This window comes from Ursus maritimus, unplaced genomic scaffold (assembly GCF_017311325.1).
Source record: "Ursus maritimus isolate PB19 unplaced genomic scaffold, ASM1731132v1 scaffold_15, whole genome shotgun sequence".
Lineage (NCBI taxonomy): Eukaryota > Metazoa > Chordata > Mammalia > Carnivora > Ursidae > Ursus > Ursus maritimus.
In genome coordinates this window covers 7,366,392-7,509,465 of record NW_024423897.1, presented here as the reverse complement: position 1 = coordinate 7,509,465, position 143,074 = coordinate 7,366,392, and the positions used below count along the sequence as shown (strand labels likewise).

General features: G+C 46.1%; 2 protein-coding genes across 2 annotated transcripts; both read left to right on the top strand.

Annotated features, from left to right (window-relative positions):
• The first annotated feature begins 40,049 nt into the window (after positions 1-40,049).
• On the top strand, positions 40,050-92,700 carry WWC1 (WW and C2 domain containing 1). The gene is made up of 17 exons (XM_008692714.2): positions 40,050-40,220; positions 41,410-41,483; positions 51,172-51,414; positions 57,222-57,311; positions 58,137-58,672; positions 62,000-62,108; positions 62,565-62,645; positions 63,341-63,427; positions 64,601-64,793; positions 70,451-70,594; positions 72,305-72,396; positions 78,497-78,620; positions 79,884-80,048; positions 85,293-85,385; positions 88,633-88,866; positions 90,809-90,930; positions 91,898-92,700. Exons 1-17 carry the CDS (start codon positions 40,083-40,085, stop codon positions 91,962-91,964), a joined length of 2,592 nt encoding a protein of 863 aa, XP_008690936.2. The 5' UTR covers positions 40,050-40,082; the 3' UTR covers positions 91,965-92,700.
• An 18,123-nt stretch (positions 92,701-110,823) lies between these two features.
• RARS1 (arginyl-tRNA synthetase 1) lies at positions 110,824-136,474 on the top strand. The gene is made up of 15 exons (XM_008692400.2): positions 110,824-110,911; positions 112,412-112,546; positions 114,261-114,449; positions 115,654-115,762; positions 116,290-116,390; positions 116,957-117,078; positions 118,417-118,537; positions 120,262-120,391; positions 121,558-121,662; positions 124,363-124,541; positions 125,033-125,142; positions 129,176-129,281; positions 134,644-134,816; positions 134,955-135,202; positions 136,254-136,474. The coding sequence occupies exons 1-15, from the start codon at positions 110,867-110,869 to the stop codon at positions 136,361-136,363; spliced, it is 1,983 nt and encodes a 660-aa protein (XP_008690622.1). The 5' UTR covers positions 110,824-110,866; the 3' UTR covers positions 136,364-136,474.
• Positions 136,475-143,074: the final 6,600 nt, after the last annotated feature.

The following is a 143,074-nucleotide window of genomic DNA, read 5'->3' as shown; positions in this document are numbered from 1 at the left end:
GATTATTGGTGTCTGTGCTTTGAATAGCGTCCTTGTTGCTCTCAAAGTGTTGGTGATACAGCCTTGTTATAAGGACCCACAGGGGAATTCAAAGGCTTTGGTGCTGGGCTCTGAAGCCAGCGTGGCAATCACGTAGAGTTAGCCTACTTACTTTGCACTCCTGCTTGGGGAATGTTGCTAAACAGGTCGGTTCACTGCCTTCTCAACCCTTTCCCACAACCATTTGGCTCCTAGGGGTTAAAAGTGCTCCACTGTTGTCTCTGGGATTTTGTCCCAAGCCAGGACACCTTTGATGTCTGTACACAGGGAGAGACACCTCCATCAGGACTGCAGGCTGGCTGACAGTGTTGTAAGATGTCAGTAAGCAGTGGCGACACACAGCCCGATTTCGGGGATGTTAAAATGTAATTTTAAATGTGCAGCTTAGAATCATCGAAAGATAGTCTGTGTAAGGGAGCCTGAATAGTGCCTGGTACTTTGTACACCCTCAACGAAGTTTAGCATTGTGTATTATTATTACTATTACTGTTCAGCATTGATTTCTCTGTTGGTTAAATGAAGGTGGCAGTACTTGCCTCACAGAAAAGTTTTGAGGATAAAGGAAAGGACTTCCCTTATATAGAGCATATGGTCCAGCACCTCATACTTAATTGGCCTTCTGCAAAAGACGTTTTCATTATTGTTTGATTGCAACCTCACAATGCTCTTGACCTCTGGGACAGGCGGCCAAATGGTAAATTAATGAAGTTTTAGTAAAGGGGCCCTTAAAAATACCATGTTCCAGCTCCCTTGTTTTGGAGATGGGAAACCCAGAGAGGGTAGGAAGCCCAGGGGCATGGCTAATCTGGTGACAGTGTCCAGATTCAAAACCCAGATCTCCTCACTCCCCTTCCAGTGCTCTAAGCTGTGCTGTCATGGAAGGGGCCACAGATCAGGCAGGATCCCAGAGATCCCAAGGCCAATTCCTTCTAGAAGGACCAGCTCCTCAGGCCTGCATGGGTGGGGTGAGGGTCAGAGCTCAAGGACTAGAGAAATGGTCAGGTTCCAGGGAGGGGTGGGCTGTGGCCTCTGCTCTTCGAGCTGGAGGTTTCTAGACAGCCCAGCACCTGGGGAGACCCCTTGGAAACCTAGCTCCTGGGACTGGAGGAGTAAAAACCAGGGGTTGAATGCCCCCAGGATCCTGACTACAGAAAGGAGGAGCTCTGCATTCCTACCCAGCATTACATGCCAAGTGCCATGTTGAGTCATTCCCATGTACTAACTCATTTAGTCTCTGCAAGAACCCTGCAAAGCAGATTTTCTTGACTGCTTTATACCTATGAGGAAACTGAGGCTCAGAGCTGGGGAAAGAATGGACTCAGATTACAGAGCTATGAAGGATGGAACTGGCCCTTTGATAGGGCACAGAAGTGCCTAAGCCTAGCTCTCAGTTCAGGAATGAGGATGAAGCTGGGGTGGAGCTGGGTGAGGGACAAGCGTGCATACCAGGTGCCCTGTCCTCTTGTAGTGTTGGACTTTCAGGAAATTACCCTCTGATGAGGAAATGAGCCAAAGGAAGGGCCCATCTCCCAGCCTTGTCTCTCCACAAATGGGAGCTTCATAGTTTCATTCAGGTTCTTGCCCTGCAGTCATTCTCCTTTCAGTTTCATAGGGTCACTGAGCCCCGAAAATACTCTCAGTAACTGTATCTTGCAGGATGTTCAGATACAGCATTTCATACGGAACTGAACTCAGCAACAGGTGGGCTTGATCTCTTGGTGTCATGAGTGTGATACAGGCCTAGGGTCGATTCCAGATTTTAGTCTCAACCCTGCCACTGGGTTCTTGGGTGGCTCTGGACAAGTCTTTTCTCTCTGTGTCTAAGTTTTCTTAGGAGTAGAACAAGGGTGTTGATTTGTCAGATTCCAGAGGCCCTGTTCAGTTTTATCATTCTTTCATACCTCAGCATCAGAGGCCTCATTTGGACGGCAATGAAAATAACAATGAATTGCTCATGTTGATTTCATGTATTCCAAAGTTCTGTCTTGTGCATTATCTCATTTAATTCTCAAAGAACACTATGAAGAAGGTCTGAAAAGTAACTACCGAAAAGGGTTGTTATGAGGGCTAAGTAAGTTAATATCCACAAAGTGCTTGAAAAAGTTCTTGGCACGTAGTATTTAATAAATGTATTATATTTTTTTCCCCTGTTTTTCAGATTTAAAAACTGAGCTACCGAGAGTTTAAATGTCTTGCCCAAGGTCACACAGCTTGAAAATGGCAGACTCAGGAGTCTAGCTCCAGAGCCCTGTGTTCTTAACGACTACTCTCTGCTGCCTTTCAGTAAGAAAAGTCAGAGTATCGTGTTATAGAGCAGGGGTACTGTGTGCAACAAGAGTGCGGCCCCCAACAGTCATGCAAAGTCCACTTTGAAACAAAGCGCTGTAATAGGCAAACAGGCTACTGCAGAAAGTCGGCTGAATTTGGCCTTCCAGTGGTCAGTTGGCCATGCCTACTCCAATGCACAATTTGGTTTTCAGAACCATAATTTTAAATCCCAGCAAGTGGTTCACAGAGGCATGGCAGCATGGATTCATCACTGTGTCTGTGAGCTGGAGGGAATCGGGGAATGGATGGATGGACTTGGGGATGGAGGCAGAGGAAGGGGACTGGCCCAAGAACTCAGTGAGGGCAGGGTAAAGACGAGATTTAGCAGGGGGAGTGAGCCACCAGTGTGTATGAAAAGGGGTCAGCCTAAAGAGGAGAGGGGAGCATGGAGAAAATTCTGGAACCTTCCCTCTGGTTTGCTCCCTCCTCTTCTTTTCCCCATAAAAGAATTCCAGGAGTGGGAGTGACCAGGCCAAGAAAGCTTCTGGATAAACCAGCTCAACCAAAGTAGGGAAGCAAAGAGTCTGGGGGTAAAAACACCAGAATGTTGAGATAGGTGTTTTGAGAGTGGAGGGAGGGAGGGAAGTGTTCTCTTAAGAATGAAGCTTAGAAGTTCCCTGATGTAAACACCTCCTCCAGAGAGCAGATCGTGAGAGCCAAACCCACTCCAGCTGCCATCTCCTAACTCCTGGTTTAATTTCCAAAAAGGGAACATGTATGCAGTCCCAGACCCTGGAAGGAAAGGAAACCATGGAGTACAGTGCAGGGTGTATTGGCTCTTAACCTGGACAGTTATTTTGCCTCCGTTTCCCCATCTTGGAAATAAGGATAGAAAACCCAACTCATAATACCAGCTAATATTGGTCGAGCCCTGTGTGCCAGGGGCTCAGCACAGCTCATTTTAACTAGGTGGTCACTCTGAACATCCCCACTTTTCAGATGAAGAAGCAAATTCCGGCAGGTTAGGGCTCATGCCCAAGGACAAAGAGTAAGTGACTGCCTGCGTGTGGCTGGCTCTAGAGCTGGGAGTTTTAAGCACCATGGGGTATCTCTTGGGGTCAGAGTTGTGCTGATGAGGATCGCAAACGTATCTGACCACCTAAGATGGAAGGGGACACGATTCTCACGATGAACAGAGCACAAAGCCTCTCAGTAGATCCCGTTAACAGCCCACATCTACTCAGGGCTTATTACATGCCAGACCCTGTGCAGAGCATTTTACGCGGGTTATCTCATTTAATCCCCACCACACCCTTACGAGATTGGGACTTGGAAGTTTCACAGAGAAGGACACTCCTCCCAAAGAGGTTATGTAACATGCCCCTGGTTGTGGAAGACATGGGGCGTGGGTTTCAGGCCAGCGTGGGATCCTGAGCCTTTGTGGGTAGCAGCTAATCTGTCTCCCCAGTAGCTATGAAGCCCACCACCATCTTCTTCCTTCCTGCCTGGACTCCCTCCTCCGGCCTTTCCTGACTACACCCGGTTGCCTCAGTCTCTCCGGTCTCCCAGTCCCTTGGCCTTTCGCGTCTGAACGGCAGACCTAGCAGCTTATTCATCACCCCCACACCCTCTAATTAATTGCCTGTGGTCCACAGCCCCAGGTCGCATAGCCACCTCGTATACCATCACCAAATGCCATGGTGATGGGTCACTGCCTGTTCTAAGGGGGAGTCTTGGCTCCCTGGCCGGACCCGCTGCCCTTGAAGGCAGAAATAAGGCTTATTCAAATGGCAGAGCCCTCACGGCGTGGGGCTAGGCTGTTGTGTCCACGCAGTAAATGTTTGTTGCTTGGAGGACTGCGGGAAATGGGGGAGAGAGGAGGAAAGCAGAGGGTGAGGCAGGGAGCTTCCCTAGGGCTCCTGCAGCGTAGCATCGGGGAGGCACTTACAAGGGAAGCCCAACTTCTACGTCCCTGCGCCTCCACCCCATCGCTTATAACAGAAAGATATGTTAGGTGGCTTTTTTCCCCCTCAAACTCACCAACATCTTCCTGCCCCAACTGGCCCTTCCCATTGCTTCCCACCATGGGCTCTCCGCTCAACAATGACCTTCTGCAAGAGGCTTCCTCCGACACTCCCTCCTTTGCTCTCCCCACCCCCATTCCCCTCGGTCCCACCGCCCTGTGGCACTTTTCTGCATAAGATTGGCACTTTTCTGCATAGCGTGAATCCTGCCGCGAGTGACTTGGTGGCTTGCTTCCTGGTTGGGGTGTGCCTGTGGACTAGAATGTAAGGGCAGGTCCCCGTCTGACTCGTCCACTTCTGCAGTTGGTGTGTGTGAAGGTTCAGCCGCGCTGTGTGCACAGTCCTCACAAACTCTGAGGGATTGTTTTTATCACCCCCCCATTGTGAGATGCATGCATAAAGGTGTTTGAATGGCAATGAATTAAAGGAAGGGAGGAGAACTTCCAATATGGCACTTTCTCCCTGCCCACCCCAGCCTTCCAGGTGCCAAAGGTGAAGGGGCAGTTTGGAAACACGGCCCTGCTCTGCAGCAACCTGGAGGTGAGGCCGCGGGGTCAGAGTTGTGCAACCTAAGCTCTGGGAACTATGCATGTGAAACACCCCCAGGTGGAGGAGCCTGCCGGCCTGCTAGTTCTGCCCAAGCAGGAGGAGGGGTTCAGCTGAAAGTTTGGACAGTGCTTGGCTTGCATTCTGGAGGGCCCTTTAGAAAGTGATCCCGCCCAGCTGTCCTTCAGAGAGAGCCCAGTCGGGGGCCAGCATCCTGCTGGATGGCCATAAAGAGGTTACTGTGGGAAGCATTCGGATCACTGGGGAAGCAGTAGGAACATGAAAGATAGGTTACGCGTTCCTCAGTCCCCAGAGAATCACCACCCAGGGTTAGACTTGGCAGAAGGTCTTCCGTTCCTTCTCTGAGCTGCCTGCTTAGAAAGGATGCACCGTCTGAATACCGAATGCCGGCCATGGCGATCTGGAAGCCTCTCCCACAGACCATAGGAAAGTGACATGACGCCGGAGGAGGGCAGGGAGCCGGTGTTCCCGGACAGGTGCGCTCCCTGTAGTGTTCTCCCCATAGGGTGATCCTGGCAGAACCACCTGTCTCAAAGGTGACACATCCGGGCTGCTTCTCCAGGAGAGCCTGTTGTGAAACATTCAGGAATGTTTGTGTTCCTTCGGAGATTTGTAATTAAGAAGAGGCAGAACTAGTTTTTGCTTGGCCCTCTTCCCTCCCTCCCTCTCGCCCCTCCAGCATTGGGGGCATTTTGATTTCATGATTGGGGTTTTCAGTAGTCTAGGACGTGGAGGCTGGAGGCTGCCCCGAAGCTTGAAATGGGGTGAATCGCTTCACTGGAGGGTGGGGGCTGGGAGTTCCAGGCAAGCCCCCAAGTCCAGGCCACATCTGAAAGCGGACATCTCTTCCCAGCCCACATTCTTGGCAATTGCCCAAGGGGAAACATTGTAGGCCAGAGAAGCACCCACCATTTCCCAGAGGGGACTGGTTTAAACAGACCATTCTCTCTGGCAGGAAGAGTGATGTGTGCACGTGCATGTGTGTGTGTGTGTGTGTGTGTGTGTGTGTTTAAATCTTTGTGCAGCTAAAACCACTTCTCTTCATCCTGATTCTCTGAATGACACATTGCTGCACACTGAATAATTCATCTCCCTCTTGGCATTTGTTCCAGAGAGAATCTTGCTGTCCAGATTTCTTGTAAGTTGCATAGTCTTCCAATAGAAGCTTTTCTCTTTCCCATGGAAGAGCTCTGGGAGCTAGGCTATCAGCCCTCTGGCTTTTCCCCTAAGATTGCATCAAAGGGGAACCGTGAATATCAAACCAGAGCCTGCCTTTCTCCTTAGGCCCTCTCCTTCTGACTTTGGGTCCTCTTGACTCAGTCTTCTTTACCCCTGATGAGCACTGTGTCTGTGTTCACTGCATGTGGAAGTCAGCATCTCAGTGGGGTGTTCTCATGGCAGTCACATCACTGAACCTTGTAGCTAACATTTATCTCACTTCTGACTTCCCCGTGTCTAAGGCCAGAACCAGAACAATCAGCGGAGTTCATGGTTTTCTGGAAAAGCGATGCATTTTGGTATTTCAGACCTGCCCCATCTCTAGTCCCCCTCCTCACTGAGAGTTCAGTGAGTTACTGGTATTGATGACTTGGATGACTTTGAGACATTTGATTATCTTTCCATCAAGCAGCTGTGGATGATTCAAGTGTATTGAACGTCTTTGTACCAAGACACAGATGACAGAAGGTGCAAATATGCTAAAGCTCCAGAGCCCTTTGCCTACAGACTTGCCTCTGGTCCAGAGGCGTTGCCTGTATCTCTGGCATAGCCTTCTCTGTGTTCCAGATCGTTCTGAAACTCGCTTGGTCTTGTTAATTCTCATTAACAAAGCTCCCGTTTGGGAATCAGGTAGTGGGGCTTTAGGTTATCCCTCTGGGGTTTACTAACTGTGTGATATGGAGCATGCTTTCTCATTTGTAAAATGGAGTAAGAGTGCCTGCTGCCCGGAGAGAGAACATGACATAAATAACTTGCTTTCTAGGCCTAGATTTAGCCACTATTAAATATTTTAATTACACTGATATATGAACATTACAGAGAAATTAGTTTAAAAAAATACATTAAAACCCCTGTACTGAGATGACATTTTAATGTACATCTTTCCAGTTTCCCTTCTTTATGTGCTGCTCAAGCAAGCACACCCAGTTCCTTTCTCTGCACACACACACACACACACACACACACACAGATTTTTAGGCAAAATATACAATAACAGTATCCTGTAGATTTTCTCTTGCAACAGTGTTGTTTTTCTCATAATATATCGAGAGCATCCTTCCATATTATATTCATTATTGCAGTCACCCATTCCACAAATATTTAACGAGCACCAGTTGTGGGGGGCCCAGGAATCTCTTACTTAGATGCACCATTGGATGAAACCATTGAATTGATCCCCAGGGAAGAATTTTGAAAGGTGATGATCCAGGGGGACTGTCAGGAAGAGACATATCTTCTTGGTTTTCTGGGTTGCAAACAGTATATATAATAAGATTCATATCTGTGGGAGGTCCCTGGTCGCTCAATTAAGCATCTGCCTTTGGCTCCTGTTGTGATCCCGGGGTCCTGGGATCGAGCCCCGCATCGGGCTCCCTGCTTAGCAGGGAGCCTGCTTCTCCCTCTCCCTTGGCTGCTGCCCCTGCTTGTGCTCTCTCTCTGTGTCAAATAAATAAATAAAATCTTAAAAAAAAAGAAAAAAAGATTCATATCTGTGCAGCCAGGCTAGCGGTCAGAGCTTTCATGGCAGTGAGCAGGGAGAGGAATGCGCCAGAAAGGGAGGTGTGACTTGAGCATTCCTGTTCCCTCACAGATCTTTCTGTCCTCAGTAATGGAGTGACTCCCTGTGGAGGGGTATGCCTGTGTGTGGAGTTTTCAGAGGCTCTTTCAAAGATTTGCTGTAAAAAATGATGTCGGATGAGATTTGACTCCTGGTGGCCACTGGTCTTCATTCTCCATAGGGAAGAGGGAACAAACCACTTGGTGAAGTTTGGGGACGGGGAGGCACTGTGGGACATGGCCTTTTAGTTTCTGAAGTCTGTGCAGGGCATGGGGGGTGGAGGCGTGGGCTGAAGACAGCTTTGCAGGAACTTTATCCAGATGGACACAGGTGTGCCTGAATGAAGAGCCTTCTTCGCTGAGGAAAGTCCCCATCACCTGTGTGTCTTCTCCATTTTTTCCGCCTTGGACTCTAAGACAGTGGCTTGGGATTTTCCGTGGGGCTCAGGACATACACTGAAAATGTCAACTTTTAAGAGAACCCTTTAGCTCACAGCAGGAGCTCTGGAGACACATTTGAAATCCCAGTTTGTCATTGACTTGGAGAATGTTATTTAGTCTTTTTTAGCCTCAGTTTCCCCTTCTGGGAAATGGAGATGATAATAATGTTTTCGGAGCACTCATTCATACCAGGATCTATGCTAAATGCTCCTAAAACATGATGTTATTTAACCTAACCAACAACCTAGACAATTGTTACTATTATCCCCACTTTTCAGATAAAAATACAGAGACTCAGGGGCACCTGGGTGGCTCAGTTGGTTAAGTGTCCGACCCTTGATTTCAGCTCAGGTCATGATCTCAGGGTCGTGAGATCAAGCCCTGTGTGGGGCTCTGCACTCAGCAGGGAGTCTGCTTCTCTCTCTCTCCCTCTGCCCCTCTCTTCCCACCTTAGTCACACTTTCTCTGTCTCTCTCTGTCTCTCCCAAATAAATAAATCTTTTAAAATAAGTGGAGGGTAGTGCACCTGGATGGCTCAGTCGGTCAGGCATCCAACTCTAGATGTTGGCTCACGCATGATCTCAGGATCATGAGTTCGGGCCCTGCATCAGGCTCTGCACTCAGCATGGAGTCTGCTTAAGACTCTTTCTCCCTCCCTCTGCCCCCGTCCCTCCCTCTCTCTCCCTCTCAAATAAATCTTTAAAAAAACAAAAAAGATGGTTTAGGTGAGGTGCCCTGGGTGGCTCAGTCGGTTAGGTGTCTGACTCTTGATTTCAGCTCAGGTCACGATCTCAGGGTCATGAGATCGAGCCCCGTGTCAGGCTCTGTACTGGGAGTGGAGCCTGCTTGAGGTTCTCCCTCTCCCTCTCCCTCTGTGCCTCCCCCCGCTCATGCTCTCTAAATAAATAAATAAACAAAAAAAAAACTGAAGCTCAGAGAGATTAACTAAGTTGCCGAACCCATACAGCCAATACAGTGATGCTTACTGAATCCTTATTTGACAGAGCTGAGTCTGTTGAATATCCTGGATACCTCTGGCCTCATCCTCATCGCCTCCCACAATATAGCAGTAAATTACTGACTAACAGAAGCTTTTGGATTCTCCATTGATTCAGTCAGGAGGTATTGTTCACAACCTACCTGACTTGGGTATATGGTGGCATGTGAACTCGCCGCATCCTGTCCACAGGAGCTCTTTCAGTGTTTCTCCCCACCCCCACCCCCCGGATATTTTGCTTTCAGCCTGACTTGGAGTGGGTATAGGAGAGGAGACCGCACAGTATAAGAGAGAGGGTAGTTAGTTTCCAGAGGCCTGGAGGGAAGGTTTTCATCAGAACTCCTAGACCCCATCCAGCCCTCTTCCTGTCCCGTTGTACCTCAGCTTGCCACTCTATCCAAAGAGTGATGAAACAGAGCCTTCTGCTGTTCCAGGATTGGGAGGGGGTGGGAGCACCCAGGAGAGGGAGAACATCCGCATATATATTTTAAGCAGAGTCAGCAATGGGAGATACCGGAGGGGCTTTCCGGAGGGGCCCCTCCGGCTGACTGGCTGTATATCTAGGTTGGTGGCTCCCTGCACTCTGGCTACAATGCTTGACCGATGGCTTGTGCTATTTTCCGGGCTTGACAGCCCTTAGTTCATTTAGCTGGATGATTTATCTGTCTGACTTAGCCTCCCAGTGGGTGATTACCACCACTGCACACAGAAATGGGAACTTAGAGGGTGGTTATTACTAAAAAGATCAGTTTGGCCTGGATTGTCTAGGGAAGGACAGTGGTGGGTGTAGGCATTTGGGGAACCTGTTCAGGAGGCAAATAAATACTTCTTTTGGCCAAATTCATAGCGTAGAGCATCTGCTATTCTAGATACTGCTGTAAGCCAGCTTTCCAGAGGGCAAGTGGGCATGTCAAACAAGGGATAGAGCCAGAATGAAGACTTGCGAGTCTGAGTCCAGAAGCAAGAGTTGACCTTTGAACGCTTTTCCGCAAACCCGTCAGAGATGCAGAAACAGGCCCAAAGAAGAAAGATGACTTGCTCAAATCATTCCCAAATTAGTGGCAAAGTTGGGACTGGAATGCAGATTCCCTGCCTCCCTCCTGGGTGATCGAATCCTGCGGCTGCAGCCAGGCACTCACCTTCCCAGGACAACGGGGGCCGTGGGGACAGCAGAACCGGGGTCAGTGCAATGTCTGTGGCTCTGCTGGGCCAGCCCAGAGGAGCAGGGAGGCTGAGAGAAGCAGTGAGTCGCAGGGCCTTGGGGACTGTGGCCTGATGGAGTCTGTTTCTCCTCTCCCTTGCCAGGTACACCAAACCGCTCACCTTTGCTGACTGCATTAGTGATGAGTTGCCGCTAGGATGGGAAGAGGCGTATGACCCACAGGTTGGAGATTACTTCATAGACCACAACACCAGTAAGTTCCTGGCCAGCCTCCCTTCCCCATCCTGCACCCCATCCCTCTACCTCCACACCCACCCCCCGAGTCTGAAAGAGCTGCCGGCAGAGGCTCTTGAAGCCAGATTGTGTTTTGTTTTATACAGAGTTAGATAGAGATGTCGATGTGGTTATAGATAGATAATGTATGCTCGTACAAAATAACCATTTAGAAGGGTTTTAAATAGAATCTAAAACTCCCCCCTCACAACCCAGCTCCCCAATTTCACAGAAGCAGCCACTGCTAATAATTTCTTATGTATCATTCCAGAAATGTTCCAATTGTATGTTTGTATGTGCATATATTCTTTTGTTTTTTAAATATATCTCAATGTTTTGTGCATACAGACCTTTTCCCCGTCAGGCAGATGTGTCATTGTCCTTGCCAGGCCATTTTGGAGCAGCCAGAGCCCAGCGTGTCGCTAGCAGCATGCGCACATGTGTGTCCGTACTGGGTTGGCATCAGTGTGTGTCCCCAGCCCATCCTACTGGTCAGCCCACCCTCACTTTGTGTCCGTGATCCAAGTATCCCGACCCAGAGTACAGATTCCTAGTGTCTTTGTCTCTGGGTCTATGATGGAGGGTTAGATTGAGAACGGGACAAGCATATTGTCTGGCAGGTGGAGGAATCCACGTCACGGTCCCCCCGCCAGGGGGAGTTGATGTATATTTGGGCTTCATCCTTTGTATGCCTTCCTGGCCAGGACTATTTCCTGTCCTCTGAAATTTGCTGCCTAATTTGTCCAATGCCTGTCTCACTCTCTTCAACCTTTTTTTTTTTTTTTAAATAATTTTTATTTTGTTATATTAGTCACCATACAGTGCATCCCCAGTTTTTGATGCAATGTTCCATGATTCATTATTTGCGTATAACACCCAGTGCACTATGCAATATGTGCCCTCCTTAATACCCATTATCGCCTATCCCAATCCCCCACCCCTCTCCCCTCTGAAGCCCTCAGTTTGTTTCCCAGCGTCTCTTCAACCTTCTGAAGTGTAGGATTCCCTTTGTCCTTTCAGGCCAGAGGAGAATGGATTGAAATGGGATGTGCTTGGCCAAGCCTGAAGGCTGAGACTAGGGTAGGAAATCCTAATAGCCCCTGAGTACTGAACATACGTTCTATGCCATGTGCTCAGCGAGGCACCTGATAGGTATCATCTCATTTAATCCTCCTAGCTCCCCTGTAGGGTGTTGGGATGATTATCCCCATCTTATAAATGGAACTTAGAAGTTGTAACTGGCTGCTTGACACTCAGAGCTAAAACTCGCTAAAGCTGGGATTTGAACTGGTGCTAGGGAGCTGAGTTGTGCTCCCCCATTCATTTCTTCCCCAGGTTTTCACTAGCACCCGGCCTTGTTCTGTCGTGCTCCTCATCACTCAGTGGTATAACCATTTGCCTGTTGTAAAGCAGGACAGTATCTAATTCATTGCTCCAGTCCCAGGCCTGTGCTTGCTAAGGCACATAGTAGGTGTGCACTTGACCTTTGTTAAATAGGAAAGGGCATACGTGCATGAATTCACGACTAAATGGATGAATGAGAGGACTTTGTCGAGTAGTTTCTGAGAGACAGCTAATGGCATTAATTGCTTTGTTGGGGGTAGCAGAGGTTTTTATTAGCACTCATGATTGCATGCTGGATAATGAGAAGTAAATATGCCTAATTGAGTGTGCACGGGGAATGAGCTTAATGCTTGGAGGGCTGCACAGTATGCTGGGTTAAACACTGATGTACAGGGACCCTAACCAGTCCTCTCCTTGTGTCTAATTGCTGAGTTCATCCCCCTCATTAAAGTCTGATGGCGAGAGCAGGATTTTAAGGTGCTTCTGGGAGTTGCTGGAGAAATAGAAGGGAGGAAGGAGTAGCAGGCAGCGGCAGAGTTTATTCTTGAGGGAACGAGGGCAGAAATGGGGTGTATGGGCAGGTGAGTAAATGGGGGCCACCATAGGAAGAATTCTGATAGTTTTACCAGCTCTCAGGCTACTGGGCGCCTTTTGCTTTGAAGTTGTTCTCCTTGGATGGAGGACATCACCTGTGCAGATGGAACCAGTGATCCAGGTGGTGTGAGCGTGACCCTCGAGGTCCAGGCATTCAGAGCCATGGACTCGGACCAGTCCTCCATGTGTGTATTGTTCATGGACTGAAATTACCTTCTTCAGTTATAGACCCAGTAGAACTGAACAAGTTAAATCTACCATCCAGCATTCATTCATTTAACAAATATTCACTGACCACCTGTAATGTTCCAGGCAGTGTTCTCACAACTCGGGATATGTGAGAGTTGCAAAATGGCAACGAGTCTTGCCCTTACAGAGCTTTCACATTAGCAGAAAAGCCAAAAAATAAGTAACGCAAGCAGATTATATGGCATATTGATCAATTGCAGTATTATGGGAGAAAGAGAAAGCAGAGTGAGGGCTGAGGCATGCATTTGAGGATGGCGGGGAAGGCCAGTGGTCATGGTCTTCGGAAAGAAGACCTGGTTGAGAAAATGAGATTTCGAGCTAAGACTTGAGGGAAATTTCAGGTAGAGGATTGATAGAGCTAGAACTCTGAGGTATGGTCATGTTTGCTCAGGGATGGCAAGGAGGCAGGTGTGCGCATGGCAGAGTGAGTGAGAAAGCCAGGAGAAGGACATCAGGCCAGAGCGTGGCAGGGCATAGATGGAGTGGTGGTCTGCCTTCAGGGCGCTAGCTTTTGTTCCATGTGCGATGAGAGCCATTGGAGAGTTTTAAGCAGAGGAGTGGCATGATCTGCTTTATGTCTTAAAAGGGCCACTCTGGCTGCTTTGCTGAGAATAGACCTTAGTGAGGCAAGGACAGAAGCAGAGAATCTTGTGAGAGAGAGAGATGATTGCAGTAGTCCAGGTAACAGAGGACAGTGCCCCAGACCAAGGCCATAGTGGTGGAGGTGGTAGAAAGTGGCCAATGTGGATGTATTTTCACGGTGGAGCCAGCAGGATTTCCTGGTAGACTGCATATGGAGCATGAAAGAAAGAGGAATGAATGATGCTTATGGGGCCTAAGCAACTGGCAGGATGGAATGTCATCGATTGAATGGAAAACACTAGAAGAGGACTGAGTTTGGGAAGGAAAACAAGTGGGTTTAGGCATACCGAGTCTTCCATGCCTGTTACACATCTGAGATGTTGCTGGTCAGTTTGATAAAGGAATCTGGAGTTTGGAAAGAGATCTGGGCCAAAGATAGTTATTTGGGAGTTGTTGGTAGTATTTAACGACGTGAAACTAGCTGAGATCATCAAAGGAGTAAGTCAAAGACAAAGACGAGGACCAAGGAATGAGCTTTGAGGTCCTCAGACAGTAAGGGGATGCAGAGAAGAGAAAAACCAGCAGTAACTCTGAGGAGTGAGCAGGAAGGTTTAACGACATGAAACTAGCTGAGATCATCAAAGGAGTAAGTCAAAGACGAGGACCAAGGAATGAGCTTTGAGGTCCTCAGACAGTAAGGGGATGCAGAGAAGAGAAAAACCAGCAGTAACTCTGAGGAGTGAGCAGGAAGGAGGGAGGAAAACCAGGCTGTCTTGGCAGCCACGTGAAGGAAGCCCTTCAAGGAGAGGGTCCTGAGTCCTGTTGGATGCTTCTGATGGGTCAGGTACCAAGAAGACTGAGATAGACCCAACTTGGAAGGGCAGCTTTAGACAAGGACTCGGGGCAGGAGCCTCCCACCACAGTGAGTCTGAAAGAAGTTGGAGGAATGGGGAGCAGCAAATATAGACAACTCTTTTCCAAGATACAACGCATTTCATTATATCAGTACTCCCATTGACTGTTCATATCCATCGTGAATAGATGGTTTTAATCAGTGATCAAGTTGTACATTCTACTCTTTTCTACTGTTTTCTCTTCGTGCTATGAGTATTTGAGAGATGCCACATAGTGTTCATATTTGTCATTTTAAAAAAATGTTTATTTGAGAGAGAGAGGGTGCACACAAGTGGGGGGAGGGGCACGGAGAGGGGGAGAGAGAATCCTGAAGCACAGTCGTTGCTGAGCACAGAGCTGGACACGGGGCTCAATCCCACAACCCTGAGATCACAACCCTGAGATCATGACCTTAGCCGAAACCAAGAGTGGGATGCTCAATGGACTGCGCCACCCAGGTGCCCCCGTATTTGTCATTTTAAAGGCATCAAACAGATGTAGTGATATATGTTAACACATGAAACAAATGCACAGTAATTGCCCCCATTGCTGACCTTTTGTGTTCTTTCCATTTATTTGTTATAAATCAATAACACCAGAGGGAGAATCTTTATTCATATTGCTTCTCTCTTTTGTGATAATTTCCTTTATATTTTCAAATATAGGATCACTAAGTGAAAGGTTATTAACACTTTTGAGACTTCTGGTCCATATTCCTAGATTGACAAGTATTTCTAGAAAATTGTAGCAATCTGTATTGCCACAGGCAGCAAGGGTACTGTTTTCCTCATACCTTGATTAGTATGGGGCTATATTCATCTTGATTTTTTGATAAATTAATCATAGGTTGAAACTGTTACTTCACTGCTTTTCATTTGCACAGTAGCAAGGTTGGGCATTCTCCAGATGTTCGGCTGTTTTTAAGACAATTGTTGTTAAAGCCCTTGCAGAATATAATAGTGTTAGCCACGTGGGTGGGTGTGTGGTGTGTGTAGAAAGTGGGTGTGTGGTGTGTAGAGGCGGTGGGGCATGGAATGTGTGCAGAGCTCGTGAGTGTGGAGAACGTGTGTGGAATGTGTTTGTAGGTTGAGGTTTGGAGCATGAGGGAGGATAGAGAAGGGGTTCTCAATCATGGTTTCACTCAGTCAGCTAAATGTTTGTTGGCAGTAGCTGCCTCCTGGGGAGGGGGCATGAGAGGGAAGAAGATGGGGAATGATGTTTTGTGTATCTAAGGTTGTAACCTGCTGAATGATTAAACTGTGTCCATGTATAGCTTTAATAAAAACGAGAACTAAAAATTAGCTAACCTAGGTGATTTCAAAGATCATGCCTGAGTGTAAAGTTATCTGTTTGGGTGTGATGGACTTCAGGAGGGGGAGTAGCAGCAGAAGAGGTTGGGCCTGGGAGGACCCCCTCACAGTATAACTTATTCAGGACTAACAGCTATTAACACAGTTCCATAGAACCCCCTGGGAGCTTTTGAAAAGCCCAGTCTCCTAAAGGACAGTCTTTTCAACAGTTGCTGGTACAACTCGTCCACATGGAAAAAAGTACACCTCCGCTTCTGTCCCTGCCTCACACCATACATAAAAATAAATTCGAATTGGCCATAAAGGGGAAAACTAGAAAAGAACTAGAAGAAAACAGGAGGAAAATCTTCAAGATTTTAAGGTAGGCAAAGATTTTTTTTGGACAAGACCCAAAAAACACTAACTATAAGAGAAAAAAGTGATAAATGGAGCTTCATCAAATTTACACCTGTTGTGTTCAAAAGACACCATTAAGAAGCTGAAAAGGCAAGCCACAGATATGGAAAAAAGTATTTACAATACTTAGATCTGACAAAGGACCCATAACAAGAATATATAAAGAATTCTTATATCTTACAACTTAATAGTAAGAAGCCCAGCAACCCAATAAAAAATATAAGCAAGAGATTTAAAAAGGCACTTCACTAAAGACATTTAGATGGCCAATAAACGCATAAAAGTATGCTTTCATCATCAGTCCTTAGAGAAACGCAAAGTAAAACTACAGGGCGGTACCACCACATACCCACTGTAATGACTAAAATGAAACAGATTAACAATGCCAGTGGTTGGCAAGGAGGTGGAAGAACTGGAACTCTAATACTAGTGGTGAGAATGTAGATCAGAACAAACATTTTGGAAAATGATTTGCCAGGTTCTTATAAAATTCAGTATATGCTTACCATGCCACCCAGCAATTGCACTGCTGGATAGTTTTACCTCGGAGAAATGCAAACAGATGCCCATACAAAGACTTGGGCATGCATGTTCAGTAAAGCTTTTCATAATAATCCCAAACTAGAGGGGCACCTGGGTGGCTCAGTCGGTTAAGCACCCACCTCTTGATTTTGGCTCAGGTCATGAACTCAAGCCCTGCATCAGGCTCCATGCTCAGCAGGGAGTCTGCTTGAGAATTTTCTCTCTCTCCCTCTCCTTCTGCCCCCTCCTCCCGCTTGGGTGTGCGTGCTTTCTCTCTCTCTCTCAAATAAATAAATCTTTTTTAAAAAAATCCCAAACTAGAAACACCCTAGAATTTTATCAAAAAGTGAATTACGATAAGTTCACACAATAGAATATTACTCAGCAGGGCACCTGGGTGTCTTAGTTGGTTAAGCATCTGCCTTTGGCTCAGGTCATGATCCCACGGTCCTGGGCTCAAGCCCCACGTCCGGCTCCCTGCTCAGTGGAGAGCCTGCTTCTCCCTGTCCTCCCCTCTTGCTGCTGTCTGTGCTCTCTTTCGCTATCTCTGTCTCTCAAATAAATAAAAACCTTTTTTTTTTTTTTAAGATTTTATTTATTTGACAAAGACACAGCGAGAGAGGGAACACAAGCAGGGGGAGTGGGAGAGGGAGAAGCAGGCTTCCCTCTGAGCAGGGAGCCCGATGAGGGGCTCGATCCCAGGACCCTGGGATCATGACCTGAGCGGAAGACAGACGCTTAACAACTGAGCCACCCAGGTGCCCCATCGAATAAATAAAATCTTAAAAAAACAAAAAACAAAAAACAAAACCCCCAGAATATTTATTTAGCAATAACAAGAAACAGGTCACTGATAAGAACAACATAAATGAGTCTCAAAGCCTTCTGCTGAGCATGGGAAGCAAGGCCCAGAGAGCACACACTGTATGGTCCATTGATAGCAAGTTCTAAACAAGCAGAAGTGGAGGGAGGAGGTGGGTATGGGGGACTGGGAAAAAAGAGTACAGGGATTGTTAGGGTAAAGGGAATGTTTTACACGTTGATTCAAACAGTGGTTTATGGTGTCCGCATTTGGCAAAGCGTATTGAACTCTACACACTTCAAATGCACTTCATTGTATTTAAATTATGCCTTAGTAAAGTCGATGGAAGCAATATACCGATGCCCACTTCATACTGCAGACCAATTAAATAGACTCTCTGGGGTAATTCCAACGTGCAGCCAGGCTGAAACCAGTATTCTGATGTGGGGTCGTGTGTTGTTTATGTGTGCGTTCATCTATCTGTAAAAGAGAGCCAGCCTTCAGTTAAGGCTCTCCCGATCGTTTATAGTCCAAGGCGTAGGGGCTCGGCCGCAGGGCGGGCGCCGGAGGGAGGGTTCCTCCGGGTGTGCTGGAGCTGCTTGTCCAGGGCCCCGCGTTTCCGGGAGCCTTCTGGTGGGTGCTCAGCGCCACGCCCTCCAGTCTGGCCGGCCGGCTTCAGTGACCGCTCAGCCCGTCTGTGTTGGCACCTCTGAGAGGGTGGCTTTCATTTTTGGTGACACATTGGAATTATTTGGGGAGCTTTGCAAATCACCATTGACTCAATCCCACCCCAGGAAGCCTGATCTAAAACCTGGGCGTCAGGAGTGTTAAAATATCCCCCAGTGATTCTAATGTCGCAGTCAGGGCTTCTCAGGCACGTATCAGAGTCACCTGGGGAAGCTTTCACAGCTCTCAGTGCCTGGGTCCCACTCCTAGAAATTCTGATGTTAATGAGTGTTCTGGGGCAGAGTTCAGGCTTTTTTTGTGTTTTGTAGCCCCTCAGCTGATTCTAATACACTGCCAGGACCCAAGATTACTGGGTGAACACTTTTTTTAAAGCAGTGTTTCTGAGAATCTGGGGGAAAAGGCACTTCTCATGTCTCACAAACTTCGTGCTGTTTGTGAGAATAAAAATTGGTACAACCTTTCAGATGGTAATTTGGTTGAATGTGTCTCCTAAAATTAAAAAAAGAAAAAAATATATATATATCCCCTCCAACCCAGTAGTCCCTCTATTAAGAAATATATCCAGAGTTAATCACACAAGTTATAAAATATTTTTTTTTAAAGATTTTTGTTTTATTTATTTGACAGAGACAGCCAGCGAGAGAGGGAACACAAGCAGGGGGAGTGGGAGAGGAAGGAGCAGGCTCCCAGCACAGGAGCCCGATGTGGGGCTCGATCCCAGAACGCCGGGATCACGCCCCGAGCCAAAGGCAGACGCTTAACGACTGCGCCACCCAGGCGCCCCATAAAATATGTTTTTAACCATTGTCACTGCAGTATTGATCGTGGTAGCAAAAGAACTGAAAACAATCCAAATGTTTCCCAGTAGTGGTCTGGGAAACCACTAACACCCTACCGTAAATAAAGCTTAATACCGTACCGTAGAATACCGTGCAACCATTTAAATGGTCGAGGTAAATAAAAAAATAAAAAATAAAAACAGTAATAAAACTAAAACAATGAATAAACAAAAAAGTTGAGTCGAATCTGCACCCACAAGGAAGGATGACATGATCTCTCATTTGCAAATGAAAGCGGATTACAGACTAGTAGACGTGACATGTGGCCATATTGCATTAAAAATAAATTAGTGCATATAGACACACACGTATAAACAGATTTATGAATAATCAGAGGCAGTATCTCTTAGTATGTGAGATTCCCAGCAGCAGTTACCTCTGAGGAGTAGGATTAAAGACGTAGAAACTCTCACTTCTTCTTTTATAAATTTGCAATGGTGGAATTGTGAGATTTTCCTTTTTTGTATTTTTCAGTATTTTTCCCAAAAAATGTAAATTTTAAAAAGTGAACAAACTTTAGAAAACACCTCCAGCCTGGCCAGGACCAGCTGTTTCTTTTCTGTGGCTTCTGTCAGCTGGAGGTCTGAGGCTAGCGCTCGAGGGGCAGTCGGGAGTCCCTGACTCTGAGGGAGTCCACATCTACGGATGGGACATGGGGGCCAGCTTTATAAATACTCCCCTTCTTAATCTTTTCTTGCAGATGTTCCTCCTCCTTTCTTGGTGGAAAGGTTGCAAAGCTTTTCTTATAAGAAGCAATCTTGTGGCTGCTGCCAGCAATCTTCAGACCTTGTTTTCTTTCCCAGAAAAAGGGAGGAGGAAGAGCTAAAGGAATGGCTTATTCATGGACAGTTCAAAAACTGGTCCCAGAAAACAGTTTGGGCTTTACTCTCAACCATTGTGGGTTTACTTTACCTGGGCAGAAGTGCTTTACAGCTTCCTAGGAAGCAGGGAGGAGATTCAGAGAGGTTAAGCAGCCTCCCCATCGTAACACAACAATTACTGGCAGGGATGAAAAGTTGGCCCTGCTGCTTTTTTTTTTTTTTTTAAGATTTTATTTATGTATTTATTTGAGAGAGAAAAGGAGAGAAAGCACGCAAGCAATGGGGAGGGGCAGACGGAGAGGGAGAGAGAGATTCTCAAGCAAACTCACGCTGAGCACAGAGCCCAGTGCAGGGCTCCATCTTACAACCAGAGATCAGACCTAAGCGGAAATCAAGAGTCAGTCGCTTAACTGAACCCCAGGCGTCCGGCCCTGCTGCTTCTGTGATCATTCTCCCTATCCCTACTTGCTTTCATTGGAAATGCTCATTTGGTCCTACGCAGAAGGAATGAGAGCTATAGGGCCTACAGAAGGCAGCACAAGCTCAAATTCCCCAGGAGTCAGATCTGTGACACAAATGAATGAAGCAGACCAGCAGACCAATGGAGGCCTTGGGTCTGTGGCCGACTGTGGACTCAGCGTGGCCAGATCTTCTGAGAAACCAGAGATCAGGATTCTAATGTTTAAATCTCCCTATTTTCACATACTAGTAACCAACTCACAATTACTAAAACACTTTGGGTTAAGCAAAGCCTGTCTACTGGCTGGATTCACCACATGGCCACGATGGTACAGTTTCTGGTGTGTCACCCCCCCACAAACACACACACACCGAGCCCCACCCACCACCTGGGAGATGGCTGGAGGGTCGGCAGTTGATGGGCATTGATTCTTTGACATTGCTTTGACCTCTTGCATGTCTGCTCAGCTGCCAGCTGTCCCTTTTTTTAAAATGTCTTTCTTTTGGGGTTTTGACTTTTTTTCCAAATGATCGCTGTACATATTTCCTTTATACGTAATTTTTTCGAAAAAGAATGAAGAAAAAATACCCTGCTACCCAGACATATCTATTGTCGATAACCTGCTAAGTTGTCTCCTAATCTTTTTGAGAATGTATGTATTATTTCAATTATCACAAAAATTATTTTTGCAGTTTTGCCCCCTGTACTTTCACTCATATGTCTAGGCCCCTTTCCACTTCATCCATATTTCTTTGAAGACACTATTTTTAGTGGCTGTAGCAGTGTGTTATGTAAAATACAGCAGACCTGTTTGGCCAGTTCTTTTCCATGTGACCTTGAGCAAGTTACTTGACCTGTGTCTAGATTTTCTCTTTTGAGTAGTAGGGGTCATCACGGAATCTGCTCTTTAGGGTTAGTATAAGGGTCGAAGGGGTAAAGAGATGTAAAGTAGTTAGAACAGTGCTTAACATACAGTAAACGTGAAGTAAGTGCTAGTTATTATTTTTCGTCATTATTATTATACCGGTTTGGTACAAATGTATCTTTGCCTGACTATTTTATTACATTTAATAATAAATTGCTATGGAGGAATTACTGGTCAAAGGGGGTTTGCATTTTAAGGCTCTTAATTTGCATAGTCAGACCTTTTCTAAGTCTGTTCTAATTTACATTTCCAGCAGGGAATGGGGTCCCTATTTTTTCATAGCCTCTAAAATATTATTTTTCTTTACTCGACCAAAATAGATGACCTTAAGCATCTCTAATGTCCTTGAGCCTCTGTCTAGATTAGAGCTCAAACCTGGTCCTTCTCCTGGCTGCTCTGAGATGGCTAGACTTTGGGTATGGAAATTGATTCTGGTTTATTTTGTGTCATTGTTGTTTAATAGGTAAGTTTAACCCATCCGCTTCTATCGTGACTTTCTATTTCCTACGCTTTTTGATTTCCGGTGGTGAATTCCACAGGCCCCCGACCCAACCAGATATTTGTGAGGTGCTGACCCGGGGTGTCTGGGGTCTGTTGCAGAAACCACTCAGATCGAGGACCCCCGGGTGCAATGGCGGCGGGAGCAGGAGCACATGCTGAAGGATTACCTGGTGGTGGCCCAGGAGGCGTTGAGCGCGCAGAAGGAAATCTACCAGGTGAAGCAGCAGCGCCTGGAGCTCGCGCAGCAGGAGTACCGGCAGCTGCATGCCGTCTGGGAGCACAAGCTGGGCTCCCAGGTCAGCTGTGAGTACTTTCCCCCCTGCGCCGGCACCTCTGCAGGCAGAGGGGAGTGGCTGCGCTCAGTCCCGCCTGGCTCACCTCAGTGCTTCTCACCTCTGCCCCTTTTCTTCCGTCTCCGCTTGCTTCTCCTGCAAACCACCGTCCCCTCCGATGCCTTTCCTGCTCCTGCTTGGGCCTGGCGGTGACTCATGGGCCATTTTCATTCCATTCCTTCCATTCACTTGCAGTCATCTCTGACTACGGATCTCCTCACTGAAAGCCCTTCAAAGGCTAGGGGTGTGGGGAGTAGGGAGTTTGTCCTTACCGGATGGAGTTTCAAGTTGGGCAGATGAAAAAGTTCTGGAGATGGGTGGTGGTGATGGTTGCACCACAGTATAAATGTACGTAATGCCCCTGAACTGGGCATTTAAAAATGATTAAAGTGGTGAATTTTATGTTATGTATATTTGACCACAATTTTTTTTTTAAAAATCCTTCAGTGGCTTCCTGCCGTTCCCTTCCACGGCCTCCCTGACCTTTGTGATCAGGCCCCTGCCGGCCATCCCCACCTCGTCTTTTGCGGCCACTCCCTGCACCTCAGGCTCACTCACTAGGCTCCAGAGCCCCCCACTCTGCTCCCCGAGCCTGCCCTGCACCTTTCCGCCTTGGGGCTTCTGCTCGTGCTGCATCCCTGCTTAGAATGCTCCTCTGTCTGTGCATTTGCATAGCTGGCGCCCTCCTACCCTTCCAGTCTCACCCTTCTGGTCTCATTCTTCCTGTCATCTCTGAGAGGCTCGCTTCTGACAACTCCATCAACAGACTTCCTTCCCCAGCGTTAGCCTCTGTAATGGCTCTCTGTTTATTTTCTTCATAGCATGTGTCACAAGACATCTGCTTCCATGTCTGTCTCTGTTACCTCCACTGGCATATTAACTCCGTAAGGGCAGGGCTCCTGTCTCCCCGGTTCACGCTGGTATCTCCAGGAGAGCAGGCAGGTGGGGTCCCCTGTCCTTCATTTCCAGGGCAGTGCCAGGACAGGATCTCTTCAGGAGCCCACTCACCTTTTCCTGTGTGTTGGGGTTTTTTGTCTTTTACCACTACTTCTAATAACCAGTCCTTTCCCATGTTTATTGAGTGCTTGGTACATGTCAGTCTGAACATGCTGTTTCATTGAATCCCCATAACAATCCTGTGGGCAAGTGCAGTTAATATCCTCTGTCACAGATAAGGAAATAGGGCAGAGGGGTCAATGACATGCCCAAGGTCTTAGAGCTGGCGAGGGGCAGCAGTACGTTGTAGACCCATTCCATCTGTCCCTCCAGCATTCTCACTGTGGGTCCAGGGGCCAGCATTAGGCCATGCTGTTACGGTGGCCATGGCTTGGCTGGGTCACTGGACACTTCTCCTGTGTAAAGCCCTCACTCTGAGAAGTTCAGTGCACTGGGGGGTGCCCAGTTACTCTCTGCCCCAGCCCTGCCCTTTTCCTTGGCGACTCAAGCAAACCCCCAGCATCTCAGATTATAGAAAAGAACTGTATTATACTCATTAGCTTTTTCTGGGTCAAATAATGTCCGAGAAACTGTCATGAGCATTTTAGCACTTAATCTGTTTTAGGCAGCTCAGGCTGCCAAAATCTCATAGACTAGGGGGCTTAAACAACAGAAATGTATTTTCCCATAGTTCTGGAGGCTTGAGGCCCAAGATCAGGGTGTCAGCATGGTCTGGTTGTCGTGAGAGCCCTCATCCCGGCTGGCAGATGGCTGTCTTCTCATTGTGTCCTCACACAGCAGAGAGACAGAGACAGCATGCTGTCTGGTGTCTCTTCTTGTACAGTCACTAATGCATCATGAAAGCCCCACCCTTGTGACCTCATCTAAACCTAATCACTTCCCAAAGGCCCATCTTCAACCACCATCCCTTTGGGGAGTTGAAGCTTCAACATATGGATTAGGGGGGAGAGGGCAGGGGACAGAATTCAGTCTATAGCATTATCCTTACCAAAGCCCTGGCAGGGAGATACTATTGTCCCTAGTGAAACTCAGGTTTGAAGAGGTAGGGTGATTTGTTTTTTCTCTCTGAAGTCCTGCAGTCTAAAAAGTTGGCAAGTGTGTATAAAAACAAAACTTCCTATTTTGGGGGACAGGATGCTTTTTACATGGACCCAAAGTATCACCCCATTTAACTAATTGGAGAGGATAAAGTGTATTTTCGCATGGAGAGAGCTGCAGCCAGCACCCTACCCAGGTGTAAAAGTAGCATCACCGTAAGGAGACGAACTGATATCACACGCCCTCTGATGTGGTACAGTAAGAACTTCACGGAGGATCCTTGACAAAAATGTGTACCATCCATCAAATCATTAAGACACAGCCAGACAGATCCATATTGTGGGCTATCCTACAGGATAATCAGCCCGGATCTTTGCAGGGAGAAAGAAACTGAAAAACCGGAAAGAAGGGAAACTATTCTAGACTTAGGAAAAAAAATAAAAGCTATGGAGGCATAAACCAATTTAAATGTCCGCACCCTGATTAGACCCTGGGTTGGGAGGGGGAGCAGCTCTAGAAGACGTCCTCAGGCATCGGGAAAATTGTCGTAAGTGTGGTCCTGCCATGGCTGTGTAGGAGAGTGACCTTGTTTGGAACAATGCACGTGGCCTCCGGTCCGCAGCTTCATTTCAAAACAGCAGGAACAAAGAGAAACAACTATGCCATCAGTGTAAGTGAGCTGATCAGTAGCTGCTGATGACATGCTGGTGGCTTTGAGTACAGGATAGGCTTTCATTTTTGGTCACCGTTTTCTTTTTTTTCTTTCTTTCTTTTTTTTTTTTTTTTTTAAGATTTTATTTATTTATTTGAGAGAGAGAGAGAGCACAAGCAAGGGGAGAAGCAGAGGGAGAGGGAGAAGCAGTCTCCCCACTGAGCAGGGAGCCCAACTCAGGACTCAATCCCAAGACCCCAGGATCATGACCTGAGCTGAAGGCGGACACTTAGCCGACTGAGCCACCCAGGTGCCCCTGGTCACTGTTTTTAATAATCATTCGTTGAGGGCTTGCTACAAACCGGGTGTCCTACTGAAAGAACTGGAGTGGACAGAGGCATAGATAGAACAAATGTGGGAAAATGTTAAAAACTGGTGGATCTAGGTAAAGAAGGACATTAATATTATTCTTTCAAATTCTCTGTACATATAGTTTCCAAAATAAAAGGTCAGGGTGGGGAAAAGAGCCAAATGGGCAGGAATAATACATTCGCACAGAGAAGCCTGGTGGTGGGAGATGGTAGTTGTTGGGCTGTGAAGTCAGAAGGCCTGGGTTCGAATCTCCATTCCACTGTTACTCTGTCCTCTTAGGGAACATACTTCACATCTCTTTACATCTGAGATTCCTTTTGTTTAAATATGAAATGTTAATAGTCCCCTTCTCTCCTGGGTCCATGTCAGAGTTTCTCAACCTCGGTACTGCTGACATTTGGGGCCAGATAAATCTTCATTGTAGGGGCTGTCCTGTATATTGTGGGATATTTAGCAGCACTTCAAGTCTCTAACCAGTAGATGCTAGTGGTACCCCTCTGCCCCAGGTTGTAGCAACCAGAAATATCTCCAGACATTGCCAAATGTACTCTAGGGGGGTGCAGAATTTCCCCAGTCGAAACCAATGGTATAGGTAAAACAATACCCTTAGAACATGTTAATGGCTCAATATTCTTCTTGGCAGGAAATACTTTACATAATATTTTGAGAGTGTGGACTCGAGCTGGACTGCCTGGGCTCAAATCCAGGATATGCAACTTACTAGCCATGTAACCTTGCCCAAGTTATGCCACTCCTCTCTGCCTCAAATTTTTCATCTATAAAATTGACGTAATAATGGTATCACCTTCATTGAGGTTTATAGGACTTAAATTCATTAACAGATATAAAGTACTTGGAATAGTACTTGTCATATTTAAGCTCTCAATAAATAATAACAATTATTTGATATCATTAATTCATTGGCATTGAAATGACAAAAAAATTTTAATAGACCTATTTATTCTAGACAATAAGAATAAATACATGATCAGTGGTAGGAAGTAGTGATGCAGTTCTATCATATGACTCTTGGATACTCCCAAGAGCTCCATCAAGTCCAAAGGCACCACTGATTTGAATGTTAAAGAACTATCATCTGAAGTGACTAGGGTCATCCCAGGTAAGTAGATCTGAGATCCAAAGCAGCCAGGAATTGGGGTGTCCCCAGCCTAAGCATCCCAGTTAAAGTCCCATGACTTTCTTTGGGTTTTACAAGCCAGATCTGCCTTCCAAGTCAAGCTCTGCAACATGTTGATAGACTGGTGAGATCACATGCCTTGCTTCTCACTCAGGTGGCCTGCCCAGGCTTGTGAGAGTTTTGCCACCTGGCCTTGGCTGCAGTAGGGCCTGGCCACAGGTGGGGCCCTGCCCATGGGATGGAGACTTTGTTGTCACCTCTAGTGCAGTCTCTAGCTCCATGGAGAAGGAGAAGAGAACTAGCATTTCATGTGTGCCTGTTATATTCCTGCAGGGCAATATGATGGGCACTCCACATATGTTATTTCAAGTAACCTTCCCCCTCTGAACAATCCTACAAGATACTATCATTCCCATTTTACAGATCAGAAAACTGAGGCCCGGGGAGGGGAAGGAGCTTCTCCAAGGTCACACTGGTAAAAAGTGGCAGAGCTAGCCTTTATACCCAGGAGTATCTGACCTCAAAAACACTCTCTTAATACAAATCAGCCAGTTGAATTCTTAGGTTCTTGTATTATATTTGGGTCCCCTGTCCTCTGAAAGATGAGAACTCAGGATAACCGGTTTTTTGGGACCTCATCATGTTCCTTCCTCTCTCAAGGCCTTGGTCTCCCATGTGAAAAAGAAATCATTGGGAACCTAGCAGTTTAAAATGCCAGTTGAACCACCCACCTGATCTCACTAACTCCTGAAACAAAGGAAATACCAGATCAGAGATTTTTTTTAAGGAGTACATGCACAAAGACAGGGAGACCTGGAGAAAAAAAGAGGAACAATAAGATGTGGAAGCTGGAAATTAGATGGGCAGGTGACAACCTATCTGATAGACCCGAGAAAAGAGAATACGAGCCAATCGTGAGGAAAACCGGCACTCTGGTCTACACAGATCACTGGCAAAAGCCGTGGGAATTGGAGGCCACGGCTGTCTGGGAGTGCAATTGAAGTGAGGAGGGCCTCAAATAAAGAGGATTGGATGAAATCTGTTTTAAGAGAAGGACTACCAGATCTCCTCCCCAAAGTGCTTCAGCCCATCCCCAACCTGGCGAAAGACTGGAGAGTTTTTTGGTTTTTTTCCCAAAAGAATAAAGAATCTCTGTACTACGGGATACAAGGCAAGTTCAAAGCTGGGGTGAACCACACTGAAAACAGAGTGAGAAGTGAACATGGACACCCAGAATTTGAGACCCCAGTTCACATGTACCACTTGGCTCCCCAGAATGGTGCCAGGCTCTTACCGCCAGGCTGGACAGTAGCAGAAGCTGGGGAATCTGACCAGATAAGAGATGTGAAGACGTTGAAGGTTTCTGGATGAAACAATCCAGCCAAATCATGTACCACATAACCCACGCTTAACAAACTCCACTCCAGTCTACTTTTGGGGCCCCACTCTTAAATGCGAGCAGACAGCTGAGATTCCAGACATCCAAGGAAAGCCTCTGACATGAAAAGTAGAGATGAAAACAAACACATGGTATTGGGGGGGGGGGGGGGCTTGAAGGGACCAGGGAGTCTGCATGAAGAAGAAAACCTCAAGGGAATCTACACACCCATGAAACAAGAACAGAATGCTACATTTTATAGAAAGGAACGTTCAGAGAACACAAAAGAGCCTTTAGAAATTAAAATACAATAGCAGAAATTTAAAATCCGTAGGAAGACTGGAAGGTAAGACGGAAGAAATCTTCTAAATGCTTGAAGGCACCAGGGAGTCTGCATGAAGAAGAAAACCTCAAGGGAATCTACACACCCATGAAACAAGAACAGAATGCTACATTTTATAGAAAGGAACGTTCAGAGAACACAAAAGAGCCTTTAGAAATTAAAATACAATAGCAGAAATTTAAAATCCGTAGGAAGACTGGAAGGTAAGACGGAAGAAATCTTCTAAAAAGCCGAGCAAAAATAGAACGAGATGGAAAATGAGAGAAAAAAAAAAAAATAGAGCACCAGGCCAGAAAAATGTATCAGAGTAATAAACGTTTCAGAGACAGCAGAGGAAACAGAGGAGAAGGAGCATCGGGTAAAATAATTTCAGAAAAATTTCCCAGAACGGATGGAGGAGGGTTTTCAGGTTGAAAGGGCTCTCCGTGAGCACAATGCGTGAAAGTCAGCTCACACCAAGACATACCCGTGGTGCGACTTCAAACATGGAGCCATCCGAGATCCTGGAAGCTTTCGGAGAGAAAAACCAGGTCACACAAAAATTACCGGGACTCAGAATAGCTCAACAGTAACACTGGAAGCCTAGAAGACAATGCAGCCATGCCTAAAAAATTTTTAAGGAAAATCACTTCCGACCCAGAATTCTATATCCAGCAAAACTACCTTTAATCAACTATAGGGTAGAACAAAGATATTTTTAGACAGGCACGATTTCAGAACTTTCTTTCCTTTGTGGCCTCCTTCTTGGGCTGCTGCTGGTGTTCTACTGAAACAGCTGGTAGGAGGGGAAGACGTGGCATTAGGAAAGAGAAGCAGGGTGAGGAGGGCGTCTCAGGGTGCCAGCAGGGCAGGGAGGGCGACCAGCTCACGTGCCCAGGCCAGGCAGTGCCAAAAAGTGGAACCAGGCAGCAAGCTGACCGGCCACCTGGACCCTGGGAGGGGAGGCGCAGATAACCGGCAGAGCGTGGGGTGGAATCTGTGAGAAGTTTGTAGAAAGTGAGCGAGCATCAAAATGACAATTATTAACTCTGGGAAAAACAAACCCCCAAAAATGTGCTGGAAAGGAAAAGTAAGCAAAGTCAGGGGCATGCCTCTGGCCCAAGGAGTGTTTACAAAGTAAAAGCAATGCGAACCCTGAAGTTGCTTTCACCTAGACTGTGCTGTCTGGGAGGATGGGGAGCCAGGAGTGGGGCGCGGCATCGGGGCTGCAGAAGGGAGGGAAGCTAAACCCCTGCCCTCCAGAGAGAGAAGTAAGTAAATAATGCCTAGAACAAAAATACCTTGTTGCTTTTTGATAACCAAGAAATTAGCTGAACACGTTGAAATGACTCCCTTTTGGGGAAGGAGATATGGGATAGGGACCTGTGGAATGTTCTTTTAAAGCAAACCTTGTACTGTGTTGGCCTGTTAAACTGGTGTTCGTATGTAACTTGAATAAAAGCGTAACAGTTAAAAACTAAAAAGGTGGGCACTTAAAGTCAGACTTTAAGGTCCCGTTCGAATATAAAATTCCTTTGGTGGAGGAGTAGTGAGAGGATAGGGGTGAAGGGGAGAGAGGTTGATGACCTGTTTCTTGATTGCAGTGCTGATTAGTAGAGTGTTGCCTCCCCCCCCCCTTTCTTTTGCCCCTAGTGCAAGAAGGTGATTTTATTAAACCACAGGGACAAGACCTGTGGGCAGAAGGAGCTCAGGTGTGTTTCTTTGGTGAAAATTCATCAAGCCGTACACATGATTTGTGCACCTTTCAACATGTATTTTTTTAGATAAAATGTTTACTTAAAAAATAATAACAGGCCACATCCCAGCCGCTTTGGGGTACAAATAGTGCAATTTGCAGTAGTACTCCAGAGCATAAGAATTAAAGCTCCCAGTGGCCCAGTTGGTGGCAGTCTTTTTTTTTTCCGAGTTACCTTCCCTCCAAGATTTTTGAGCATGCGCAAGGACCACCTCCACATTCTGCAGGTCAGTGCAGGGTGGCGTTGTCTGTCCCCACAGCCATGCTGTCCCTGGTAGGCTGAGGTCTTGCAGTTTTTTATGTGCTTTCCCCATGCTGCTGCTTCCACGATCACCTTTACAGTTCCCCGCAGTGTCGACTCAAGTCCAGCCGCACAGCCTGATAGAGTACTCAGCAGGATGGGGTGCTCACAGAATGGACACGCCCCCTTGAGCTGTCCCCATCTTCCTCCCCATTGACTCTCTTCACCATGTTTTTACAAGTGATCAGTGGGTAACAAATATTAACGACCTTAAAATTTTGTTGAAAACTGCCTGTCTGGGGAATGTGGCTTTAATCACTGCCTCCAGCTATATATCCAGCCAAGTCCCACCCTGAAATCCCTAAGTCCAGCACACACCGGGGAAGTAGAATGCAGGATATGAAAGGTTCCAACTGGAGACAACACTCTGTATCTGAAGTCCCTGGCCCATGCTCACGAGGGGGACCACAAGGTTCCCGCTCCAACCCAGGTGCTCCTGTCACCCATCTCTTGTGGTAAAAGCCAGCCTCCTCCTCCTCATCGTCATCATCACTGTAAACTGGGCAGAAATGCAACACTGCCTTTGGTGCAAAACATCTCTTCTGTTAGTATGCAGGACAGTTTTACTTCCCGTCTCCGAACTTTTCAGTGTTAATGTTTTAACTTTCCTCGTGCATGATCAGAAGGTCTGTTCCAGTATTTTAACCAAATCCAAAAAGCAGCATCCCCTTCGCAACTGTCACTTCTACCTTTGGACCCTGGAAATTGCCACGAGTCTCTAGCCTCAGAAAACTCTAGGTCCCAGCAGGTGATCTCACTGCACACACGGTGTTCAGGAGACCGTAGGTGGAAAGCAGAAGGAGGATGGAATTGCGCGTATGGTGGGGTTAAGGTCCCACAGGAGAAGCTCTTCTCTGGTCTCTGTACCAAGAATGCCTGTCCTTGTCCTGAACAGTGAGGTTGTGTTTACATTAAGGGCACCATGAATCTGACATCGGGCCCCTTTCCCTCTTCATAGGAAGCTCAGAGCCAGGCTGTGGCTCCCGGTAAGGAAGTGGGACCTCCCATGTTTGCCTGAGCCCTAACTAACCTCACACCTGGGAGTGTGCTTCCTCATTCTTGTTTTCCCTTTGTCTCATTTTCTTCTTTAAATATATTTTACTCTGTTGTGCTCATTTTTGTAAGTCTTAAGATATCTCTCCAAGACCTAAATACTATTTTAAAATTTTAAATATGCAGTGAGGTTACAACTACATAATAGAACTGTGGATAAGGCACCTGGGTGGCTCAGTCGGTTAAGTGTCGGCTTTCGGCTCAGGTCATCCCAGGGTCCTGGGATCGAGTCCCACATTGGGCTCCCTGCTCAGTGGGGAGCCTGCTTCTCACTCTTCCTCTCCCTCTGCCCATCTCCCCCCGCTCATGTTCTTTCTCTCTGTCTCAAATAAATTAAAAATCTTAAGAAAGAAAGAAAAGAAAGAAAGAAAGAAAGAAAGAAAAAAAGAAAGAAAGAAAAAAGAAAGAAAGAAAAAAGAAAAAGAAAGAAAGAGAAAGAAAAAGAAAGAAAATGAACTGTGGAAAAGCAGTGGAAAGTTGCTTGTGAGAAAACATCATTGTATTGCAGTGATGGGATTATGGGTAATTTATTTTCCCTTAAAAATGTACCTCAATATTATAAAGTACAATAAATAGTATTTTTAGTAATTTTTTCTGATTATAAAATATGTTCATCTTAGAACAATTAGGAAAGAAACATGCAAAGATGAAAATATTATTCATCATCTACTTCTCTAGATATCAGTGTTATTTTCCTGGTATATTTCTTTCTGTGCTTTTTTTTAGATGCGTGTGCGTGTATGTGTTAACTGTATATTTTCCAAATTTAAGTAACTCTTTCTTTATAGTTTTTTTGTACACTATTGTTTTCAGGGAGTCGCATGGTTTTGGACATTTTTGTTCAGGATTCCTCTGCACCATCATTCTATTTTTTTTTTTTTTTAAGATTTTACTTATTTATTTGAGAGAGAAAGTGAAGGGAGGGGGGAAAGGACAGAGGGAGAAGCAGGGAGCCCGATGCGAGGCTCGATCCCAGGACCCTGGGATCATGACCTGAGCTGAAGGCAGACGCTTAACTGACGGAGCCACCCAGGCACCCCTGCACCATCATTTTAAATCACATTGAGTCATGTCGTCCTCATTTATGCATGCACCCTATTTATCTGGCAAACCCCCCTTGTTGGACATTTAGGTGGTTCACTATTAGTCATTGCTTTCCGGGTTTATGTAGATGGCCACACAAGCCATCTTTATCTAAATGTGTTTCTTCTACAGAACTTTTTCTTTTTTTTTTTTCTTTCTCGTTGCAGTGGTGTCGGGTTCGTCGTCCAGCTCCAAGTATGACCCTGAGATCCTGAAAGCCGAAATCGCCACCGCCAAGTCCCGGGTAGGGCCCGTTTGCCTGTCCTGTGGAAGGGGGTCGCTGAGGCAGCCACAGTCCCCTCCCCGCCCCCGAGATCAGAGCAGGTGCTTCCACCAGGCAGCGGCGGCCCGCGCCGGCTGCCAGAATCCCGAATAACAGCGGTGGTGGCAGTTGTCAAAGTAATTGTGACGGTAACCGCAGCGGCCGTTTCACCGCATCCCCGGCGTAGCGCTCAGGGCTTCGTGAGTGCTGGCTCGTGTTCTCGAAGCAAGCGCGTGAAGCAGCTGTTGTTAGTGTCTGCACTTTACCCGTGAGCACACACAGGCCGAGGGGAGCTGAGGAACTGGCCCCGAGGACTCAGGGCTGCCTCCACAGGGCTTCATGTAGTGTGCCCGCTTCCCAGCTGTTGCTTGTTCTCCATCGTCTTATTTAACTGCTTCATGATGATTGCTTCCTGACTCCTTGGGCGTAAATACGAGCCCCATTGTGCTGACGTGGAAGGCACAGCGGTTCAGTGGCTTGCTCAAGGCAAAGCCAGTATTTTGAACACTGGGTCAGTTACACTTGAAGTAGGTTCTCAAATTCAGATGCCTGCAAGAAAACGTAAGAGGGGCAGTGGGCTCAGGGTGAGGCAGGAGGGAGTGCTGGGAAGTGAGCCACCTAGGGAGCTGTGCCCTGCCTAAAGGGGTGGTTGAAGTTTAGCCCTCCCCTCTTGGGGCCACGCTGGAAGGAGGGCTCAGTGTCGGCAGATCTTCTAATTTTAGAAAACAACTATACTTAGGCTTATTATAGGAAATCTCTCAATATTTCATTATTAGCGATTAACCGTTTTGATTTAATAACTGCAAAGCCGACAAAGCATTCCTGCAGGTCAAATCTGGCTCCGTGTGCCGTGTCTTGCCTCTCGCCTCCATGCATAGCACTCCCATACCCACTACCTGCTTTAAGTAATACACAGCCCTGCAAATGACCAGGTTTCTCTTCTGTCCGAATAGGAAAGGGAGGCTCCGAGAGGCGAGGTGGCTTGAGAGAGCTCACCCAGCTAGGCAGTGGGAAGGCTAAGCTCTGTCTCGGGTCAGCTAGCACCCGTCCACTTCCTGTTTCCCTCAAGTGAGGGCTAATCAAGGATGACCTGTAGGACAGTTGGGCTGGGATGCCGACTGCACGAGCAGCTGCAGAGACCAACGCCACATCAGTGAGGGGAAGGCATCAGGACCATGTGGCCCAAGGGATATTCGACCTGAGTCATTATGCAGGGGCTCTGGGGAGCTCTGGGTTCCCCTTAGAGGAGAAGGCAGTCCACAGTTCCATATCACCCTCTGATCTAGCCCCGTCTGTGGTCTTCTGCCATCCAGGTCAATAAGCTCAAGAGAGAGATGGTTCACCTCCAGCAAGAGCTGCAGTTCAAAGAGCGTGGCTTTCAGACCCTGAAGAAGTAAGTCCACCCTGTCCTGCAGAGCGTGGGGATGTCCCATATCCCCCCCACTCCTGCCCCTCTGTCGTCTCTCCTGTAAGGCCACTCTAATCATTCGGTTCTAGTTCTAGTCCACTGGTATTTACTGAAGATACTGTCACCCAGGGTTGAGGTGTAGAAAGAGAAAAAGGGAATCATTTCATTTTTTTTTTGAAGATTTTATTTATTTCAGAGTGTGCAAGCATGAGCAGGGGGAGGGGCAGAGAGAGAAGCAGACTCCCCGCTGAGCAGGGAGCCCGAGGTGGGGCTCCATCCCAGGACCCCGGGATCATAACCTGAGCTGAAGGCAGACACTTAACCAACTGAGCCACCCAGGTGCCCCTAGGGAAATCCTTTCAAACCAGAGTTCTCATTGTTCTCTGAATTCCTGAAGCCATTAAAGTCTGTCCCTTTCCGTTGAGTTTTACCAGCCGGTCACAGAAACAAGTGTTGCTGGGCATTGCTGGGCACCTGTCTCATCTCCTCCTGGAGATCCAGCAGTGCACATGCAAACAGAACAAACTCTTCTTTCCCCTGGCCCCTAAAGACGAGCAGCTAGTGTGCCCCACTGAAGGAATAAGGATCTCTTCCACGACACACAGATCCCTAACCGAGCATGCACAGCGTCGTGCACACTGTACCGTACGGGCAACTTACAGAGTTTTCGGGATAACTTTGACCAAATGTAAGAACATTACATTACGTTTAGAAGCTGACTTGCCTCCAAGATACAGCTCTATTGTTTCTTTAGAGCAGGTGCGTCGACTGCTGTTCTCGTTCTTACACTAGCTAAGATTTACTGAGCAGTTACTCTCCTGGGAAGCACTTTCAGTGTTTCTGCCCGCGTGACCTCATTTGACCCTCAGTGCAACTCTATAAGGAATGTTCTTTCAGCTAACTCCACTTTATAGGTGAGGAAACCAAGTCACATACTATGCTCAGTAAGCATCAGCTCACTGTTATGAATAGTCACATATGCAACGAACACTTATGCATTGAGGCATGTTCAGTGTACTGATGGACGCAGCGTTCAGTCACTGCAGAGGTGTCTGGGAGCCCTCTTGGAGGCCCCAGGGAGAACATCCAGTTGATTTCTCTGTTTTCAGGGACATCTCACTTAGATCCCCAGAGAGGCCACATCTTTACAGACAGCTGCTTCCCTACTTACTTGCCTTCTCTCTCTCTCTCTCTGGCTATACCTTTTCCTCATCCTCTGAACCTCAAATCCAGCCCCACCACTCTGCGGCCACAGCTCCAAGCCTTGGGATGTCTGTGTCCAGGCTCTGTTAATTGAGGGAGCTGTGACCCTCTCAGGGATGGGTTGGTTCTTATTCACATCCTACCATCCCCCAAGCCCCCACTACCTGGGAAGGAACTACCATGAACCCCCCACCGCCCAAGGTTTAAGAAAGTATAGATTGTGTATAATACTGTTTTGTATTATAAATTGTTATAAAATATGGTTTTATCTATATGTGCTTATATAGATACGTATGTTATTAATATACGTATGTATACATATGCCAGTGACAGTCAAGAGCAGGAATAGGAGCTAGAAAACTCCTGTTTGTGATCTAGAAAGCAAATAACCTCATGAGCCCTCCAGATTCTGCACACATAGCTGAAAGGTTACTCACTCCCACGTCATCTTACTGCAGGGGCCCTCCCCTCCTCCCCCTTCCTGCAGTCCTCAGGAGCTTCTGGCTAGAACATTTCCCATTATTCTCTGAGCCACCACAAACCTGTTTTACCACTTTGTCACCCTGTAGCAGCACTGAAAATTCTTGTTCTTTGGTAAGTTGACGCTGAAACCCCAAAGACAAGCCTCCTTTTTTTCCGCCTCCTCCGCCCAGCTGATGTTTGATATCAGGCCTGGATAAGACTCCTGGCAGCCCTGACCATCCACGCTCCTTACCTGAAGCCGGCTCGATGTTCAAGGTGGAGGAAGGCATCTACTTTCACGCACGCCTTGGCATAGAGGGTTAGGAATGTAGCCTCAAGGGGCAGAGGGCCTGGGTTCAAATCCCGGTTCCCTGGGACCTTGCAAAAATGACTTCACTCCCGTGAGCTGTGGTTTCTTTATCTGAAAAATAAGTTATTGTGAACATGAAGCTGAAGCATGTGACAGTGCCTGGCAGTGAGTGTAAGGGTTGGCGGGGGATGTGGGGGGGTGACCCCCAGCTAGTTGCTGGCTTAGATTTGGGGGAGAAACTCAGATGAGCTGTCTTTGCCCCAGGCTAAAAGCTATGCTGGGTAAGCACTATGCTTCAGTCACCTTAATTCACTGTCTCTCCGCCTTTAAGAGAGGTTTTTGTTCTGCCCCATTTTACAGATGAGGGCACTGATGAGGTTGAAAGTAGACCAGAGGAAAAAAAAAAAAAAGAAAGTAGACCAGAGGCCCCCAGACCGTAAGCATCAGGGCAGGATTAGAACCCAAGACTGTTGGGTTTTGCTGCTCATGTGTTGCTTAACCTTCCTTCCTGGATTCATCCTTAATAACCCCCTCCTCATATCCAGAAAACATGAGGCCTCTTTCCATGTCCCTGGGGATCTTTTTCAGAGGCTCGTGGTGGGAGGTGATCTCGTCGCTTCTACCTCTCAGCCTCCTCCCTTCGCAGAGCACGGGAGAAGGTGAAACTCAACCATCCGTCATGACCGTGTTCATGGTCAGCAACCCCAGTTTTATAAAAAGGAAAGGTTGAGGAGAATTGAAGGATACCTCTTTGAAGACAGAAAAGAACAGTCGAGATGAAAGCTCAGTACTTGGGTCCGTCAGCTACCTCAAGCCCTTGTAAATAGGAGAGGGTTGAGACTTGGCATGTCATCCCTGTGGGAGGAGGGCCGTGAGGCATCTTTCCGCATGTCCCCGAAGCCGCCCTGCCCAGGTGAGAGTTGTCTGGACAAGACGGAGAGGAGTTGGCTGCTGTCAGGGCCTTTGCCCTGCTTCTCTGTGGCTATGCTGTGGCTAGCGGGCGTGGGAATCTCTGGACAGCTGCGTGATTTGGAAATTCTAAAACACACGCAGCCCACTACACCCTCCTCTCCCCTGCAACCACACAACTTTTCTTTCCCTTAAAAAAAAAAAAAAGATTCATTCACTGAGCACATAATGGTGACCCTTTGTTCCCCTCCCCCCACCCCCCAATCCCAAGAGTGTTCCCTCTTGGAGCTCCTCTCTGGAGCCAAATTCCAGAGCCTGGGTTGCTAAGGCCCCTGAGGGAAATCAGGTAGAGGCTGTCTGAGGAGCCCAGGACACAGCAGACAAACCGCTTCTGTCTCATCCTGCTGAGGATTCAAAGCCATCAGCACCCTGTTGGCAGAGGACAGCAGGGCACAGCCCCCTCCCCGGAGCCCCCAGCTCTGCTCAAGCACATGCCATCTCCCCTGCACCCCGCCCCCCATTTGGGGCAGGGCCACCTCTGGTCCCGGAGGACCCCCCTCTCGGCAGAGCATCTCGTGCAGGCCCTCTGCTATAGAAAGCTCCCGTTAGACTAATTTTTCAAACAAAATCTGAGACCAGTCTTAGCCAACCTGGCAGGCTTGCTCAGGCCCAAGTCCTCGAAAGGAATAGACAGGCTATTTTTAGTGGGGAGACATAAATGGGGCTTTGTTTTCTCTCCACGGAGGCTGAAATAACGGAGGGCAGGGGGAGGGCCATGCTGAGACCCGGGTTCTCTCCCTCTCTCCTGCTCAGAGGCACAGACAGACCGGGATGAAAACCTGCCCCCACCGTCAGTGATTCCCCACTCAGGTTATTTTTAGCCCAGGACAGTTTGGCCTCTAGCAGGAAACCAGAGAAGAATGCCTGTGAGCGGTTTCTCATCCTGAAATAATGAGTTTGTGGTGTTCCCTCAGACTGTAAGACTTCCTTTTCTCCACTGAGGACTGAGACCTCAGGCCTAGCCTTTGGGGAAAGTGTGAAGCAGTTAAAATTTATCTTTTTCCTCCAAAGCTTCTCCACACCACAGCCTCCTTCCCCAGAGGTCCTGGACCTCCACCATCTCTGGTTTGGTCTGACCTTCGGAAAGCAACATCGAGATCCTTAACTTTTTTTTTTTTTTTTTTAAACTCTTTTCTGCCACCAAAATGAACCTGGATGTGTGGGGCCTAGATAAGCTGATTTGGTCCCATACATCTAGTCCACCCCCAGACTATCCATCCTTTATCCCATTTGACATTCCTAACAGCTTTGTGAACATGGGCTGGGCAGGTGACGTTATCCAGGTGTTTTTAGAGGAGCAAGCTAAGCTCTGTGCGTTGAGGGCCATGCCCCATCTCGTGCTACTGAGTAGCAGGCCTGGGAGTTCTTCATGGTTCATGACTTCCCTACATTGTACCTGTTGACATGGCAAATGCTTATTAAAGTCCGTGGGTTTCAGCTGGGGGTGACCTTGCGCCTCTCCCCCAAGGGGCATTAGGCAAAGTATGGAGGCATTTTTGGTTGTCACTGCTCGGGTCAGGATGCTACTAGCATCTGGGCAGAGACCAGGGGTGCTTCTAAACATCCGACAATGCACAGGACAGCCCCCCACCGCAAAGAATCATCCTCCTCAGACGTCAAGATGTTGAGGTTGAGAGACCCCGAGTTAAAGGAATGTTCTATGCCAGATACTAAGTTTATTCAGTCCCACCCCTGTCCCAAGCCTGCCAGAGACCAGTCAAGGACACCCCCATATACAGTACTAAGTAGAACGCAACATAATGGTTGCAGTGGCACAGCTACACACAGTGCTATGGGAACACCTAGCCCAGCCTGGAGGATACAGGGAGGTAATCAGGGAAAGCTTCCTGTAAGAGCTGGTGCTTAGAGGACCCTTGACGTCAAGGGTGGTGTCGCTTCTGCAGCCCCACACTGGGAGACATTTCACAGGCACCTGCTGTGCCTTCTCCCACAGGCAGGACCTGGGTAGGGAGGGTGTACAGGACAGAGAGGAACCTTCTTATGGGACTGAAGTCTGTTGTCTGCTTTTCCCCCGGGGAGACTCCATCCCTCGCCCTGTCTTTGTCTGACCTTCCCCATTGACTGTTTCCTAGAATCGATAAGAAAATGTCTGATGCTCAGGGCAGCTACAAACTGGATGAAGCTCAGGCTGTCTTGAGAGAAACAAAAGCTATCAAAAAGGCCATCACTTGTGGAGAAAAAGAAAAGCAAGATCTCATTAAGGTACGAGAGTTCCGGTGATGGGGGTCACACATTGATTTCTCCCGAGCACCTTTCTGTGCCAGGACGCATGCTCTTTCCGCACACTACACAGTCACTGAGTTCTCGTTGCTAGTTTTCTTGGGCTTTCAGTCTCACTTTGTAGAGGAGGGAAAGGAGGTTCAGAAGCATCAGGTGACTTGCCTAAGGTCACGTCACCAGCAGAGTTGTAACAGGAGCCATCTGCTCCATTGCAAAGGTCATGTCCTTGCCACTAGCTCTAGCCACCTGGCTTCCTGTTCAAAGAAGCAGAGAGGGAGGTGGTTTCGACATTGACAGCCCCGACATCAAAATGTAACATCTTCATAAGTGTATCATCGCGTGTTTTCCGTCTGTGCCAAGGACTGAGCAAATGAGAGTCGCTGTGATTTCCTGGGCCAGGCACTTGCATGCATCGTGCCTCATTCATCTCTTACACCAGCCCTAGTTCACCCCCTTCTTACAGATAAGGACGGTACAGCTCACAGTCAGTGGTAGAGCCAGGATTCAAACCCATGAACACAGACTCAGAAGCCCATTCTTTTAATCCCTGGACACTCCACCTCCCGTCACAGAACTCCCCTGATGTCTGAGATTCTGTGTTTGTTTGTGTTTCCATTGGCGGATTAGGAGTCAGGCTCAGAGGTGCTGATTTCGTGAACGGAGCTTTACGCTCTATGACAAAGAGAATGATTTTGAAGCTCTTGCCCAGGGCAGTAACCCAATGAAAACATCAGGCCCTTGTGAACAGGGAGCCGTGTTCCTATTGTGATTAGCAACTGAGAGCACTGAGTCTTAAGTCAGACCGACCAGGACAAATCCCGCTCTGTCATGTGCCAGCCCTTCCATGCAGCAACTCCCTTAGCAATAAAATGGGGATCGTCCTAGGTCATTTTTCACAGGACCGATGTCAGGATTCAGAAAGCTGATGGTAAAGCTGGCAGGTATTAAGTATTGGCTATACTAGCACCTTACCCTGGTCATCTCTTCAAATCAGTACGATAGTCCTATGAGATAGGACCTATGGTTATTCCTATTTTTCGGGAGAGGAAACTGAGGCACAGAGAGCTTAATCACCTAGCTCAGGTCACACAGCTAGGATGTAGCAGTGCAAGGATTCCAAGTCAGGTAGTGTGGCCCAGAGCTGGGGTCCATACCAGTCTCTCCCAAGGAAAAGACCCAGCCCGGTGCCAGGCACCGAGCAATTACCCACTTGCTGCTCGCTCCGTACAAGGTGAGTGGGCTCCGCGGAGTGAGCGTGGCTTCCAGCTGAATGACGCAAGGTGGAGAGGAAAGCTCGTGGAGGGCGACAGACCAGGGCTCCCCCCCGGGCACTTGTGTTGCTAACCCTGCCCTCCCGTCCCTAGAGCCTCGCCATGCTGAAGGATGGCTTCCGCACGGACAGAGGGTCCCACTCTGACCTGTGGTCCAGCAGCAGCTCTCTGGAGAGTTCGGGTTTCTCGCTGCCAAAACAGTACCTGGACGTGAGCTCGCAGACGGACATCTCGGGAAGTGTGAGTAGGCCGGGCTTCCGGGAGGCGGCTGGAGGGGGCAGCCACCTTCTTGTTCCTCACCTGAGGGGTGAACCGGTGTCTCTCTGTGGGCCCAGCTGCGAGCTCAGCCTCCTGGAGCTCCATTCTCTTGCAGACCTCTCGGCCCCAGGATGACATGAGGTGATAGTATGGAGGAAAAGCCAGAGCTGACTCCGTGGTCCTGAGTGTTGCCATGTGTTTGCGTCTCTAGATGCCGCACAGAAAGGCTGTCTGAAGGACCAGGGTCTCTCTTGGGGTCCTTTCTTACGGATTTGTAACACCATTCTGTTTCTCTTTCACCAGCTGTAAAGCAGGTGATATTTTCCCTCCGTTCATCCCAGAACGTGACATGCGGCTTTCAGACAGCTCTCTCCAAAAGCTCAGGCTGGTCACAGTAGTGAATGGTGTGAGTGCCATCTGGATTTACTTCCTGGAAGTTTTAGAGCAGGACTGACCCACGGCCACCTGGCATGTTTGGAGAACTGTTGTTTTCCTAGAGCAGGTGACAGTGAGCAGACCCACCTCCCAGCCTCCATGGCTAAGTGCTATCCCTCTCTGGTTCCTATAGCTGTGTCCCCACTTGTGAAGAGAAGCTCTGTCCGTGTCTGCTTGGGTGAGCCCTGGTGCCTCTTGCCACTCTTGACAGAATGATGCAGCCAATGGGCTGTCCCCTCCTTCTCCATGCCACCCAATTGTCCAGCTACCAGCCACCATAGGCCTCCCAGCCAGTTCTAGGGCTTTCTCCTCAATCACTCAGTGTTTCAGTCCTGGCTGCGGCCTCCCTGAGTTTTCAGCTGAGCCCCTCCCCAGCTCTCCCAGGATGTCTTTCTTGTATATCGGCTGCCCCTGTTTCCTCCTGACCAGCTGTCCTCCATGCTGCTGGGGCTCGAATGGGCTCCAAGCCATTCAGGGCTGCAAGATGATATTCTGGGCACTCAGCTTCTCTTCTGCAAGGGATGGATGTCTGAGTTTGGGGGTCTTCCCACAGCCTGCAGGAAGGAAAGCATCTTTGCCTGACTAGCTTCCCTGCTATCACACAGCCAACTCAGTAATTGGGGGCTATTCTTAGCCACTTCCCACGCAAGCTGTCAAGTCTCTCATGAGCTCTTGAAATCCAACTCCACACCGGCCACAATGGCCCTATAATTCCCGACTTTGTTCTTTCCCCCAGTTTGGCACGAGCAGCAGCAATCAGTTGGCAGAGAAGGTCAGACTGCGCCTTCGATATGAAGAGGCTAAGAGAAGGTAATTAGGGGCTGGGGCGGGATGGCTCCAGTAATGACAGCTACCATTGTACAGTGTCTGCTCCTTGCCTGACTTTTCACCCACCTCCTCCTCTTTAATCCTCCAAGATTATGAAGATAAGGATTATGGTATTTATATTTTAACTCTCTCTGAAGTTCAGCGAGGAAATGACTGAGCCAGGGACACTTCACTAGGTAAAAAGTGGCACTGTGGTTTGAACCCAAATCTGTGAAACCTCAGAGCCTCGTTCTCTTTCCACTTGCTGGGCTCGGTTTCTATAATCAGGGTTTTCCAATGCTCCTGTAAGTAGCCTGGTTTGAAGGAGCACAGCTGAGGTTTTAGCAGTAGAGCGAAACAGACCCTGGATACTGAACACTTCAGTGTCTCCTGCCCAGCGGGGAGCCAGCTGTGCTTACAAACTGTGTGGACCCCAGTGACTTGAGACGTTCTGTGGCTTCACAGGCTCCTAAGCACTTGGGTTCCACCGCCACAAATCAAATTAAAACAATAAGGAAAGCTGTTATTTTAAGAGCATCTGTTATGTATCAGGTATTGTATTAAAGCATTTGTATATGTTAAAATGTAAATATCAGCTCATTGAATTTTAAAAACAACCTTCTAGCATAGTTTGATTTATCCATATTAGAGAAGAGAAAGGTAAGATCTAAGATGTTTAATGACTTTTCAAGGTATTGGAGTCAGGTTTTGAACTCTGAACAGTCTGGCTCCAAGTCCATGATCTTATGTATGAAGCCAACCTTCCTGGGAGTGTGACGGTGAATGCAGTCAGGCATATCGCATCCACACGCTGCCTGGCCCATGGACATTCTAAGCCAGGCCACATAGAGAGTGGCGGGGCCCGGCCCTGCCTCTCTGCCAACTCTGTGTGAGCAGCAGAACCCTTTGCAGCAGTGACAGAAATCCTGCAGAAACTAGAAGAAGCAGAAAAGGAAATCTGTGGGCTTATTGAATTCCGAAGTCCTAGGATAAACCAACTTCAGGCACAGCTGGATCTGGGGATTTAAATCATGTTACATAGAACTCAGTTTCTCTCCTTTTCTCTACCCTGCTTGCCTGTGTTGACACTTTCCTATCAAAATGTAAAGGTGACCCCCCAGCAATTCTAGAATTATATACCATCAGGTTAGCAACCCCAGCAGAAGGAGAACCTCCTTTCCCAACAGATTTATCGGGTTTTGAGTTTGAGGCTCCCTGGTGAACCAATCATTGTTGCAGAGTTGGAGGAATTAGAATTCTCTGAAGGTCCAGGCATGGGTCATGTGCCTAACTCTGGGAAGGGGATTGAGATCAGCTTTGTGGGAACCAAGTGACTTAAGTATGGGAGGAGTGATTTCCCAAAGAAAATGTGGAGTATTGTTAACAGAAGGAGGAGAAACTGGATACCGGTCAGGTAGAGAAAACACTCTGTACATTATTTCAGCTCCCCCTAGAGGCCCAGCAAAACAGCAGGACTTCTGCATTTGGACAGCCACTTGTCCACTCTGAAGGGGACCACTCTGAACCCTGGATCCATTCCAGCCTGCAGTAATGCTGATCTTAAAGGATCAGTTCTGGAGAGACCCAAGGATTGAAATCTTCCCTCTGGGTTCAGCCGTTAAACTTCTCATTGCAGAGCTTCCTGGCTCATCTACCATTACCCAGTTTTGCACTTCCCCTTTCACCCAAAGGTAGTTTAAGTGTCAAGGAGAGAGCGGCCCACTAAATGGAAAGTGGAGGCTGCAGGGCTTGAAGAAAGGAGGGCAGGTGGCTGTAATGAAAAGTCTGCACGCTGAGTTTTGTCACGTGTGCATTTCTGCAGAGCAAGTCTAGTGCTTTTCATCAGATCCTCCAAAAGATGGGTGGCCTGAAGGTTAAGGAGCAAGGGGAAAAGCTCCACTAGAAAATACATGTAAGCATTAAGAATCGATCACCCTTCAGCGTACTGCGCCTCATGGAGCCCCTGCCAGACCTGCCCAGACCACTCCATCCTCAAAGTGGAGGAAGCTACAAAGTTGTCCCAGATTACTCTCTTTGTGAATGTGGCATATAAATTAATCCATTCCAAGAAGCCCTCTGATGCACTTGGCTGGGGAATGAGCAAACCTAGAAGTGTTTGTCTGCATGGAATTTTCACGACACACTGTGGAGCTTTTGTCCCCAGCAGTGTTTCTATAAATTAAGAGTTGGGCCACATGTCTGCAGATAAGATCGAACTGGGAGTCCAGAGGCCTGGGCGCTCGACAAGTGCTGGCCATGTTTCTTTTTTTTTTTTTAATGATTTGTTATTATATTATGTTAGTCACCATACAGTACCTCCCCCGTTTCCAATGTAAGGCTCGATGATTCATTAGTTGTGTACAACACCCAGTGCACCATGCAATACGTGCCCTCCTTACTACCCATCACCGGTCTATCCCATTCCCCCACCCCCCTCCCCTCTGAGGCCCTCAGTTTGTTTCTCATAGTCCATAGTCTCTCATGCTTCATTCCCCCTTCTGTTTACCCCCCCTTTCTTTATCCCTTTCTTCCCCTACCGATCATCCTAGTTCTTATGTTCCATAGATGAGAGAAATCATATGATAGTTGTCTTTCTCTGCTTGACTTATTTCACGTAGCATAATCTCCTCCAGTCCCGTCCATGTTGTAGCAAATGTTGAGAACTCATTCTTTCTGATAGCTGAGTAATATTCCATTGTATATATGGACCACAACTTCTTAATCCAGTCATCTGTTGAAGGGCATCTCGGTTCCTTCCACGCTTTGGCTATTGTGGACATTGCTGCTATGAACATTGGGGTGCATATGGCCCTTCTCTTCCCTACGTCTGTATCTTTGGGGTAAACACCCAGTAGTGCAATGGCTGGATCATAGGGTAGCTCAATTTTTAATTTTTTAAGGGACCTCCACACTGTTTTCCAGAGTGGCTGTACCAACTGCATTCCCACCAACAATGTAGGAGGGATCCCCTTTCTCCACATCCTCTCCAACAATTGTTGTTTCTTGCCTTGTCTATTTTTGCCATTCTAACTGGCGTAAGGTGGTATCTCAGTGTGGTTTTGATTTGAATTTCCTTGATGGCTAATGATTTTGAACATTTTTTCATGTGTCTATTAGCCATTTGTATGTCTTCATTGGAAAAGTGTCTGTTCATATCTTCTGCCCATTTTTTGATTTGTTTATTTGTTTCTCGTGTATTGAGTTTGAGAAGTTCTTTGTAGATCTTGGATACCAGTCCTTTATCTGTAGTGTCATTTGCAAATATCTTCTCCCATTCCGTGGGCTGCCTCTTAGTTTTTCTGACTGTTTCCTTGGCTGTGCAGAAACTTTTAATCTTGATGAAGTCCCATAAATTCATTTTATCTTTTGTTTCTCTTGCCTTTGGGGATGTGTCATGAAAAAGGTTGCTTTGGCCGATGTCGTAGAGGTTGCTGCCTATGTTCTCCTCTAGAATTTTGATGGATTCCTGTCTCACATCGAGGTCTTTCATCCATTTGGAGTTTATTTTTGTGTATGGTGTGAGAGAGTGGTCAAGTTTCATTCTTTTGCATGTAGCTGTCCAATTTTCCCAGCACCATTTATTGAAGAGACTGTCTTTTTCCCACCGGATGTTTTTTCCTGCTTTATCAAATATTAGTTGCCCAAAGAGCCGAGGGTCCATTTCTGGGCTCTCTATTCTGTTCCATTGGTCTATGTGTCTGTTTTTGTGCCAGTACCATGCTGTCTTTGTGATCACAGCTTTGTAGTACAGCTCGAAATCCGGCATTGTGATGCCCCCAGCTTTGTTTTTCCTTTTCAACAGTTCCTTGGAGATTCGGGGCCTTTTCTGTTTCCATACAAATTTAAGGACTATTTGTTCCAGTTCCTTGAAAAATGTCCTCGGTATTTTGATCGGGACAGCATTGAAAGTGTAGATTGCTCTGGGTAGCATGGACATTTTAACTATGTTAATTCTTCCAATCCATGAGCATGGAATATCTTTCCATCTTTTTATGTCTTCCTCAATGTCTTTCAAGAGTGATTTATAGTTTCTAGAATATAGGTCCTTTACGTCTCTGGTTAAGTTAATTCCAAGGTAACGTATGGTTTTTGGTGCTATTGTAAATGGGATGGATTCCCTAATTTCTCTTTCTTCGGTCTCATTATTCGTGTATAGAAATGCAACTGATTTCTGAGCATTGATTTTGTATCCCGCCACGTTACTGAATTGCTCTATAACTTCTAATAGTTTGGGAGTGGCTTCTTTTGGGTTTTCCATATAGAGTATCATGTCATCTGCGAAGAGAGACATTTTGACTTCTTTGCCGATTTGAATACCTTTGATCCCTTTTTGTCGTCTGATTGCTGTTGCAAGGACTTCTAGTACTATGTTGAATAATAGTGGTGAGAGTGGGCATCCTTGTCGAGTTCCTGATCTTAAGGGAAAGGCTTCCAGCTTTTCCCCATTGAGAATAATATTTGCAGTAGGCTTTTCATAGATGGCTTTTATGAGATTGAGAAATGTACCTTCTATTCCTACACTCTGAAGGGTTTTAATCAGGAAAGGATGCTGTATTTTGTCAAGTACTTTTTTGGCATCTATTGAGAGGATCATATGATCCCTGAGTCTTTTCTTGTTGATATGATGTATCACGCTGATTGATTTGTGAATATTGAACCACGCTTGCATCCCAGGTATGAATCCCACTTGATCGTGATGGATAATCCTTTTAATGTACTGTTGGATTCTATTAGCAAGTATCTTGTTGAGGATTTTGGCGTCCATATTCATTAGGGAAATCGGTCTGTAATTCTCCTTTTTGAGGGGGTCTTTGCCTGGTTTGGGGATCAAGGTAATATTGGCCTCATAGAATGAGTTTGGTAGCTTTCCTTCTGTTTCTATTTTTTGAAATAGCTTTAGGAGAATAGGTATTATTTCTTCTTTGAATGTTTGGTAGAATTCCCCAGGAAAACCGTCCGGGCCTGGAGTTTTGTTATTTGGAAGGTTGTTTATCACTGACTCAATTTCTTCATAATTAATTGGCCTGTTTAAGAAATCAATTTCTTCCTGTTTCAATCTTGGTAGTTTATAGGTTTCCAGGAAGGATTCCATCTCTTCCAGATTGCTTAGTTTATTGGCATATAGCTGTTGATAAAAATTTCTAATAATCCTTCCAATTTCAATGGTGCTCGTCGTGACCTCTCCTTTTTCATTCATAATTTTAATAATCTGGGTCCTTTCTCTTTTCTTTTGGATAAGTCTTGCCAGTGGTCTGTCAATTTTATTGATTCTCTCAAAGAACCAGCTTCTAGTCCTGTTGATCTGCTCTACTGTACTTCTGGTTTCTGCTTGATTGATTTCAGCTCTAATTTTGGTCAACTGCTTCCTCGTGCGTGGATTAGGCCTGTCCCTCTGTTGCTGTTCCAGCTTCTTGAGGTGAGAATATAAAAACTGCATTTTAGATTTTTCTATTCTTTTGAGTGAGGCTTGGATGGCTATGTATTTCCCCCTTAGGACTGCCTTTGCAGTATCCCATAGGTTTTGGACTGTTGTATTTTCATTCTCATTGGTCTCCATAAATTGTTTAATTTGATTTTTGATTTCCTGGTTTATCGAGTCATTCCTGAGCAGGATGGTTCTTAGTCTCCAAGTGTTTGAGTTTCTTCCAAATTTTTCCTTGTGGTTGAGTTCCAATTTCAGAGCGTTGTGGTCTGAGAATATGCAGGGGATAATTTCAATCTTTTGGTATCGGTTGAGACCTGTTTTGTGTCCCAGAACATGGTCTATTCTTGAGAATGTTCCATGGGCATTAGAATAGAATGAGTATTCTTTGGTTCTGGGGTGTAGTGTTCTATATATATCTATGAGGTCCAACTCGTCGAGTATGGCATTCAAAGCCTTTGATTCTTTGCTTAGTTTTTGCCAGGGTGTTCTGTCTATTTCTGAGAGTGGAGTGTTGAGGTCCCCTACTATTAATGTATTTTTATTTATATGTCTCTTTATTCTGGTTAAGAGTTGGCTTGTGTATCTTGCTGCTCCCCTGTTGGGGGCATATATATTTATAATTGTCATATCCACTTGTTGAATACTTCCCTTAAGAATAATATAGTGCCCTTCTGCATCTCTAACTATAGTCTGTAGTTTAAAATCCAATTTATCTGATATGAGAATTGCTACCCCAGCTTTCTTTTGAGGTCCATTTGCGTGAAAGATGGTACTCCATCCCCTTACTCTCAGTCTGAATGCATCTTTGGGTTCGAAATGAGTCTCTTGTAGACAGCAAATGGATGGGTCATTTCTTTTTATCCAATCTGCAACCCTGTGGCGTTTTATGGGATGGTTCAAACCATTTACATTAAGACTGATTACTGAGAGATATGATTTTAATGTTGCCATGTTGCCAGTAAAGTCTTTGTTTGTATTGGCTGTGACTTTCTGTTCTGTATCACTCTTGGGGCCTTTTTACTTTTATAGAACCCCCCGTAATATCTCCTGTAGGGCTGGTTTCGTGGTTACAAAATTGGTTAGTGACTGGCGATTCTGAAATGTCTTTATTTCTCCATCAATTCTGAATGACAGCCTTGCTGGATAAAGGATCCTTGGCTGCATGTTTTTCTCTGAAAGAGCTTTAAATATGCTCCCCCAACCCTTTCTCTCATTCCAGGTCTGTGTAGACAGGTCTGACGTAATTCTGATGCTTTTGCCTTGGTACGTGAGAAATTTCTTTGCCCTGGCCGCTTTCAATACTGTATCCTTGCATCTAATATTTGCGAATTGCACTATGACGTGACGTGGCGTAGGTTTGTCGTGGTTGAGCTTGGGAGGGGTCCTCTCTGCCTCTTGGACACGAATGTTTGTTTCCCTTGCTAGATTAGGGAAGTTTTCAGCTACAATTTGTTCAAATATCTCTTCTAGACCTCTGTTTTTCTCCACCCCCTCGGGGATGCCGATGATTCTAACATTGGATCGTTTCATTGAGTCAGTAATCTCCCGTAACCTACATTCGTGGGCGTGGATTTTTTTAAGACCATCTTCTATTTTCATTTTTTCCTCTATTAACCCATCCTCCAATTCACTAACCCGTTCCTCTGCTTCTGCGACCCTGGCCGTCAGAGCCTCTAGTTTTGCCTGCATTTGGCTCATAGAATTTTTAATTTCTGTCAGATTCGCTCTCATTTCTGTCCTTAGGGATTCTATATTCTCAGTAACCTTTTCGTTAATAGTTTTTTCAATTCTACTCATCATTTTGACCATCGTTACTCTGAATTCCATTTCTGATAATTTGGTTACATCCATATCCATTATTTCTGTGGCAGAGGCCACAGAATCACTGTCTTTTCTTTGCTGGGGGGGGCTTCTCCTTCTTGTCATTCTGATGAAGAGAGGTTGCGGGGTTTCCAGAGCCCAAATTATTGACTGGGTCCCAGGCCGTGCCCCTTGTTTTATAGGGATCTTAGGGATGTGGGCTTCTTCTTTAAAGATTTTATTTATTTATTTATGTGGCAGCCAACCAGCGAGAGAGGGAACAGAAGCAGGGGAGTGGGAGAGGAAGAAGCAGGCTCCCAGCGGAGGAGCCCGATGAGGGACTCCTTTCCGGAACGCCGGGATCACGCCCTAAGCCGAAGGCAGGCGCTCAATGACTGCGCCACCCAGGCGCCCGGGTTTTGGGCTTCTTGATTTTTCAGCCTGCCTTCTGTGTTCTGGGGGAGGGGCCTGGCGCGCCGATACTCAGGCAACCCTGTTTGGGTAGAGTCTCCGTGTCCCCTGCGAGGGGGGATGGGGATGGGCACTCTCTGAGCCGGTATTTCCAGGCTTTTGTTCTCTGGCGGCTTTCCCTGGCGGTTTGCTGTGCCTCTTCTGAGAGTCAGAGCAGCAGCGGCCAAATTTCAGCCTCTGTCACGGAACAGAAGGATTGCGGCCCGTTCTCTACTAATGTTCTGGCCACTTTAACTCTGTTACTGTTGGTGCTGCTCAACCCTGCAGCGTCCCGGGATGTGCGCCCCACACCCGGCGTCCCAGCCCTCACTTCCAGGGCCGGCGCGTCTCTGTCCTTTGTGTTTCTAATGCCGCCAGCCGCCAGCCGCCCGCGCCCGCGTCTCCCGGTCTCGGTCTCAGTCTAGATCCAGTGAGCACACCGGGATTCCGGGGTTCCGCGAGATGCCTGGTGGCGCGCGCACCCGGCTCACGGTCTCAGTCTGCTGTTTTGCGGGTGCCGACCACGAGCCCGCCCGCTCCCCCGTGCAAGTGGCTGCCGCTTCCCGGCGCCCGAACGCAGCGGCTCCCTCCCCCTTCCGTTTATCTTCCGATATCTGTGCACGGTTTACAGCTCCCCGCTTCGTACCTCAATACTCAGCGCTGGAGATGTTCATTTGTAGAGATCCAGATGCGTCTTCCTGCGTCTCAGGCTGGTTCCGTGGTTGTTTAGGCTGGTCTGGTACCTATCCAGCTCGACTCAGGGGACCGGCTGAAAAAGGGGTCCCCTACTCCTCCACCATCTTAACTCCGCTGGCCATGTTTCTGACGTGCAATCTTAGGTGAGCCATATCCGCTGTGGCCCTCTGTCCAGCACATTCCCCGCCAGGTCTTATCCACACTGTAGGGGTTGGGTGGGGCGAGGATGTGTTAGCTGAAAGGCTTTGCAAAGGCTGACTCCTAAAGGATCACATCATGATTCCTTTGGGGTACTTGTAGCAGTCATCTTAGTTATATTGTGAATCTTATTTTGGTCCAAAGATAATTATACTTAATACCTGTGCAGCGCTTGGCAGCGTGTAAAGAGCTCTTGATGGTAAGTTTTCATTGGGTTCTCGTAACCCACCCTGCAGGTTCCATTACTGAGCCCATCTTACAGGTGAGGAGGAGACTGCGTCTCAAAGAAGTTAAGGGATAGAGCTCCCAACTCCTTCCTGTTCACATTTAGTAAGTGCCTGCCGTGTACCAGGCACCGTGACACCAAAACGATCTAAGAATGGTGCCTCCTGTCGAGAAGGCCAGAACCAAGACTCTCCAGCTCAAGGCCTCAGACCCCAGTCTCTGGACTGGGACTACGCAGTTAGCAATGGCAGTATTTGCTGCCGTTGTAGTGGGCCCCTCTCGGCCGCTGGTTGAGCACCTGTTACGTGCCAGCTCCTCTGAATACATTATTGCTCATTTTCAGAACAAGGCTCAGAGGGTTCACCCGACATCATATGCCTAGTAAGTGGTCAAGCCAGGTAATAAAACGCTAGCAGCAGAAGCATTCACTTGAGTGCTTTCTGTGTACCAAACACCGTGTTTGAGGGTTCATGGAATTATGTCTAAAGCCTTCTACCACAACCCTGTGACAGAGGAGCCTTCATTACTCCCTTCAGAGACATGCAGCGACTTGCCCAAGGTCACACAGCTGGTGGTAGGAGGCTTTGCCTGGTGTTGAATCCAGCTCTCTGTTCTACCAGCTTCCTGTCCCTCAGGGCAAGGACACCACCTTGTTTACGTCTCTTCCCCACCCCCGCAGGGCGCACTCATTGTTGGCACAGGGTAGGCCAACAATTGTGTTTGTTAGATAAAAATAGTTTCCTTGAGACCACACGCTGGTCCGGCGAAGACAGTCGCCGCCAGAGATGGCTCTGAGGCTGTCGTGGCTCCTTGTGCATCACCCTGGAAACGCAGTCTGGGACCCCGCTCCCGCAGGGCCCCTCGGCACACCCGTCATGCTCGCCTCTCCGCCCACAGGATCGCCAACCTGAAGATCCAGCTGGCCAAGCTCGACAGCGAGGCCTGGCCTGGAGTGCTGGACTCGGAAAGGGACCGGCTCATCCTCATCAACGAGAAGGAGGAGCTGCTGAAGGAGATGCGCTTCATCAGCCCCCGCAAGTGGACCCAGGGGGAGGTGGAGCAGCTGGAGATGGCCCGGAAGCGGCTGGAGAAGGATCTGCAGGCAGCTCGGGACACGCAGAGCAAGGCCCTGACGGAGAGGTGGGGCGGGGCTGGGGCCGGGAGGGGGCATGGAACCCTTCCCTCGCTGCCGGTCTATCCTGCAGCCCAGGCAGGGGAAGGGGCAGGAGGGACCCCCTGGGGCACCAGGGCTCCGCCCTAAGAACACTCAGTGTAGAGATCTCGCAACTCTGCGAAGTAGCAAACTGGGGGGAATGATTCACCATCTAGAATGCCAGTTCCCTGGGAGTTTGCACAGGGGATGCCAATACCAAAACGTCTGCTCGGGTGCAGGTTTTCAGAAATTGTCTTCTGACTAAGGTAAGCTGCATAACCCTAGATAATGGAGACCAGTCATTGCCAACTTTGTGACGGTGACTCCCATGATACATAAGTTTCACAAAACAGTGCATACTCTTTCTGTGTGCGGTAGCCCTCTGATGTTGTCTCTCTTACATTGCATTTCTTCTCATGATGGTCGTGACCCACTAAACTGATGTCAGCTCAGCCTGAGGGGGTGCAAAGTGAGATTGCTTAGAGGGGCCAGGCAGGCAGTGCAAATGCTGGACGCCCTCCTGGGCAGACTGGTCAGACTGGCATGCGCAGACCCCCAGTGCTTGCCCCAAATGGGTGCCAACTCCTACCTCCAGCAGGTGGGAATTCAGGCCTTGGGGTGCCGGAGGTCCCCATATTTCAAGAAAAGAGTTGTTTTTATTTTTAATTTTTTTTTTTTTTAAAGATTTTATTTATTTATGTGACAGAGAGACAGCCAGCGAGAGAGGGAACACAAGCAGGGGGAGTGGGAGAGGAAGAAGCAGGCTCCCAGCCGAGGAGCCCGATGTGGGACTCGATCCCGGAATGCCGGGATTACGCCCTGAGCCGAAGGCAGACGCTTAACGACTGCGCTACCCAGGCGCCCCTATTTTTAATTTTTAATCATCGGCAATTAATTCAATAACTTTTAAAAATATTGTGAAGGCTAAATCACCTTCATCTGTGGGTGTGGTTTAACCCAAAGCCATGAGTTGTTGTTCTCTGGATAACAGACTTTATTTCCTGCAGGGTCCCGTCAAGCTCCACACCCACATTGCACAGAGCACAACCCTGTGTTCAAAGTAGGCCCTGCAGTCCTTAGCTCTCATCATTCATTCATTGTCCATCAGCCCATCGTTTGTTCATTTATTTGAGACATATTTTGTTACACATACTCTCTGTGCAAGGCGATTTGGAGGATTCAGAAGTTAGTAAGTCACAATCCCTGCCCCAATACCTTTAAAATCTATCCTAGTTAGTTTCACTGTTTTTGGCAGCAGACTTTGAGCAAGGTCCCTGCCCTTAAGGAGCTTAGAAATGAAGGTGTGTGTGTGTGTGTGTGTGTGTGTGCGTGTGCGTGCGCGTGTGCAGGGATGAGCAAGGGAATTCAGAGGCAGAAGCCCAGTTTATATAGCAGGCAAACTTGCCTAGAAGCAGACCAGGCATCCTAGGTGCCCAGGTGCATGCTGTCTGCGTCCCCTCGTGATGGGTCCTGAGATACCTTCAGGGAGCCTTCTGAGCTCTACGGCACCCAGCTCGCAGTCCTACCCTAATCCTTGAATAAGCCCCACTTGCACATGGCGGGTGCCAGGTGGGTCGAGTTGAGCAGCCTCCGCCTGGCCTCTTGTAAGCAAGCACGTCAGACTCCAGTGCTGGTGGCTGCGAGCATCCTGGAGAGGAGAGAGGAGAAAGCCAACCCGGTGAAGTTTCGCCTTTGTCTCTCGCCGTTTGCTTCTGGTCCTGCGTCTGTCTGTGTTCATCCCCCGGACTCCGTTGGTCTCCCTAGGTCTCTTTCTCTCCCGTTGTTTCTTCTGCTCCTCTCTCCTGTCTCTCAGACTGGGAGTGCCATGCTCTTCACCCTCACACATCAGGCTCTCCACTCAAGGGGCCTTTGAGAAGGACAGGAATAGACACATCCAGGAAGGGGACCGCGGGCCTGCCACACCTCAGTCCCAGATCAGTCACAATCAGACATCGCATCACCCCATGTCCTACCCGCTGCTTCCACCCTCCCTTTCCGTGGGCCCCCGCCACCACTTCTGAGCACTGCTGTGCAGTCAGGGGGCTGGTTAGAGTGTGGGCTCCCTGGCCTCTCCCCAGGGACCAGTTCCCCAGGCCTGAGATGCAGCCCAAGCTCTTGCCTTTTGAGCCAGCACCCCAGGTCGTGAGCCACAGCTTGTGAGGATTCCAGCTCCACCTTCTGAATCCTCTCCCTACTTTTATGGCTTCCCAGCATGTGCCGGGCATCACAGACAAATGCCATATGGCCTGCCGAGCCCAGCACCCCTGTGAGGCGGCCTCAGCACCTGCGAGTTGCTGCAGGTGGCTACACCCCCATGCTCAGGAAGGTGAGGCCACCCTATTCCCGGTCCCTGTGGCATCGCGGTGGGGCTCCAGTGGCACCTGCGTATTTTCCCAGAACACGTCTCTGTGACTTTTCTTCCAGAGAACAGGGAAATGAAAGGAGAAATGGTGAGCCCCAGCTGCTTCTTGGCCCCGCAACCCCACAGCCTTCCAAGGCCTTTGCTCTTCAGAAGAGTCTGGAGAGGATGGGGTAACCGGGTGATGGCCATTAAGGAGGGCACATGTGGTGATGAGCACTGGGTGTTATATGCAACTCATGAATCGGTGAACACGACATCAAAAACTAATGATGTTGGCTAATTGAACATCATAAAAGAAAATAAAGGGACAAAGGTGGAAATATGCATTAAAAAAACAAAAAAAGTCGAGATTCCACAGTCCTGTCCATTCCAGTGAGAGTCAGGATTTTCTGCACTTTGGCCTCCATCTGCAGGCCTGCTGCCTGCCCCACCAGCCCCAGGCGGGGCTCTGAAAAAACAGCACCAGGATTGAACTGGCCAAGACCCATGCTGAGTCCCTCACCACCTGGCTCAGTGTCTAGAGCAAGTTCTGGTCTTCATCGCGGAGCCTGCGTTAGAGGTCTGCGCGTGTTGGTGGAGGTTTGGCATGGTTAGGTTTTTCCGTGAGAATGAACTCTTTCTCCCTGGCCCTAGGCTGGATTGGCTGTACTCTTACTCTAGGAATGGGTCAGTCAGTTCCTCTCTAGCAAGATGCCATACGGGGATATGAGCCCCACAGTGGAACATTTGTCTGCAGGAGACAGAACAGGCAGGTCTTTCCGCAGAGAGAACGCATTTTGCCTCCCTCACCTGGGAAGAAGTGCTCCGAGCAGCAGATGTTTCCTGAGCGCAGCCATGTGGTGGGCCCCCTGCAGAATGCAGGAAGAGCAGGACACGCCGTGCGACAGCTCGTGAACCTTCCTGTGCCTGGAAATCACCTGTGAGCCCTCAGAGAAATGCAGATGCGTGGGCCCTGCCCTGGGCTTTCTGATTCGGTTGATCAAAGTAGGACCCAGGAAGGAGCTTTTAATCAGCACGCCTCCCTTTCCTCTGCAGACGGGCTGCGGACCACACCCTGAGAACCATGAACAGTGGCTCCCTGACGGCAGCCCACGTCCTGAGTTCATGAGGGCACAGTCTTGCTTGATGGAGCCCCTGCCCTGTCAGATCCTGGGACCTTCGAGGGGGCTCACTCCAGCGGTTAGAGGGAGCCATTCCAGGGGCAGCACACTCCCTAGAGCCCACCCAAGCTGCCCTCCATGCAGGATTTCAGGAAAGGCTGGGGGCTGAGAGGTGGGCCTGGATCCAGCAGTTTCCTCTAAACGCAAGGATTTTGCTTCCAGGGAGGTCGTTACTGAAATGGGCTTTAGTATCAGCTATCAGCCATGCCTCCATGCTCGCACGTTCCAGGACAGGGCCCCACACTACCTGCCTCTTCTCTGGGCTCTCTGGTGCCGTTCACCCGCGGAGTGCTGTGTATCCTCGGAGCGTAGTGCCGGCCCCTCCCTTTCCTTTCCCCATTATATTTTACCCTGTGGTGGTACATTCGTTTGTTAGGGCTGCCAAACCAAAATGGGTGACTTCAGTAGCAGAAATGTATTATCTCACCGTTCTGGAGTCCAAGACCAAGTCTACGACCAAAGTGTTGCCAGAATTGTTTCTTGGGAAGTTTCTCTCCTTAGCTTGAAGATGGCCATCCACCTCTGAACGTCTGCTCTGTGTGCAGGGTCTGTGTCCTAATCTCAGGGTCACGTTGGATTAGGGCTCATCCATAGGACCTCATTTTACCGTAATTCCTTAAAGGCCTTTTCTCCAAATACAGTCCCATTTTGAGGTACTGGGTTATTAAGACTTCAGCATATGAATTCTGGGGTAGGGGGCCGCAGCCTAATCCGTAGCAGATGGTCCTCTCTTTCATGTGGTCCACGTGTTGAGGAATCCCCACCTGTTCAGCATTCACGCCCACACATCCATAAGAGAACTCTTCTCCTCCCCTGGGCTGCTCGGCCCCTCGCCTTCCCGTCTCTGCAGAAGCCATCTCAGATCTGTTTAGTTGCCACCGTCAGGTACCTCACAGTGTTCCTCTTAACTCCCTCAGCCTTGCCCCTCATCCAGCCCATGATCTTTCTCTGTCTGCTCCAGTGTCACTCTGGCCCATGACATCTCAATCGCACTACCTATAGCCACCCCAAACTCTTGTCCCTGCCTCCCGTCCACAGCCTCCTACCCCTTTTCCTTGCGACAGCCCTGGTGACCTTAAAATGAAAGAGATCCCTGCTGTGAGTCTCTGCTTGGAATGTTCTTTCCCCTGCACTTCTCCCGGCCAACTCCTGTCCATCTTTCATATCAGCTTAAATGTTGGTACTAGTCAGGGCAGGCCACCTGCTGCAAGAAACAAACCCCCAAATCGCCATGGTTTCACACAGCAGAAGCTTATTTCTTGCCTCCATAGCATCCAGTTGAGTATGCCTGGCTGACAGGCAGCCTTCCGCGTGTTTGGTCATTCAGGGACCCAGGCTCTTCCCGTCTGTGGTGCCTCCCCTCTTGGACCCCTCCAGGCAGCAGTGGGGATGGTCCACCAACTCAACCACTTTGGCCTGATGTGCCTTCTTTGCTCACATCCTATTGGCCGGAACGCTGTCCCATGCCCCACCCGCCCAGCTGCACCGGAAGCCGTGAAGGGGCCCAGCTGTGGGCCCAGGGAGTTGAGAAGAGTGTAGACCTACCAGCAGGCCCAGCCACATAGTCACTTGCTCAAAGAGGCCTACCTGTCTAAATTGGGTCTCTCCTGCATTCTTTTCTACCATTCTGTACTGTTTCCTCATAGACCCTGACACACGGTGTGTTAATTAGATATTAGAGATTCGAGTATTTTCTTAATATTTGTCCTCTCCCCCGCCCCCAGCAGAATGTAAACTCCACAGGAGCAGAAACTAATTCTGTCACTCACATCTTTATCCCTAGTGCCAACAACAGGTTCGGGGATGAGGTGGGCACTCAGCAGATGTTGGCAGGTGTATAGGGGCCAGTGGACGGGAAGGAAGGTGGGAGGGGGAGAGAGGGGTGATTGGGTAGAATTCTAATTCTGCCACTCATTCTCTAGCTTGAAGTAAATTATTTCACTCTAAGAGCCTCAATTTCCTCGTATATAAAGTGGTAAAAACCATTTTAGCTGTGCGGGGTTATTGTGCAGATGAATTAAGGCTGTGTTCTTGGTTTCCTAGCACCACACCTGGTGTGTAGTGGGTGATGAATATAGCCATTACTATAGGATCATACGTGGAGGCCCTAGCTCCCCAAACATCGTAGTAGAACACTCTGGAAAATTCTTGTGTATGTGACTGGGGGGGTCCTATGTGTACATCTACACAAGTACCTGCCTGTGATTCCTCGTTCAGGTGGACGGAGGCTGGATCTCCCGGGGTTCCCCACTCATGCCCTCTGTCCCTTCAGGTTAAAGTTGAACAGCAAGAGGAACCAGCTGGTGAGAGAACTGGAGGAAGCTACCCGACAAGTAGCAGCTCTGCACTCCCAGCTGAAAAGGTGAGTGGGGGGCCGTGAGTGTGGCCCCGGGGATGGCCAGATGCCAGCCTCCCACGGTAGCCCGGGCTCTGCCCTTCCTGTGTCCTCCGCGGCTTGAGTGTGGACGTTTAGCAGCCCAGCAGGCAGCTGGTTAGACTGGTGGACTTGGGCAGGGCCTGGCGTGGCCAGGGACAGGGTCCTTCAGCTCTCTGGACTTGGCACCCTCGGTCCTTCTGCCAGCACCGAGGAGCAGGCCCCCGTCATGGCCTGGTGGGTCTCATTGACGTCTCGAATACCTGCCCACCTGCTTTCCCGACACAGAGAGTGCAGGCCTCAGGCCTGGGCCTCGGTGGGCAACAGTGCATCGCTGGGATTTAATAACATTTTGTTCCGTCAGAGATTTCTAATGATCAGCTTCTATTTGCAGTAAGTGATGTTGCTTTTCCAGTCGCATTTAGGCCATAGTTTCCTTTTAAGATAAACGTATTAAAGAGTAAAGACTGAGTTTATTTGAGGAAAAATATTAAAAAATTGGGCTGGATTCATAAGGGGCAAAGAGTGAAAATGGACTAGGGCCAGTGGAGGTTTGGGAAGCAGGAAAAAATGGACTTCTAAGGTAGCTGACTTGGGTTTGAATCCCAGCTCTACCACTTTCTGATTCGTGGGCTTCTCAAGGTATCCTCTTTAGTGAAATGGGGGTGCATGGTCTCCCCTGGAGATTGTCAAGAGGGTCCAACAGAATTCAGTGTTGTAAGTGGCCGTAGTGCTGTTCAGAGCCTGGAAGGAGGTTCCAGGTGGCCAGTGCACTCCGCCTGCTCTCACGCTCTGTCCCCTCCCTGCCCCCAGCCTCTCAAGCAGCATGCAGTCCCTGTCCTCAGGCAGCAGCCCTGGATCCCTCACATCCAGCCGGGGCTCCCTGGCCGCCTCCAGCCTGGACTCCTCCACCTCAGCCAGCTTCACTGACCTCTACTATGACCCCTTCGAGCAGCTGGAGTCGGAGCTGCAGAGCAAGGTGGAGTTCCTGCTCCTGGAGGGGGCCACTGGCTTCCGGCCCTCGGGCTGCATCACCACCATCCATGAGGACGAGGTGGCCAAGACCCAGAAGGCGGAGGGGGGCAGCCGCCTGCAGGCCCTGCGCTCCCTGTCTGGCACCCCGAAATCCATGACCTCCCTGTCCCCCCGCTCCTCCCTCTCCTCTCCGTCCCCACCCTGCTCCCCTCTCATTGCTGACCCGCTGCTGGCTGGAGATGCTTTCCTGAGCCCTCTGGAGTTTGAAGACCCGGAGCTGAGCGCCACTCTTTGCGAACTGAGCCTCGGCGGCGGCACCCGGGAAAGATACCGGCTGGATGAACCAGGAACGGAAGGCAAACAGTTGGGCCAAGGTAGAGAGCATCACACAGGGGGGACCGTGAGGAGGGAGGAGGGAGGAGGGTAGGAAGTGCACTCAGGCCTGAGTACAGACCCCAGGGATAATTAGGGTCATTTACTGACTGCTTTCTGTGTGCCCGGCTTTCACGTGTTTATCAATTCATGTATTCATTCAGGAGGCATTTTTTATGTGCTACAGTATTCTAGGTCCTGGGCTAAGGGGTTTTCTGTGGTGGATTCCTTCACTCAACAGATATTAAGTCACTCTTAAAACTAAATGCCAGGTCTTGTGCTAATGGATGTCCACGGATTCCTTCATTTGTGCATTCAACAGATGGGCCATGTGCCAGGCATAGGATTAGTTCCAAAGATAGAGTGTTGACGACTGGCAAGCTCAAGGTCCCCGTCCCCATGAAGCTCACGTGCCAGTGAAGGCACAGACAGTCACTGCACAGTCAGACCAATAAAAGCCCTAGAAGGAAAATAAAACGGGATGTGATGGGGCCATTCCGGTTGGGGTGGGGCTGCCCATTCAGATTGGGTGTGAAGGAAGGCGACCTTTGAGTGGGTGCTTGAATAGTGAGGAGGAGCCAGCCTTGGCAGAAGCAAGAGCAGAATCTCTGAGGCCAGCAGTGAGAGGTCACCAGCAAACCAGAGAATCGGGCGGAGTCCAGATCGTTTAAGGCCTGGCAGGCCATGGGAGGGAGTTTGGATTTTATCCTAGCAGCAGCAGGGACCCCCTATGACTGTTTGAAGCCAGGGAATGGTATGATCTGGCTCCCATTCTGCGTGGGGTCAGAAAGAGCATTTGGTATGGACCGAGACTCAAGTTGGAATCTTCAAAGCAGAAGATGCTGATAGTCCAGGGGCGCCTGGGTGGCACAGCGGTTAAGAGTCTGCCTTCGGCTCAGGGCGTGATCCTGGCATTATGGGATCGAGCCCCGCATCAGGCTCCTCCGCTATGAGCTTGCTTCTTCCTCTCCCACTCCCCCTGCTTGTGTTCCCTCTCTCGCTGGCTGTCTCTATCTCTGTCGAATAAATAAATAAAATCTTTAAAAAAAAAAAAAAAGATGCTGATAGTCCAGCTGAGATTTGTCAGAAGAGAAATTCATTTTGACCAGCAACCCCATATTAAATTATAATAGTTAATATTTATTGGGGTGTATTGTGTGATGGGCAGTGTGCTTTATACAGCGAAATAGGTTGCTTCTATGCCCATTTCACAGATGAGGAAACAGGTTCAGAAAGGTGGTATTACTTGCTTTAGATCCCCCAGCCAGCAAGTGAGGAAAGAAGGGATTGGAACCTGGGTTTTTCGACCCAAGCCCCCAGCCTCTTGAATCATCACACTCCTCTCAGGACAAGAGGCAGCTCTGTGTGTTTGCTCCTGAGACACTCCGGTGCTCACTGGCCCCACCATGCCCATCTGGTGTGAAGGTCAAAACTGAGCAGGGTGTCCAGGCACCTCGCCTGGGACTCCCAGGCTTTCCTGGCCGTGATTTATTGAATGCAGGTGTGCAAGGTACGGTCACTGTTACGTATTTACTCATTTAAGCTTCATAACAACTCTGCGAGATGGGTGCTACTTTTATCCTCATTTACAGACAAAAGAAGTGAGGCCCAGTAAGGTCAGTGTCACAGCTAGGAAGTGGTAGAATCTGGACTGGCACCAGGACCGCCTGCCCAGCTCCCACACTAAGACGTGTGCTGGCTTTGTATACACAGGGCTCCCACTCCTGGCTCCTTGTGAAGCCAAGTGGGAAAAGCTGCACCCATCTCAGGCTTAAGGCTCCAGGAATAGGCGGGATGGCTGCTGCTATACCCAGAATTATCTGTTCTTGTGCAAGGGCCAGTGGGAGCAAGGTGAGGGGAAAGACGCGGTTTCTTGGTTAATTGAAGGCTCTGCTGGGTGAATGCCAGCCATTTCCTTAGAAGAGGAGCCGAGAGATCCCTGGGGCTCCCTCATCAGGAAGGGAGTCTTGCTGAGTGCTCTCAAACAAAAATAAAAACAGGCTTCCTACTCTACAGCAGGTGGCCAACTTCAGAAAATTGTGCCCTGGAGAGGAGCCGGGTGTAGGTGGAACCTCTAACGAGGCTTGAGAACAACTCCTGACACTCTGTCACAGGGTGGCGACAAGCTAAGTCAGGGACCCAGCAAGGTGCTGGGAGGGACCCCCTGTCCTCCCCAAGTGTCCGTGGGGCTTGTGGGCCAAGGACCACACGTCTCAGGATGGCGTTTTCCTTCGCGCCATCTCCAGAAGCCGTCCCTGCGGTGAGCGATGCCAGGCTGAGCTCCGACACTAAGCAGGTTATGCGATTAGTGCCGCTGTTCAGTCAGCAGACAAATTAATCTCCTTAAGTGGTTTAGTGGAGGGTGGAGATGCGTGGGTCTGAAGGCGGGAGGTCTCCGCGGGCCGCAGCAGGCGTGGGACACGGGCTGGGAAAGCCGCACCCAGATCGCCGCTTGGCTCCCCCCAGGCTCGCTGTCCCTGTCCCTTCCCTCAGCCTGGCCCGCCCCCGGACTCTTCTCCAGGCTGCCCCGGCGCCTGGCACCCAGTGGGCACTCAGAAGTGCTGGCTGTGAGGTTGAAGGGCCTGAACCTGGTCTTCCCCGTTGCACAGAGCTCAAGAACTGTCCTATCCATCTTGATAGCCCAGAGCCTGGCAGCGGGCCTGGCTCACCATCAGCACCTGCGACTTACAGGAGGAAGGAATGTACAAGTGCCTGGTTGGAGCCCTGGGTCGGAGACTTTCGAGGGCCTCTGTCAAGGGCAGGGGAGCTGAGGAGCAGAGTTAGGAGTGGAATGGATGGAATAGTCCGAGTGGCGAGAGCCAGTGGTGAAATCCTCCCTTTCCTTCCTCTTGCTCCTCCTGAGGGTCCAGGGGCTCTTATTTTGCCCCAGGAATGTAGGGATCGATCTAGAAGGTATCACCACAGCGGTGGGAGTGACCATTGCAGTAAGGATAATGATACTGAATTTCGTAGAATGTTTTCCTGTATCAGCCTCTGTACTAAGGACTTCACTAGAATATCTCGTTGGGTCCCCCCGGCAGCCGCATAGGGAGGTGTTACTTTCCCCATTTTACAGAGAAGAAATCCAGGGGCTCTCTGGCCCTGTCCCAGTGGCTCGAAGCAGTAAGTGGTGGAGCTTCCAAGTCTGGGATGTTAAACCTGAAATCCTACACCCCAAAGCAAGGCAGGACCTGGCTGTCGAGTTCAGACGTGGTATTCGGCGGGACACCTTAGGACACAGTGTAGTTCAAAAGTGTGTGTTGCAAAGACAGTGTCCTGGTTTCGGAACCCTGCCTTGCCATCCTTCCTTTCCCCCCTTCTTCCTCCAGCTATGAATACAGCCCAGGGGTGCAGCCTGAAAGTGCCCTGTGTCTCTGCTGCTGTGTCGGATGAATCTGTGGCCGGGGACAGTGGTGTGTATGAGGCTTCCGTGCGGAGGTGGGTCCCTGAGTCTTGGCTCTCTCTGGGAAGTCTGAAGATGCAGAGCCCGGGCCCCCTCAGGTGTATGGGACGGGCCCACTGGAGGGGGTGGCCATGTGACCCCATCTTCCCCCTGGGAGCCCTGGTTGGGGTGTGTTGAAGATGCACACAGCACAGCTCCTCCAGGGGCTGGGGGCACTCCACATTTGCAGGAGTGCAGGTCCTGTGATTGCCACGAAGGAGCATATGGCTAGGGGGGCAAGTACTGGAGAAAGGGCAGCCCCTTCCAGAGAGAAATCCCGAGCAGTTGTGGGAAGGCAGGCAGGGTCTGCAGGGAGTCTGAGCAGACCCAAACTTTCCTCCTTGAGGACCCAGCTGCACCCTGCCAGAGAGAAACCCATGTCTGGAAGACGGCTTTGGCCCCAGGTTACTGCAGGGAAGCCTGACCCTCTTCTTCCCCGTGTTGCCTTCCAGACTGGGTGCTTCAGAAGCCACTGCTTTTGACAGTGACGAATCAGAAGCAGTGGGTACAACCCGGGTTCAGATTGCCCTGAAGTAAGTGACCGCGAGGGCGAGCTCAGAGGGGGTGGTCGGCAGCATCCTCCCAGCCTTGACCTCCATGGCTGCCCAGGGGAGGAAGGCAGAACCAGCAGGAAGGGCCGACAGTTGTGGGCTCCCAGCTAAAGGAGGACAACACTCTCTCTCCCTCTCAGCTCCACATTTTACAAAAGAGAAAAATGAGGTCTGCAAGACCTCGTAACTTTGCCCCAACTCACAGAGCCGGCCAGTGGCGGAGCCAGACCACGACTCAGACCTCCTGTGTCTTGGTCTGTTTGGTCATTGTTGCTGTGGCTGTTTGTCTTACCGTCCCATTGAGGTTTCCGCCCTCTGGGGGGGGTTGCAGCCCAGATTTGTTATTCTTCTTGTTTTCTCTTGGTGTAGGACAGCCTCGATATTATTTTCAGTAGAAATTAATTGCCAACATTTAAACATCAAGAAATGTCACACAACACAGTCTTCTGGCTTCTCTTTAAAAAATTGAGACTGACCCCCCCCCCCAAAAAAAGGCAAAAAAAAAAAAAAATCGAGACTGACGGCTCTGCACCTACCCCCCTGCATGGCAGCAAAGCCCTGATCCTGTGCTCGCGAGCTCACCACAGTCCCCTGAGCAGCCAGCAGACACGTTTGTGATCATTGAGAGAGAGAAACGTGTCACTCATAGGTGCTCCATATGCCCCTTTCCGTTTCAGGTATGATGAGAAGAATAAGCAGTTTGCAATATTAATCATCCAGCTCAGTAACCTTTCTGCTCTGTTGCTGCAACAGGACCAGAAAGTGTGAGTATATAGCTGACAGGGTGTCTGTCACCCTCTCAGCCTCTGTGGCCATGCCTGGGGGCGCTCTCCCGCTCTGTCCTGCTCCGACAATGGGCCCTGCATTTCATACACCTGACCGTGAGGCCGCGGGTCAGGACTGTGAATGCGGATACAGGCATGATGGTAAACTCACTGTAGAGAGAAGCACTCCAGACAGCCTCAGTTCCTTCACAAGTTCATCGTGAGCCCCTACCATGTGCCAGCACTAAGAATGGGGTGGTGAGCAAATCCTTGCCCTTGTGAACTTGAAGCCTCATGAAGAAGGTGGTCATGGCCCCTTTTATCTGCTCTAAGTTCAAGTATTCCGCACAGAAGGAGATAGGTCTGCCGTTCTCAAGAGTCCGTGCCCGTCACCGTGCTTCTGTCAGAAGGGTGTGACGGGTATCACCCTACATGATGATACAGCAAACGCCTGCACTGTTTGCCTGTTGGTTCTTCCCATTGCACACCGGCTTTATGTTTCATTGCATTTCAATGCCTACATGTTTCTCCTTTAACTAGATGGTACGCACTGGGGCAGCGACAGTACGCACTGGGGAGCTTCTATTCCCGTGGTCTGTGCCCAGCCAGCATCTGGGGCTGTGACGTGTGGGAAGGGGAAAGGCAGGAGGAAAGCAGGCCAAACAGAAGGAAGACAAGATGGGACAGTAGAGTCGTTGTCAGTCTTTTGCTCTTACAAACAGTGCCAGAGTGAATAACCTTCTCCATATGTCATTGGTACTTGTGCAGGGGTATCTGCGGGAGAGTAACGAAAAGCGAGCTGAATGGGTCCCAGGGTCAGTGCATCTGTGATTGTGTAACGGCTCTAGCATTTTGCCTTCCTAACAGCAGTTGTGTGAGGGTTCCCGAGTATGAACAAGCAGCCTTGCTGATTCTTCTGTGCACAGAAGTTTGCACGCTGTTGGCCTCGGGCTCCACACGCTTTGAGGTTCTAAGGATTGGGGGACTCAGAAGAAGGAAGAGCCGTGTGTTAGCCTTGGGGCCCTTTCTGCTTCCCTTACAAAGACCTGCATAGGCCCTTGAGAACTTACAAACTCCTCCACTATTATTTTCTTAGGGACCTGCAGCAACTGTTTATCCCAACACATCAGCCCAGACCCAGGCTGAGCTGGGCTCTCCTCTGTCTCCCTCTAGGAACATTCGTGTAGCTATCCTACCCTGCTCCGAAAGCACCACCTGCCTGTTCCGGACCCGGCCCCTGGACGCCTCGGACACTCTCATGTTCAATGAAATGTTCTGGGTGTCCATGTCCTATCCAGCCCTTCACCAGAAGACCTTAAGAGTCGATGTCTGTACCACCGACAGGAGCCATCTGGAGGAGTGCCTGGTGAGAGCTATGCCTGTCTGTCTGTCCCCTCTTCTGTCCTTCTGGGGATTGGCTCACCTTGCAGGTTAGGGAGAAGGCTTGGAGAAAACGCAGGCTGTAGTCAGCGAAGCTCCACCTGGGTTCCAGGCAGGTGAACAGCGTCCTCACACCTACTGGGAGCAGGGGTGAGGAAGCCGGAAGCTCCTCTCTGAGTCCGGGACTGCAGGGCCACATCCCTTGCGCCTGAGGACACGTTGCCTCCGACTCTTTTAATTCTCTGTCTGAGTCTCCTTATCTGTAAAATCCAGCTAACACTGCCTACCTCACAGATGGCTGTCTGAGGATTCAATGAGGATTAAAGCAGAGTTTCTGGAACTTGAACATGCACACAAGTTACCCTGGGCTCTAGTTAAAATGCAGATCCTGATTCAGCAAGTCTGGCGGGGGGTGGGGACACCGGGAGACTCTGCATTTTTAGGGAAGTTCCCAAGTGCTGCTGATTGCTGCTGGTCCCATAGCAAGGATGGGAGACAGTGATGTGTCTGCACGTACTAGGTGCTCAGTGGCTCTCCCTCCCCACCCACCCTCCTCAGCGGGGGTACAGAACCACGTCATTGCCATTTACGTTGTTGGTAGTATTATTGGCAATAGTGCACTAGCATCCACAGATTGAAAGCACTTCATGTAGTGGGCACAAGCTAAGCTCCCTACATGTCATTTCTCCACCCTCACTACAATCTTATAAAACAGGTACTGTTACGCCAGTGAGGAAACCGAGGAACAGAGAGGTGAAAGAACCTTCCCGGGGTCACACAGTCAAGAAGTGGCAGGAGCAGTTAGAACCTAGGGCAGGTGTACTTGCACAGCCCACCCACGTCAGCCCGTGGGTGTTTTCACCAGCATGGTGCTCCCCGGAGCCCACGGGTAGGACAGTGACTGAAGACTGGTGAGCATGGGAGACACTGGATGTTGGAGCAGAAAGCTTTTCCAAACCCAGTCTCTTCTGGTGAAGCATTTCCTCAGCCCTGGGAATTCCTCAATGAGAAGAGAATCCTATTTTCTTCTCCTAATTGGATGTCTTTTATTCCTCCTTCCTAATTGAAGTCTGGCCATTGCTGGTTGCCATGGCAGCAGCCAAAGTGCTCATCCCACGGCGGCTCGTCTCCATCTGTGGCCAATGGGAGATCTACTTTCCCGTATCCTGGGGGGATGTGGAGCGTCGGGCTGCCGTGTTCTGGTGGCTAGAGGAGCAGGCGAGGAAGTGGGACACGAGGAGAACGGCTGTGTGCTCCCACGCCGTCTCCCCACGCTGCCAGGTTTGGGGACTCCCTGGTCGGTTTGGAGCTGCTTCATCAGCCAGGCCGCAACAGTGGTCCCCATCCCAAGCAGCGTCTGTGGCTAGTACCTTACGAAGAACTCTGCACTCAGTATCGCACTTAACCCTCCCAGCAGGCTGAGGAAGAAGCGTCAGGATTGCCTCCATCTGGCAGATAGAGGATCGAGGCCCCAGAAGGCTAAGTAACCTGCCCAGGCCACCCATCAAGTAGGGGGAGAAGTCTGTTTCCTGTGCGGCTTCCTTCCACACAGCCACTGTACTGTCCTACCTCTCGGGGGGTTACTGTGTCCCCCCTGCCCCCAGACCTGGATTCTGGGTTCGGATGGATATGGGGCCTGCCCTCCCCAATATCTCAGGCAACAGTCTACCGACAGCTTGAGCATAGCATAACAGGGGTCACAGGCTTTCCAGCTGGGCCCCGGTTGTCCATTCCCCAGCTGCTAAGCTCAATGCCACTCGGCACACGTCCTGTTAAGCAAGCCCACTTCCCAGGCCGCACTCCTGTGCCATAGGTAACCATTGCAACAAAACAGCTCCCTTGCCCCTTTTCACCTTGCCATCCCCACTGGGGGATACCCCAGCCCTGTCAAAGTGAACTCTGACCAGAATTCTCTTCTCTCAGATACTGATGGGCAAGGCTCACTCCCCCACCTCATCCTGGGCTTGACCCAAAAGTCACCTTCTCAGTGAGGTCTTCCTTCTACCCTATTTAAAATCACCTTCCCCCTCCCCTCTCTTATCCACCCCCACTCCCTTCTTTCTGCATATTTTTCTCTATGGCCCATTCCCCCACCTAGCATTTGTCTAGATCACAGATTTTAAGGGATACGTGATTTTCACATTTTATCAAATCTCTAAAATCAAGATGCGGTTTATACTGGATGACAGGTCATAGTTTAATTGGCAGCTATTTTTCTTAGAGTGCATGAAATAGTATATTGTATAATTGATGACATCTTAGATTCCGTGAAACACAACGTAGTGTTTACTTACTGATTTGTCTCTCTGATTCCCCCAGACTGGAATAGGAGCTCACGAGGGCAGAGGCTTTCATCTGCCCTACGTCCTCCTGTATCCCCGACACCCAAAACAGTGCCTGGCACGTAGAGGCCACTTAGCATGTGTGCGTGTATCGAATAAATAAACGAATGCCCTCAAAGTGAATCGTTTACCAAAGTAGACCGTATTCTCACCTATGAGCCAGCCCAAAATAGATACTGTATCTTGTTGGAATTAGTAATAATCTGATGGCAGTGTTATACCTTAAAGCTGTCATCATATTCCTTCCCCTTCCCCCTCAAACATGGCCTGGCACGTTCTGAGCTATAATATCTGATGCATTTGTCTGCCTTTGAGCCCCTTGGGGGCAGAATCTTGTCTTACATGTTTCTATGTAAATCTGCCGCGAAGTGCTCAGAGGATAGTTATTAAATGAATAAATGAGTAATATACGCACACTTGTGTATATTTAAATGTATTACCGGTGCCTAAAATGCACCAGGCATTTAATACGTGAATTGACTCTAGTCCTGCAGGTAGGAGTTATTTACCTCGTTGTCCCCACGTACTCACCACTGTTGTAGAAATTAACCTTTACCCACGCGATGGATTTGCACCGTCCATACCATGCCCTGGTCCATCCTAACAAAAGGAGGAACTGGGGAAAGGGATCCCAGGTGGGTTGGAGAGGCCCCTCTTCATCCCAGCTGAGACTTGAGCCACCACTTGGCTACTGGCCCACTTCACAAACTGGCCTGTGGTATTGCTAGTCCCGCTGGCACAGCCACTGTTGTTGGGGGATGGTGAGTCAGCCAAGCCCTGAGCCTGGTCAGGGCTCTTCAAAAGAAGGCATGTTGAAACAATAAGGCCTCTGAGGAATGGTGAGAATTAATTTATCATTCTTGCCACGGAGGATGTATGTCACCGGAAATAAATCCTCTCCCTGGCAGGTTATATTCAATTAGGTTAATTTGGTTTGCCTTCATCTTAAGGCATCCATTTACATGATTCAAAGAAAAACTGTATAGTATAGCATTACTGCATTTCCATTCTGCTTTGTTCTGTTTTGTTTTCCCTTAACAAGACAGCCTGGAAATCTCTCCACATCAGCACCTAGAGATCTTCCTCATTTTCTGTACATAGCTGTGTAATATCCCACTGTGTCGATATATTAGAGTTCATTCCTCCAGTCCCCTGTTGCTGGAGCTTTGAACTGTTCAAAATCTTCTTCCTTGACATTGGTCTTGGTGATGACTTTTTTGCATCTGACTCCAAAAGCAGAGGCAACAAAAGCAAAAATAAACAAGTGGGACTACATCAAACTAAAAAGCTTCTGCACAGCGGAAATCAACAGCAAAATGAAAAGGCAACCTACCAAATAGGAGAACATATTGCAAGTCAAGTATCTGATAAAGGGTTAATGTATAAAGCAAAATGTATAAAGCACTCATGTGACTCCCTAGTAAGAAGGCAGACAATCCAACTTAAAAATGTGCAGAGGGTCTAAATCGTCATTTTTCCAAGAAGACCTGCAGATGGCCAACAGGGACATGAAAAGATGCTCAGCGTCACTAATCATCAGGGACATGCAAGTCACAATCACAGTGAGAGAGCACCTCCCACTTCTTAGAATGGCTAATGTCGAAGAGACAAGAGATAGCAGATGTTTGGAAGGATGTGGAAAAAAGAAAAGCCTTGCGCACTATTGGTGGGGACATAAATCATTATGCAGGGCCGCTATGGAAAACCATAGGGCGGTTCCTCGAAAAATCAAGAATGGAATTATGATGTGACCCAGCAGTCTCACAACTGGGTATATAAACAAGGTCTTGAAGAGATGCTTGCACCCTGTGTTCATAGCAACATTATTCACAAGAGTCAAGAGACAGTAGCAACTCAAATGTGTATCCGTAGATAAATGGATTAAAAAATGTGGTCTCTGGGGCGCCTGGATGGCTCAGTCGGTTAACAGTCCCGACTCCTGATTTTGGCTCAATTCATGATCTCAGAGTCGTGAGATTGAACCCCAAGTCAGGCTCCGTGCTGGGCCTGGAGCCTGGTTAAGATTCTTTCCCTCTCCCTCTGCCCCCACCCCTCCACCCTGGCTCGCACGCACACGGCTCTCTCTGTCTCAAAAAAAAAAAAAGTGATCTCTGTATATAATGGAATATTATTCAGCCTCAAAAAGGAAAGAAATCCTGTCACATGCTACAACACGAATGAAACTTGAGAAGTTTATGTTAAATGAAATAAGCCAGTCACAAAAAGACAAATACTGGGTGATTCCACTTATATGAGGTATCTGAAATAGTCAAATTCGTAGAAACAGGAAGTAAAGGGGTGGTTACTGGGGACCAGGAGAAGGGAAAAGGGAAGTTGCTGAATGGGTATACAGTTTCAGATTTGCAGGATGAAAAGTACTGGAGATCTGTTTCATAACAATGTAAATATAAACACTATTGAACTCTACACGTAAAAGTAAGTAAGGTGGCAAATTTTATGTGACAATGTAGATGGACCTTGAGAATGTTACATTAAGTGAAATAAGCCAGAGAGAGAAAAACAAATACTGTGTGATCTCACTTACATGTGAAATCTTAAAAGCCAAACTCATAGAAACAAAAAAAAAAAAAAAACAGATTGGTCGTTGTCAGAAGTGGGGGGGGGGCGGGTAGGGGAAATGGATAAAGGTGGTCAAAAGGTACAAACTTCTAGTTACAAGATAAATAAATTCTACCCGTGTAATATACAGCATGGGGACTATAGTTAACAACACTATATTGCATATTTGAAGGTTGTTAGGACAGTAGATCTTAAAGCTGTCATAAGAAAAAAAAATTATAACTGTGAGGTGATGGGTGTTAACTGAACTTGCTGTGGTAATCATTTCACAATACATATTATACCAAATCTTTATTTTTTTAAGTAAACTCAATGCCCGACCTGAGACTCGAACTCACGACCCCGAGATCAAGAGTCACATGCTTCTACCGACTGAGCCAGCCAAATCTTTATGTTGTACGACTTAAACTAGTACAATGTTACATGTCAATTATATTTCCGTAAAACGGGGAAATGGTAAATTTTATGTTTTTTATCGTAATTTTTTAAAAAAGAAAAATACATACAGTAGGCATTCAATAAAGATTTGGTGAATGAGTAAACCAATGAGTAAGTTGTGAATGAGTGCGTTCTTGGAAATGATTCACAGCTAGCTCCTTCCTCTTCCCAGAAGCTCCCATCCCCTCTGGGGATGTTTTTCCTACTTTCCCCAGGAGCCGAATTCCCCAGAATACCTTGTCAAGCCCTGGCTTATCCTCTTGCCTTTCCCCATCCTCAACAGGGAGGTGCCCAGATCAGCCTGGCTGAGGTCTGTCGGTCTGGGGAGAGGTCGACTCGCTGGTACAACCTTCTGAGCTACAAATACTTGAAGAAGCAGAGCAGGGAGCCCAAACCAGTGGGAGCCACCCCAGGGCCGGAAAGCATGGTGAGCTGGGCTCCGGGTTGACCCCACCCTCCTATGCGTGCAGGACCTGGATGGATGGAAGGAGAAGCCTCTCCCAAAATTGGAGAGGGCCGGGCATCAGAGGTGGGGAAGCAGCAGAGGGTATCGAAACAGAGGGAGGGGATAGGAGGGACCTCCGCTAAGGAGCAGGTAGTCCCCCATCTGCACATCTTCCACACCTGTGCTCTCCCCTTCTGCACTTTGCTTGACATAATAGAACTTGGCTGACAAAAACCTTCATTTATGTGTTTTTTTTTAGTGAAGTAGAGAAGGAGAAACCTGTGCAAGATAGAAAATTAACCTTTATTGCGATGCTGCTATCTGTATAGTGATTTGTAGCAGAGGCTTGCTCTAAGAGGCAACAGTAAGTCACAGGAAGGACAGTCAGAAGACCGGGTGTTTGTTAGTTGGGTGACAGGTCAATCATTTCTCTTCTCTGAGTCACTTTTTCATGTCTAATCTGAGTCTGAAAAGGTTATTAGGAAGGTTTGAAGAAGTAAATGTGAAGAACAGTCAGTACTTGGTTACTTTGGGTAGTCATTGCCCAGAATTTCAGTGGAGGGGATGGGCTAGGTCATACAGGTAAGGATAAGGGTAAGGATTAAATCTGTTTCGTCCTCACCTCCCCCACCTCCTTTCTCGTCCTCCTCATTTCCTAGCACTTCCTTTTGTGTCGGGCACTGTCCTGTTTATTATGTGCCATTTACCAAGGCTCAGAAAGGTTACTGAAGGACATACATCCAATACACAACAAAGCTAGGTCTCCCTCGCTCCAGAAAGGAGTCCGTGAGCTGGCAAACGTTTGAGAACATCCTCTACTTTCTAGAGCATGTCCTTGGGTGAGTGACGTCAACCCTAGACGTATTAGTTTCCTTGTTCCCATTTCTCAAGGGAATAATGGTAAGCTCTACCTATCAGAATAGTTGTAAAGATTAAATAAGATACACATAAGCTATCTATCAGTGCCTGATGTATACAGGCTTTTGATTGATTTTTGTTCCCTCTTCCCCGAAAGAAAATTTCAGGGAGTTTCCAGGCTCTGGCCCACACTACCAAGGGTATTTGCAAATTAACCACGTGCTAGGAAAACTGTAAGATCAGTTTGTGCTTTACTATTAGCAGCCATTTACTGAGTGCTAATTATGTGCTTGGTACTCTTCCATACCTTACAGATATAGTCTCAATTAATCTTCATAACAACCCTTTGTAATAGTTATTAGAATCTACTATAGGTTAGAGAGGTTAATTTCCTCAAGTCACGCATGCTTCCTCACTGTAGACACCATTCAGTATAGATGTTCTTCCTCCAGGAAGTCTTCCCTGAATGCAACCACCAGGCTGACTTTGCCATTACTCCTTTGTTCCTAAACATCACACTGTTTTGCTATTGACAGTTCATATGTTGGTCTCCCCGACTACACTATAATCTCTTTACAGCCAGGGACCTATGATTCTGCCTCACTCAACTACTAAACTTGACTGTCTTCCAAAAGTCTGTCCATGCATACAGGGGTAATTCTCAGGAGAACTGCCAGCTAAAGGAACTGAGTGCTGTTTTGCAGTTTATAAGTGACCATGGAGCAAGATGCTTACCCACTCAATCCACGAGGAGGGTCACACTCTGAGCTGATTCTTGCCAGGTGAGGTGGCTCCAGTGGTAGCAGATGAAGCTATGGGCCTTTGTCCCCACAGGATGCCGTGTCTGCTCTGTTGGAACAGACAGCAGTGGAGCTGGAGAAGCGGCAGGAGGGAAGGAGCAACACACAGACCCTGGAAGACAGCTGGTAAGTGAGGGCTCCCCTGGGCCTCTGGAACTGATCTGGTATGGACCTGGACACCGGAATGAGATGCCCAAACTCCAGGGCAACCAAGAGAAGTGTTCCCCTGGGAAAACTGAAAACCTCTCTGCTCACGGGTTCTCTGCAGGCAACAAGGCAGTGCAACTGACCCTCGAACAACACGGGCTACGGGCACCGAACCACTGCACGTTGAAAATCCACATAGAAATTTTGACTCCCCCAAAACTTCACTACCAACAGTCTACTGTTGACCAGAAGTCTTACCAATAACATAAACAGTCCATTAATACATACTTAGTATGTTATATGTATGATATACTGTTTTCTTACAATAGAGTAAGGTAGGAAAAAAATGGTTTTTTAAAATTTCTTTTTAAAGATTCTATTTATTTGAGAGAGAGACAGTGAATGAGCACAAGTAGGGGAGCGGCAGTGGGAGAGGGAGAAGCAAGTCCCTCTCGCTGAGTGGGGAGCCCGATGAGGGGCTCCATCCCAGGACACTGGGATCATGACCTGAGCCGAAGGCAGATGTTTAACCAACTGAGCCACCCAGGCGCCCCTAGAAAAAAAATGTTAAGAAAATCATAAGGAAGAGAAGATATGTATACAGCACTGTAGTATATTTACCCCCCCCAAAAAAAAAAAAATCCATCTGTAAGTGGACCCGTGCAGCCCAAACCCGTGTTGTTCCAAGATCAACTGTATACAGTCTGGTATGATGGCTCCCAGAATTTTTTCCCAACTGGTCATTTTGATCTATAAATCACTTGTGCTAGTCCATATATTAGTGTCTGCATTTATTCACATTTATTTTGGTAAAAAAAAATTTTCTATTAGTATATATTGAAAGTAAGTATCATGTGCCATAAACCAAAGACGTTACAATAAGGAATTGCATTTGACTGCTAGGAACGGAGGGTAGAAATAACAGGCTTAAATAAGAGAGTTTCTTTCGTTGTTACTTAAAAAGAAGAATGGGAAGAAGCAGTCTCAGGCTCATCTGTCAGCTCATGGTGTTGCTGGGAACCCAGGCTCCTCCTCTCCTTCCGCTTTGCTCTTCTTACTGGGTGACTGCCATCACCGAGGCTGCTTTATAGCTCAAAATGGCTGCTGAGTCACCAGCCATCAGGCAGGCATCAGAAAAGAGGAAAGATGAAAGATGTGCCTGTCTGACTTTTAACCACGGAGCATTCCTCAGAGTCCCACCCAGCAATTTCTGCTTGATTCTCATTGGCTAAGCTTAGCCATGTGGCCTACCCAACTGCAAGGGAGGCTGGGAAATGGGGTCTGTGAAGTCGGATATAAAAATCAGGGTTCTGGGCGCCTGGGTGGCGCAGTTGTTAAGCGTCTGCCTTCAGCTCAGAGCGTGATTCCGGCATTCTGGGATCGAGCCCCACATCAGGCTCCTCCACTAGGAGCCTGCTTCTTCCTCTCACATTCCCCCTGCTGTGTTCCCTCTCTGCTGTCTCTCTGTCCAATAAATAAATAAAAATAAAATCTTTAAAAAAAAAAAAAATCAGGGTTCTGTTACCAAGGAAGAAAGCGGAAGTGGGTCCTGGGTAGGCTTTCAGCCAAGTCTGCCTCAGAAGGTAACTGGAAAATTAAATGTAATGAAAAGCAAGCAAGACTATAAAACCCACCTCCACATATTGATCGCCCAGGCTCTGGGCCTGAGGTCTGCTCTCACTGTTAAACAGGGAGATTAGTCAGTGTTCAGCAATATTAAAGACATGCGTTGCAAGAGGGACTTCTCGGGGTCCAGAGGAGAACTGGAGACAGCTTTCTCTGCGCTTCGAAGCTGCTGAGTCTCCTGTGTCCCAAAAGATAGGTCTCCTCACACATTTAGGAAACAATAGTATAGACCAGAATGCAAACCTTAGCTTCGTCATGTTTTGGTCACCTTTGGCAAAGCATTTTTAATTTTTTTCTTGCAGTATGACACACTCACATAAAAGTTCCCCAGAGCGTACAGCTCAGTGAATTCTCAGAAACCCAAGTACCCATGTAACCAGCATCCAAATCCAGAAGCAGAGCATATCCGGCTCTCCAGAGCCCATAGTGGGCTTCCTCCTGGCCACTGCCCTCCACCGCAAGCCGCTGCTGTCAGGCGAGTCATTCTAACCCTGTCTGAGCCCCATCTGGAAAAGCGGGGTGCCACAGCGACTTACTGCAGAGGGCTGAAGGGAAAGTCACCGTGAGGAGGAGAAAGCGGGAAGCTCGTGGTGGGTGCCCGGTAGATGGTAGGAATGAGCACTCGGCAAATGAGAAGGAAGCCTGCTAACTACCAGCTGGGAAGGGAGAAGACAAATCCCAGCTCAGAAATGACCAGAGCCTGTGAATTTGCCCTTCGGGAGGAAGTACGGCTGGGCTTTCGTGCACCTGCTCTGAATTCAGCCAGCCAGGGATTGGGAGTCTTGCTCAGTCAGCTTCCTGTGGGATCCTAGGTCTGGGTGAGGCCTGAGCGTCAGTGAGTTTTTAAAGCTCCCTGGGTCACCCTTATGTGCAGCTAGGGCTGACCACCATGGCTCTAAACCTCTGTTTCCGCCTCCATGAGGTACGGATTTCAGGAGTGGCCACGACACATGGGACGTTTTGTAGGCTCAGTAGAATTATGCATGATAAGCACAGCACAGACTGTGTCCTACAGGAAGCACTCAGTAGCTCTTCTGTGTAATTGTTACAGTCCTGGTTATACATTTGGTCTCAGAAAGGGCCTTTCCATAGTGTCTTTTCCTCCAGGGGTCAGCAAATATTTTCTGGAAAGGGCCAGATAGTAAATGTCTGCTTTATGGGCTCTGCGGGTCCTGGTACATCTATTCATCTCTGCGGTTGTGCTGTGAAAGGAGCCCTCGATGGTACGTGCACCGACATGCCATTGAAGCTTCACTTATGGAGGCTGGAATTTGAATTTCATATAATTTGCACATGTCATGAAATATCATTCTCCTTTTGATATTTTTTTCAGCCATTTAAAAATATAAAACCCACTCATAGCTTGGGCTGTCCAAAACGGGCAGTGGGCTAGATATGGCCTGCAGCCCCACCCCTCTTTTACTCTTCTCCTTCACCATTTTATTTCTCCATGCGTTAAAGTGTAGGGCAAGGTTCCTGAATTTTTGTATGTTCATTTGTTTGTTTTAAGGCTTTCCCTAAACCATCACAATTTCTCTTTCCCTCTTTCTCTCTCCCTGTGTCCCTTTCTTCCTCTGTCTCTCCTCTCCCTTTCCATCCCTCCCTACCTGCCCTTGTCCTCCCTCTCTCCTCTCTCCCTCTCTCTCCGTCTCTGTGGCACACTGCTGGGCTGAGCTGGGCTGGGCTGTGCAAAGGTCTGATGCCGGAAATAGGCCCAGGACCTGTCTTCCAAAAACCCTGGCACAAGATCAGTAGTTTCTGCCAAATTCCAAGCTTGTGGTGAGACTTTTCAAGCCATCCCCTAGCAACTGCCTTCTGTTCTCTCTCCCTTTGCGGCCCCCTCTCTCCCCACCCCTGCCATTCAAACTTCCCTAGACACTGACTTACAAAGAGGACTGGGAATCCCAGAGCTGCTCTACTGAAGTAAATCCATCTGCAGCCGCCCTCCCCCCACACCGGAGGCTTCTTTTGGTCCTAGAATGTTAACTAGCTTTGCTGTGCCTGCTGCACTCCAGAGGCCTGTGTGGAGGTCCCCCAAAGACTGGCCCTCTGTTCCAATTTCCACTCCGTCTCTCAGCACCCAAGGGCCCGGGTGCTGTACTTACTCCCTCCTTTTCTTTGTTTAGGTTTCTTGAGTGCATATAATCACAAGCCTGGATTTTTTTACGATCCACAAGCAAAACAAAATTCAAAGGGTGTTCAAAAATATAAGAGACTGTAATCGCAGACAATGCTAGGGTGAAAATCCTGTGTTTGCCTTCTTGGGAACTTGTGTGTATGTGTGTGTGTCTAGGGCAGAGGTTGAGAAATGGCATTGCTGGGTCCCAGGGCATTATGTGCTTTATAGTTTAATAGGCATTGCAGCATAGTTCCCAGATCAGATTGCACTAGTAAATGCTCCCACCAGCAGTGATTCGGAGGACCCTTAAGCTACACCCTCTCTGATGCTCAGTGTAATCGCACTTCAGTACTTAATCGAGAATAGGTGCGTGCTGTTTTGACAGCTACTGCTAACCTGACTTCGGAGTATAAATTGGCTGCCCCGCGGTACGCTCCCTGCAGGGTTATGCCTATTTCCCATGCCTTTGCCAGCACTTGATATTCTCTCATATCGATGTATTTTGCCACTCCAAAGGGTGAAGAGATGTTGTCTACTTTAATCATTTTTCTCCTGACCATTGAGATGATTTTTTCCTTTCTGGAAATATTTAGATCAGATTCATGGTCAAAAAGAAAAGACTTCCATAGTGGTCCAGCACTCAGTGGGGTAGGACTGATTGGATGGGAGACCTGGCTGCACCCCTTAGTGGTCCATGACACCAGACAGGGCCTAGAAACTCTCTGATTCCCAGCTTTTGAATCTGTAAAATGGAGACATTGATTGCTTTCAGTGTTGGTGTAAGGCCTTAGCATGGCACCTGCTGCTTATTAAGCCTTCAGTAAATCCCGATTAAGGTGACATCTGCGAAATTATTAGGGAGGTGCTCGTTGTGTGTTCCCATGTTTAATGGCCCTTTTATGACTAGATCAAGGAGCTGTGGAGGCAAAGAAGGGAGAGCAAGGGGTGTCCATTAGCACTGGTCCCCATCTAAGGGCAGGGAGGTTTTAATCGTGGGGCTGTGGGGCTGGAGATCCAAGATCTTTTCTCCTCATCGGGAAAATCCCAAGGGAGACTTTATGCTTGTCCACAGTCTCACTGAGCCAGCTAACCGAATGTCAGATTTCTCTGCTTTTGGCTGGAATTCCTTAAGCTCAGTATGGCAGCACTGTCTCCTGCTGATCGGAAGCCTGGTGGTTATGTATGCCTTTGAGAAGATGGGACTAAAGATAAATTAGTAATCAGCAAATGCAGCCCATTTGTCACAACAACTCCTCCCAATTCTAGAGTTCAAAGGGAAAGAATAATCATGAAAAGTATCATCAAAAATAAGCTCTCTTCAACAAATGGTGGCCAGAACACCACTGGATATCCATATAGGAAAAAATAGGGGTACCTGGGTGGGTCAGTCAGTTACGCGTCTGCCTTCGGCTCAGGTCATGATCCGGGTGTCCTGGGATCAAGCTTCACGTTGGGCTCCTTGCTCAGTGGGGAGCCTGCCTTCTCCCTCTCCCTCTGTGTTCTAGCTCTCTCCCAAGTAAATGAATAAAAAATCTTAAAGAAAAAAAAAAAAAAGGAGCGGGGTGCCAGGGTGGCTCAGTCAGTTAAGCATCTGCCTTCGGCTCAGATCATAGTCCCAGAGTCCTGGGATTGAGCCCCACATCGGACTCCCTGCTCAGCAGGGAGTCTGCTTCTCCCTCTGCCCCCGCTCCATCTCGTGCTTATGTTCTCTCTCTCTGAAATAAATAAAATCTTTAAAAAAAAAAAAGAAGCAGCTTTATTCATAGTCGCCAAGAAATGGAAGCCATTCAAATGTTCCCCACCAGATAGATGAATAGCTATATGAATTGTGATGTATCCGTTCCATTGAGAATGCCACTCGGCAATGGAAGGGGGTGAACTGTTGATACAGGCACCAACATAGTTGAATGTTAGAAACTTTAGATGGAGGGGTGAAGCCAGAGACAAAAGAACACATACTGTCTGATTCCATGTCTACGAAATGCTAGAAAACTCCATCTGTAGTGACAGAAAGCTGATCAGTGGTGGGCTGGAGGAAGGGAAAGGTTAAACAGGAAAGGGTACAAGAAACCTCTTGGGGTAATGGAATGTTCTGTACATCGAGTGTGGTAGTAGTTACACTGGGGATACATGGGTGGGGGATACGTTGGTCAAATGAAACTGTACAATGAAAATGCCTTGTGTTGTTCGTCAATTAGACCTCACTGATTTTTTTGTTTAAGTGTGTCCTCAACTGTGAAAAGGCTTGGGAGCCCTGCACTAGGTGCATTTAGAGGCAAGTGAGCAGATCGGAGTGGTCTCTGGGCAGGTAACCAAAGCTGTTTGTCATCACAGGAGGTACGACGAGACCAGCGAGAACGAAGCGGCCGAGGAGGAGGAGGAGGAGGAGGAGGAGGGAGAGGAGGATGTTTTCGCTGAGAAAGCCTCATCTGATCGGGACGAGTGCCCAGCGTTAAAGGTAGGCAGGGCCAGAGAGACCTGAAGGGATGTCTTGGGGAAATAGCCCTCGGTGCCTGGGTCCAGGCATTCCAGAAAGGCTCCTCCAGCCTCAGGGGACAGGCCCTCGGAATGGGGTGACCTGCAGAAGGTTGTATGGGAGCGTCCCTGCCTGTACTTCAGGGCATCTCAGTGACAGTAAAAGGGGAGAGGCTGGCTCTCCCCTCCTCTCTCCTGCCCTCTGCAGCTCCCGTTTCTCTGCACTGACCTCCAGCTCTGTAGCCAGAGGGGTCTGGGTTCAGGTGCTGGCTCTGCTACTCTCTCGCTGTGTAGTCCTAGGCGGGTGACTTCATCCCTTCCAGCCTTCATTTCCTCATCTCTAAAATGGATACAATAATACCAACCTTGCAGACAGGTTCTCAGGTTTCAAAGGAATGTATTTCTTTGTTTGGATCTGCCCAAAGTACAATAGGAAAAAGGAGTCCAGTCAAGTTCCCCTCGCCACCTCCTTTCCTGCTGCACTAGGTAGGGTTACACACGATAACCAGATTCACTCTCCATAGAGATCTCTCTGTCTTTTCCACTGGCAGGAAAGAGAGCACCCCATTGTGTGCGAGCAGGGCCCCTGGGGCTGGAGCTGCGGGTTGCACACTGCACAAAGGTGCCTGGCCAAGAGGGGCTGGTGAAGAACCTAGGGTCATCTTCCAACTGCTCCACACCCAGAGGAGTCTTTTTGCAGTCTCTCCAGCCAAAAGGGGTGCCTTTTTCAAAATTACACAAAGGCACTGTAGGCTACCAGGGCCCTGCATTCAGGTGTTCTTGTTTGTTCATCTTTTGATGGTGACCGCTGTAAAAGGGCAGTAGAAAACCTGCTCCCTGAGTTGAAAGACTGGGATTTGCACATTGCCTCCATAATTCCGGCGAAGCATCTGCAGTTCTGGGCTGAAGCACTGGAGGCCTTGGGTGTGGCTTTGTCAAAATGTGGTTGGCATTGATGTCTTGAGGATATGAAGTCAAGGACATCCGTCCATATACTGCTCACGTGAGCTTGTTTGGAGACTGAATATGCTCCAACCCACATGGAGGAATAGGGGCCCAGCATTTGGGGCCTTGGGTGCTGCCCTGGCTGGCAGGGCTAGAGCCTACGAAGCCCCCAGCTCTGTCTGTGGATCAAAGGCCAGGTGACAGGAGTGGGGAACAGCTGGGAGTCTGCCCCTTGAGTCTCGGCTGGGTGGCCGAGACAGTATGGATACGAGTGGCCTCAAAGCTCTGACTTCTTCTTCAGGTGGACAAGGAGACCAACACAGAGACCCCGGCCCCATCTCCCACAGTGGTGCGGCCCAAGGACCGCCGGGTGGGCGCACCATCCCCGGGGCCCTTTCTTCGAGGGAGCACCATCATCCGCTCTAAGACCTTCTCCCCAGGACCCCAAAGCCAGTATGTGTGCCGGGTAAGCAAATGCATGGTACTGCTTCCCTCCCAGAACACCTGCTTCCCGAGGAGTAGTGAGAGCCTTGGGCCTCCCAGGGTTCTGGGTGCAAATTTTGTGACTCTGACTTTGTCAGCTATCCTCAGGCGGGTTAGCGCCTCGCTGCATGTGGAGCTAATACACTGACTTCGAAGGGTTGTTTTAGGGATCGAATTAGATAAAGTACAGGAGAAGCTTGGTAACCCGTACAAGGCCAACATTCTCTTTATCATTCCAACCAGCTCTCCCCTCCTTCTTCTTCACAGCTGGCCCTTCCCTTCTACATGATCACCTGCTGAGATCAGACTGACCCCTCACTGTCCCTGAGCGGGCATTTCTTCCCCACTTCCAGGGTGATCCTAGTGTGCAGCCGAGGGTTGCAAAAGGGCAACATGCCTGTACCATTTAGCCACAGGTTGGTTGGGTGGTTTTCATTGAACCTGTTGCTAACATTGAAAACTCAGGGAAGGCAATTAAAAATAAAATAAAAATGAAGAGATTTCATATAAAAGTCTAGTTTCTCTTGAAAAAAAGAAACTGCCCGCCCCCATGGCTGCACATTCTCCCCCGGCAGCAGTTGGCTGGAGCTAAGCAGTGGGCACAGCTGCCCTTAGATGATGGGAGAGGACGGGCTGTCAGGTTCACTCTGACCACCTGGCCCTCTTTTCCTGTTTTGGTTGCTAGCCTTCTCTTACAGGCTGCGCTAGAGTTGAGAAATCCTGCAGTAGACTTTTGCTCCCTCGTGCCTTTCCCTGTGTTTCCATCTCATTAGTCTACCCTTCCCTAGGCCAGCCTCCTTTTGTTCTAGTGTAAGTGGAGGGTTTGAGCACTTACCACGTCTGAAGGGGTCCCAGCCTTCCTCAGGGATGGCACAGATATGACACATGCATACCTGACCTGAGTCCTGGGCTCCAGTGACGTGTCAACGTCCTTCCTTACCCTCTGCCATAGAGAACCAGCGAACATTAACTAGAAGCACACACAGAACCTTCCCTGTCTAGTGTTCCAATAAGTCATCATAGAAGGAGAAGCCCATGGAACCCAGCCTACATCATCAGCCTGCCACTTACCCATCTATTGTAATTCGGGAGGGAGAGGGGATATTGAGGGGCATTTTCAGTATCTGATATTCAGTAGCCACGGCCAAAATTATGGGATTGAGTTGAGAAGCTAATTTTTTCATCATATGGCAGTGTCACCAATGTATTGGCTACTTACCAGTTATTCCCCCACAGAAACATCCCCCTAGTCCCTCCCAGAAATAACGTAAACCCCTCCCTTCTGTGTCACGCCTCTAGCTAATTGTTCGAGCTTGTAAGCGTCTGCACATCGGCTGCATATCTTGGGAAGGGTACAGCATTTCCTGAAGTCACTGAATGTAATATTGATGTTAGGGAATTCCCGAATCACAGGTGAAGAATCCTGCAGTTAAGCCAGCTCACAGCTGCAGAAGAGAAAAATCCAACTCATATTGCAAATGTGAATAATTTGAAGGATTCAGAAGAGCCCTTAAGATAATGGATGAAACCCTCTGGTTTGGGCAAAATTACCAGTTTTATGACTGTGCAGTGGAATTCAAACACAAAGTAAAGAATATTACTCATCATTCATCACCAGAAGAAATTAGTGTTTGATTCATTCTTTTTCATCAGAATTAGAATGCAGTTGTAATTTTGTCAGATGGAAGATAAAACTTTTGTAAAGTGTTTCCCTTTTCCAACTAAAGTTCAAAGTTTTTTTCCCCCAATGTTTACTATAAGATTCTGGTCCCGTGTTTAGATGGACTCACCTTAAGTGGCCCTTTCCCAGGATTGGCATCTTCGAATAACCAGGAGCTCCGATGGTATTTATTAAGCATCTGTAACACACCTAGCACCATGGGGGGCCCTTCCCATGTTCATTATCTGGACCAGTTTCCAACCCTGCAAGCCTGCAAATTAAGAAATCCCCAGGCAGCGTGCATCCGATGCAACAGGCAGAAAGGGCCTTTCTTACAGCAAAGCCAAAGCGACATAAAGTAGAGAAGCAGTTACCATTAATTTTCATGGAAATTTCTTTTTTAGCATTCCCAGACCTAAAAAAAAAAACCTCTCTCAGGCTTTTCGGATACCTTAGGACACATCTCGCTAAAAGATGTGCAGCATAAATCAGTATGAAGCACAGGTGGTCACAGACTCGGTTCAGGCTGTGGGAGCTGGATGCTGAGAAGCTCAGCGTGTTTGGGAAAGGAGCGTGGTGGCGCCCCTCCCACTCGGGGTGCCGCTGCCTGCATAAGGGCTCGCTGCAAAACAGACCCTGAGCATTGTTTTATCTTTCGTCTTCTTCATTAAAGTGAAAATCCTCTCCGCATTTCTTTCAGCTAGCAAAAACAGTTACTAATGTGGGTCTTTTGTAAAAGCAAAGTAATGTCACGTGAACTTTCAGAAAGCAGGGATGCCTGTATTTTTCCTTTTTGCTTTCTGACTGCCCCACTTCAGCCCCAGGTTATCTCTTTCATGTAAAATCTTACTGAAGGCTGCAGGACGAAGCCAGTGGTACAATATCCTGAATTTTTTCCTATCATTTCCCCTAAAACTCTGTCAGCATATGGTCTGGTAACAACTTAACCCTCCATTTTGAACCCACAAAATGAGTATGACCAAATTCCCAACAGGAAGTATTGGGGTCTGGGCCCCAACCTACCCTCCAGTACACGGCCAGCTCCATGTTTCCTAGTCTGGGACTTATGGCACCCCACCTCTTCGTATCAAGGCCTATCCCAGTCAGGCTCTGAATGGAAGCAACAGAAACAGACTGCGAGCAATATAAGCAGGAAGGAATCTTCTGGAAAGGAAGCCGAGTAATTCACATATGCACTGGAAGGGTTGGAAGGCTGCAGAACCAGCCTCAGAAATCAGAGGGGAAGAAGGCAGGCCAGACCCCAGCCAAAATCATCCCACAAAGCCAGGCAGGTGAGGATACTGCCAGCGCTGCTGCCAGACTTGGCCCAGCCAGTGCCACCGCTGCCGCCGGGTTCAACACTGATACCTCCCCCAGCGGCTCCTGCCCTGCAGGGGGCCAGAGCAGCCCTGCCTGCTGCTGCCACCCCTCCCTCCCTTCCTGAGACCCTGACAGATATGGCATACTCATGGAACCGTGCAAGTGGGCTCGTCGAAAGTGAGAGGCAGGAACAGAGCACTGGATCAGCTAACCAGGTTGTGATTCAAAGCCTGGGGCAGTGGCCCCCAGGGGCAGAGGCTCGTCCTGTGCCTGCCTGTAGCTGCAAGCGAGGCTGGGAAAGGTAGACTCTGGTACTTCCAGCGTTCTTAATGGAAGGTGGGCTTTGTCTCCCACTGTGAATCCTAAGCTGGGGATTTCCCCACCCACGGGATGGACTTTGGGGTGCTAATCAGCAACTTTTCTCCACAAAATAGTGCATGTTTTCCGTGTCATCAAATCTCAGAAACAGCCCTGCAAGACAAATTGTGTTTACCCCATTTCACAGATGCGGAAACTGAGACTCAGAAAGTCAGAGCACTTTGCTCTAGGTCACGCAGCTTATTAGGTGCAAAGCCAGGAGTCTGACTGCAGAGCCCACAGCCTTTGTATGACTCGGGGCCACGGCCTGGAGGACTTCCTTTGCCCTCCCCCAGGCTGCCGGCCTGACGCCACACTTGTGCGTACCAGGTGTCCTCTGCCGGCTGTCTCCTTTCTTTGACCTTCAGCACTGCCTGTGTCATTTGGTTGGTTTCCCTGGATTGGGCCCCCCGCTGCACTCGAAGTCCATGAGCGTAGGGACAATGTATGCAATTACACTCCCTCCAGCTCGCCACAGCCCCTGTGTATTCGACACCGACATGGTTCCCAGCGGTGCTGTCACATGCGTTGGTTGGCTCACCCTGACCTGATGAATACAGTCCTTCCAAAATTCTCATTCCTTAACTAGCTGCCTGTGACTGTCAACTATTTCACCTGTTCGTTCCTGGTTTCCCTGGTTCTTACATGGAAATATAACAGAGCAACAATACTCTCTACCGAGGCTGAGATTAAATGCAGCAAAACATCTTGACATTAGGAAGAGATAAGTTTAAGGATCTAATGTGGTTTTCATCACTCTTCTCTAACATCATCATTGACCCCTGAACAGCTACAACCTAAGGATCAATTGTCCTGATGAGTGTGTCTAGTTGGGATGACACAGTCTGCAGGTGTCACCTTTGGAGCGGAGCAGTGTGGGACAAAGCCCCGTCCTGGTATGATACCCAGCCAGTGCATTTGTACAGACCCACCCCAGTCAAGATGGTCCACCCCTCCATCTGTGCGTAGTTCCATTTCTGAGCCCTCCGTGCCTCCTGGGGGCCAGGAGAGGACTTGGCCTTACAGTCAAACTAACCAGACCTTGAACTCTTGTTCTGATGCCCACCAGCCTTGTGGTTTGTAAAGCTTCTTAATCTCCCTGGGCGTCCGTTCCCTTCATTAGGGCTGTCGGAAGGTTAAATGCAACTGCCCATAAAGCACACGGTACGCATCGTTAGGATCATGGCTGTCATTGTCTCTGGTTCTGACCCAGACTCTGCCTCCTGCAGTAGCTTTCGTCAGTTGCATCCCTGGGGTTGCCGTGTCCATCGACATCGCAGGACTATTAATAGCATTGTTACTGATAATCACCAATAACCACAAAAGTACCGGTGCAAACAGCTTCGCCGGAGAGAGCGGAGAAGTGAGCAGGCAGCTGCCAGAGCAAACGGGCTCCGCTGCCTCAGCGCATAGCGTTTGCACGGCCTCGCAGTTGTGACTCGAGGAAGAAGCCCCAGTCCTGCTGCCTGGGTTGTGCTGTCACCGCAGCCTCCCTCCCCGGTCCTCCTCGGTCGGGGGTGCGTTTGGTACAGAAGCATGGTATTGGCCCTCTGGGGAGAGTACAGATAACTGAGTGATGGAAGGGATTCCGAGGAGGGGAGCGCTCACCCAGCCTGTCTGCCCATCTTAGCTTGGACATTTCGTACACGTGTACCTTGCCCGTGGCTCTGTCTGAGCCGTAACGACGGGCTGTACGGGTGACAGGGAAGAGTCCGGGAAAACAGGCCTCGGTGTGCTAGGTCCGGGGCCATTAGATCCTGGAGTCACACTGTGTGGCGTCAACCCCACGGTGCTGCCAACCGCATGGGAACCATGCCACCCTTCTGGCCGCCGCATACCTTCCAGATGTGCTCTAGTTCTCATTAACCTCCCGGGACTTTCCTCCTGCAGCTGAACCGAAGTGACAGCGACAGCTCCACGCTGTCCAAGAAGCCACCTTTTGTTCGAAACTCCCTGGAGCGGCGCAGCGTCCGGATGAAGCGGGTAAGACAGTCACCTCAGAGCTGTTCGTACGCCTGCATCCCCATCGTCCCCCCAGGCATAGGCCCCGGTGTCTGACCGTCTCTTCTCTGCCACCGCTGTGAAGAAAGTTGCTTTGCAAGCATGATGGTGCTTAGAACTGTAGGGGCTGTGTCGGCACGGGGGAAGGTGCCAAGGTTAATAAATGTAACATTATTATGACGACGACTAGGTTAGATCCGGAGTGTACGTATTGGCCTTGTCTTCCAGGGTAGAAATCAAAGTCACTAAGAACTAACCAGCTCAGGGTGTCCCCGTCGCTGCTGGAAGCCTGCCTCTCGCGCGACTCTGCTCAGCGTGTCATCCAGCTGAGGGAGCAAAGGTTCTGACAGCCCTCCCTGCTGGCGGAGAAGCCAGATACCTCCAAGCCGCCACGAGTAGCGGGGAGGTGCAGAGGGACTTCTCTCAGTCTGGCTGCAAAAGCACCGGGAAGAGGCCACAGGCTGCCTTTGAGAGAAACCTCCCCTTGCCTTCTGGAGACTTGGCTCAGAGATCGGGGCGGCGCGGTAGCAGGCAGAGGGTGGACTCCTGTGAGGGGTCAGAGCTGCCGGAGATGCAGGCGGGCCCTTCCCACTCCGGGCCGTCGGCACAGACAGACTTTACCGCAGTTCTGAGCAGTTGGCAGAACCAGAAGAAGCAGGAGATGGAACGTCAGAAAGATAAGTAAAGAGAGCAAAACAAAAAGAACGCGCAGGGCGAGAGTGCCCACAGCCCCAAGCAGGGGAGGGCTCCTCCGCACCTCCGGCAGACCTGCTGCTGACAGCAGAAGCAGGAGTAGGTCCTTTGTCACCACCATCCCCAAGTCTCCAGAACTAGAGAGTGCAAGAGAAAGGAAGCCACACAGAAGAGGGTGTACATGGGGACTGTGGACATGGCCTCCAGTGACAGATGGCCAACTGCCGGCCTGGGGTCCCCCTCCTCCACCCCTGTCGGCTGGGGAGGTTATTGACAACGCACATTTTCCAGGCCGTGCTCCCAGACAGTCTCATTCAGGCCGCAGGGGTGGGATCCTGGAAACTGCATGTTAATAAGCTCCCTGGAGGATTCTGGAGCAGGTGTTCCATGATTTACTTCCGGAGAAAAGCCTCTGGAAGCACCTGCTTACCCCCCTTGCACTGCTGCATTGCTGTCAAGACGAGCTCCCACAATTGGCCCTTCCTCACCTCTTCTTCTCAGCCACAGGGAGGACTTCCTGAGAGAGCCCTTGATAGATGGATCTGAGCATACATTTCCGTCAGGCCCTGACTGTGACCTGAGACACAGGGGAGTCCGGAGGCTGGGCCGGGGTGCTTGAGCACTCCATCCTTCTTCCACTCCGTGCCTGAGCTTTGTCTCTGCTTCAGCCTGTCCAGGCAAGTTTCCAGGACTGGGCATCAGTCTGAACAAAGCACCTCCATTTGTTAGTCTGAGAACTGGAGTCACAGAGATCCCTCAGCTGGATGTCCTGGCCCTGCTCATTTACGAGCACAGACTAGACGGGGCTCTCCCTAGAAGGGCATTACAGAACTGGTGCACTGAGCTGCTCCACAGCCCACAAGGGTGCTTGCCAGCCTTAACCGAGGGCAGCTCTCCCAGTAATCTTTTATGTACCATTTCTCAAATCCGTCTATCAGCCTTGTGTGTTTTCTGTCGCTGCATAACAAATCACAGCCCACTTAGCTTAAAATAGTACCAATTCGGTATCTCGTAGTGTCCACAGGTCAGGCGTTCAGGCACAGGTTAGCTGGATCCTCTCGGGCTCTCACCAGGCTCACATCTAGGTGCTGGCTGACTGCATCCTCCTGTGGAAGCTTGCGTAGGGAGAGAGTCCCTTCCAGGCTCCCTCGGGACATTGGCAGAATCCCTTGTCTTGTGTTTTCTTGCTAGCTGCAGGCCAGGGGCTGCTCACAGCACCCAGAGGTCATTCTTAGGCCCTTGCCATGTGGCTCTCTCCACAATACACGTTGTGTCTTCAAGGCCAGCAGGAGATCTGTTTCCAAGAAGGGCCTAGTTCACCTTTTTGGGGCTCACTGGATTGGGTCAGGCCCCCCCAGGAACATCTCCCTTTGATTAACTCAAAGTCAACTGATGAGTTACTTAATCATGGGAGTGCTATCCCATGATATTCATAGGCCACCCTTCCAACACTGAAGAGGAGGGCATTCTACGGGCATGTATGTTGGAGGTGGGAATCTCGGGGCCAACTTAGAATTCTGTCTTGCTTAGTCATTTAGTTATAATCATTACTGTTTTTTGATCGAGAAGGAGAGTAAATGGTCGCATTACTCAGGCTCTTTTACATACAGATAACTGAAGAACTCAAATATAGCTTGAAAATGCAAGAGGGAATTTACTGGCTCATTTAATGGAAAACCCCAGAATGTTGGACTACCTTCAGGCATGAATTGAGCCTTTGTTGAGACAATGTCATCAAGCCTCAGTCCCCCTCTCCTGGTACTGCTCCCCCAGATAGCTTAATTCTTAAAAAGGGTCACCCCAGATGGTGGGAAAGATGGCCATGATCAGTTCCAGGTTTATCTCTTGCTGGCTTCGTAACCTCTGTGTAAAGACTTTCTTCCAAGGAGCTCAGCAAAAGTGCCAGAACTGAAGGTTATTGGCTGGGCTTAGCCAACATACTCACCCCTGAAGCGGTCACTGAGGTTCTGACTGTCCGGGTTCGGGTCACATTCCTGTCCCTGAAGTCCCCCGTGAGCCACCATGTGGCTGAGCGTGGGGGAGGAGTGGATCGTCCCCAAGGGAAGATGATCACTGGCTTCACTGTTACTGTCAGACCAGGGGAGCGGGTGCGGGAGAAGCAGAAACAACGGATGTCCCTTATGGGAACATAAAGTCAGGAAGACATGATACCTGCTCTGAAGGGGGCGCAGACCTGCGCTGAGGAAACAACTTCAGAGCACGATCATGACAGGAACCCATTAACCAAGGATGACTGTTGAGGGCACTGAGAGCAGGGGAACCAGGCAGTGGGGGAGTGAGCGAGTAGTCTGGAGCCAACTGCCTGGGCTGGAATCTCAGCTGGGACGTAAAAATGCTCAATAAACATAGGCCACGGACCTGGGAGAAATCAAGGCAGGCTCTGGGGAGGGCGAGCCCCATGTTTGAAGGAGTGGAAGCCTGCAGAGGAACAAAGGGAGGGTTTGGGGGGCAGGTTGTTGGGGCTCACAGGACCCAGCCCTCTAATAACCAGACAAAGCTCTCCCTGCCCCCGCAGCCTTCATCAGTGAAATCCCTGCGCGCCGAGCGCCTGATCCGCACGTCACTGGACCTCGAGCTGGACCTGCAGGCGACCAGGACCTGGCACAGCCAGCTGACTCAGGAGATCTCGGTGCTGAAGGAGCTCAAGGAGCAGCTGGAACAAGCCAAGAGCCACGGGGAGAAGGAGCTGCCGCAGTGGGTGCGTGACGATGAGCGCTTCCGCCTGCTGCTGAGGATGCTGGAGAAGCGGGTGAGAGCCACGCAAGAGGCAAGGGAGGCGGCTCAGTCTGCCCTGGGGGACTGCCCAGTGCTGCAGGGGAGGGAGGCCAGAGCCCCGAACAGGGCCGACCCGCCTGTGACCCACTAAAGAGTGTTCCCAGGGCCCCTCATTCCCATCAGCAGAAGGATCCAGGAATCCCTTTGCCCAGGAAACATTAACAACTCTTGACCTGGCTGCCAGGCGCTTTTGCTGCATTGCCATGTTTATGTGTGCAAGGCCTTATTATTCACACTTTTATTCGTCAAACATTGGGCGCCTAATCTGCGCTGGGGCGCACACGTGAATAGAGTACGTCCCGAACACTGACCTGCCCCAGTGTCTGCTCATGCCGTCCCACAGAGGACGTATGTCCAAAGATACACGTTTGCACATGGAGGAAGTCCCTTCCTGCACGAGAACCCCCGAAGGCACCTCTCCGGGCCACCACCTAGGGCAGGGGGTCTAGAAGCAGCTAGCATCTAGACACTGTCCCTCAGCAGCACAGGACTGTCTGGGTCAGAAAGCCACAAAGCAGCAGCAGCTTCGGGTCCTTTATGGCCCTGGGGTTTATCTTATCTATGGCTAGCAGATGGTGCGGACACCTTCATGGGGTCTGCAAAGCTGGCAGTTTCTAAATGACTAAAAACAATCTGCTTGTTTGAGCTGTATTTAAAGCAATTGGATGCCTTAAAAATTTGACTTTGGCACCAGTGGGGTTGTGAGCTGACAGGTCCCGGTGTCATGAAAAAGGAACAAAAAGGGTCAATACACAGAGGCCATCTTCAACTCGTTTATATATCTGCCCCTGCTGGACTGTCACCCATGGCCGGAATGGCCTCTGCTAGTTTTCTCTGCACACAGCCCAACAGTGCCCCTTGCAGAGGGCACCTGCCTGCGTTGTTGGGAGAGCCGTTAGCTGAAGCTGCAGCTCTTGGGGCCGGTCACGATGCCTTAGTGGGGGAGGTGGTGGTGCGCTTCTGAGGCCTGGACTAGCTGGGGGCTTCAAATGGACTCCGGTAATGCAAGAGTTCCAGAAATGCTGATTTCTTACTAATTTATTACTTTTACCCTGTATACTTATAATAGATAAATTCTTAGAAAGAAAGAGAAAGGAAAGGAAAGGAAAGGAAAGAAAAGAAAAAAGAAAAGAGGGAGAGAGAAAGCCTGACCTCTCAAATAGCAAAAGAAGAGTACATGCCTGACTATCTGATAATGACCTTCTACTGCAGAACCATTTAAATGATGGCTTCACTGGGGCGGCTGACTCTTGATTTCAGCTCAGGTCATGATCTTGGGGTCCTGGGATTGAGTCCTGCATCTGGCTCCGTGCTTAGTGGGGAGTCTAAGTGGGGATTCTCTCTCTCTCTAATAAATAAATAAACCTTTTTAAAAAATCATGGTTTCATTGACCAAAATTCCATCTTCATGCAATGTTTTCAAGTATATGGTACAGGGATATTTTAGGGCTTTTTGTGGTTTCTTCTCAAAAGTGCTTACATCGGTTTGCATTAGGAGGAAGGGGTGCAGTGTTCCAAAAGCCCTTGAACATAACTGAATGATTGCAATTGGGTTTCCAGCGCTTCTTAGTGGTTTGACATTAAAGAAATTTCTTAACCTGCCTGAGCCTCCGTTTCCTCATCTATAATATAGAAGTAATTATAAAATAAGCCTTTCTGGTGACCCTGAGGATTAGAAAGGTGGCACACATGTCACTAGGCAGCCCTCATCTCCAGATATTCAGTTCCGTGGCTCCAAAAACCCGTCCATCCTACCATGGAACAGGAAGGAGTGAGCGTGCCCATTCCGTGACCCTCAGACCTTTTGACTACAGTAGACTCCTCATTTGTGCCCGAAAGTTGTCATTGGCTGACCCCTTTCTGGAGGCCCTGAGGACTCCGTGCCACCTCACAGCCCTGTTTGCTTTGCCCTACAGATGGACCGAGCAGAGCACAAGGGTGAGCTCCAGACAGACAAGATGATGCGGGCAGCCGCCAAGGATGTGCACAGGCTTCGAGGCCAGAGCTGTAAGGAGCCCCCGGAAGTGCAGTCCTTCAGGTAAGCAGGTGGGCACCTGGCCAGCCCTCCTTTCGCTTTCACACGCAGCCCACCCGACCCGGGTCTCACCCCAGCCAGCACTCCCTCCACCAGCAGAGCAGTGGCTCTCCCCGTAGCAGCTGTGCGTCCTCTGCCGCCCCGTCCCAGGCGGTCTGTGAGCACCGCCGTGCTTTCTCTCAGCTGTCTTTATCAGTCCCCGCACAACGCGAGCTAATTTGTTAGATCCGCTTGTTGAATGAATGAGCCACCTGCTCTGGCCTTTCCGCTGAGCATCTCCATCACCGGTAATCACGGAGGATTGGCTGAATGATAAACAAGCCTGGGGGTGACGAGTGCTTGCCGGGCCTCCCTGACTCTGCCTGCTGCCTGCTGCCTGCTGGGGTCTTAGGGAGGTGCTTTCTTGCCTGGATCCAGGCACATCTCAAGAGGGCCCCAAATGCCATTTGGCCGGGGCCTCCCATTCACAGAGGCCCTTGCATTTAGACTCATGATATCCTCCTAGATGAGGCACTTCTGGTTGTATATGTGCTCAAAAAAAAAGAAACATGCCTTTCTGGAATAGAAACATTTAAAATATACTGTCATCTGTATAACTGTGTTTGGACACCTCTTAATTTTTAACCAATTGGGAATCTAAAACAAACAAATGAACGCTGCAAGTGACCCAAGGGCCCTTTGAAACTCAGGCTGGTCCTGCTGATGTCCCTAAACTAGTGGTTCTCAACCACGGATGACTGGGGCACCCTGGGCACATTTGGCAATAGCTGGGGACCTTTTTTGGTTGTCCCAACTGGAAGGAAGGGTGGGGGTGGGGGGACTGCCACTGGCACCGAGCGGCCGGAGGCCAGGGATGCTGCTAAACATCCCACAATGCACTGGGCAGCCCCCACCACAAAGGGTGATCCGCCCGTAATATCTCAAAAGGGAGGTTGGAAACCCTGCTCTGAAGGGCTGGCCTCTTTCGCAGGGAGAAGATGGCATTTTTCACCCAGCCTCGGATGAATATCCCGACCCTCTCTGCAGACGATGTCTAATCGCCAGAAAAGTATTTCCTTTGTTCCACTGACCACGCCGTGAGCATAGACTGTGGCTGAGGTTATTTATGTGGTGTTACATGAAGGTACTGGTCACAAGTCCTCTAGCGTTCTTGTCGGTTCGAAGGCGAACAGCTGTTGTTTTGTTTTTTTGTTTTTTAGTTTGGGTTCTATTATTATTAAAAAAACAAAAACAAACAAAAAAACACAAAAACCAGCATTAAAATGACAAGATTGTATAGTTTGTATATTTAGGAATGTATTTTTGAGAAAGAAAATTTAAATGAACTGAAGCAGTGGTAAGTTGCTGCTCTTCTTAAAATTGTTTAGATTTTTTTTCCTTTTTGTACAGCTCTACCTTCTAGAGGTTTCACTGCAATAAGAAGTAATGTTTCAGGGACGGTAATCCTAAAAGGACGTCCCGCCGGTGTCAACAGCACAGCTGACCTTTCCTACTTAACACATTTTGTACAATATTAAAAAAAAAAATGTCCGGAATCATTTGGGGAATGCTGAGGTGCATTTGCAAGTCTTCATGAGCTGTGACGTGTTTGTATGTGGCCGCCTGACGTGGCGCAGGCAACACGGAGCTGGCCGAGCAGCCCAGCCCGTGCTGGCGGCAGGCCTGCCCACGCCAGTCTCGGATGCCCAGTGAAGCCACTGAGTGCGTGAGGGAGGGCTGTGGAGAGCTCCTTTCAGTTTTATCTCCATCAATAAAGTGGCCTTTCTGAACGAATTTTTGCTCTCTCTTTTTTCCCCCACCCCTCACTTCATCTGTGTCTCCCTAATTTTTGACCTTCCCCTTTCTCACCATTTCCTCCCCACTGCTCTCCAGGCCAGGGGGCAGTTTTTCTCTCGCGGGCACCACCCCTCATTTGCTCAATGGATTTAAAACCCCTGCCCAGCTGGGGCTGTTGCAGACAATAGGAAATCAGCCTTTAACTGGATTTTTTTCTTCCCAAAGCTATCTGGAGCCACGGTTCATGTTTCTGGGATCAATCCCACAGACAGAAGCAGATATAAGACATGGGGAAACTAGGGGTAGACCTGGGGTTTGAATCGTCCATCCTCTCTCTAGGTGTAGTCTGTCTGGTGAACCAGGACAAGAGAGCTTATGATAAAGGGCGCCTGGGTGGCCCAGTGGATCAAGCATCTGCCTTTGGCTCAGGTCATGATCTCAGGGTCCTGGGATCGAGCCCCATATCAGGCTCCCTGCTCAGTAGGGAGCCTGCTTCTCCCTCCCCCTTTGCCTCTCTCCCTCCTTGTGCCTTCCTCTCTCTCTCTCTCTCTGTCTCAAATGAATAATTTTTTTTTAAGAGAGCTAATAAAAACATGAAGGTCATGCAGTAGGATTTTTTTCAGTCAGTCACCCCTCCATCCGCGATCAGCTTTCCCAGCAAGGCTCAGCCCCTCACACACCCACATCATCAGCTGCTATGAAGCAGAGTGCCTAACACCCTCCTTGTATGTGGGAAAGGCTGTGTGGAGCAAATCCTCCCACCCGAGCAGTATGTCTCAGTGTTACTTCAGCTGACAGAGCATTTGCAGGCGGCCTTCTGTCCGCCATGGCATTGAATTCTCTAAACAGTTCACTGGCACACCAGCAATACATCCGGTCGTTTGCCCGGCGAGAAACTGAAGAAGAGATCAAGAAATTTCACTCAGAATCATGCACGTGTGTTCTCCAGAATCTTCAGGAAACACAGTTTCAGAAATGTGGAAAGATCTGCTCTGGGTCGCTCAGATAACAAATGACCAGTGTTAAGACACAAACGCTGTCTATCGCCTCCAAAATGTCTTTTGTGTTTCAGCTCTGGTTTCTGTTTCATGGCACTGTGGTCACATGTGGGCCCTACTCAAAGAGAATTTGAGGGGCGCCTAGGTGGCTCCGTCGGGCGGGCGTCTGCCGTCAGCTCGGGTCATAATCCCAGAGTGCCGGGATCGAGCCCTGAGTCAGGCTCCCTGCTCAGCGGGGAGTCTGCTTCTCCCTCTCTCTCTGCCGTTCCCCTTGCTCCTTCTCTCTCTCTTGCTCACTCTATCTCTCTCAAGTAAATAAATAAAATCTACAAAAAAAAAAAAAGGAATTTGAACATTTGTGTTTGAAGAGTGAGGCCATGATATCCTGTGGTTTGTCTGCAGGAGGGCATGAGAAAGGTGACGTGACTAGGACACTAGCCTGAGAAAAGACTGACCGGCTCTGACCCATTCACAAAACCAATGATTGCCTTTGACCGCAAAGCCTTTTGCCATGTGCACATTGGCGATCTTTGTGCTTCCTGCATCCAAGAAGGCTAATAAGATTTGTCCAGTTAATTCTCCCCGTGCTAATCAGAGTCCAGCCACCTTAACCTTTCTTGTCTGTATTCTGTGTTTACAATTCTGGTTCCTTCCGCCCAGTCCACTCTTCATGTCTTCACACTGTCTTCCTACAGCTCTCCAATTATCAATATTCTGATCCCAGTTCAAGCCTCTCCCTCGGAGAGACCTCTCCCCCTGACCCTGGGCCATCCTATCTAACTTATCCTCCCCCATGTCCCTCTCTGACACAATGACCCAGTTTGTTCAGCACGCTGTTCCTCTGCAGTCATCTTGTTACATGCCCTCCTCTGTCTCTTCCCTCTAAAACGGAAGATCGTAAAGCCCGGATCTTGTTTGCGTGCTTTCTGTTGAGTCTGAGGCAGAGTGGGTCCTCGATAAATATTTGTGGAACGAATAAATGAGATCAAATGTCTTCCCAGGAAATGTGTCTACTCCCTTCTTTGTCCTTCCTGACCAGGGCAGAGGAAGATTCTGGGCGGAACAAGAGTACTGAAGGCTGTTCTTTGGGGTGTGGGTTGTGGACACCTCTCTGATCCAGCTCAGTGCGTGCCCCACCACATATGCCCAGGCCACCCTCAGAGTAGAGAAGTGATGGGGATGGCTAACACCCACACACACAGTTTACATTCTTTGAGGGAAAAGTCAGGTTACTTACCCTGAAATCATTCCTCTCCTGTAGCAATTAGTTGTGTTATGTTAATAGCTAATATTTAGATACCACACAAAATCTAAAGGGTCCACCAGAGCCGCAGTAGCATATCCTTCCACTCGCTGTAGGCCTAGGCACTGTTCTAAACGTTTAATTATTTCTACTTCATCCTCATTACAACCCCACGAGGTTGGTACTATTATGATCATTCCTATGATACCAGTGAGGACTCAGCTCAGAGGAGTTACCTGCCCGACATCCTACAGATGGCAAGTGGTAGAACTGGGATTAAACCCAGTGTGTGCTCTCAAGACACCTCACTACAGTGACCAGGGACCCTGATATGTGTATCCTTTTTTCCATCTCAAAATGCATATTAAATGTACTGTCCTGTACCTTGCCGTTTCTCAGCAAGGTATTTGTAAACAACTTCATTCTTTTTTTTTTTTATTGGAAGATTTTATTTATTTGAGAGAGAGCGAACACGAGCAGCAGGAAGGGCAGAGGGAGAAGTAGACGCCCCGCTGAGCAGGGAGCCGGATGTGGGGCTCGATTCTGGGACTCCAGGATCATGACCTGAGCCAAAGGCAGACACTTAACTGACTGAGCCCCCCAGGCGCCCCAAACAACTTCATTCTTTTTAACCACGGTGTAGTATTCCACTGAGTGGTGTACCATAAATTAATTGGTGGACTTTGATGTTGTAGCCAATCTCTTGCTTTTACAGGGTCTAACTGGTCTTTGGACATCCGTCCTTTCACACGTGTATGAGTGTATCTGTAGGTTCAGTACTGCCTACAGCTTCGAAATGCACGATCAGAGCTCCACACAAAACCGTACATTGCCTCTCAGACATTTCTTCTTAGCATGTTCGCTACCTTCACCAAGTGGCATGAAGATTCGGGGAGATAATACACCTTAGTTACCGAACAAATAATTTTAAGTTGTTAATGAATGGTAGGGAAGTTGTTATGTTCTATCAGGGGAGTATATTCTAGTTATATTCTAGATGCTTCTGGGAATAAGTAAATTTTTTTTTTCTTAAAGATTTTATTTATTCATTTGAGAGGGAGAAGCAGACTTCCCGCTGAGCAGGGAGCCCAACATGGGACTCGATCCCAGGACCTTGGGATCATGACCTGAGCTGAAGGCAGACATTTAACTGACTGAGCCACCTAGGCGTCCCTTTTTTTCTTTTTCTTTTTTTTTTTTTTTAAGACTTTGTTTGGGAATAAGTAAATTTAAAAGCTTGTCCTACACCATTAGTAAGACTCCTCCCAGGGCACTTGGGACTAAATAAATTTATTTAGAAGACAATGGTAAGTCCTAAGTTTACAAGCAAAATATCTGTGAAGCCAGTCAGAAGTAACAAGGAGACATAAGCTTCACAGTACTTTTTACCACTTGCATTTACCTATTTGGTTTTTTTGGCTTTGGCTGTCTGCTCATGAGGTATTGGAGATGGAAGGGCAGGCATCATTCATATCTTGTTCACTATTTTAATCCCCAGGGCCAAAGCAGTCCTCGGGTAATTGTTTGGTGAATAAATGAGGCTAAGACCAAAGTTCTAATTCTAGTCCTACTAAGTAACATAAACCTGGGTGAATATTTTCCAGTGGTTTTTGGCCCTCTCAACAGGCTGGTCAACTTGGCCGGGTGGGGGGGCTTCTGTGCAGGTCCTCAGCTCTGATCCAACTCGGACCGGCTCACAGAAGGAGCTGTCAGGTGACACAGGGCAGCTCCCTGGCTGGAACTGTTGGTTCTGCAAAACAGAGCACATTCCCTTCCTGCTTCGTCCCTTTCCTCCCTTCTGCTGATCGTTTTCAGCCCTCTTACTTGAGTAGTTTCCCATTGCATCCTAGTTAACAGTGACAGTTGAACAAGTAGGTGGGTGAAGGAAGGAAGCAACGAGGTGTTGGGGTTGGGGGGATGTCTGGGGCTGAGCTATGCCCACCTCTGCCCTTTAACCCTCAGAGTCCCAAGGGAGCTTTTCCAAGCTGGGGAAGGTTATGGGGAAACTGCCCAGTCCAAACCTCCCAAACTTTCTCTGTCTTCCTCCTACGTGGGTGTGAAAGTTGGTGTTGAGTGAGGAAAGGGTTAGGGTACAGGCAGGGAGAGATAGGAGGCCCTTGACTCCCCTGACTGGGCTCACTCGTGGCCAGGCTCACAGAAATCCCAAACGTGGAGAAATGCTGAGGCGTACAAAACCAGAGATAAGGGAACAAACCAGACCACCTGGCCCTGGATGTCAGGGAGTATATTTTTTTGGCAGCTACATTGTAATCACAGAAAATGACCGGACCTCAAAGAAGTAATCCATTAAGGGTGTTGTCAACAGTCCACGCTCAAACCAAGACGGCCCAAGAATCTCAAGGCCACAAGCTCCCTGGTCAGTTCTCAATACAAGACTGCCAGTAAAAGCCCTCAGTGGCAACCCATTCGGGCCCCCTCTCACTCTAGAGAGCTTTTGTCTTTCCTTTCTGTACTCACCTTCACCGAATAAACTTTCACGTCTCGTCACCCTTTTGTGTCCTCGAGATTCATTCTTTGACTCTGTGACCCAAGAACGCTGAGATGCTGTAACTGACACCGAACCCAGACCCGTGACGGCTCAGCGGGAGGGAGAGGCAAGGACCATCTCCAACCACAGGGAGGGGACGCGGAGGCTTTCACACGGGCTGGAGAGGACGTGCCTCCTCCAGGTCAGGGCCTTGCCTCAGGCCCATCCCCTCTCTGCAGAAGTCACTCTGTGTGAGGGAGTTTTCATGACCACCAGGGTAAGAAAGCTACAGCCTCAGTGTGGGAGCTTGGCGTCCACTTTTTTTAGTTTAGAATTTGTTTTCTATTATTATGTAAGTAAAGAACACACATGGTAAAAAAAAAAAAAAACAAAACTCAGCTACCACAGGACATAAGATATAGAAGTCACCCTCGTCCTCTGGAATCTACAATTAATACTAGCTAGTCTAGTAGTTTCCACTTTAAATAATTGACCTCATCAAGCAAAATGCAACTGCAGGATCTAATTGGCTTATTTGAGGATCTAATTGGCTTACGAAGTGATTCATGAATCCGCGGCACGCCATCGAGCAAGCCCCAGGGTGCTCTGAGGAGTTGTACAAAATGGAAGGTTTTTGTGGGAAGGAGGGTGGGGCAAGAAATTACTAACAAAAGAAAAGGATTGTTTCAGGCAGGATCACCTTCCCTTTGGGGAAGGCAGGGAGTCTTACGGTGCAGATTATCTCCTCCTTTGGGAGATAGAGAGGCTCGTGTGGCCGATTACCTCACTGATGCTGGCCAAACAATTCCTGACCTACCCGGGAAGACTACATTTCTGGGGGAGATAGAAACTGCAGTTAGGTTAGGTATTAAGTCTAAACTTGGTGACGTGGCATAAGTGATACCATTTAGGGTCTGCGGTTTTCTTTTTAACAATTTCCCCCTTTTGGTTAGACTCTCAGCCTGAGAGATGTGCTCAAAATTTAAGGCATTAGTGCCACTGTCGGCTGCCACTCGGAAGCTCTTGCCGTTTCTCTTCTTGCTTTGTGTGGTATCCATCGGTCATGACATTTTCTGCTTAACCCTGTGATACGCTCAGATCACAACTCCAGGCTTAAAATCTAAATCGGTCATTCTCGTTGCTTCTCCAATGTTCCAGTCTCAGGGAGATTGAGTGCCCCCCGCCCCCCGCCGCCGCGGCTCTGCCCTGGCTGGGCCTGGAGCCTGCTTAAGATCCTCTCTACCCCTCCCGTCCCACAGTCTCTCTCTTTAAAAAAACAAAAAACAAAAAACAAACTTTTGAGAGAATATAATGCACCAGGCAGATTATAAGAAGGATAGTTCCTAATATTTGGAGGGTACTTTGGAGCCATGGTCCCCAAGACCCAAACCAATCAAAGACCCCATTGCGGGAGTCAGCCTTTTAAGCCAAGTGGCTTGCTCAGTGATGTTCAGTAACTGAGTTTCGGCTTCCCCAGAAGTGTTAACCCAGATACAGCAGGTGGTGTTAGGCACAGCACAGACACCTCCTTGCTCCGCTAAAAGATAATCAAGAGCTACCCTATCAAAAACAACTCTGGCCAGAGAGGCTAAGAATCTTTGTCGGGCAACTACTGCTTTAGTAGCAGATTATGCAGTGGTTTCAAGAGTTAGGTTTTGAATGAGAGCCTCAGTTTCTTTTTCCCTAACCAGGGAAATAGGGACCTGCCAAAAGGAGTGAATCCTGAATCCCGAAAGCCTCCTGCTAGGTCCTTTCTAACTCCGCAGTGTAAATTCAAGGGGGTCGACCAATGATATTTCTTATTTTGCTTGTGAAAACTTAGGGGCAGTTAGATTTTCTTTAAGCCTGAAACGAAAGATTGTTCTAAATTCCAGGTGACCCGTCTCCTGTCCTTAGCGATGTTGTGGGAAATACAGATGCGAGTGTTATTTTCCTAAGAGAATGTCAGAGTAAAGGAAAGGAAAAGGAGAAAGATTCATGTTCACTTAGTATGAACAGGAAGCAGTCTATCTCGATGTCAGCTACTTCTCTTTCTCGTCAATTGATGCGGAGGTCTCTAGCAATGTCAGTCGTCCAGAGCACTTGGTAAGGTACCTTCCAACGGCTCCAGAGCCATCTTCCTCTTATACATTTCCAGAATATCTAGTCACCAGGTTTAAGACTGGCACTGCTGCTGGGGCACAGGGGTGCAAGAGCACCTGACTCCGGGGGTCCCAAACAGAACATGTCTGACCCTTGCCGCTGACAAAATCCAAAGGCAGAGAGACAAGTGGTGGTGAAACAAGAAAGGAATTTATTTCAGTGAGCCAACACCAGAAGACAGCAGGCTAGAGTTCAAAGACTGTCTTTAAAGTGCTGAAAATACTTCCAGGTTTATATAAAGAAATTGTAGAACAAAGGTTGGTGGGTGTGTGCAGGTGGGCAGTGAAGGTCAAGTCCCTCACAGGCAGAGTCGTGCTGGCTCAGGGCAGTCCTTACTGATTGATGGGTAGTTTTGGTTCCCATCCCAGGATGCTTTGCCTATAGGGTCTTTTGCCTGAGTTAACAAAAAAGCTGGAAAGAACTTGATCAATTAGAAAGCTTGAGGTCAACTCTCTCACACCATACACAAAGATAAACTCCAAATGGATGAAAGACCTTGATGTGAGACAGGAATCCATCAGAATCATAGAGGAGAACATAGGCTGTAACCCCTTCAACATCGGCCACAGCAACTTCTTTCATGACACGTCTCCAAAGGCAAGAGAAACAAAAAAAATGAACTTGTGGGACTTCATCAAGATAAAAAGCTTCTGCACAGCCAAGGAAACAGTCAAAAAAACTAAGAGGCAGCCCACAGAATGGGAGAAGATATTTGCAAACTATAGATAAAAGACAGGTATCCAAGATCTACAAAGAACTTCTCAAACTCAATACACGAGAAACAATCAAATCAAAAAATGGGCAGAAGATATGAACAGACACTCTTCCAATGAAGACATACAAATGACTAACAGACACATGAAAAAATGTTCAAAATCATTAGCCATCAGGGAAATTCAAATCAAAACCACATTGAGATACCACCTTACACCAGTTAGAATGGCATAAATTGACAAGGCAAGACAACAAATGTTGGAGAGGATGTGGAGAAGGGGGATCCCTCTTACACTGTTGGGAATGCAAGTTGGTAAAGCTGCTTTGGAAAACAGTGTGGAGGTCCCTTAAAAAGTTAAAAATTGAGCTACCCTATGATCCAGCCATTGCACTACTGGGTATTTACCCCAGAGATATAGATGTAGTGAAGAGAAGGGCCATATGCACCCCAATGTTAATAGCAGCATTGTCCACAATAGCTAAATTGTGGAAGGAGCCAAGATGCCGTTCAACAGATGACTGGATTAACAAGATGTGGTCCATATATACAATGGAATATTACTCAGCCATCAGGAAGAACGATTACCCAACATTTGCAGCAACATGGACAGGACTGGAGGAGATTATGCTAAGTGAAATAAGTCAAGCAGAGAAAGACAAGTATCATATGGTTTCACTCATTTATGGAACATAAGAAATAGGAAGATTGGTAGGAGAAGGAAGGGAAGAATGAAGGGGGGTAAAGAGAAGGGGGAATGAATCATGAGAGACTATGGACTCTAGGAAACAAACTGAGGGCATTGGAGGGGAGGGGGGTGGGGGACTGGGATAGGCCGCTGATGGGTATTAAGGAGGCCATGTATTGCATGGTGTACTGGGTGTTATATGCAAATAATGAATCATGGAACTTTACATCAAAAACTAAGGATGTACTGTATGGTGACTAACATAACATAATAAAAAATTATTATTAAAAAAAAAGAAAAGAAAGTTTGAGGTCAACAGCAATTGCACTACTGGGTATTTACCCCAAAGATACAAATTTAGTGATCTGAAGGGGCACCTTCACCCCAATATTTATAGCAGCAATGTCCACAACAGGCAAACTATGGAAAGAGCCCAGATGTCCATTGACAGATGAATGGATAAAGAAGGTGTGGTATATGTAGACAATGGAATATTACTCAGCCATCAAAAAAATGAAACCTTGCCATTTGCAATGACGTGGATGGAACTAAAGGGTATTATGCCAAGCGAAATAAGTCAATCAGAGAAAGACAATGATCATATCTCACTGACGTGTGGAATTTAAGAAACAGCATAGAGGATCATAAGGGAAGAGACGAAAAAATGAAACAAGACAAAACCAGAGAGAGAGAGACAACCCATAAGAGACTCTTAATCATAGGAAAACATTGAGGGTTGCTGGAGGGGAGGGGGTTGGAAGGATGGGGAACTGGGTGATGGGCACTGAGGAGGGCATGTGATATAATGAGCACTGGGTATTATATAAGACTGATGAATCACAGACCTATACTTCTGAAACCAATAATACATTATATGTTAATTAATTGAATTTAAATTAAAAAAATAAATTAGTTTTTGATAAGTGAAAAAAAAGTTTGATGTCAAAATGGAGGTAAAGCCCTCATGACCAACAGGATCCTTTGAATTGGGATCCAAGAAGGCTTCTTTTTTTTTTTTTTAACATTTTATTTATTTGACAGAGAGAGAGCACAAGCAGGGGGAGCAGCAGGCAGAGGGAGAAGGAGAAGCAGGCTCCCCCGAGCTGAAGGGAGACGCTTACCCAACTGAGCGGGTCATACCAGCATGAGATAACAAGGGATCCCCAGAAGGTTGTATGCCAACAGACACTGGTCTGCCAGGGACCTTCATGCAGGGTGAGTTTGTTTCCAGAATGGGGAACTTCAAATAGTCAGCAAGACCAAAGGCAATACCTTGAGTCGGAAAAGTCCAGTAGGTTTGGCAAGTTTAGAATTTTTTAAGTTTGAGGGTCCCATTGTCAGTGAGTCCTTTTGCTCAACACTGGACCACAATAGTTATTCCTTATCGCACTTTCTTAAGGCTTTGACAATGGCTGCAACATTCCAATCACCAGAGCAGAAAAGCCCTGATAGCAATGGAATGTCTAGAAGACCACATCCTGCCGGTGGTCACAGGCTGAACACCGACGGACCTCAACCTGTGATCACGTGCTCCCTACCTGCTCTCTTGCATTTAGCCCCTGAACCTGTTCCTATGAAACTGTAGGTGTCCATCTTGTCAAGAGAGAGGTCGGTGGTTCAGGATTGAACTCGCTACCTCCCCTGGATGCCACCCCCGAAATTAGTTACTCCCTTTCTCTTTTACAGCCCTCGTCTCTCGAGTTAACAGGCTTCTCTTGCAATGAGTTTATCTGAGTTTGTTCAGCAACAGTGTTGGTAAACCCAGCCAGGAGCTGGGCTTTGATTTGTCCGGCCCCCTCGGGGTTCCCTGGGATAAGGCAGGTGATAGCAGTGCCGGGGTTTTCCTGTTCATTTCCTGAGTTAGTGGCTGTGATGGTTTGGTAACACCACTAGTTCTCTCATCCTTGCCCGATGACTGAGGATGATAAAACAGTGTTAATTCCAAGAAGTGCGCAAGATTTTCATTAAGGCTCATATGATTTGTCCAGTGACATGGGTGCCTCGATGGGTGCCAAGTGGGTGCCACTTGGGTACCCCAAGTGGGAAACACATTCTCTCAGTTTCTTTGCCACTGTACAGGCTCCAACCCATCCAGAAAACATCCATACAGGAACATATTGATAACCCCTACTACGTGACAGCTGAATGAAGTCCAGCTGCAGATGTTCAAAGGGTCCAGACAGAGGAGGATGAGGCCTCTGGGAATAAAAATAGGTTTTCCAGGATTATGGGCCTAACAGAGCAGACGTTTCGGGTTCTCTGTTTTCGCAGTTTTATAGAAGTCTCCCTGCCAAGGTCTGTTTATAATTCAAGTTATCTTAAATGTACTGTGGTGGGTGAAGGAGTGCAAACACTGAAAAATGGAGTTTGTCAGGTAGCAGGGAAGAAGCATCTTGGATTCCCAATAGCCCCAGCTGTTAATACACAGCCACTGTTTATCCATCTTAATTTCTCTGATTCAGGAGCAGACTGTTGCCACGGTACGAGGACATCAGGATGGCAAAAGTCTGTTTTTTGTTTTGTTTTTAAAGATTTTGTTTTTATTTATTTGTCAGAGAGGGAGAGACAGAGAGAGAGAGAGAGCACAAGCAGGGGGAGAGGCAGGCAGAGCGAGAGGAAGAAACAGGTTCCCTGCTGAGCAAGGAGCCTGATGTGGGGCTCAATGCGGGTCTCAATCCCAGGACCCGGGGGTCATGACCAGGCCCGAAGGCAGCCACTTAACCAACGGAGCCACCCAGATGCACTGCAAAAGTCTGTGTTTAAATTACTGTCATAAAATAGATAGGCTAATACAAACTTACCAGTTACAAACTGGATTTAAGCTTGTTTACTGGCAGATGGAATAGATTAAGTTTACCTGTCTAGATAGCTAAAATTTTGTAAAGTACTTGTGGAAAAGACACTTAAAGGTTTGTATTTGCCCTTGACAGGTCAAGTTCCAAATGACTTCCTCCTCCCCCTCCCCCCTTTTTTTCTTTTGATAGGAATTACTGCCCCCTAGTTTGCATATCCAAGAGATGATTTAGATAAGAGTTCTAGGGGCACCTGGGTGGCACAGCGGTTAAGCGTCTGCCTTCGGCTCAGGGCGTGATTCCGGCGTGATCCTGGCATTCCGGGATCGAGCCCCACATCAGGCTCTTCCGCTATGAGCCTGCTTCTTCCTCTCCCACTCCCCCTGCTTGTGTTCCCTCTCTCGCTGGCTGTCTCTATCACTGTCGAATAAATAAATAAAAAAATCTTAAAAAAAAAAAGAGTTCTAGGTACACTATTTATATGTCAAAGATATAATGGGTACATGGGGGTTGGGGGGAAAAGCAAGCTTCTCCTAGGACTTTTGTTCACCTAAGGACAGAGTTTTTATAATACTTACAAGTCTTTTTAGATAAATAAGGGAAATTTGGGGATTAGAAAAAAGGACTGGTGAACTTGGAATTGTTTCTGGAACCACACCTCTGGTCCTGTAAAGACTAGACTTGTAAAATAAGGACAGCTGTTTGTAATTCCTCAAAGAACTGGGTTGCCACTACATGATATCAAGGACTGACAGACCCATTCACCTCAGTGAGGGTGCTTTCCTTTCCCTCTGGGGACATTTAACTTAGAGCCGAATGCCTAAAGAAATTCCTAGCAGGCTCCGAATCACCTTCCAATCTGGCCAGATTTCTGATCATAGAGTCATTAAATTCTTTCGAATATCTTGTCAGGATTCCACCAGGACAAACAGTAAATATTTCTGGCAGTATTAAATGACTTCATGGACCCAAGAGGTGTCCTCAAAGAGGGTGCAAACGATACTATCTTCTTAAGATCTAGAGTCACTCCCAAATACAGCCAGAGAAAGGACCTGCAACCTACGTGTCCCAGGCAGGCAGAAAGCCAAGTCCTTAGGATGTGAAATGAGATAAGCAAAGAGACAATAGCTATTCCTGAGAGAGAAAGGATCAATAACCAATTAGATTGGATTTGAAAAGGAAGCAACAACATGAAATTTTAGTTTCCTCTCTCTAGACTGGGCTCAGGAGGTAATCTGTTTACAAAAAATTTGAGGATTCTCCCTGGATTTAAGAAATTCTTTTGGCGTGACCAAGGAGTGAAAGAAAGATACCTGAAAAGGATTGCATGTAGCCTCAGGTGGTCTTCTGTTAAAAAGTAACCATTTTAGTAACCCTCTTCCAAGGAGAAAGGCAATTCAGACAGAGGATTACCAGAATGCGCACTCGAGTGAAGGAGGATAGACGGGAGCAGGAGGAGTTAATGTCAGTCTCATACATCAGTCTCCTAGTCTTCTGTTGTAGGTAACTTTCCTCTCCTTAATTCTTCATTCTTTTGGCGAGGAATCTCTCAAAACTATTTTGGAGATTTGGAACCTTCTGGAGATGATCTTCTCTAATTGGACCATTCCCCATAATGGCCATTATAATTCTAGGTTGATTTTAGTAAGATTTTGCCGTTTCACTAGATATTTACAACTTCTGGGACTATCATTCTTAGAAGGTTTGGGGGCGCCTGGGTGGCTCAGTTGGTTAAGTGTCTGCCTTTGGCACAGGTCATGATCTCAGGGTCCTAGGATAGAACCCCATGTTGGGCTTCCTGCTCAACGGGGAGTTTCCTTCTCCATCTTTCTCTGTTCCTCCCCATGCTTGTGCGTGAACTCTCTCAAATAAAATATTAAAAAAGAAAGAAAGAAAAGGTGTGCCAGAACACGGCAGGCTCACCTCCCTGGATTTAAAGAACCCCATTTCTTTTAGCTAGGCCTCTTGTTTGCCCAGAGCCACACTAATCATCATCAGAGTGTGGAAAGAACTAAATGTGCAGGCCCAAAGAATGGGACTACGGACTGATTTCAAACAAATGGAGAACTTCCACCAGCAATTTCCAACTTGGAATCTGGGAATCTGGAGACGAAACCAAAGGCCTGGGTTGGTTGGTTGGTTGGTTTGTTTTGGCTACCAAGACCCCACTTAGCTATAGCCTTTGTTACACAAAGCAAGGCACACAAACTCCACACCTTAACTTCTCAGCCGCCGAGAGACGTTAACTGCATCCTGGCCACAAGAAGATCTGTAGGCGCCCTCACCAATTCCCGTAGAACCTTGCATTGAGGAAAGCATCGGACCTCCAAAGCCTCGGGTATCGGTTGCTAGGGCTGCCATGACAAAGTAGCATAGATTGGGAGTGACACACCAGAAATTTATTTTCTTATAGTTCTGGAGACGGGAAGACCGAGGTGAATGTGTTGGCAGGCAAGTTGGTTATTTCTGAGCCCTTTCTCCTTGGCTTGTAAATGCCATTCTTCTTCCTGTGTTTTCACATGGTGTGTGTGTGGGGGGGGTGTCCTCATCTTCTTTGATAAGGACATGGGTGAGATTGGATTAGGCCCCAACTTCAGACCTCATTTAAATTAATTACCTTTTTTTAAAAAAGATTTTTATTGATTTATTTGACAGAGGGATAGAGCCAGAGAGCATAAATGGGGGATGGAGGGGAGCAGCAGAGGGAGAGGGAGAAGCAGGGTCCCCGCTGAGCAGGGAGCCTGACGTGGGGCTCCATCTCCGGACCCTGAGATCATGACCTGAGCTGAAGCAGACACTTAACCGACTGAGGCACCCAGGCGCCCCTAACTTAATTACCTCTTTTAGACCCCTTTCTCCAAACACAGTTGTCAGCTAGCCCTTTTGTGCAACTATAGACCCCCAACAGTTAAAACCAGAAATAGACAAGACTGCTTAACACATGCTCTAACCGAAACCCAACGTGCTTATTCCTTATCGCACTTTCTTGAGGCATTGACAAAGATGTTTTACAATGACTGGAACATTCCAATGGCTGGGCCAGAAAAGCCCTGATAGCAACGGAATGCCTAAAAGACCACATTCCATCCCTTTCCCTGCCCAGGATCAGGCACCGAACACATACCAACCCCCACCCATGATCATGTGCTCCCTATCTGCTCTCTTGCATACACCCCCCTGAACCTCTCCCTACCAAACTCTGGGTGTCCATCTTGCAGGTGGAGAAGTTGGTTGTTAAAGCTTGAGCCTGCCAACTCCCCCCATTGCCAGCACCCAAAATAAATTTCTCCCTTTGTCTTTTCCAAACCCGCATCTCTTGAGTTACTGGCTTCTCTTGCAATGAATTCCTCTGAGTTTTGTTTGGCCTGAAGTTGGGCAAACCCCGCCGGGAGATGAACTGTGCTTTTGATTTGTTCAGCCCCCTTGAGAGTCTCTGGGACAGAGGAGTTGGCCAAAGCAGCACTCCAGGGCCTCCCCTTTTGTTTCCTGAGTTAGTGGCTAGGATAGATCGATGGGTAACTGTAGAGGCCACTTCTAGACAACAGGCTTGAGCAATGGAAACTTGATCAAGGCAAAAGGCCCCACCATAACCACCTGAATACAGACAGGCCCATCAGGCAGATCCACCTCAAAATATCCACAGGCCTCAACAGACCAATGAGCTACTTACAACCAGCACAGTTACCAAAACAGAGAAAATTCCATACATCCCTTTACCTCCTCATCTTCCCCCTTTAAAAACAACCCCTACCCACTGCCTCTGCCTTGTTGCAGACAGTCTCTCCTTTGCTGTCCTGCGGGCAGCTCCCTTGTGGCACATTCAGTAAACTTCTATCTCCTTTGTTCTGCCTTTGGTGAATCCTTTCTCCACCTGTGCCACCAGTCCCCACCCAATCGTTGCCCCACATTTTGAGACCCCCACCCAATCGGGAGAGACACCACAGTAACGCAGTCACATTCTGAGGTACTAGGGGTTAGGACTTTGACATGAATACAATTAATCCCAAAGCACCCCTCTTGGAAAACAAAAAATTATACTCCTCCACTACCCTATCCAAACCCTCCGATGGCTCCCGTCGTGCTTAGAATCAAATTTAAAACCTCTGCTCTGGGGGTGCCTGGGTGGCACAGAGGTTAAGCGTCCACCTTCGGCTCAGGGCGTGATCCTGGCGTTATGGGATCGAGCCCACACGTCAGGATCCTCCGCTATGAGCCTGCTTCTTCCTCTCCCACTCCCCCTGCTTATGTTTCCTCTCTCGCTGACTGTCTCTATCTCTGTCGAATAAATAAATAAAATCTTTAAAAAAAATAAATAAAACCTCTGCTCTGATTTATAAAGTCCTATATGCTTCACTTTTGCCAATTTCTCCACTTGGGTCATATCCAATCCCCCTCTTTTGTGTTTTCAAATAAATTTAGCTCCTGCCTCAGGTCATTTGCTCTGGATACCTCTCTGCTTAGAATCCTCCTATTCATTCAGTTAGGAAACAGTTTTTGAGCAATGCCCTGTGACAAGCACCACTCCAGGTAAAGGGTCTTGGAAACTGGGCTGGATGCACTTCGAGGTATAGGAAGACATTCCTAGGGGTATGCGGATATGGATACATTAGGGAAATCCATCCACAGATCTTGAATTTTTGTATCCTCTTTCCTAAAATTGATTTGCCTGCAAATGCAGTTACCCAACTCTCCTTTTATACTCCTCCGCCCACAAGAAAAGGCGTAACACCTCTCCCGTTGCCCTCAACGTAAAATAACAGGAACTGAACAAGGTACACTCCAAGAATGTATTTCTCCTCAAGGTAAATCCTTGAGAATCAAGCAAAAGGTCCTTGTAAAAAGATGCCCCATACTTCCTGCTTTATGTTGAAGGTGGAGACCTACCTATCAAATCCATTGATTTGTCTACCCACCTACTCATCCCTCATTCTTTCCATCTACCCTTTTCTCTTAGAATTTAGTAATAAGGTGTCACAGGAACACATATTCACTTCTACTTGGCTTAAAATATAAAAATAAAGGTAAACTTTTAAGTTAAAAAAATAAGTAAATATGATTTGGATTATTTGATTTGACAAAGAGAGCTGGCTTTGCCAATTCATGAATATGGTAACATTCCAGATGGGCTAAATATGCAGCACTACAGGTTTTTCTTTGCTTGTTTGTTGCAGCTCAACAGTTTTGATGAAAACACATTGGGGGGCGCCTGGGTGGCTCAGTCAGTTGAGCGTCTACCTTCAGCTCAGGTCATGATCTCAGGGTTCTGGGATCGAGTCCCACATTGGGCTCCCTGCTCAGTGGGGAGTCTGCTTCTCTCTCTGTGCTCACCCGCCCTCCCTCCCTCCCTCTCTCTTTCCCTCAAATAAATAAATAAAAGCTTAAAAAAAAAAAAAGAAAATACATTGAGAGCACTTATACAGGAAACATCAAGCCAGAAAATAGGCCATTGCCACTATTTAAAATTGTGATAGGAGTGCCTGGCTGGCTTAGTTGGTAGAGTGTGCAACTCTTGATCTCAGGGTTGTTGAGTTTGAGCCCCATGTTGGGTGTAGAAATTACTTGAAAAATAAAATCTTAGGGGTGCCTGGGTGGCTCAGTCGGTTGAGCAGCTGCCTTTGGCTCAGGTCACGATCCCAGGGTCCTGGGATTGAGCCTCACGTCGTCGGGTTCCCTGCTCAGCAGGAAGCCTGCTTCTCCCTCCCCCTCTGCCTGCCACTCTGCCTACTTGTGCTCTCTCTCTTTCTCAAATAAATTTAAAAAATCTTTTTAAAAAATAAAAATAATAAAATCTTTTTAAAAAGTTGCGACAAGAGTTTTGGGGTATCAACTTTAAAAAAATCTTTGTTGGAGTATAAATTTTTCAAATTCTTTTATAAGACACAGAAGCAAAATTTTAGAGACTGCTGCTGTAAGTACTGGGGCCATAGGGAAGAGTGAAAAAAGACCATTCATGTCCCTGTCCTCTCAGAACTTAAATCCCAGGTTAGCTGTTTAAAATTTTAACTCAGATGAGAGGTCTTCCCTGACCCAAGTCACTCTACCACATATTTTTTGTTAAAAAGAGAACCGTTGGGCCCAGATGGCATCACTTAGGACAAATCACCAAACCTGGCTTAACACCTAACCTAATGGCACTTTCAACATCTCCCAGAAATGTAGTCTTAATTGGGCAGTGAGAAATTTTCTGGTCAGGGATGCCTAGTTGGCTCGGCCAGTGGAACTGTTGACTCTTGATCACGGTGTTGTGAGTTCAGGCCCCAGGTTGTATGTAGGGATTACTTAAAAATAAAATCTTAAAAAAAGTGTTTTGTCTGGTCAGAACCAATAAGGTAATCAAACTGTCACATGTGCCCTCTCCATTGCCCTGAAAGGCAGATGACTAGTAATCCACCTACTAAGATCCTTTTGTTTCCAAAAAAAGGCGTCCACAGCCTAAATAATCCTTTTTTGTTTATGACTTGTCTTTAAAACCTTTCTTTTTTGAGCCCTTTGGATCTTCCCTCCAACTGCAAGATGGGATGCTGCCTCATTCATGAATTACTTAATAAAGCCAATTAGATCTTCAGATTTACTTGAATTTTGTCTTTTAACATTTTCCTGGCAATTAAATCTACCTGAGAGTACTTACTTTTTTTGTCTAGCATATCTCTTGGGGACCTTGTCTGTCTTATTTTCGGCTTGTGTTCTAGTGCCTAGAATAGCATCCTCCATATTAATGTGCATAATAAACGCCTGTTGAATAAATGAATGGATTTTGTTAATTATGTGACCAATTCACAGAGGGGCAAACTGAAGACCTTGAGAGACAGAGGCCCTAGGTAGGTGTCTTTGTCCAAGTCAGTCCAAGCACAGAGCAGCTCTTGTCCGATTCCCCTCAATTTCTCTGCTCCGGCCCCACCATCAGAGTCCAAAGGCAGCAGCCAACATCTCCCGGGGTGCGGTTCTTCCCGCAGTGTCGCCAGAATCCCGCCAGGTGGCAGCAGAGGTGGCGGCACACAGTCGACAGGAGCAGGCGGCGCGGGAAGGAGGGTTTCCGCTTCCGGGAGGGGCTGGTCGTTTCCGCTTCCGGACACTTGAAGTGTTAAGTCGCTGACGGGAGGATGGAAGGTTTGGTGGCTCAGTGCTCGGCGAGGCTGTTGCAGCAGGTAGGACCACATGGGACCAGTGAAAAGGCTGGGAGGGGAAGGACTAGGGTATGCCTCCTGCCCGAGCAGCATCGGGACAGCGGCAGGGAGGCGGGGACCGCCTGGTTCCCCCGGGCGCGGGCAGCTGTTGTCCCGAGAACCGGGCCTGTGCTACCTCGGAAGCGAACACCCTACCAGAAATGCCCCTCCGGGGTGGGAGAGGAAGAACCTATCCTAACACGGCCCATATGACAATGATCGTCAGCCTTCCAAACCAGCATCCCCCGTGTAGAGGTCCTTGCCCTCTATTAGAGCCCCCCCCCCAGACCAGCGTCTTTGGTGCGCCGGAGCTTTGCGTGTTCCGTACAGACTTTCTCCACTGTGCCTCTCCTTCCCCGCACGCACACGTGCTCTCTCGGGATGCGGGGGGTCAGGCAGAGAGGGAAGTGGGATAAGAGCAGGAGCCTGGGTCCTGGTTCGCAGCTCAGCCGTTCTCTCCGTTGATACTGAGCAAGAGGAATCTAAAAAGCCCATACAGTAGTTCATTTGCCCTCCACTGTCAGTATTCCTGGGGGAACAGTCACATCTTACAAAAGTGAAAGTGGGACATTTCTATTACCTTTTGTGCTCAGGTAGGGAGGGGTAATAAGAAAGTGGTTTAAGTACTTATATTAGGGGAACTGCTTTATACTAAATCAGCAATCACAAAATACGAGTTCATCAAGTAAAATGGCAGGTTCTTTCTGTTGTTGAGCCATATGTTCTTTATCAGTGTGGGGGTATAAGTACCTTATCATTGGGTTGTGATAAAGAATTATAGAGATAATTTCTGGAAAATGTTTAGCTGTGTGTGGAACATAATAGAAGCTCGTTGCTTACTTATGGCAACCTGTTTTTGCTGTAGCTGTCTTCTGGTAAACATTCTCAAATTTTAGGTGAGGAATCTCCCCCGTAGTAATTGTTAGGTTGGAAGCTTTATTTTCTTCTGAGTTGGCATGTTTTTAGTTTTAGATATTAAAGTAAACCTGGTCTAGGATCTGAGACAATGGAAACTAGGGAAAAATTGGGAAGTCATTTTGTCTAAGAAAGGGCAAAAGGCACTTGAGATATATTAGATGTGACAGGAGGCATTTCCTTTTTAAAAGAGCCCCAAGTCCTAAGATTTGGGAGTTAAGTCAGGTTGTTAACTCTTGAACTTAACTGATACTCTCACTAAATCAGAGTGGTTTACTGAGACCAAAGAAACAGAATATAAGGCTTATCCTATTATGTGCTTAACACGCTTGTTCCTCTCCTCCAACATAAACACTTAATTCTTTCATACAAAAGGATAATATGCTGATGTAATCAAAAGCCTCAAGGAGGGAAAATCACAGCTTATCAAAGGGAAGGCCCTTCATTCCCATCACCTCTGCCATGCCCTGTTGGAGACAGGAAAAGAATAAGTTTATGGTACAATTCATCACGTTACGGAAGTTGTCAATCATAGGTGGACTGAACAAAGTGTCTTTTCCTTCTTAGGAAAAAGAGATTAAGTCTCTGACTGCTGAAATTGATCGGTTAAAAAACTGCGGCTGTTTAGAAGCTTCTCCAAATTTGGAGCAGTTGCGAGAAGAAAATTTAAAATTAAAGTATCGACTGAATATCCTTCGAAAGGTAAGTATTCTGGGTTTTTCATTCTGTAATTTGAGTTATTGTATCTTTTAAGAAACTTTTGTTATCAAAGATTCAGAAAGTATACCCTGAGGAATACAGAGACATGAGGAAAGAAACCCTATCTTTTCCCCTGCCTTAGACTAGTTAGGACTAATTTGTTGGTGCGAGTAATGGAGAAGTTGGGGTAGCCTTGTTCTTTCAGGGCCCCTTGAAATGTTTGATCATGCTAAATATTTGAGGACTAATTTGTTGGTGCGAGTAATGGAGAAGTTGGGGTAGCCTTGTTCTTTCAGGGCCCCTTGAAATGTTTGATCATGCTAAATATTTGAGGACTAATTTGTTGGTGCGAGTAATGGAGAAGTTGGTGTAGCCTTGTTCTTTCAGGACCCCTTGAAATGTTTGATCATGCTGAATATTTGACCAGCTTGAAGTAGGCTTCAAATAAGGTTGAGACATTTCTTTTGAGACCATTTATGCCGGTCCCTTTTTTAAAAAAAAACATTTTTTGAATTTTAAAAAATTGCCTCTATCAAAAGAAAATCTTACAGAATATACCACAGTCCTTCGCTGCCCTGAGTTTGTTATTTTACAATTTTATATTTCATAGTGTCATATTTGGTTTTTTTCCACTTAATATTTTAGAACTTTTTTCCCCCATGAAGCTTGTATTTATTATTTAATAACCTTATAATCTAACAGTGTTTATCAGTTTTGTCAAAAAACTGAGCTTGTTTTAGTGAAGGTTTTAATTTCTTTCTTGGCCTGCCTTTCAAGTCTGCTGATGACACATCCTGGAGGATGACCTCACCCCCATAATTGTTCTCCAACATGTGTATACTACTTCCAGCCAGGCTGCACTGGCGTTATATTCTTTTTTCCAAAGCTGACTCCATTTATTTATCCTAGACTCTGCCCACCCCACTCCCATGAAGTCTTTTTGTCACGTACTTGGGATCTATTCTGCTTGAAATAACTTTGTCTTTGAGTCTTCTAAAATAGCATTTCTTTTCCTTGGAGTCTTCCCCCAAAATACCTCACCTTTCTGATTACCTCATTTATTCTGCCCTTATTTGTATTCATTTCTGTATTTATTTTAATGCAGAAGTTTTATTAGATGTCTTATGTGTGGTAGAGGGTATGAGGAAAAACACAAAAGAAGTACAGTTTATTATTATTTTAAGATTTTAAGTAATCTCTGCACCCAGCGTGGGGCTCGAACTTACAACCCCAAGATCAAGTGTCCTATGCTCTACCGACTGAGCCAGCCAGGCGCCCCAAATACAGTGCATTTTAATACACGTTTCCATAAAGCATATTAGCTGTAATGCGTAAATGACAGAATGTTGTCAGTGTAATGGGGGAGCACGTTGGTTCTTTCACAAATACTTTGCCCTACTGAGAAACAGTAGCTTACACGAGGTACACAAGCAACAGAAAACAAGTCATAGATGAATAAAATACTCTGTGGGACACTCATTCCTTCACCCTACCTTCTTTCCCTGGGTCACTTTGGTCACATGCTCTGACTTAGAAACTCTTACTGGATGGTTGTCCTGTTAGGTTTCTCAGCATGTCCCAGACAGAAGAGCATTGCACAATGTAGGTTACCTTTTGGTGTGTTACCTTCTCAAGACATTTGACAGTTTCTCAAAATATTTGGGAATAGTTTGTATGATAATTTAATATTTTGTTGACATTTTCATTCTTTTCTCAGAGTCTTCAAGCAGAAAGAACCAGACCAACTAAAAATATGATTAACATCAATAGTCGACTGCAAGAAGTCTTTGGTTGTGCCATTAAGGCTGCATATCCAGATTTGGAAAATCCTCCTCTGATAGTGACACCAAGTCAACAGCCCAAGTTTGGGGACTATCAGTGTAATAGTGCTATGGGTATCTCTCAGGTGATTGTATTATTATAAAGCATTCTTGGCGATTTGATTTTCTTAAGCATTAATCATCATCATTACTTTTTATGTAAATAGTAGCAAATTGTATTCTCAATGAAAAGAACATTTTCCAGAGTTCTGAAAAACTTAAGAAAAGGGGAAATATGTTTTTAATTTTAAAACACAAGTTTGAATATTCAAATTTTATATGTATTTTCAGTATTTAAGGGTGGTAGTTGAACTCTTGGTACTTCCCTCTTACTGTGTCCTTGATTGCTGTGTGTTATTGATGAGTGTTGAAAGGTGAGAGATTACAAGTTAGCCATTTACCAGCCAGTGTCCCTATTACATATGTGATGCAGCTGTGGTATCTCTGAGGTGGGCTTATGTATTTCATTTTCAGTTACAGGGATTCCCCCCCCTTTTTTTAAAAAGAACCATTTCGAGTTACAATTTTTAATTTATTTTTAAAATTTATTTAAGAAAGAGAGAGTGGATGAGCGAGCATGAGCAGAGGGCGAGGGGCAGAGGGAGAAGCAGACTCCCCTCTGAGCAGAGAGCCCAATGCAGGACTTGATCCCAAGACCCAGGGATCGTGACCTGAGCTGAAGGCAGACGCTTAAATGGCTGAGCCACCCAGGCGCCCACATTTTTTAATTTTTATTTAATTATTCAAGAGCGAGAGAGCTGGGGGAGGGAAGAGCCGAGAGAGAGGGACAAGCAGACTCCATGCTCACTGAGCATGGAGCCCGAGCTCACTGAGCATGGAGCCCCCTCACCAGTTGAGCCACCCAGGTGTCCCAGAATTCCCCAGTTTTAATAGCTGCTTGTATAATATGTTTGTGTATAAGGTTATAAGGGTACTATTTTTATTACCCAAGCCTGAATATTGCACACTTCATGATTTGAAAACCAAATATAAATATCCTGGAAACCAGCATCATAACTAAAGATTTTAAATCATCATAAAAATGTTCTAGATAATGTGTGGCAGCTCATTTTGAAATGGAGATCATGTGGTTTGGGCACTTCTGTTTTCCTCTTGGCACTGTTGATGCTTGATGTTTTAGTCTGTCCATCTACAAGGTCATTGAACTTCTTCACTTCTGCCTCTTGATGCGTCTTAATGTCAGATGCGTCTCATGCTTTATCAGTTGTGTATTTCTGAGTAACTTGCTGGACCCCGTTTTGTAATGAATCATTTTACGTTGTGTTATAGATCCTCAAAACCAAGGAACAGAAAGTTAATCCAAGAGAAATTGCTGAAAACATTACCAGACACCTCCCAGACAATGAATGTGTTGAAAAAGTTGAAATTGCCGGCCCTGGTATGACAGTGTTACCCTTCTTAAGCAGTTGTATTGATGTTGGGTCCTTTTTGAAATAAAAAAGAACCATATAACATATAAATGTAGGTTTAAACTAGTATACTGAATAAGGTGGTGAAAACACCTTGGGTTGAGCGTTACGAAACTGAGGTTTTAGTCTAGACTGAGCTGCCTGATCTTGGACATGTTATTTCACCTCCCTGTGACTCAGTTTTTCATTAGCAAAAAGGAGGTGGATAATGGCAGATAAATCTGTGATGAAAGGGCCACCAACAAATCGTATACTGAGAGTGAAGGGGCCCAGGATTAAGTAGAAAGCTTCAAGAGAGAGGTAATGTTTGAAATAGATACTGGAAGAAGGCGTTAACAAGAGGACCTCAGGTGGTGGTGGAGTCGTTGAGTTTTGCCAGGGCCAGATCAGCACTCTGGAGCCGGCAAAACTGAAATTGAGAAAGTCTTTGGAAGTGAGCAATCTTCTAAGATAGGAAACTATCTGATTTTTTTTCTCTTCTCTTACTGTTGATTAGGTTTTATTAATGTCCACTTAAGAAAGGACTTTGTATCACAGCAGTTGACCAATCTCCTGGTGAACGGTGTTAAACTACCCGCCCTTGGAGAGAATAAAAAGGTATATGCACAGTTTGCAATGACGTATTAACACCTTAGAACTGTATGACAAGGGATGTGAGGGGACTGAAGGTCACTTTTTATATTGAGATTTAATCATTAGTATTTGAGATGACGAACATAACTGAAATAGCATTTCGCCTGGGTCTTGCTTATTATATGGTTTTTCTTTTCACTTTATTCCAGAAGGCATTTGAGGTAGCCAGCTGATACTTATAAGCTTCAGCTGAAATAGAGGATAGATTATTTGTATAAACAAATTTGATTCTTTCTCACTTAATGAACAAGTAGATTCACCAGAAATCTAACACACTTGAATTACAGCCTAAGATGTCATTTAAGTCTGAGTTTATTTTTAAATGTTATTAATGAATGTTAGCAGAAATGTCTATACCCCTTTAAAAATTTTTTAATTGAAGATATTGACGTAACATGCAAATTTAAGATGTACACAGTGTTACTTTGACACAAGTTTATATTGTAACATAATTGCCTTTGTACCTATGTTTGTCACTTTACATAATGAAAGTACAATATTGTCAAACTTTTTCTGTCTCTCTGTCTCAGGTTGTAGTTGACTTCTCCTCTCCCAACATAGCGAAGGAGATGCATGTAGGCCATCTCAGGTCAACTATCATAGGAGAGAGTATGTGCCGCCTCTTTGAATTTGCAGGATATGACGTGCTAAGGTATGTGCTCTTGCCTTTAGAAATTTCTATAGAAAATGGAAAATGTTGCTTGAGAAAGAATCTTTGACTAAATCAGTGATTCTTAAGTATGGTTCTGCTTCTAATCGTCCAGTGGGCTTTTTAAATAAATTATGTCCTGGGCTTCTCTGAACTGATACCTTTTAGACTGTCTGGGGGTGGAACAAAGGAAAAAGTCCCCCATTCGTTCCGCAAACATTTCTTGAGTCTTTCTGTATCCATGGGGTTATATTCTACTGGGGGGTGGGGGGAAAGGAAAGAGATTATGCTGGGCCTGTAGGCCATGGTAGGAAATTGGAATTTTATTCTTAAGTGTGATGGGAAGCTATTGGAAAGTCTTAATTAGCAGGAGCAGTGTAATGTAATCTAATTAAGGATTAGTCTGGCTTCTGTGAAGAAACTAGGTAAAGAAGGCAGAACCGTAGGTTAGAAGGCTATTCTTATAATCCAGTTAAGAGATGATCTGGTGGTTTGTGATTAAACAGTAAGGGGTGTAGGGGCGCCTGGGTGGCACAGCGGTTAAGCGTCTGCCTTAGGCTCAGGATGTGATCCCGGAGTTCTGGGATCGAGCTCTGCATCAGGCTCCTCTGCTGGGAGCCTGCTTCTTCCTCTCCCACTCCCCCTGCTTGTGTTCCCTCTCTCGCTGGCTGTGTCTCTCTCTGTCAAATAAATAAATAAAATCTTAAAAAAAAAAAAAAAACAACCAGTAAGGGGTGTAAAGTGGTTGGATTGATGCATTTTGAAGAATTTTGTCCACTGACATTGGTTCTCAGATCACACTTAGATAATTGGTTGAAAAAAATTTTCATAAAGTTGTAATGATCAACATTGGTTCACCTGTGTCTCCGTTAACTACACAATAAACAGATCATAGTCCACTGTTAGTAACTTCATTGACCACAAATCCTGGAGGCCTGTTATGTGCAGACTCTCAGTGGTATACATTTTAAGTTTGGGTTTTTTTTAAGATTTTATTTATTTGAGAGAGAGAGAGAGAACACAAGTTGGGGGGAGGCCCAGAGGGAGAAGCAGACGGCTCTGCGATCCCAGAACTCCGGGATCATGACCTGAGCCAAAGGCAGACGCTTAACCTACTGAGCCACCCAGGTGCCCCAGTGGGTAAACATTCCTAAACGTCCAGACGTTGTCCTTGCCTCTCTCGGAGCTTGCAGACCAGTTGAGGAGACAGCTGAGTGAACAAGATGTCGCTAAATGTGATGTACTGGCACTTAAATGTTAGTGCTTCATAGTGGAATGTAGTTCGTCTGATTTCAGCATGTTTGTCCTTTTTAAATGACTTTGTCTTCTGATTGGCATTAGATTAAACCATGTAGGAGACTGGGGGACCCAGTTTGGCATGCTCATCGCGCACCTGCAAGATAAATTTCCAGATTACCTAACAGTTTCACCTCCTATTGGGGATCTTCAGGCCTTTTATAAGGTTAGATACCATTTATTATTATCATATTTGTGTATTTACCGTTCATGATAATTAGTTTTCTTTACGGAGTTCAGAATGGTATTTGAAGCTACTGTGGGGTTAAAACTAAACTCTCTGCCCCCTAACACAGCATCTTTGCATTTTTAATTGGTGTATGTTAAATTGAACTCTACCGTATTACCCATTATTAAGTGAATTTAGGAGTTTGTTGATCAAGAGACATTTTAGTACTTAAAAATTTTTTTGATGTTCTTTTCAATTTTTTATACCTTGAAAATGTTACAGTATATGTAAGAATAGTTTTTAAAAGACCAATGTACTATAAACTGTAATTTAAAGTTAATCACTGTGGTCAACTTTCACTTTGTGACGTCCATATACAAATCTTTATTACAGTGCTTGTGATTAAAATATAATTTTTGTATTGTATTTAACATTTCATTATCAACTTTCATGTTACTGTATGGTTTGGCTGCACATTGTTTTGTTGGATTGATGTATTGAAGTTTATGTTAATCCCATTGTTGGTTTTTTTTCCCCCACATTTTTGGAATGGTTTTATCCATTCGTTAAACAACTTTGTACATATAAGTTTTTTCTATTTTAAAAATTGTCTCCTTTTGATAGACAACTTCCCAAGAATAGGATTACAGCATTAAAAAGTAAACATTTGTGTGTCTTTTTCTTATTGTTACTGTTTTTTGGGGGTTTGTCTTGGTAAGTATTTTCTAGTGAAAAAATTGAAAACTATGTTTACTGTTGTGAGACTGGTCAATTATATAAGTAATGTTACAGTCTGTTGGAATTCTGTGCTTTGAATATAATAAAGCAGATCTGTTAATGCTAGAAAGGGTTTATAATACTTTACTAGATTTAAAAAATAGTAAAAGAAAAACCATATATTCCAGTTTTTGTTAAAACACATAGGTGTGTATTTGCAGGGAAATGTCGAGAATTAATGCAGGAAAACGTTATCCCTGGTTAGGTTGGGGTAGGATTAACAATATATATTTTTTCTTTTTTTGCAGTAAGCATGTGCTACTTTCAAAATAGATAAACAATGAAAACAATTTTATTTTTAATTACAAAAAATTAATTATTCATCCAGGACCATATCCAGAATGGAAGATGAAGCACAGAAAATTCAGTCCTTACCTGTTAGTTGTTCTTTATTACTCTTAAACCATTGGGGTGAAGAAGATTTTTGTGAATTGGAAAAGTGTAGGTAGCACTGTGGTGAGAATTTGGTATTTGCAAGAAAAATGATTTCAAAAGAAGTAATAGGGTTCTTTGGCACATTCATTTATAACTAGTTATTAACTATTGAGACGAGAGCACCTGTTCTGTTTTTTGTACTGGTGTTGTAAATTTTCACTTTCCTCACTTTTGGGTTTTTTTTTTTTCTGTGTGTTTACTTTCTGCTTTAGAAATGAATAAATTCTGGGGCGCCTGGGTGGCTCAGTCATTAAGCGTCTGCCTTTGGCTCAGGTCACGATCCCAGCGTTCTGGGATCGAGCCACGCATCAGGCTCCCTGCTCAACAGGAAGCCTGCTTCTCCCTCTCCCACTCCCCCTGCTTGTGTTCCCTCTGTCACTGTCTCTCACGTCAAATAAATAAATAAAATCTTTAAAAAAATAAAAAGAAATGAATAAATTCTTTATCTAGAAATAAAAGGTTGGCTTTTTTTCCAAACATTACATTTTTCTTTTTTCTCTTAAACACAGGAATCCAAGAAGAGATTTGATACCGAGGAGGAATTTAAGAAGCGGGCATACCAGTGTGTAGTTCTGCTCCAAAGTAAAAATCCAGATATTATAAAAGCTTGGAAGCTTATCTGTGATGTTTCCCGCCAAGGTGAGTGTCTGGGCTTCACTCATTCATCCAAGAAATATTATTGCATGTAGTTTCCTTGGGTCTTTACTCAGTTGATCTTTAATGACATGTTAAACTTTGAATGACTGGCAAGTAGAGTTTTTAAAAAAATATTTTCTGACACTGAAACAACTATTAAGAAAGTTTATTAAGATAGTCAAGTGCAAATTTTACCAGGAAAAATTACGTGGGAAAAAAATTCAACTCCCAAACACATTGTTTTAGTTTGGAAAAGAAAGACGGAAAATCCTATTCATAGTAGCAACCAAAGCTATAAAACACATTAGAATAAATTTATTTAGAAATGTGTAAGACCAGAGTAAAGAGAAATAGACAACAGGATATGACAATTTCAGGTTTTCAAACGTAATTTTAAAGGTTACTTTGAAGAATAAGTGGATAAGAATAGCTAATAAATCTTTGAAAAAAGAGGGCTAACAATGGCTGGCTGTTTTGCACTACTAGTTTGTTAAAATGTTTTATAATGCTACCATAGGTAATATTGCATCACCAATGCACGGCTAGACAGATAAATAATACAATTTAGAAGAAATTATAAGAAATTTTTAAAAGTATTTGATCTCCAAATAGGAAAGGCCTGGTCATTTTTCTTTTCATTTACATTTTTTAAGGATAACATTTCTAAGTTAGACAAGAAGCACCTGTTGCTTGTAGGGGAAAAAAAAAGCAGATATGACCAGGGAAAAAGAAAAAAAATAGTTTCACTGACTATTAATATTTTAATGAATGTCTTACTGTATTTGCACATTTTCAAAATGGCAGTATGTATAAAATGTTCTGTATTGTATTTTTAAGCATGGAGCCTACTTAAATAAATTCTAATGTTGCAGTTTTGGGGGGTTTGTTTTGTTTTGTTTTTTAAGATTTTACTTATTTGACAGAGCACAAGCAAGGGGAAGCTGGAGAGGAAGGGGGAGAAGCAGGGAGTAGGGAGCCTGATGCGGGGCTTGATCCCAGGATCCTGGCATCATGACCTGAGCCGAAGGCAGACACTTAACCAACTGAGCCACCCAGGCGCCCCTAAAATGTTGCAGTTAAATAATAAATTTCTTTTAATGTAAGATGCATGTCTCCTATTTGTTTAAATTCTTACATATTCTCTTTAATTTGGTGACTCTTTTCCCTAGAGTTTAATAGAATCTATGGCGCATTGGACATCTCTTTAATAGAGAGGGGAGAATCCTTCTATCAAGACAGGATGAATGACATAGTAAAGGAATTCGAAGATAAAGGTAGGCATTCTACTTTTTTTTTAAGCTTTTCATTATGGAAATTTTCAAACATAGGCAGAAGTGAAGAGAATATTATAATCTTTTTTAATAGTTTTTTTCAGTCTGTACATTACATATAGTATATCTTAAGAATTATGTAAATCCATAGGGTCTTTCCCCACCCCCTTCTTTTCTCTTTTGTTATTGAAGAATAACAATTTCCCACATGGTATTATTTCACTTTTCCTCCATCTGTATTTTCTGAAGTGGCTTGATTTAAATTATGGTTTGTGGTTTCTTTTTTGTCTTGTGTTTATTTGCGAGCGGTCCAGCGATGTCTGGTTGGCTTTCTTTATGTTAAGATGGTTTAGTAGGTGCAGGTGTCAGCCTGATCTATCCACAGATTTTCCTGTTAGGCCTTCCCCTATTGTTTTTAGCAGCTACTGATGATCATGACTTTAATCCATTACTTCATTAGAGGTTGGGAAATGAGAGTGTTCTGTTGTTCCTTCTTTGTTACCTGGAGTTCTCCTGTGCCAAACATCGCCACATAATTATTTCAGGTTATCCTGAAGTACAGTTCACAAAAGACAGCCAGTATAAATGTGTGATTCATCAATTTCAGGATAATAAATTACTTTCTTAGCATCTTCCAGATTCAACTGAGAGGTCTTTAGCGTTACTATAAACAAGATTTAATATATTTTATATTTTTAATCATTTTCCTTTTATTACACTTTTTAATTCTCACTGTCCCATTTTTGGCTAAAGGTAGGTTCCTCAAATTGGCTTTCTTGTTTTTTGTCTCTTTCTTGACTGCTATAGTCTGTAGTCTTTGATAGTTTACTTGCTTTCAGGTGCACAACATTCTAAGATGATTTTGCACATTTCCTACCTCAGATCTAGAATTAGCTAACCTTATATCTCCAAGAAAGCCTGGTTCCTTGAATGGGAATTGGTATTTATCAATCATAATCTGTGGCCTGGGAATTATATGTTTAAGATAATAAATATTTAGGGACTTTTTTTAATGATGAGAAGGAAACACAGAGAAATTAGTAACTTGCCAAGGTCATATAGCTAATAACAAGTCTGAGAATCAAACTTAAGCAGTCTAGCCTCAGCTTTTTTTTTTTTTTTTTTTTTTTTTTTAATTTTTGGTAGTTAACACAGTGCAGTATCGGTTTCTGGAGTACAATTCAGTGATTCATTACTTAAATACTTAAATACAACACCCAGTGCTCGTCGTAAGTGCCCTCCTTAATACCTATCACCCATCTAGCCCATTCACCACCCCCTCCCTCCATCAACCCTCAGTTTGTTTTCTATTGTTAAGAGTCTCTTATAGTTTACTTCCCTCTCCTTTTTTTCTTGCCCCCCTTCCTATATGTTCATTTGTTTTTTTAAATTCCACATATGAGTGATATCATATGGTATTTGTCTTTCTCTGACTTATTTCATTTAGCATAATATCCTCTAGTTCCATCTGCATCATTGCAAATGGCAAGATTTCTTTCTTCTTGGTGACTGAGTAATATTCCATTCTATTTTTATGCCACATCGTTATCGATTCATCACTCGGACATTTGGGCTCTCCATAGTTTGGCTATTGTTGATACTGCTGCTATAAGCATCTGGGTGCATGTTTCCCTTGGAATCTGTATTTTTGTATTCTTTGGGTAAATACCTAATAATGCAATTGCTGGATCACAGGATCGTTCTATTTTTAACATTTTAACCTCCATACTGTTCTCCAGCGGGGTTGCACTAGTTTACATTCCCCGCCTACAGTGGAAGAGGGTTCCGCTTTCTCCACATTCAGAACTTGTTTTTAACTATGATTTTATACTGCCTTTGCTTTACCAAGCCTCAGATTGCTGAGCTGTAAGAAAGCAATACTAATAGTATATTTGCTGCATAGAGTTATTGTGAAGGTTGGATCTCAGACTTAATGAAATGTCGTACGTAGTAGCGATCAAATATAGCTTTGTTATTGTCATCATGTTCTTGTCCCTTATTGCATCAAAGAATTTTGCCTTTTTCATTGTGAATATATGAACATGATTTTATTTTTTCTTTCCACTTATCATTTCCACTAACCTACCAGGTTTGTTTCCTGGACCCTGCTACAGTTTTTACTTCCTTTCAGTACATTTCAGGAGGCAGAGATAGAAAGTGCATCTTTTCCCAAGAGGAAATATATGGCTCTAACTTGAAAACAGCATGGATTTCCGTTTTCTGTGCCTTTGAGTAGGTGGGCTCCAGTAAGGTGTTTTTTAAGATTTTATTTTTATTTATGAGAGAGAGGAAGAGTTGGGGGGGGAGGGAGCAGAGGGAGAGGGACGAGCAGACTGCACTGAGCGCAGAGCCCAATGTAGTGCTCAATCCTAGGACCCTGAGATCATAATCAGAGCTGAAACCAAGAGACAGGTGCTCAACCGACTGAGCCACCCAGGGGCCCTGTAAGGTGTTTTATAAAGAATTTGGGAGCCAAGTATAGTGTGAATCCAGAAAACTGCCAGGATATTTCACCTGTGCCCTGAGAACATCATGGGTGCCCAGACAACCTTGACAATAGCTATTTTCCAAGACTCATAGTAGGTCATAGCGCAGGGGAAATAGTGTGCTTTCTTGAGCTCTCTACTAAATATCTTCTAATGGCTCATCTTTTATATTCCTTCAGGGTTCTTTTAACATTATTAATAAAGATTTCTTTCCTAGGATTTGTGCAAGTGGATGACGGCAGAAAGATTGTGTTTGTCCCGGGATGTTCTATACCATTAACCATAGTAAAATCAGACGGAGGTTATACCTATGATACATCTGACCTGGCTGCTCTTAAACAAAGACTATTTGAGGAAAAAGCAGATATGATTATCTATGTGGTGGATAATGGACAAGTGAGTTTGTAGATTTGTTTATGTTACATTATCTGTTTGGAGCTGAGACAGTATGGTGGGGTTTGTGGCATTTAGCACTGGAAGACTATAAATCTTCCCAAAGACTAAAATTCACAACTGTAGTGGAACATAAGAGGAAAAACAGCATTTGGATTTGGTCCCATTCCAATACTTCCCAGCTTTTCAGCTTATTTCCATAAGCATCAGTGACCCTTCCTATCTGAAAAGGTGGTTGTGGACCCAAAATGTAATTGGTATTATTGCACATGAACCTACTCTTAATTCAGCCACTTTAAAAACCTTTGGACATAGAAGGTACAACAGTTCTCTTACTCTCTCGTTTTTGGTATAAAGAAGAGTTTTTATAATTATGCTTGCCTTCTAAGATTTGTGAGTAGACTTTACAAATCTTTATCCCTAAGCACAGTTTTAAGTCACTTTTTTTGTTATTAGAAAGCTTAGCGAGTAATTTTCTATTTGTTTCTTTGCAGTCTGTGCACTTCCAGACAATATTTGGTGCTGCTCAAATGGCTGGTTGGTATGACCCTAAAGTAACACGAGTGTCTCATGCTGGATTTGGTGTGGTGCTGGGGGAAGACAAGTAAGTCTGGAAAGTCTGAGTGTTAATAACATATCCGACCCCCAGATTTCTTTGGAAGAGGCTACATTTCACTTGATACCATAGTAGAATTAAAATGGGCAATTTTCTCTGGTCTGTATATGTGGTAATGGCGAAGCCAGCTGAGGCTTTTTATACCCATATCTTATCACTGCTAGAGAATGTAGCCTTTTAGTGAGATTTGGACAAAGTTGAATGAGGTAGACTTAATAGATTTTTAAGAGAGTTTCCATTCGTAAAGTTTTAAATTGTAAAGTCTATCATAGTTACCTTCTCAGATTTCAAATAAAATACTCAACAGTATATTTCAAGCATTTTGTAAATGTCTGTTTTTTTTCCTTCACAGTTGAACACATGGTCAACAGGTATACATTTATTGAGATTCCAATTAAGTTTTAAAATTCACAGCTTTTATTTTTATGTTTACCTCAAAAACATGAAGTTTGAGACCTACATGTTTGTTATTTTTATTTATTTGAGAGAGTGAGAGAGTGAGTGGTGGGGAGGGGCAGAGAGAGAAGCAGACTCCCTCCTGAGTGGGAGGCCCAGTGCAGGGCTCTGTCCCAGGACCCTGAGATCATGACCTGAGCCAAAGGTAGATGCTTAACTGGCAGAGCCACCCAGGTGCCCTGAGACCTAAGTGTTAATATATTTCCAGCTTTTCTATTTTCCAGTCATTTCCCTACATTCTGTTCAATGTTGATGAAATAAAAGGTAAATATAAACAAATATATAGAGAGAGTATTCATCAGTTCAAAGGCACAAAATTTTTAGCATCTTGCATTTAATGGTGTCTTAGGATCACTTAGCTTTTTAATCATCGTGTGTCTTAAAACCTTGGCATTTGGGGCGCCTGGGTGGCTCAGGGCATGATCCCGACGTTATAGGATCGAGCCCCACATCAGGCTCCTCTGCTGGGAGCCTGCTTCTTCCTCTCCCACTCCCCCTGCTTGTGTTCCCTCTCTCGCTGGCTGTCTCTATCTCTGTTGAATAAATAAATAAAATCTTTAAAAAAAAACAAAAACCTTGGCATTTTAGACTTAGTGATACAGCCCAAATATCTCTCAAAGGTGGTAATGGTTTTAAAAACTATATGAAGTTGCTCAAGATGCTTGGTTAGCCAATGTTACAAACGCCTTAATTAAGCATTGTAAAAGTCCGGGTAGGTGGGTCAAGGTATTATTTTAGATACAGATTATATGGAAATCACAGGCCTTGTTGGAATCAATATCAAACACTTCTATATTATAGGACTCTTCTATAGAGCTGCACTTTTTTTGGAATCAAAAAACACTAGGTCCTTATTTTGGTGTCCATGGTTGTCCTAAGAAAGTGCTTGAAAAGTAACCAATGAGTTGAGTATTGCCTATATTTTCTTAAGTTTCTTAACTGTTCGTTTTTTGGACTCATGTTCAGATGATGATTCTGACAATTGGGTGAAATTATCAGATTTACTTTTATATCTACATTTATCACCAGTATTCATATGTTGGCATTTAATTTGTTGATCATGTAATGCTAAGGGATTTTTTTCCTTGATTTGTTGTTGTTTCGTATTTCTTTATTCAGCATCATGTAATTATGGCATCCTAGGCCACTTGAAGAAAGATAATTTTTTAATTATGATATGTTAGTGACCATACATCATTAAAGAAAAATAATTTTAATGATAGTTAATCAGTGGCAGCTTACCATATTTTAAATATGTACATTAAAATGCTCAGGTTCTGCTGTCTCTTAGTGAAATTTTCTGTTTATTTTTCAAGATTTATCTATTTAGAGAGAGAGAACACATGAGCGGGGGGGAGGGCCAGAGGGAGAGGGAAAGAACCTCAAGCAGACTGCCCGCCCAGTGTGGAACCTGACAGAGCTCAGGCCCATAACCCTGAGATCATGACCTGATGAGCCGAAATCAAGAGTCAGACACTTAACTGAATGAGCCACCCAGGTGCCCTGAAATTTTCTGTTTTAAAGTTTTTTATAATAACTAGTTTACCCTTTAATCATCTTCCTCTTATTCCTTGGGCCCCTGATTATTGAGCACCTGTGCATGGCATTGGCTGGGTGCTCCAGTGTATACAGAAAAGTAATGGAACATGACCTTTTCCTTGAAGGGGAGCAGTTTCCTGGGGAGCCTGTTAAAACTATACATGCCAGGCCCCACCAGGGGAGTTACTGACATATTAGGTTCTAAAGTAGGTATTAGGTATTTTTTTTTTAAACTTCTGATATTCAGATATGGGTCCCTCATAATAGAACCACTGGTCCGAGGAATCAACTAACACCAAAAAAAATGCACAAAAATTCAGGGCAGGTGCGGATAACAGAAAAGACCAATTTTTATAGAGACAACATTAGGGAAGGCCTCCTTTAGCATTTTTTTTCCCCCTTAGCATTTTGGCTAGCTTTATGATGGGTAACATTTTATCAGGCAGAAGATTTGAAGGTTGCTGAACACTACTACTTAGGGGATGTCATAAGAAAGCCACAGAAGTATTTAATGTATTCAGGGGGTGGGTAATAAAGGAGTTTTAAGTCAGTGATAAACGGCAAGAAGATCCTTTCTAAGGTAACTCTGAAAATACAACTTTAATAGGAAGTATCTTGATTATTTTGGTAGGCTTTGTGTTGGTTAGAAAAGCATGCTTCTCTTGTACCGTTATTGCATTGAAAATGTTTTAAGGTTTTATTTTTAAGTAATTTTTTGTAGCCAATGTGGGGCTTGAACTCACAACCCTGAGATCAAGAGTCACACATTGTACTGACTGAGCCAGCCAGCACCCCAAATAATTTTTAACTAAGAAAAGAAAATTATAAACTCAGTGTTGTGCTAACTTCTGTTTAATAGGTAAAATCTAGTTTTAAAAAAAAGTAATCTGCCCAACATGGGGCTTGAACTCATGACCCTGAGATCAAGAATCACATGCTCGGTGCGCCTGCGTGGCTCATTCAGTTAAGCATCTACCTTCATCTCAAGTCATGATCCCAGGGTCCTGGGATCTAGCCCTACGTCAAGCTCCCTGCTCTGTGGGGAGCCTGCTTCTCCTTCTCCCTCTGCCTGCTGCTCCGCCTGCCTGTGCGCTCACTCTCTCTCTCTCTCTCTCACCCTCCCCCTCACCTGTCAAATAAATAAATAAAATCTTAAAAAATAATGAACAGATAAAGAACTCTTTAAAGAAGAAAAAAAATCACATGCTCTACCTATTGAGCCAACCAGGGTCCCAGGAAAATCTAATTTTTGTGAAATGCTGCTTTTTTTTCTTTTAAGACTATTTCTTTGAGAGAGAGATAGCAAGAGAGAGCAGAAGCAGGGAAGGAGGGAGAAGCAGGCTCCCCGCAGAGCAGGGAGCCTGATGCGGGGCTCGATCCCAGGATCCTGGGATCATGGTATGAGCTGAAGGCAGATGCTGAACCCATTGAGCCATGCAGGCGCCCCTGTGAAGTGCTTTTAATAGTAATGTTGCCCAGAGCAGTGCTTATCAGTGCTTTTGCCTCATCCTCAGAGACTGATTTCAGTGGGTATGAATGGAGACCTGGCATCCTGCTTTTCTTAAGCTCTTCAGCTGATTTCTGTTGTGTGTCCAGAGTTGGTTACCACTCAGCAGGTGGGATTATTATCTAGAGTTGTGCCAGTGAGATTCCGATTAGGAATTTGCTTAGTCCCCAAACAGTTTTAAGAGCAAAACATGTATTTTATTAATTTTTCAAAGAAGGCAAAGTAAGCCAAACTTTGTATTCATGAAAACAAACAAATTAACAAATGTCTCTGTTTTCCTTTTAGGGAATGTATTATAGGTCAGCATGAAGAGAATGCTATTAGGAGCCTACAGCATAGAAAGCTTGGCGTTGAGAGCTATAGATGAAAGATAATTAAAAGTACCTCTCTTTCTTTCCTTTGGCATCTTCCCTCGTTGCCAGCTGGAATAAGGCAGTGTCAGACCTTCATTTTCAAAGATCTCTAAGTGAGAAGTTCTGTTTAAAAAGCTACTTAATTGAGACTCTTAAATTTTTTTAGGAAGAAGTTTAAAACCCGTTCAGGTGAAACGGTGCGCCTCATAGACCTTCTGGAAGAAGGACTAAAACGATCCATGGACAAATTGAAGGAAAAAGAAAGAGACAAGGTAATCCGAAGCCTCGTTTGCATATTGTGTACTGTATGTCGCGTTGTGATTTTTTTCATTTTTGTTTTTATGAAGAGAACTGGGGAGCGTTAGGAGGAGCAACTCCACTTAGGACAAGCTTATATTACTCAGAAATTATTGCACAGTAAGTTTGTTTCCTTACTAAGCATTTAGTTTGAAAATACAGTTCTTGACTGTTAAAAAGGTTGTTGTTTCCTCCTGTGTTAATGTGGCATAGTAACTGCTTCTTGTTGGCGCTGTCTCGTCACTACTTTGACCAAGGATTCAAAACTCTTTCAGATTAAGAGGTTAGATCTCCGGCCTACAGTAGGGTCTACATCTGCTGAGTTCTTGTATCTGGGAGCACTCGGAGAGTAGTAGTCCTAGCAGTCAACACCTACTCTGTTGTCAGAGCAGGCTACAGCATAACGGGCTTTCTTGGCACCCTGAAAAAGGACTGGTTAGATTTGTGTGGAATTTGAGTAATGAAAGCAAAATGAAGAAAACTTGACAAGAAGAACATTTTTTAAGATAGGATGGTCAAGGATTGAGATTTAAGGGGTCTCATGTCTTTTACTCTTCAGTAAGTCAGGTGATATTTTGGAATGAACGTAACTACTATAAACAGTACAGTTACAGAAAGAGAAATAGAGTAGGATGGAATATTGACATGAAAGAGCCAAACACAAAAGAAGGTCCTTTGAGGGAAAGCCCTTTTGTTTGGTTCGGGTACATCACTGACAGTCCAGAGAGCATGAAGGCAGGCCATGAGACTACGTTGTCCCCGCCTGCTCCCTTGCCACTGCCAACAGAATGAAATGTAAAATAGCTTTTCTCTCTACTTCTACTAGGTGGTTGCCAAGTCTCCACAGCTGGTATCTCCGGAGTAGTTCTTCCTTTTAGTCCTGGCTTAGGCACATCTAGCACAATCAGATGAAAGGTGGAAAATTGGTCATCTAACCAATCTGTTTACTCTGCATGATGGTAAAAACTGCTTTGGCTCTTTTATTTGGCCAATTTGCATGAAGTAAAATGTGAAACATGATGATTTCTTACACATATGTATGCCTGGTAACTCCAGCCACCCAGAAAATTCCTGTCACCATGGGTCACTTTAATTTATTCTAGGACTTCATAAAATAGGGTGCTGTTTTCTAGGTATACCAGTAGTTCCTTTCTTTTTATTGCTAAAAATAGTGTTCTGTTGTATGAAGATACCGGATTTTGTTCATCCATTCTGTCGATGGACGTTAGGGTTGTTTCTGTTTGTTGGTTGTTATGAACAAAATGTTAATTTCAACATTGTTAAAGCCTTTTTATGGATACATGCACTTTTACTTTGGGATATATATCTAGGAATATCATTGCTGGGTTTAGGGTTAGAGTTGGCTTATGCTTAACTTCATTAAAAATTGCCAAGGACAGTATTGTAACCATTGTGCACGCCTGTCACTAATACATGATCACTCCAGGTGCCCCTGTCTATCCAGCACTGGATTTGTCAGTCTTCTGGTGAAGGCAGTGACATCTTACTGTGGTTAAAATTTGTATTTCTCAGCGCGCCTAGGTGGCTCAGATAAGGTTAAGCCTCTGACTCTTGATTTTGGCTCAAGTCGTGACCTCAGGATAGTGAGATTGGGCTCTGAGCAGAGCACGGAGCCTGCTTAGGATTCTCTCTCTCCCTCTGCCCCTCCCCCCCACATACACACGTGCTTGCTCTTTTGCTCCCTCTCAAAAAAAAAAAATTGCGTTTGCCTGATGAGTCATGATGTTGATTGCCTTCTTTAATGCTTATTGGCCACTTATATATCTTTTATGAAGGATCTTTTCAAGTCTTTTAACCATTATTTGTTGCAGACCATCAATACTCATTTATATTTACATGTTTACCCTTTCCTCTGCACTTCATTCGTTCCTGAAGCGTTTTTGCTTCCATTGGAAGATCTCCTTTTAGTATTTTTTTTTTTTGTAGTGCAGGTCTGCTGGTGATAAATTCTGTTGGCATTTGTTTGTCTGAAAACATCTTTATTGCCTTTCGTTTTGAACAGTATTTTTATCGGGCATAAGATTCTAGCGGAGCAGTGTTCTTTCAGCATTTTAAAGGTGGCGTTCCATTGTCTTCTAGCTTCTGTAGTTTCTTTGAATATATGTAACTTGTCTCATTGTTGCTCCTTTGAAGGTAAGGTGACTTCTTCTTAGACTACTTTTACTATTTTTGTAGACTTTGTTTTAGTACTTTGACTAAGAAAGGCCGAAGTGTGGTTTGAGGGTTTTTGCGGGTGAGGGGTGGAGGTGTACTCATCCTGCTTGGGAAGTAGCCGAGCTTCCTCTATCTGTAAGTTGTGTCCTTTCATTAGTTTAGGAAAATTCTCAGCCATAGCTCTTAAATTATTGCATCTTTGCCCTATTCTGTTCGTTCCAAAATTCCGAGTACAGTGTTAGAATTTTTGACTTTGTGTCCTACATGTCTCTCACATTCTGCTTTTTTTTTTTAAGATTTTATTTATTTGAGAGAGAGTAGGAGCAGAGAGGAGGGAGAAGCAGGCTTTCTCCACTGATCAGGGAGCCTGATGCGGGCTTGATCCCAGGACCCTGGGATCATGACCTGAGCCGAAGGCAGAGGCTTAACCAACTGAGCCACCCAGGCACCCCTCTGCTTTTTTTCTCCCCCATTTTTTCCCCTCCTTCTGCTTCTTTTTGAATATTTTCTACAGTTTTGTCCCTTTCCTCTAATTTTAAGATTTTATTTATTCATTTGAGAGAGAGAGTGAGAGAGAGAAAGCACAGGCAGGGTGGGGGGAGAGCAGAGGGAGAGGGAGAAGCAAGACTCCCCACTGAGTAGTAGGGAGCCTGATGCAGTGCTCAGTCCTGGGGCTCAATCCCAGCACTCCAGGATCATGACCTAAGCCGAAGGCAGACACTTAACCAACAGGCCCCCCTCTAATTTTTTGAACACCTTAATTATAGTTTTCTTTTAGTTTTTCATTTTGAAATAATTTTAGACATATAAAAAAATTACAAAATAGTACAAAGAATTACTGTGTTAGCTTCCCCAAATATCAGTATCTTGTGTAGCCATAGCATAATTACAGAATCAGGACACTAACATTGATGTAGGATGAGTAACTAGTCTACAGACCTTACTCAGGTTTTACCATTTGTCTCATGAATGTTCCTTTTCTAGTCCAGGACCCAATCCAGGGTTACCTGTTGCAGTTAGTTGTCATGTCTCCTTAATGTTTTTAAATCTGGGTCGTTCCCTGCTCTTTGTTTGACTTTCATGATCTTGACACTTTTGAAGGGTACTGGTCAGCTTTTTGTAGACTCTCAGCTGGACTTGGTGTTTCCTCACAAGTAATTCAAGTTACGCAAGCTTGTCAAGATGAGTTCTAGAGCCCTCACTTCATTCCAGGAGGCACGTGATGTTGATAAGAGTAATGCTTGTTGATTAATTTTGATCACTTTGTTAAAGCAAAACAGTTTTCTCCACTGTAAAGAAATTAATATTTTTTCCTTTTGTAATTAGTATTTTTCAGTATCTTTATTTTAAGCAATTACAGATTTAAAGTTGCTTTTGTTGTTTTTGTTTCTCTTTTCTTGTCCATCTTCCCCCTACCTAACCTCTCCCTTGATTTTCAGTCACATATATTGGCTTTATTAAGCTGGTTTTTTTTAAAAATGGATATTAGGTGTTGTGAATGCAAAATTATAAAAGTTCTGTATAATTTCATCTTCTGCAGAACAACCATTTAAGTCGTCCTCTGGCGGATAGCATACCAGCTGATTATCTTAATTCTGTGAGTCTTGGTCTTGGGCTTTGTTAGGGGTGAATGAGGCATTTCAATTTTACTCTTAGGTGAGGGTCTTACTGGTGAAATACGGCCCTTCTGATTTCACCAGGGTATTCAGTAGTGCCCTTCCCCCTTGCTTCTGCTGGGATGCCCTAGCCTCACACAGCTTTTGAAATCTGCTCAGTTCTTCAGCCACCCACTTGCTTTTTCCTGCTGGATTTTTGGGAAGTCCTGCTTTGTTAATGCCAGCCATGGAGTGGTTTTAAAGAAATGCGTTCACAGAGGTTTTCACTCCTCTGGTTCCCTCTTGGTGATTTTGTCCTCACTACTTTGGCAGCCCCAAACTCAACTCTGTCTTCTTACCCCAGTAAGACCACTTCTTTCTGCTTGGCTTTTGTTCCCTATTTGGTCCACCACATAGTGATTTGGACAGTGTCCTAGGGGGAAAGGTCAGGTAAATGTGGAACTCAGTCAACTTCTGTGTTTCCATTCTCCCAAAGATTATATATAGGCCCTCAAACTTCGCTTGTGTTGGTGTTGTCTGGTGACTCTGTATAGTTGTTTCCAACTTTATATAGCTGTTTATCCAACTTTTAAGTAGCTGCTTTTGGTAGAAGGTTTGGTATACTGCAGGCTACTTCATCCTGCCCAGAACAGAACCTTAATCACTTGTGGCCTGATAGTGCTTCAGAATACATGGCAAAATATTAACAAAACAATGCATGAGTTTTGTCTCCTACTCTTGACACCGTGTTTTGTTTTTTAAATTGCAATGTAATTAACAGTGTTATTAGTTTCAGGTGTATAGTATAGTGATTCAGCAGGTCTGTACATACTCAGTGCTCATCAAGATAAGTGTACTCTTAATCCCTTTCACCTGTTTCACACATTCCCCGCATCCACCTCCCTTCTGGTAACCGCCAGTTAGTTTGTTCTCTATATTTGTGAGTCTGATTTTTTTGTTTGTTTTTTTAATCTGTTCATTTGTTTTTCAAGTCCCACATGAGCAAAATCATATGGTAATTGTCTTTCTATAATAATTAGTGCTTTCTTTTTTTTGTATGTTTGTTTGTTTTTTTAAGATTTTATTTATTTATTCGACAGAGATAGAGACAGCCAGCGAGAGAGGGAACACAAGCAGGGGGAGTGGGAGAGGAAGAAGCAGGCTCATATCAGAGGAGCCTGATGTGGGGCTTGATCCCAGAACGCCGGGATCACGCCCTGAGCCGAAGGCAGACGCTTAACCGTTGTGCCACCCAGGCGCCCCAATAATTAGTGCTTTCTATTTCATATCTACTGAATACGTTGTGGGGAAAGTATTCAAACCAACACTTCATATTTTATAGATCAAGTTTCTCATAGAAACACTCTTTGTTATACAGAGCTGATCAGTTCTGTTTTCATTATTCTTTTCTTTGTACATTGGCCCATGTTCCCTCAGTGTTGATATTTATTAAAGTTTACTGATAAAGGAAAACCATTAGATGCTCCTGATCCCTGTCTTGAGCCTGAGACACCAGGACAAAGGGAGTGGTCAATAAGCTGTGAAGTTTCTTCCCCCCACCCCAAAGGTCTTAACAGCAGAGGAATTAAAGGCTGCTCAGACATCTGTTGCTTATGGCTGCATCAAATATGCTGATCTTTCTCATAACCGGTTGAATGACTACATCTTCTCCTTTGACAAAATGCTGGATGACAGAGGAAACACGGCTGCTTACTTGTTGTATGCCTTCACTAGAATCAGGTAATCGTAGTGTTGTTTTATTTTGAATCAGTTGATAGGATTTCCAGTTTACATCAGTCATTTCTTACTACGTTATCTCTTAAGTGGAGAAGAATGTGCATAACCATAGAAAATGATGGCTGTTGCCCTATTTCTTAGGTCTATTGCACGTCTGGCTAATATCGATGAAGGGATGCTCCAGAAAGCTGCTCAAGAGACCAAGATCATCTTGGACCATGAGAAGGAATGGAAACTAGGCCGGTGTATTTTACGGTTCCCTGAGATTCTCCAGAAGATTTTAGATGACTTATTTCTCCACACTCTCTGTGATTATATCTATGAGCTGGCAACTACTTTCACAGAATTCTATGATAGCTGCTACTGTGTGGAGAAAGATCGACAAACTGGTCAGTATCTCATTCAATGGTGATATGGGGAGGGGGGCACCAGCAAGGCATTTATTCGAATTGGATGTAGATGGTTTTCAACTTGTTTTCTTACTGGAACACCTCCCTCCCTTTTTTTCCCCAAGCAGTTATATACTGGTCCATAGCATATATAACAGATAAAATTCAACTAGATCTCATAAGAGCATAAATGGAATTCTCATTTCCAAAGGAGTTTCCCCCACCCTCAGGCTCATGGCATGGAACCATAGGACTCCAAAGAAAACAATTGGAAGAGGATTAGGAGGAATAGGACATTGCCAACAAAAGCAGAGTTACTGAGGGTCCCAGAATGAGTCTTTGGTAGTTCTTGGTAATGGAAACTGCCTTTGGGAGAAAATTGGTATCTTCTCTTTCCTAGGCATAAGGTTACATAGTTATTGAAGTAGACTGATGTAATTTGTTGTAGGGCAAATAGGTGTTTTTGAGGGTCATGCCCAAGAACTGAAACTTTATTAGAAAAAATAATCTCACCATTATCCTGGAATTAAAGTTTACAGTTATATCAAACCATGATGTCTAAGATAAAACTCTTTTTTTTTTTTTAAGATTTTATTTATTTGAGAGAGAGAGAGAGAGAGACAGCCAGCAAGAGAGGGAACACAACAAGCAGGGGGAGTGGGAGAGGAAGAAGCAGGCTCATAGCGGAGGAGCCTGATGTGGGGCTCGATCCCATAACGCCGGGATCACGCCCTGAGCCGAAGGCAGACGCTTAACGACTGAGCCACCCAGTTGCCCCCTTAGATAAAACTCTTGAAGAGTTTAAAAAGAAAGATAAATCATTGCAGAACTTGTTTCCCCTTATAATTAGAAATAGATTTCTTCAACAGAAACACCTTTCTTTCTTGGATTGTCTGTCTTTAGTTTTTAGTCTGGAGGTAATTCTAGTTAAAGCTGTAAAACATGATGGGGTAGGCTGTTCATCTTCAGTGAAATACAGAAGTAACAAAGATTCTTCAGTAACGATTTTTTTAAAAGACAAATTAATCTCTTTCTTTTTTTATTTTCTCAGGACAAGTGTTGAAGGTAAACATGTGGCGTATGCTGCTTTGTGAAGCAGTAGCTGCTGTTATGGCCAAGGCGTTTGATATCCTGGGAATAAAACCTGTCCAAAGAATGTAATCCTTCGTAGGTTTGAACACTGTGTGTTTTTACCAAAAATAGCCATTTAACACTATCTGCTTTTTTACAATCATGTGGATACAAAAATAAGTAAAGGAAATTTGTCAGCTATCTACGTAATGTGTTTTTTTTCCCTAACAACTGGGCCTCTGGAAAGAAAAACATACTTTTCATTAATATGCTAATTTCTGCTGACCATTTAAGCCACAACTACTTAGTGGGGTCATGGAGTATGAAGGTTTGTTGTGTACTTTAGTGAGAGTGTTTATTGGGTTGGCTGGGATATGTTTTCATCCATTTTACTCTGATAAGGAGTCCCATTTATTGAGCTCGGCTGTAGACCCCAGGCACTTCACACGCCTTCACTGTCCCATATGGTCTTCATTCCATTGTTCTTTTGTAACACTTATCCCTGTTCAGCAAGCGACAAAACTGAGGCTTCGGTGAAGTAAGTATCTTGCCCTGAATTGCTCACAAAGAAAACCAAGATTCATATTTATGTGTGTCTGACTCCTCAATTTAACCTCTTTCTTTTTTAGCAAAAGGGGACATGGGGAATATAACAAACCTGAATTCAGGGGAAGGTCAAGAAAATTAACAGACTGGAACTTTTTCAGAAGCTACAGATTAACTCTTCACATCTCATTGGTCATTGCCAATTTAGTTGCAAGGGAAGCTGGAAAAACTTGAATAAGCAAAGAACAGAATTGCCACGATTGGCTTAGATCAGGCAAGATTCATCTCCTAGGCATGTTGAATCGTTTCACTCCAAGAAATTGGAGTTTTAGAAAGACAAGGTGGAGATTTCTAGTGACAGTGAAAGGTAGTCAGGGAAAGGGGTGATTGTTGGGCCACTAGTTAATGTCATTTGCCAACACAAAGATTAGATTAGAATTCATGTAAAGAACATAACACTTGGGAAAACAAGTGCTTATTGAGCATGAGCTGTGTTGTACCATGCTGTTTCCAAAGGTCTCCAAGCCCAAATGAATGAATGAATTATAACAGTAACTCCAATTTACAAACAAATGGGTATGTAGAAGGTTCAAGCGTTCGCTCTAGATCAGTACTCTCTAGCAAACGTGGAAGCTAAACAATTTCCTTTTAGCCTGGTAACCGCAGAGAATCTACTGTACTATTGAGTCCATTAGTCAGTAGATCCAGGTGTTTTGTGGGTGAGAAACAGGATTCAGTGAGGTATAGGAGGAACTAATGAAAGACTAGGGTGTATGTTAAATTAACCAAAGGTCATGATTAGTTCATGTACTGCCAAGTCAGTCTTCCACTTCCTGAGAAAGTAAGTTTATGGTTATTTCATCTTTAAAACATTGTCTTATCAGAAATTATAAATATCATTAGGTAATAGATAATACGAGAAACTTTTCCCTAGGAAATAATAGAGCTCTGGTTAGCCTATTTTTAAGGAGAAAATGGGAAGACTGTCAGGAAACAAAGCTAGAGTTCCCAGTGTGGGTATGAGATTGTGGAGGGGAAAAGTGAATACTGGCAGCCTAGACCTCTGGATGAAGGAAGGTTTGAGGAGCAGCCCTGTATCAGAGCATTGGGTTGGGAGTCCTAGGATATAGAACTATTTCAGCCAACAGTTCTCTGTGTGACCTTTTTTTGGTTTTCTGTTTCTCCTATAAAAGTGAAGGGGGGGGGAGTCAAACCAGAACCTTTCTAACGTTCCTGCATTTCAACTCTGACATCTGATGACCTGACATGCATGTGACCAGAGCCCCAGAAAACTATGTTGTCATGTTCTCTATAACCATCCTTTGAGTAACTGCCTGGCTGCTAGATTCTAATTGTCTTTTTGTCATTGAGTTCTATTTTAATTCCATTATTGTTGGAAAACACATTTCTGTTCTAAAATGCATTGTTTCAATTATTTGAAATTTGTTGAGACTTGCTTTATAACCCAGGAGTTGTTCAGTTTTTACAAATGCTCCACATATACTTGAATATGATGTCTGCAGTTTATTGGATACACTATCCTATATAGTTCTTTAAATCTTTTATATCCAGACTTCTGCCAAAATGTATTAAGGAACTTCAGAAGTCTTCATCCCGTAAAAGGAATGAAAAGCTGGCAAAAATTGTTATAGTCAACTTTTTCAGAATTGGAAACTAACTAAAGGCTTACAGACCAGGGCAACATAATCAAGAAGAAACAGCTGAATCTTGGTAAGAACAGACAGCTTTGTGGCATTTTAACTTACCCTGGTCTCATCCCCCTCTCCATAGCTTAGCAGTGGCCTTGAAGATAACAGCCACATTCCCTGCGAGTATGCCAGTACCACAGTGAGTATAATGGGACTAATTTGCAAAAAAAAATTGTGCTTGTTTCTTTTGAACTGTCTGATGGCTTCTTGGAGTACACTTTCAAAGGGTTTCCCTTTGTCTTACGTAACGCAGAACTCTCTGGTACTGAGATAGTTACCTAGAAGGCATTTGTCACAAACACAGGCAAATGTATTAGTTGTTGCTGACTGTGGGGGAATGGATAACGGGAAAAAAAATAGAATAACCAAAGATCTTGGGAAGAGGCTGGGGAATGAGATGCTTTGGTGAATAAGGACTTAGAAAAGCTCTGACATATTACTGGGTATCTAGAAAGCCATGCTCATATCCAGGGCTGTGCACCCGCTCAGCAAAAACTGTAAAAGGTCCACCTCCAGCTGATTTTAAGGCTCTGCAAGCAAGGAGTAAATACTAAGGCAGAGTTGTGAACTTCCTGGTTGAGTGTCAAAGGTTTGTACCAGCACGCACAGAGCAATTAGTTGAGAAAAGTTAACAGCGACAACATCACTAACAAACCCTGGGTGGGGGGGAAGGATAGTTCCTGATTTACAGAATTGCTGCATTAAAATATTCAAAATGTCCAGTATTCAACAACAAAGTATTACAGGGGCATGTAAAGAAACAAAATATGGCCCATACCTAAGGAAATAATAGAAAATTGCCCCCCAGGAAACACTGACATTGGACATGCAGGACGATGACTTAATCAGCTATTTGAAATACATTTAAGGAGCTAAAGGAAACCATAAGAATGATATCTCACCAAATAGAAAATAGGAATGAAGAGAGAAATAAAAAGTCGAATTGTGGAGCTGAAAAGCATAACTGGAATGAAAGATTCACTAGAAGGGCCCAACAGCAGAGTTGAACAGATGGAAGGAAGAATCCGTGAACTTGAAATAAACCAACTGAAATTATCCAGTCTAAGTAACAAAAACTTAAAAGAATGAGCAGAGCCTAAGAGATGTGTAGGACACCATCAAAAAAACCAGCAAGGGTATAATGGGAGTCATAGGTGAGAGAAAGGCAGAAAGGATTTGAAGAAATAATAGCTGAAAGCTTCCTTAAAAATTTTTTTAAAGATTTTATTTATTTGTGTGAGAGCGCACAAGCAGGGGGAGTGGCGAGCAGAGGGAGAAGCAGGCTCCCCGCTGAGCAGGGAGTGAACTTGGGGCTCAACTCCAGGACCTTGGGATCATGACCTGAGCCAAAGGCAGACGCTTAACCAACTGAGCCACCCAGGCGTCCCTAAAAACGTTCTAAATTTGATGAAAAACACAAATCTACACGTACAAGCAGCTCAGTGAACTCTAAATAGAGTCAACTCAGATCCATTCTTAGACACACGATCAAACTGTTGAAAGAGAATCAAAAACAAAAGAAGCTACACATCACGTCCAAGTGATTCTTAGGATAACAGCTTATTTCTCCTCAGAAACCATGGGGACCAGAAGACAATGGAATGACACATTCAAAGAGGTGAGAGGAAAAAACCTGTTAACTGTGACTTCAATGTCTAGAAAAACTACTTCAAAAATGAAGATATACAGTGGAATATTATTTAGCCATAAAAATGAAATCTTGCCATTTGCAACAAATGGCTGGAACTAGAGAGTCTAATGTTAAGCGAAGTAAGTCACAGACGTACCATATGATTTCACTCATGTGGAATTTAAGAAACAAAACATACAAAGGAGAAGGCGGGAAAGAGACAAACCAAGAAATAGACTCTTAACTCTAGAACACAAACAGGGTTACCAGAGGGGAGGTCGGTGGGGAGATGGGGGAAATAGGTGATAGGCTTGAGAAGTGCACTTGTCATCATGAGCCCTGGGTGGTGTATGGAATTTTTGAATCACTATATTGTACACCAAACCAATACTATCTTAACTATACTGGAATTAAAAACTTCTACAGATAAGTAGCCCCCCGCCCCATGAAGACAAAACAGACACTCTCAATGAACAGAAATTGAAAGAGTTTGTCACAAGTAGACCCTCCCTACAAGGAATGCTAAACACTAAAATGTAAGGACACTAGATAGTATTGCAAATCCACATAAAGAAATAAAGAATGCCAGTAAAGGTAACTATATAGATAAGCATAAAAGGCAGTATTGATGTATTTTTTTTTTTTTGTAACTTCTTTCCTTGTTTAAAAGACAGCTGCATAACACAGTCACTGTAAATCTGTGTTTATGGGCACACAATATGTAAAGGTGTAATTTGTGACAACAAGTGAGGAGCAGACATAGCAAAGGTTTTGTACGCTATTGATACTAAATTGTTACATTAATTCAATCATAAAGAACAAAACCTTGCCATTTGCAATAACCAGGCCATACCTCAGGGTCCTTAAGCTGAAGTGAAGTCAGAGAAAGACAAATACCATATGATCTCCCTTACATGTGGAATCCAAAAAAAATGAAAAAATTCTTAGAGAACAGATTGGTGGTTGCCAGAGACAGGGTGGAGGGTGGGAGAAATGGCTGAAGGGAGTCAAAAGGTAAACAGAAAATAAATATGGTGCATTACTTAACAACACCAGCAAATAGTTTACAATTATCTGGTAATTCGTGACCAAAAACAAATAAAACTCAAGAAAAACAACCTCAGATTAGATGTAAACTGTATACATACTGAAACTAAGTAGTGGCAACAAAGCCATCCTTCAAATTCTGAAGGTTATATACAATTTATGCCTAGATGAAGTACTCCATAATTCAGCAAGTAGTACCTATAACCCTAAATATAACAGTTTAGAAGGTGGGGAAGAAACCTATTCCCATTAAAAAGATTTTCCTGTGTCCCCACTCTGAAATGTTTCTATCTCAATTGCTGGCATTATTACGTGGGTCATGGCCATTCCTAGCTGAAAAGAAATCTGAGGAGAAAGCAGTTTTTAGCAGGGCATATTGCCCTTCCCTCCCTGGGGGGAGGGGAGGAATGAGGTTCTCATAGTAATAAAGAAGGGGAGATATTGGGCAGATGGTCACCAGTGTTTTTAACAAAAATTTCTTTCTCGAAACAAACGGGTATAAGTGATAAGGAAACAAAGTCCAGTTGTAGAGATTGCAGACTGAGTTAACTCATTAACTCTGGTATCTTCTGGGGTCCTGGTTGTTTCCATATCTCTGCCGTCTCTTAGCACTGACTTCAGTCTCAAGCTGACCAAGATGGCTGCTACAATTTCAGGTGTAATTTAAAATTTAAAATTTATTTAAATTAAAAATTTAATTTAAAATTTAAAAAATATTACTTGCATTTCTACATACTTGCAATGAACAATACAAAAGGAATAAAATACTCAGGAATACATTTAGCCAAGGAAGTGTAAGACTTGTGCACCAAAAACTACAAAACCATGTTGAAAGAAATTAAAGAAGACCTAAATAATGGAATGACATTCCGTGTTCATGAATTGGAAGACTTAACATTGTTAAATGGCTATACTTTCCACATTAATCCACAGATTCTACCTGTACTTTTCAGTAGAATCCCGGATGACTTTGGAGAACTTGACAAACTGATTCTAAAATTTTTTGGAATTGCAAGAGACCCCAATTAGAGAAAATCTTGAAACAGAAGAACAAAGTGGGAAGATTCAAAATTCCCAGTTCCAAAACTGAATACAAACTGATAGTAATCAAAACAGTATGGAACTGGCATTAAAGATAGACCTAGATTAATGGAATAGAAGTGAGAGTCCAGGAAAAAAACCCCATAATCTATTGTTAGTTGATTTTCTTTTCTTTTTAAGATTTTATTTTTATTTGACAGTAAGCACAAGCAGGGGGAGCTCTAGGGGGAGAGGGAGAAGCAGGCTCCCCGCTGAGCAGGAAGCCCTGATGTGGGACTCAATCCCAGGACCCTGAGATCATGATCTGAGCCATGGCAGACGCTTCACCAACTGAGCCACCCAGGCATCCCTATTGTCAGTTGATTTTCAATAAGTTTACCAAGATTATTCAGTGGAGTGAAAAGTAGTCTTTTCAACAATTGGTGCTAGAATAACTAGATATCCACAAGCAAAGGAGTGAATTTGGACCCCTACCTCATACCGTATTCTAAAATAACCAAATGGATCAAAGACTCAAATGCAAGGGCTAAAATATAAAACTTAGAAGGAAATATAGGTGTAAATCTTCATGACCTAGAATCAGTCAACTGTTTATTAAATCTGACAACAAACACAAAAACAGCAAAAGAAGAAATAGATTGGACATCATCAAAATTAAAAACTATTTGCATCAAAGGAACACTATCAAGAAAGTCAAAAGACAAGCAACATAATAGGAGAAAATATTTGCAAATCATAAATCTGATTACTGTCCAGAATATATAAATATCTCTTATGCTATATGTTTTCTTACAGGATATATAAAGAACTCAACAACAAAAATACAAA

Bases quoted from the DNA above. Each gene is read 5' to 3' on its own strand.
- RARS1 (XM_008692400.2), top strand. From the start codon at position 110,867: ATGGAAGGTTTGGTGGCTCAGTGCTCGGCGAGGCTGTTGCAGCAG. The intron at 117,079-118,416 runs GTATGTGCTCTT...GATTGGCATTAG, and splicing joins GCAGGATATGACGTGCTAAG to ATTAAACCATGTAGGAGACT. The intron at 121,663-124,362 runs GTAGGCATTCTA...TTTCTTTCCTAG, and splicing joins AAAGGAATTCGAAGATAAAG to GATTTGTGCAAGTGGATGAC.
- WWC1 (XM_008692714.2), top strand. From the start codon at position 40,083: ATGCTGAAGGATGGCTTCCGCACGGACAGAGGGTCCCACTCTGACCTG. The intron at 41,484-51,171 runs GTAATTAGGGGC...CTCCGCCCACAG, and splicing joins TATGAAGAGGCTAAGAGAAG to GATCGCCAACCTGAAGATCC. The intron at 78,621-79,883 runs GTAGGCAGGGCC...CTTCTTCTTCAG, and splicing joins ACGAGTGCCCAGCGTTAAAG to GTGGACAAGGAGACCAACAC.